This window comes from Macrobrachium rosenbergii, chromosome 16, assembly GCF_040412425.1.
Source record: "Macrobrachium rosenbergii isolate ZJJX-2024 chromosome 16, ASM4041242v1, whole genome shotgun sequence".
NCBI classification, from domain to species: Eukaryota; Metazoa; Arthropoda; class Malacostraca; order Decapoda; family Palaemonidae; genus Macrobrachium; species Macrobrachium rosenbergii.
The window spans coordinates 44161262-44293761 of record NC_089756.1 but is presented as its reverse complement, the minus strand read 5'-3'; the positions used below and the strand labels follow the sequence as shown (position 1 = coordinate 44293761).

At 37.0% G+C, this 132500-nt stretch overlaps 2 protein-coding genes across 6 annotated transcripts in view; one reads left to right on the top strand and one right to left on the bottom strand.

Annotated features, from left to right (window-relative positions):
• LOC136847383 (CUB domain-containing protein 2-like) overlaps window positions 1-22552 on the top strand; it is a 28061-nt gene extending 5509 nt beyond the window's left edge. Inside the window, exons 2-7 of the mRNA XM_067119016.1 lie at window positions 2694-2766; window positions 4204-4343; window positions 5048-5190; window positions 14322-14538; window positions 15206-15354; window positions 20416-22552. Coding sequence (XP_066975117.1) covers window positions 2694-2766; window positions 4204-4343; window positions 5048-5190; window positions 14322-14538; window positions 15206-15354; window positions 20416-20545 — 852 coding nt within the window. The 3' untranslated portion in view covers window positions 20546-22552. The remainder of the gene's footprint in view (window positions 1-2693; window positions 2767-4203; window positions 4344-5047; window positions 5191-14321; window positions 14539-15205; window positions 15355-20415) is intronic.
• Window positions 22553-34659: 12107 nt separating this feature from the next.
• LOC136847381 (homeobox protein extradenticle-like) lies at window positions 34660-113420 on the bottom strand. Of its 5 annotated transcripts, none has more exons than XM_067119012.1 (7): window positions 113178-113420; window positions 71008-71198; window positions 64514-64649; window positions 59741-59837; window positions 40558-40685; window positions 38937-39030; window positions 34660-38174 (listed from the first exon to the last, which is right to left on the bottom strand). In XM_067119012.1, the coding sequence occupies exons 1-6, from the start codon at window positions 113364-113366 to the stop codon at window positions 38989-38991; spliced, it is 783 nt and encodes a 260-aa protein (XP_066975113.1). In that variant the 5' UTR covers window positions 113367-113420; the 3' UTR covers window positions 34660-38174; window positions 38937-38988. The 5 variants fall into 5 exon arrangements, with proteins under 5 accessions (XP_066975113.1, XP_066975112.1, XP_066975115.1 ...); XM_067119011.1 differs by having other exon boundaries at window positions 34660-38171; XM_067119014.1 differs by having other exon boundaries at window positions 40558-40670.
• Between the last annotated feature and the right edge of the window lie 19080 nt (window positions 113421-132500).

The window sequence follows — 132500 nt, the reverse complement described above, 5'->3', positions numbered from 1 at the left end:
TAATAGTTAGTTGCTTGAATGCTCTATTGAGAAGTACTGATTAGTTACCATTTCACACTGATTACACACACCAACACACACACACACACACACACACACACACATATATATATAATATATATATATATATATATATATATAATATATATATATATATATATTTATTATATACATATCTATATATATGCATATTTATATATCTAAATAAATGAAATAAATATATATATATATATATATATATATATATATATATATATGTATATGTATATTTATATACATATATGTATAATATATATATATATATATATATATATATATATATATATATATATATATATATATATATATATATATATATATAATATATATATATATATATATATAATGTATGGATATATAATATATATATTATATATTTATATATATATATATATATATATCATATGTTTATATATAGTGGATACATTTCCTTTGATACTTCCAAGGCTTTCAACAGATAAAGCATAAGACTATCTAAAATTAAATAGAAACATAAACCATGTAAGCAGTTTACCTCAACAGATCCAACTTTTTCCTTCAAATTCAACATCCACACACTTCCACAGATAAGACAGATTTCAACAATCCATTCATAGATTCCCACCTTGATTTCCATAGACACTCAAAGTCTCTTCTAAATTCTTTTTTCACATGATCTGTTATTTTTCGTACTTCACCTATTCTGCAATTAATTATCTCTTTCCTCTTCTTACTATCAAAAGTTATATTTACCCAAAAATACCTGTATGACTCGACCGATTCATCCATCCAGAACAAGTTAAACTTTCCAATTTCCCTCATAACGTCACTCATGTTCAGTTGTACTATTAACTTTCTCCTCTTGTAACCATTTTTAACATATTCCCTTAGTTTTGCTAGTTCTCTCTCCCAAATCAACACTGTATCATCTGCAAGCGTCCATCAGCCATTACATTCTTACCCGATAACTTTGCACCTACATCTATTATCCTTTCTGCGACTCCTATAACCACTCCATCCATAAAGATAACGAACAGCTATAGAGACATAACACATCCTCATTTCAGAGCCAGTTTCACACGAAAGCTGTTGCACTCTAATATACGTATTCTAACAAGAGATTTGCTTGTATCATATGAATTTTTCATCGCTCTCGTTATCTCATCTCCTAATAGCTTACAATTCCGTCATCCTCCATATTGATTCTATCATAAGTTTTTTCTGGGTCCACAAAAGTTACATACGCCTTTGTTCCTTTACATTGAGGCGTTCCAAGTAACTGATTTGTAAGGGACACTTGATCCACACATTTCCTCCTTGTCAGAGAGAGACAGGATGGCTACCAAGAAAACTTAAGTGGTACAAGTTTTACTTCAGTTTTTTAAGTATCATCATACTAACATGATGCTAAGTTTGATTAGCATCAATGACATTAATACGTAAAGTAAATCTAGTGTTTTAAATCATGCTGAATGTGTTGTCAAAATAAATAGACAATTTCCCCAAATCGAACCAGGCCTTGAAGTTTGTTAAACAAATTGGATGAAAAAAATAAAAAAGCCCTTTGAAAATAATACTGTTATCAAATAAGAATGATAAACCAGGCAAGTCCGGTAATTAAAACTAATTACCAAAAAAAATCTATAAAGATAACTATGGAAATATGGGGCAATATGTAAATGATTCAACACAAAAGCATTATCCGCCAAAAGATAAAATTTCAATATAGTGAAGTGGTCAGCCCTAATTTCAAATACAAAATAAAGGATTGTTTATGTTATCCACAGTGCCAACAATTTTGGCAGAAAAAAAATATTATTAATAAACAGGATAACCAGACCACTGGCTTAACATTCTGGATTCTAAGAAGAATTTGGTCTTAGTAAATACAAAATACTATTGTTCTTATTCGGCAGATTACATCAGGAAAAGTTGAAGATTCTGACAAAATTAACTGATATTTGTGTTTGGTTGTTAACTGAATAGTCACGTAAACAATGTTTAACTGTTTTACTTATGAGTATTCGATGAGTAATCAATACATCCCGTTCCCAAAATGTAAAAAAACAATTCATACAAATTTTGGAAAGAAACGTTAATTTGCTGAATAAAGGGATTTTTAGTACAATTTTGAGCCGAAAAACAAAATCACACATAATTATGAGAAATGCACTAAACCATAAGCTTACAGATTATTATAGCGCACTCTAAAAAACTAAAATGGAAAATGTTCTCGACAAAAAAGCGTTATTGCGTACATATTTTAACTTAGCGTTTCTCTTAAAATTGTACAGTAGACTAGCGCGCGTTCTACCCGTGGGCCCACTTCCAGTAACAGAAACTTAAGGAACATACCTGGATAAGTTTGTATAAAAGTGAGCACATCATTAACCGTGATTCCTCTAGTGGGTATTGAACAACATCGCTTCATCGTGAAATATTAAATTGGTAGCATTATCGAAAGTGACACCTAAAACAGCTTTTATTTCTGTGATCGTTTAATGATAGGTAAGCTGTCCTAGGATTGCTGAGCGACGTTAAATTTTACCCCAAAAAGAACTAAGTTTCAATGAATTTTCTCTCATATTGTGTTTATGAAAGTTCTAAGTATGGATTTCCTACTATGGACACTGAATTTCTAGAACTGTTTATACAGTATCCTGGCTTTCTTCCAGGTCCTGTTGATGACGATGGTGGCGAGGGTAACTTACGCTTGGCCAATCACACCACTTGACGGATACAGCCGAAGTAAGTAACTCTCACGTGAAAACAAGTTGTTTTTGAGGTTAACGAACATTTTCGCTATGAATGCTGAATACTGAACATATTGTACGTGCATGCGTATGTGTACTATATATCTGTCAACACGTATGTAACCCAACTGCAATGAGAATGTGGATGTGCGCTAGTTTTACAGAAGTGGTTTGTGGTATGGTTTATAGTATGAATAACGGGTCAAATATTATATGAAAAGTAAGCGAAGAAGAGAGGAGGCTATATAGGGTAAAGGGTAGGGTCAACGCCCGAAGCAGTCCCCATTCTTAAAACAAAGGAACGGCTATAAGAATCAAGGAAAATATGAACACTGAGATAATTCCACAGCTTCAGATCGAGTCAATGACCAGTCTGATTTCTAATCTTGTTAATGTTAAATGTGGAGAGCTGTCACCATATGGGTGTATTATGGAACCTTTGAGATACAGGACATCAGTTTTTAGTTTAATAAAAACAGTAACCTAAACAGCACCTGAAACAAAAAGGTGAGTTAACTGGTCACCTTAAGGGTTCGCCGTTATGACGAACTGTCTTTGACTCAATCGAATACGTGGCAGAAACTGATAAGTTATCCAGTTATACCTATAAAGGAATGTTTCCAACCCGAAAGTAAAAACAGTAAAAACAGCGTTCTAAGATGAAAAGATAAAGTAAAACACTTCCGTTTTAGCTTCAGTTAGTGTTGACTGGTATTCTTTTTCTAAGAATGGCAATACCTAAAGTTTTATTTTGCTGAATTAAAGGAAAAGGCATTCGCTTTATTTTTAAGACCTTCATAATATTAATGAATAACCTGTTCACTTCTCCAGAGTATCCAAAAAACATTTAAACAGATAAAATTGTCAGTAAATGCCGATCGTCATGACTGGTCCTGTGGTTGACTGTTGGGCGTCTGTCTTTTTGCGAATATTCGGATAAACAAGATAATAACCAGTGGTCACTAGAAATGGGCTAATTCGAAACGTTCAACCTGTATGGAAAAAATTAGTGACTCTATATTTTCAAAAGCTGGTTTTCTTTCTCTTTCTATGTCTGTGACAACGATGCAAACATAAAACGAAAAACATACCGGTTTATTAGTCGCCCTAATCGTGTTCTTTAAAATGGCACAGAAAGTTGGCAATCTTCATAACTACCAGTCAAACCAAGGGTAGACTTGCGTAAGAAGATATCAGTAACTGCACACCGCTGGTCGTTTGCCTTAAAACCCTTGAGTGAGATAAAGTGAATTCATTAGCGGTTTCATTAAAAATGTTACATACTGTTTAATGTGTTTTCTGTAGTTAATGGATGCCATTAGTATACTTTTACTGTGAATGGAGAGAGAGAGAGAGAGAGAGAGAGAGAGAGAGAGAGAGAGAGAGAGAGAGAGAGAGAGAGAGAGAGAAATAAATATGCTTCTTACTTCAGCGGAAATTGAAGACGTGTCCTTGAAATGTGGAGACTCCTTAGAATTCCCGGAGAGAACATTCACCAAACTAAACATCACTTTTGAAAGCGACGGCCCTATTCCTGCAGGATGCTCAATTACGATGCGCATTAATCTCCAGGTAAAAAGAATTCTTGGATTATTTCTTGTCTCCTTTTGTTTTTCATCATTATTTAATGTTTATGTGTCAGATTTTCCTTTCCGTAATTTATCATTAACTTCATAATATGGTCAGCTATTTATGTTGTATGATTTCTGTTCTACTCCATTTTTTTTTTACTTTCTACATTTGGCAATTATATTCTGTAGCTCATTGCATGATGTGAGCCCATTATGACTAATAATAATAATAATAATAATAATAATAATAATAATAATAATAATAATAATATCTAGTGGTGGTTGAACTTTACAAGATTTGTCAAAGTCCTATACCTACAGAGGCGATGGTGACGTCACAGTATACTGCAACGACGAGATTGTGTCAGTTTCATTACCTCAACCGCTAATTAATGATTACCTATGTTAATCGTGGCCCTTACAATTTCTTCCAGTCTTGCCCGAATTATAATTATAATTTAATTTTAATTTGTTTATCCGCTAATGTTTTTGTTTAATCGATAAAAGCCTGTCATTTCACTTTTACAATTGTTTTCACTGTATATTCCATCTGATTTATTTTCGTTTTGTAAAATTAGTAATAACACATTACGTGTTGATGGGGCCTTTTCTTTGGTCAGCGGAATCAAGACATTTCTGAAGGTCCTTCCAACAAAGTATGCTTCGTTAAACGAATCTTTCTCTCTCTCTCTCTCTCTCTCTCAGGGCGAAGACACAATGAATTTCGGCATCGGGGTATCAGGTTATATCGACATCCAGGATCCTAACAATGGGGAGGACTGTGCCTCTACGTATCTATCGGTGGCTGACGAAGATGTTCTTGACGACGTACTTGGATCTTTGGAAAAGTAAGTGCCGGAGAATTTTCATGTTACTGCATGGCAGATATGGGTCCCATCGTACAATTTGGAAATCTTGCTTGCACTCTTTTTCGTTTGGTCTGGAGGATAACACAAACTTTATATATATATATATAAATATATATTATATATATATATATATATATATATATATATATATATATATATATATATATATATATATATATATATATATATATATTAAAAAGGAACAGATCCATGAAGTCAAGTAAAGTAAGTATATACTAAGTAGAAAAATGGTAGCTGAATTAAAAATTAAGGTAGTATGATAAATAATATTATTACGGTAAACTGAAGATAACCTAAAAATTAAAATGAAATCACCAATATGAACCAAAACATAAAAGCCACACGCAATAAGTGTACACAACCATCACTAACACATACATATTGCATCGCATGTGGTTTAATAAGATTTTTACAAAGATTATGGGAGGTACAGAGTGAAAAAAGTAAAAGCAGAGACAATGAAAGAAACCACAAAAGAATAACTGACAGCGGTACGACACCTACGAATCCTGACGTAATACAAAATAGCACGGGCCCCCGTAGAGAGACGTGGGATTCGACCAACGTGGTATACAAAATTAAATTTACCGAAGGGACATGTCAAGCCTTCAGCAATTACTGCATAGATCCCACTATTACCACTCTGTGTAGACGACTGCAAACAGCAAACAAGGGACAATATTTCACCACTACATAGACGACCACGGCTGTGTGCCGACACTAGAAGAATTATTAGAAAGCAACAGAGATCGTACATTGAGAAGCGCGGTTCCACAGATTGCAAATAAAAAAAGCTGTGAGTATAAATCAACAACGGTCTGCGTTAAATGCACAGAGAAACACGGACTTCATCCTCCCTTCTTCATGGAAGCCACAGGACATCCATGAGAACCCGAGACATGAGCGAGAGAACACCCCTGGACATGACTACCGACAACGAAACAAATCAAGGCTATCGGCAGGAGACGGGAATCACGCCCTTGCCCACGCCCTTGGCTGCAAGCTGCGGCATAGAATGCATCCTATGGAGCACCAGGAATGCCCATGCTGCCACCCAGACAGCCAGTGAGAGAATGAGACCTGCCGAACAATAGAAATTCAGAACCTAAATGATGTCATGTTTGAAATTCAAACACCACATGCGGTAATAAAAACCTCGTATATTGATTTATAATCCTGATGACGCCGCCAAGAGAGATGGGGAAACGGTCCGTCGACTAGAAAAAGAAAAAGTAAATGGAAAGAATCTCGAATAAGATTTTCTTATTCCTGAGAAGTTTGCCAGAAGAGAAAAAGAAGTATAGACTGATTCAAGTCTTGATAAGATAGTATCTGCAAGCAATGCCATCGAGTTCAATAAAAATTACATAAGAGAGAACATATGTCAAAGCTCTTATACTATGAGTCGTGTCTACTTATTTATTATATATATATATATATATATATATATATAAATATATATATATATATATATATATATACATATGTATATATCTATATAATATATATATATATATATATATATATATATATATATATATATATATATATATGTGTATAATGTGTGTGTGTATACACATGAAATTTTTATCACACTGATTTATATACGATCATGAAGCTACAAATGTCGTTTCATATCCAATTCACACTACTTCGGGAATCTCCCCAATGGGGTAATTATCACTGAAGGGGAATTATAAGTGATAAATGGATCGGTACTGCTGGGTCTCGATCCCTCGACACAGTTACCTTCAAACGACTCCAGTCGACGGTCTACCTACTGAGCCATCAAGAGAGGTATAAGTTAATGCCGAATCTGCTGTACTTGTTTACCCGTCAAGAGCGGGGAAATTATACTTAGCTTCGGCATTAACCCACCTCCACCATGACAGCTCATTGGTACATTTGGAACACGCAGCACTTATTATGAAATTTTTATCACACCGTGATTTATATACAATCATGAAGCTACAAATGTCGTTTAATATCCTATTCACGCTACTTCGGGAATATCCCTGATGGGGAATTATCACCGAAGTAGCGTGAATTGAATATTAAGCGACATTTGTAGTCAATATATATATATATATATATATATATATATATATATATATATATATATATAATATATATATATATATACACACATATGTAGATATGTGTGTGTGTGTGTGGTGGGGATGCATGTCTGATCATTGGTGCACTATATTAATAAACTATACTTACACATGTTCTTGCCAGTCTCCATCTTCTAGAAGATTAATTTACAAATTCTGCCATTTTTTTCGGTATACACAATAAGGGAAAATAAAGAGACACAAAGAACCAACAACAATTACTTAAAGAGTACCCACCTATTTTATGTGATGACTGCACGAATAATGAAGAGTAATGCTAAATGCTTACTGTACGATAAGTCAAATTCTCTGGTATTTAAAGACGTTTAACCACAGTCATAATCAATTTAAAAAAATTTTTTGACAATTTTTATACATGTCAAGAGCATACTCACTGTACTGAAGTAAGTGTACTGTACTGTTAATTTAGATGTTCACTGAACACACACAAACACACACACTTCAGTTCATTTATTCTATTTTATTGGGCTATCTGACCACAAGAATATTATCATTTCATGCAAAAGTCGAAGGGACTAATTATGATTTTTCGCAAAACCCGAAGGGACTCATTATCGTTTTGGGCAAAAGTCGAGGGGACTAATTGTCACTTTGCGCAAAAGTCGCGGGGACTAACTATCTTTCTGCGCAAAGTCGAAGAGACTAATTAGCGTTTCTGGCAAAAGTCGAAGGAACTTATCATCATTTTGCGCAAAAGCCGAGCTGGCTAATTATCTTTTTACGCAAAGTCGAAGGACTAATTATCGTTTCGAGCAAAATTCGAAGGGACTAATTATTTTGCGCAAAAGTCGAAGGGACTAATCATTTTGCGCAAAAGTCAAAAGGACTGAACACCCCTAAAAAGCTAATCCAAACCTCTTACATCCAAAGACTGGAGGGTCACAGTCTTAATAGACTGAGATTTAACTGAACAACGAGGACATGCTGTTGAAGACACGCAATGAAAGCTCTAAAACAGGTCTTAAGAATATTTGATCAAGGGTACAGAGAACTACTAAATTACAAGAATAAATTGTAAATACTTAGACTGATATGCCATTTCCAATGGAATTCTGGTTACTTGATAGTATAATTAAGTGAAAGATGATGAAATCATAATGGTTACCCATGAATTTCACTCCTGTATGTACTGGGCACAGAAAACCTGGTGGTCGAGTAGCTATTTCTCTCCCCAAACTACTATAAAATGGGAAACAGACAAACAAGTCTCTACTAACGTAAAACTTTAGACTATATTGATGCTAAGACGTCTCCAAAGGACGGGAAAGTAAGGAGATTAGTTCTTTTAGACTCCAAATACTGTACTAATGAAATAATATCCAGTAACCAAATACTTTTATCTTGTTTTATCAGCAAATGTATTTAGGTGGTCTCCTATGCGGTAATTTTTTTTTAAATTTACAGACTGATGGCATTTATTGCAGAAAGTAAAACACTACACACATCTTAAAGTTATATACCCTTATAACCTAAACAAATGGACCAACGTCAAAGTCCGAGTACATATGAATACAGTAGTACCGAACTGGTAAAAATAATCCTCAAGCACACAACCGTAACCTACCCCATCATCATAAACTAAATAAACTAAATACTACACAAGGAAAGGTGTACGTTGAAAAAGATTCCTTGTGAGAAAAAGGGGGATAGGCCCATATATTGTTTTCAGTAAATTTTATAAACTGCTTCTATGGTAGTGGACACAAAACAATAGTGTAATAAGAGTTGATTGTACCGAGTAAAGTAAATGTGTAAAATTTCGTCTTGAGTGTATTATATATGTGTAAACTTTTGTGTTGAGTGAAGTGTGGGCCTGTATGTAATCTTTTTGAGTTTTTATTTAAAGTTTTAATTAGATTATAATGAATATTGCAAGTTCATAGTGGAAGAAATAGAAACTGAAGAAACTGTAAGATGAGATACGAGGAAGCAAACAGAGAACAAGTTGAAAAATTTAAAACGCTGACGAGGCTGAAAAATAAGGCAGCAGACATAATGAAAAGCAAAAAGATATATCACTTTAACAGAAGGATACATGAAGGAATTACATACACGAACCCTTCCTTGGTGAAAATAAATAACTTGCTCATAAATAAAGCAATATCTCTAACAAGAAAAAATTCGTGTTTTTAACCAAGTCTAAGTGAAACACATGTTTTTATCCCCAATTAGCCAACCTAAATAGTGTATTAATTTAAAACGACTGAACTTGAGGAAATCTATGGACTAGTAAAACAAAATAAGAATGAATAGTAAAAAATTAACTCAATTCAGATGGCAGAAACTTTTCATGAAATAGATGTTTTTTTTACCAAGAAATAATAGATATGAACCCAGAAAATCATTTGCACCACGGGGGGTGGGAAAATATTTTTAAAACCTAGGTTCACGAGTCAAGGAGATAAACTATTCTAGTATCTACCAAAAATTACTGAATGCAGCATCTTACCAGGTATCAGTCATCCTGCAGAAAGAAATAACTCCACTGAAACGCACTGTTCTCTGTGATAAGCGATCTCCTGAAATGCATAAGTAACGGGAAATGCACAATGTTAATACGCTGTAGCATTTTACACAGGCAGATGAATGATATAACACGTAAACTGGATAAGCAATGTAGATGATGCAGTAAAATGGTTTAAACATTTACAATGTACACTGAAAACTGCAAAGCTGCATCCAAAACCTTAATAAAGAAGGGTGTTATGGGACAAACTATTCAGCATACTGTATATACAAAATAAAACTATTGTGGATTATGAAAAAGGAAGATAATTGTAAAATTTTGCTAATAATACTCAGTTCTACGTTTGTAGATAATATCGTAGATATTATGTCCATGGTAAAGAACATAATGACGGATCAAAGAAAACAGAAGTAAGCAATGACAAAACAAAGTTTATTAATACGGCCAAAAAGAAATAAAAAAGACGGCTTCTTGATATTGGATCCGGGAAAATAAACAAAGCAAAGTTATAAAATTGTAAAAGCAGTTACAGACCAATGGGTATCAACTCACAGACACCTTAATATGGCCGTTTAGATACTCCAATGTAGTTGGAACAACAACAACAACAACAACAATAACAACAATAATAATAATAATAATAATAATAATAATAATAATAATAATAATAATAATAATAATAATAATAATGAATAATAATACAGAAAGAACAAAGATCCCTCCATGAAATACAACACAAACAAACTAAAAAAATGGTACGTCATAATAATAATAATGAGACTAAGAGAAACAAATAACCTGGTATATGCAGGAGCAAGACAAGTAGTAGTGGATACAAACACAAAAAGATCAGACAATGGATGAAGCCTTGAGTAAACTGAAAGAGATACTAAGAAGAAAGAACAGAAGATCCCCTCCATGAAAGCCTAACAGAACAACACAAAAGAAACTAAGAGGGGAAGGAAAAAACAAGTGACGTTAATGAAATAACCAACTAAAGAAAATGCCTAACTAATCCACACCACCAATATCACAGAAACAAATAACCTGGTATATGCAGGAGCAAGACAGGTAGTAACATGTCAAATGGATGGAGGGAGAGAAAGACAAGAACAAGGAAATGGGATACAAACACCAACACCACCATCACAACCAACCCAACAAAAACCAAAACAGGAACCGCCACCAACAGAAAGGAAGTGTAGGGGCACAAAAGACCAGCTCCTAATAGACAAAATGGTAATGAAGAATTGTAAGAGAAGGAAAACCAACCTAAGCATGGCAAGGATTGACTACAAGAAAGCCTTGGACATGATACCACACACGTGCCTAAAAGAGTGCCTGAAAATATATGGGGCAGAGGAAAACACCATCAGCTTCCTTAAAAATATAATGCGCAACTTGAATACAGTACTTACAACCTCTGGGATAAGACTAGCAGAGGTTAACATCAAGAGAGGGATCTTATAAGGCGACTCACTGTCCCCACTGCTCTTCATAGTAGCCACGATTCCCATGACAAAAGTACTACAGAAGATGGATGCTGGGTACCAACTCAAGAAAGGAGGCACAGAATTAACCATCTGATGTTCATGGACGGCATCAAGCTGTATGGTAAGAACATCAAGGAAATAGATACCCTAATCCAGACTGTAAGGATTGCATCTGGGGACATCAGGATGGAGTTTGGAATAGAAAAATGCATCTTGGTCAACATACAAAAAGGCAATGTAACGAGGACTGAAGGGATAAAGCTACCAGATAGGAATAGCATCAAACACATAGATGAGATAGGATACAAATACCTTGGAATAATAGAAGGAGAGGATATAAAATACCAAGAGATGAAGGACACGATCAGGAAAGAATAATATGCAGAGACTTAGGGTGATACTCAAGTCAAAACTCAATGCTGGAAACATGACGAAAGCCATAATTTAGCATAAACACATGGGCAGTACCAGTAATTAGATACAGCACAGGAGTAGTGGAGTGGACAAAGGGTGACCATAGACCAGAAAACTAGAAAACACATGACAATACACAAAGCACTACACCCAAGAGCAAATACAGGCAGACTATACATAACAAGAAAGGAAGGGGGAAGAGGGCTACTAAGCATCGAGGACTGCGTCAACATCGAGAGCAGAGCAGTGCGGCAGTATCTGAAAACCAGTGACGACAAGTGGCTAAGAAGTGAATGGGAAGGACTGATAAAAGCAGACGAAGACCCAGAAATATACAGACAGGAGAATGAAAAACAGAACAGAGGAATGGCACAACAAACCAATGCATGGACAGTACATGAGGCAGACAAAAGAACTAACCAGCGATGAAACATGGCAATGGCTACAGAGGGGAGAACTCAAGAAGGAAACAGAAGGAATACTAACAGAGGCACAAGATCAGGCCCTAAGAACCGGATATGTCCAAAGAACAATAGATGGAAATAACATCTCACCCATACGCAGGAAGTGCACTATGAAAGATGAGACCATAAACCACATAGCAAGCGACTGTCCGGCGTTTGCACAGAACCAGTACAAAGAGGCATGATTCAATAGCAAACGCCCTCCACTGGAGCCTGTGCAAGAGACACCAGCTAGCTTGCAGTAATAAGTGGTGCAAACACCAACCTGAAGGAGTGACAGAAAACAATCCAGCAAAGATCCTCTGGGACTATGGTATTAGAACAGATAGGGTGGTATGTGCCAACTGGACAGACATGACGTTGATTGACATAATCAAGAAGAAAGTATCACTCATTCATGTTGCAATACCATGGGACACCAGAATAGATGAGAAAGAAAGAGAAAAAATGGAAAAGTATCAAGAACTGAAAATCGAAATAAGAGGGATATGGAATATGCCATTGGAAATTGTACCCATAAGAACACCAGGCATGATCCCAAGATCCCTGGGAAGGAATCTGGAAAAACTAGATGCTGAAGTAGCTCCAGGACTCATGCAGAAAAGTGTGCTACTAGAAAGAGCGCACATTGTGAGAAAAGTGATGGATTCAACCCGGAACCCCACACTATAAAAACCACCCAGTCGAATAGGATGACTGTGATAGAAAAAAAAATAATAATAATCTAACAAATGCAGCTTTCATAAAGAAATTTAAATACAGTATGCTAAAATTCTCATACACTACTCTGTAACTGCAAAAACAGCCTATGTTACTGCCTCAATAAAGGCCTTATCAAATTAATTACTGAAGAAGTTAAAAGGCTTAACTAACAAAGCAGACAAATTAATAATGAACAAATTACCCCATGAGTAAGGTCACACCCCTCCTAATTGAGCTTAACTGGCTTAACATTAAGCATGAGAAATAAATATGAAATACAAGTTCAGACGTAAAACATTATACAGAATATGTCACCAAAACATTACAGAAACTTCGTATGGCAAAATGCCATAGAAAGTAAGTACACATAGGAGCAGAGATGAATGTACATTAAAGGAGCTAAGATACAACAGAGACACGGAAAAAGAGACTTCTGACCACACGGCACCCAGACAACTTAATAAGTTACCTCAAGGACTAAAAAGGTGCAACAACATAAAAGAATTCATGAAGAAACTCAATCAGAATTACGATACAAAAGAGAAAGTCATTATTCTTTAACTATACATGACAAATAAAAGGAGCTTTCTTATGGACATTGTAAGGGCAGACAAGATAACCTCCAAAATGAAAAAAAAGGTGATAATTACAGAGACAATAATAAGGAAAGGATAAATATGGAGCCTAATCAGGAAATAAAAGAGAGAGAAGGTAGCATCCTGGAGTACAAACGGAGGGAAAGCATTTCCCATCTTGTACAGTATGCAGAAATTGTTCGATAGTGACAAATTGTAAGCCATCTGCAATTAAAATGTTTTGTAGTAATAGACTGAAAGGGAAATAAACTACTGCCATTCGTAAGCTACAGTATTAGCATCATTAATACTCAGCTTACGTAAAAACTTACATAAAATCACCCCAAAACAAAATGCCCGAATATGAAAACATAAAGTGTTAAGATGAAAATCACAAATGGATACCAAAAGAGATAAATCCATTTATGTTATTAATTACCTGTGTTATGTCTCATGATTATTAATTACTCATATTCAGATCTGTTTATTGCTATTTAATATACAGCACATAAGTACAAGCAGTACAGTAATCATTTGTACAGTACTCCTTTCTTCTTTTCACATAAGGACATTCAATTTTTTAGAAACTGCTACTCAAGTCTATGGCTTTTTGGCTTGTTCCTACAGTATGTATGGTTTTTATGAATATTATGAATCTTAACAACACTCAGCAATATGGGGATGATATACATGTGTTGGTAATATATGACCCTTCCTTGATCTTATGTATTATTTAATCTAAATTCCTTCAAAACTAGTTTGTACTGTACATGTGCAAATCTACTGTACATATTGCATATGATCTGGCAATAGCACTAAATATCCATTTTTTCTAGGTACTGTGGGAATGTTTCATTTGATTTTCACACTACTGAAGATATTTTGGTTCTTGAGCTGTCAGTGGGCCAGAGTGGAGCATCAGGCAGCGGGTTCCAAATTTTAGTAGAACCTCATTACCTGTGTGGTGGAGAGATTACCTTAGATGATTATATCACGACACCTGATTATCCAGAGTCATACCCAAGAGACATCAACTGCTTTTGGCTCGTGCGAGTAAGCCCACGAGTTTTCCTTCCGTTTTAGTGTTACTGGAAATTTTAGGATTCTCTTCCAAAATGCTGGGTTCATTAACATGCCAGAATTGTTCATAATCATCATTAATGTCTTCAAGTAGGGTTTCTCCTTTATAGATTTGATGTGAAATGAGTTTTCTCTGCTCTTTCCTGTCTTCTCCACCCTCTGTCTGAATTCCCATCTGATTCAGGTTTACATTTATGCTCTTCCTCCATGATTTTCTGTACCTTCCTATTAGTATTCTTCCTCCTACTTCCATATGTATTAATTTTCTGACTAATGTTCCTCATTCCCTCTCATCAAATGAGCAAACCACCTCAGTCTTTAAAATTTTCGTCCATTTTCCAGGCACTGGACACATCTCTCCACAACATTAATTGCCGATCTATCCATCACACCACAGCAATAAATTATAACATTCTGTATGAAATTGATATAGATTATCTTTGTATTTTATTCTCAACCACAATTATTTAAATTTTGTCAAAATTTTAAAGATGATGATAATGGCAAATACGTTTCATATGTATTTTATAAGCATACAGCTATTGTAGTGGGCATTATTTGTAGCAGTGGTAATACTATTTTCTTAATGGCATATTTTAGATTTCTCAAGCTGTCCAGTTCAACATTTCACTCCTTCCAGGGATCTGAAGACAATGAAATATCTATAAATTGCCATGAATTTGATTTGAAACCGCCAAGAAGGGGCAGATGCATCGACATTCTACGTGTAGTGGGAGGAACAGTGAACACAATTTCCTGTGGCAAATCACTTCTAAACAAACCCATCGCGTAAGTAAATAAATACAAAGTAAAAGAAAACTTCGGTTGTTAGAAGCAGAGTTCGAAAAGACCATGTTCTATATAATATATATATATATATATATATATATATATATATATATATATATATATATATATATATATATATATATATATACATATATATATATATATATATATATATATATATATATATATATATATATATATATATATATATATATATATATATATATATATATATATATATATATATATATATATATATATATATATATATATATATATATATATATATATATATATATATATATATATATATATATATATATATATATATATATATATATATATATATATATGTTTGTGCATATATGTGTGTGCATACTGTATAGTATATATATATATATATATATACATATTATATATATATATATATATATATATAAATATATAGTGAGGACTAAGAGGGTTCTATCAATGTAGACATCAGTAGGTTATATGAAGGATCATTCCATTATTCCTGGAATGATCCTTCACCCTAACTATACTGATATAAATATAAATATATATATATATATATATATATATATATATATATATATATATATATATATATATATATATATATATATATACATATATATACATATATATATATATATATACACATATATATATATATATATATATATATATATATATATATATATATTTATATATATATATACATATATATATATATATATATATATATATATATATATATATATAACACATATACATATGAAAATATATTATATATATATATATATATATATATATATATACACACATATACATATATATATATATATATATATATATATATATATATATATATATATATATATATATATATATATATATATATATATATATATATATATATATACATAATATTTATGTATTTTATAGTTAGAGAACACTCATAGATAAAGCTTATTAAAGATAATGTTTGAGAAGTAACGTGAATTCTAATGTGAAAGAAACAGGAAAATGCTCAAAGAAAAATTCTTACTTCATTAAGGGCAGCCTTATTCAATCAGTATTTACAAATTGGTTTTCAGTGGAATTTTTTCAACCAAAACAAATAGTCATTGCACTCAGAATAATGAGACCCAAGGTACCTATGGTAACAATCTGAAAATAAAATTACCTACATATAATAAAAAAAAACCACTGACTAATGATTTCCAGCAATAAAACTCCGAACTAATGAAATCTGAAAAAAACTGTCAAAGTTGACAGCAAAATCTGAACGTCTGACGTAGCCTACTCCAAAATCCTCACCCTGGAGGATGTACTACAAGAGCTTTAACAATTTTGCGTAACTGCAACAAATTAAGGAACAAAACCTTTTTTCAGGGGCTTAAGACTAGGCAAATAGCTTTCCTGCTATGATATCCATGAATTTCTCTGAATTGGTAACATGGAGTGACCTGGGTAACACCTGCTATAAACACAGACCAGTACAGTAAAGAGGATCTTAGTCAGTTTGTGCACTGTGTAACATCTGTGTGAATGGCTGAAGAAAAACCCAGTAATTGCTGTAGGCAAGGAAAAGAGCCCTCTTGCCTTGAGTCCTTTTATACTATCCAAGGCAATATTCTGGCCAAGACCAACTATGAGAGAATTCTTTAATATTTATTGGTCTGTCTTATGGAACCTGGGGGAACCATAAGAGTATCTCCTTTGAGATACTCTTATAAAAAATGGCAGATGTAACCAAACATTAACTCAGTTATCTAAAGCAAAATAAAGCAATAGTTACAAAAATCAGATAAACCTCTTGAATTAAGAGCTTTATAGGGAGATACCACTTGAAGTGTACCTTTGGTCTCCCCCACCTAACAGTCCAACTTCATTTGAGCCTTGTAAGTCTCAAATGTGGTTCAGTGGTATTGTGAAATTAATTTATAATTAATTAACTTGAACTGAGGGAACTCACAAGACTCTAGAACAATGGAAACTGGCAAAAGGGTGTGTGGGAAAGATGCAACATCCCAGGTGATGCTTATACTGTACAGAATAAAAAGGAAATTGGATGAAAATTTAGAAAGTAAGTTGTGCAGCATGGGTGAAAACAAAATCTAATCTACAGAAAAAGAACAATATTGATACAGCTTTGTTAAAAATAGTGGAACAATACTTCATACACCAACAAGTACCAAACAAAACTAGAGGAGTTACTCAGTACTGAAATGCATTTAACATCTAAAGTCGAGATCCAGCTTCTCTGTAGAAAAGTTAGCAAGACTTTACTCACCTAGTCAAAAACATGTTAAGGTTTACAGTATTACTCATTATGTATTATTAGATGTGATGAATATATCTTCCTTGTTTCCAGATGTCTATGGATATTTGGAGTGGTGTAAAATGAGATGAGAACGAATTTAACTTGAGGCACTGAGACATTAAGTAATTTAGTCCTTCTCATTTAATTATTCAGAAAATCCAAGGATGTTTCTGTTAATCTGATTATGTGGGCATACATCAAACAAAAATGGCAAAACAAATGGAGTTCTTTCTATGAGAACTTAAATTATCAGAGAATCCATACATCATGTGAGTTTTGCATTTTTGTCTGTTGTAGCGATGCTGTCAAAATTAATTACTGTACCATAATTATTATAATCACATTAAAAAAAATTAAACATTAACATAGCACCAGCCTAAAAGCAAGCCGCCTCAAAATGCAGTGCAAAGAACAAAATAATGAATAACCAGAGAGATAAAACTTAAAAAACTACCATGTACATACATACACAATAGCATTAAATGTCAAAAAACCTTTGGTGGTGGTGCATGGCACTTCAAAATGGTATTGGAACATTTTAAGATTATGATCTTAATTGTAAATAATACTGTAAGGAAAACTATTCCACAATTTAAAATAAAGGCAAACAAATCTGATAAGAAAAAAAATGAAAAAAAGGGAGATATGTCAGAATAGATAAATCTGATTGACAAGTAATTATGCCTCTATGATTGCCAAGAATAGTAACACACAAACATGCAAGTAATGACAGATTACAGGACTTTATTAACAAGAGCAGTGGTTAGAAAGGTTACAAGGTACTGACCAAAATAAAGTAGGCCAAAGCCTTTTTAAGGATTGTTAAACCAAGCTTGCCTTTATGAAGCAAAATACTATGCAAATTTCAAGATACTTTCTAAATATTACATCAGATAACACCTAGAACTACAAATACCATTAAGCAAATACTGTTCTGAAGCACTAGTCATCAGCAAAACAAGCAGCTTTTGAACAAGCTCGAAGCCACTCCTGCAATTTAAGAAATTTAATACAGTGTCCTGGTTGAATAGTCTACATGTACTAAACCAGGCCATGTGGTGAAATTACAAAACAGGAATGTTGGTTAATGAATCAAATGAGTCTGAGTTCAATAACAAGTGACGGTAGCATTCTTGATGAAAAAATGGGCTATATATGAAGATACAGAAGTAGTGTGAGATGATGGGTAGTTTGAAAGGTTCAGGAAGGGGTCACTGGGCAGAAGAGAGTCCTTGTTGGCACAAGCACATAACAGCAAAGATTGAAAAAAATGCACTGGGATTGTAAAATGTGATGTTTAGTGAATTTAAAAAACAGCACTATTTTAAGTGCAGTTACATGACTAAAGGGAATAAGAATATGGAAATCAAAGGTAAGCAGAAAGGATAAATAATAGTCAATAAAATATTAAAGATGACTATGAGCAAAAGATGGTTAAGAGAATCAATTTAGTTGGAAAGAAAAGGTTAAGAGAATACATGCAGTTAAAATACAAGATCCACTGGGAGTCAAAAAATAGATACTTTAAAAATTAAACAGTATACCATTTGGCAAGACTTACAAAAAATTTGTGAAAGAAAAATCCAGTTCTGAGAGAAACTTTACAAAGTTCACAAGATTAGCTTTCATGCAGTACACATATGTTATCTATGAAAATGACTATCTTCTTACTACACCAAGGAAGAAAATTAACAGTCAAAACGATGTCATAGAGAGATTGGGGCTTTTGTAAACCAATATGATCTTGGAAGCACTACTAGGCAATCCATTAGTAGAGTCACTCAAAAATGTTTTGCAACATGTTCCAGAGGTTTTTGTTCACCTAACAATAATTTATTCATATTATATATATGAGGAAATGTGCTTTTCTTATTTGATTTTTGGTTATTTATCATACGGTCAACAATATAAAAAAGAATGGCGAGTGAAAAATCTGTATTACGAAAAATAACAAAACAATCTGAAAAATTTCGCTTAGGATGGTAGGGTAAAAGTCAAATAAAAAACTATAATTAGTCATCCATTCAGTCCTTATGGGAGTAAATTCAGAGACTTTCTTCTTCATGGATAAATAACCCAATGTTAAAGTATAGGGAGAAAATAAGGTAGCACCCAACTGAATAAATGATTAAATACTTTAAAGGAATCATAATAATGATGAAGAGGGAAATAAATGAATTATAATAATGATAGAGAGAAATAAAAACAGGTTTAAGGGAAGCGGGAGGTAATTTTTCGGACGCTGACTCACCAGTCATGTCTGTGCTTGTTTCATGCGCTTATGATGGAGTTGCCACGTAGCGCCAAATGTCATTATTATAAGCTGTTGTTCAAAAAATTTTGAAGTATGTTGCAAAAAATTTTTGAGTGACTGTACCTATACATGGATAATACATTTTTACATCAAACTGCAATTCAGCCTTAATGGGAAACACCATGTTTACATTTCAGTAACCAGCAAACATCTTAAGTAAATACTGTGCAGCTGCTGTGATTTCATACTGTTCATCTTATGTGGCACACTGTATGTAGCACTAAAGGTCTTGAAGCATCTGTTGGGCTTTCTTTACATAATAGTTGTTTAATTGATTTTATTTATAGCTCTTTACTATAACCCTTTCATGAGGCAATGCATTTTCAGCCTTAATGCCTATTTGAAGACAGAATACTTTTATTCTTTCCATTTCCAACAATCATGGAAATATTTTTGTAATTTCAATTTACTTTTACAGGATCCATAGCAACCTTGCTTTTATAGACTTTAGGTCAAACGAACGTCAGAATGGATATCTTGGAATGAACTGCAGCGTCAAGTTTATACCGAAGACTAAAGATCTCCTCCTTGCCAAATTTTTCAAGTAGATAACCTACCCAGTGACTCATCCCTTCCTCCTATTTTTGCCCTAAAACCCTTGTCCTAAAATTGCTTTATTAGATGAACACTGGAATGCAAGGCTAAAAACCAAATGTTACCATTAAATTCTGATATGCTGATTAGCTGAAAGCCAAAACTAGATGTGGCCTGAAATTTTGTACATTCAAAATATTAAAATAATTAAGATTACAACATTCATACAATACTACTATATTACTAAACTGATTAAAAACTATTTTCAAGTTTGACTAAATGTAATCAACAAAGTTACTGGTGTATTAAGCAAACCATGGAAAATAATAGGTTACAATATACTAATGGAATACATCTCTTTTATCTTGGGAATGAAGAAATAACATTTTTACTATACAGTCCACGTGGGGATGTGTGAAATGAAAAACCACAATAAATAACCTAACCAGAAATATCTTTCCTAATGCAGTTCTTTAAATTACACCAGTACCCATAGAAAAAAATTTTGCTATACTGTCCATGTCCTTTGATGAAGTGGTGCCACCAACCGAAAACTTTAAGTCTTTCAACAGTCATTGCAAATTACCCTAACCTTGTTCCTTAAAATTTTTTTTGGCAATATTTATGAGATCAAAAGATTACAACCTATGAATTATTTTCTAATTATTTGGTAGGTATGAAAGGAACAGGCTCACAAAAGCAAGTCAAACCATCTAACCTTACAATTCAGTTTTAAATGATAATTTGTGCCCCATAAGAAATTAAATTAAATTAAATAATCTTCACTTGATAGTGTTGGCAGTAACCTTAATTTAAAGTAGTTTACACTACATAGCTAAATTATCATGCATTTTCTTAACTATCACTACATGAAAATACACAAGGTTTTATTATGATGCGTCTATTAAACCAACAGGATAATGCACTCTACTAGTAGTCCACAGAAGAGAAATTTTGAAACAATTGGTTACTTGTGTATAAGTGCTTTATGAGTTCTGGCTTCAGTCTTTCTTTTTAAGGGAGACAGTTATAAACAGATTTTGAAGAAAATACCCTGGTGTTTGCATACTGTATATACGGTACTTCATTATTAATTTATTCTGTTAACTATACTGAGTAATATTGGAAATCACAAAAAAATATCATAGTCATCTGACACTATCATAACCTAAAGTTTGAAAACCATTACTGCTGTACTCAATTTTATATACACATTTACTTCTCAGTCAGATAAAAATATCTTACAACACTCTGTTAAATTTGGCAATATAAATTGACACCAGCTACAAATGTCTCATTGTATCAAAAAGGGGAAAAAATAATACATGGAAAAACTCTCCAAGGTAAAATAATTACTGTACTTCCTCCCTCTTATGAAATTACAGTAGATATAGAAACTTTTAATGAAATTAGAGAAGGAATGGAGGTCTGCACTCTCCTCTCAGCATCATCACTTGGATTCCTTCATAAAGTAAATGCTTACACAATAATTTTTTTTTATCTGAATAAAGAGGAATTAGTTAAGCCTCAAAGTAAGCAAACATGCTTACATTAAACTTTCACTTATATACTGAAGAATGACAATCAATAAAGCAAACAGTCTTGAAGCATTTGTCATGCTATTATTGGCATGGCTTACATTGGCATTCACAATCCAAACTTCAAAATAAGGCTAAGGCAAAAGACTGACCAACACTCAGGAATTCTTTGCCATTAACTTCACTCTTAAGGTAACTATATCTGTAAACCATATTTAGTAGAAAAATCAATATCAAACTGTTATGAATATTGTTCATTAAAACTACAAGTTTGACAAATTAAGAGTATACAGTGATTCACAAACAGTTAAAAGAAATCCCTTAATTCAGACCATTATCCCAATGAAGAGGAGATGAGATGCCTCAGTGGTGTTTTTGAATTACACTCTATTCTTAAACTTGTGGTTTTACTGTAAATCATATTTGTATGCTTACCTATTCATTTTAGACAAAATGAATAAAACATACTTACTGATCATTTCATTTTGAATTTTTACTATCCTTTGTGTTCTCTGAACAGATTGTTCAACCTGTATGTGTAGCCAATATTGTACCATTAGTCATCATTGTACTACCAGTCATTAAACAGGGAATACAGGTACTGTATTATAAGTTACCTTACACACAAAAGCCAATTTAGAATATAATCTACTCTTTATTTCTTCTTTATTTATGTTTGCAATGTGAGTTTTCCACTTTTTGAGGCCTACAGATTCCACAGTTTAGTCATTTCTATTTTGAGGTCTTCACCAATCGTGGCATTGAGCTTCATGCCCGAAAACTCAACAGGAGCAGACTTTGACACAAGGTAAAACAAAGTTTATGTAGTAAGGAAGCACTGGAAAAAGTGCAAGTACAAAAGTAGTTGTGTAAATACTGTGTATAAGTTGTTGAGGTGAACTCAACGTTATGTATTCATTATGACAGATGTTGTCACATGGGATATACAAAATTGTAAAATATAACTGGAGTAAGTAATTTTAATTCCCAAGACATCTAAAAATAAACAGGTAAAGGAAACGAGTTAAGAAAAACAGGCAGAGGACCATGATGAGGTGAAAAGGTAAGTCTTAGACACAACAGTCTGAATGAAGTGGAATGAGTTCACTATACTATTGGTAAATTGAAGTATTCCATTAGTATACTGAGCAAAAGAGGCAATTGTAAAGCCTGTAGTACTCTTTGCTGCTGAGTCATAGGCAGTTAAAAAGAAAACAAATTTTGAATTGGTGTATATATACAGTGTATTGAGAGGACCATATTACAATTTCACTGACGTTTCATTTCAACCCTGTCTTCTTTGGCAGATGTGCCAACACATTCTGGAATATTTTTGCTTCAATAATAATATAAATTAACTTTTTGGATCTACATACAGGAGAATACTCAAACAACTGAACACTCATGGAATGGTACAGAGTTACATTTCTATTTCCTGTAGTGGGGCAAGGAGCATTAGTTTCTTAAACACAAAATGAAACATCTTTATTTCCCAGCACAAAAGTTCCTTGCTAAATGCAGAAAAACTGTACCCCACCCAAACCTCCCAGGGACAGAAGAAACCTCTTGGTGGCGATGACCCATTATCATCAATCTCTATAAATTACAGTCAGCAATAAGTGTATAAGGGACAAGGTTAACGTGGGTAGAAGGAACTATGGTCAGGTACGATGCTGCACCTTATGTTAGGTTAGGATGTATCCCTAAGTACCACTGAAACACTTATCACTTCATTTGTCTTTTCCATATTTTCCTGCTTTTTATTTCATGGTTTTGTCTCCTTGTGATTTTTTTATTACACACAAAATCATATATTTTTTCAACTACTTGTCTTATATTTTAGGATATTCAACTATTGCTGTTGCTGCTATTCGCTTATTTTCTGTCCAGACTTAAATGATCCAGTTCTCCACTCTGACACTGTAGCTGTTAAACGTAGGGGTAGGGATATCAAGGATTTGCAATTATATATATTTTTTGCCTCAAGTATGCAAAACCCTGTGCCAGATTTACAGCTATTGTTCAAAATTTTTATTTGTGTTTCTTATAAAACACTATACAGTGTTTCCTATGAAATTCACACATTAATGCTGCTATGTATACTACATTATTATAGGTACGTGTCAGGTATAATAATTATCTTTTAAATCTGCTTCAGGTTTTATTGTGTAACAATAACAACTACAGCAACTGGATTTGCCTTCCTGATGCTTAACAACCCTCTTATGACCTTTACTTCCCATATTGCTGCTAAGAATTATATTAGCAATAACAATATCCACAACAATCACATCACAAACAAGAAAAAACTTCAGATGTAAATGTTAACATTTTTTTAACACAAATGACAATAAATGACAGACTGAATATACTGTACAATCTGGTCTTCCTTAACCTTTGCTGTCAGTGCCAATCAGAAAGTGAGGAATACAGCACTATCTGCATAAAACTAGCGTATGTTAGTGTGCCAAAAAAGAAAATATTCACTAATGGCACTCCAGCCTTAGCTCCACAATCCCTGTTCTCTACTTCACCATAAGATGTTAGAAATGTTTAACATTGCATTTCGCCTCATCTCATCAGCAGGTGTCATAGCTTTTGCATTTCATCATCTTCAATCATTTTTTACCACATGCAGAATGAAGAAGGGTCACAAGCACTAAACAATCAGATACCAAATCTTAGAGAGAGAGAGAGAGAGAGAGAGAGAGAGAGAGAGAGAGAGAGAGAGAGAGAGAGAGAGAGAGAGAGAGCACATTTACATGAAATATAATGAAGGAATTTTATTGCATTCAGTATGGCACTGTCCTACTTTGTATAAAGCCTCTGTTTTGTTAATTGCTTTAAAATAATTAATTCCTAAAACAAATGGTACCATAAGTTCATATGTACAGTATGTTAAAACATGAGGCTCATTATTATGAGATTTCCAACTTCCAGAGGGGTCCATATACAAGAAGCTTACTACTTATCTGTGCTTCATGTGTCTGGCAAGAGCTTAACTTGTAATACAATTAACCTAAATGAGAGTTGCTGAGAGGTGTGCTATCCAGAAATGGCACACTAGATTGAAATCTTGAAGACTGAGATGGTCTGGGCATGTTAAAAGAAGCAGAGAAGAGCTGTTACTCAAATAATGTAGTTTGATATGGAAGCAGCAGAATGAAGGCAAGTTGGGAAGCCCACATTATCATGGAGAAAGGGCATAGATGAAGACCTTGACCAAATAAGATTTCATGAAGAAAGTGCACCTGAGAAAAGAGGGTGACAAGGACTTATTTCATATCCAACATCATAGTTGGAAAGCCCGAAGTATAACTGTTATGAGTGACAAATGATACTACTAAAGGCTTTTCCAAACTGTGTGGATTAAGGCATTGTCACAGGCATAGTTTCCGGAATCTGCATCATGACACCAACCACTGACAATATAATTCAAATTGGTTCATTAGAAACACAATGAGGTACTTCTAAATTTCTTTAACTATAAGCTGTAAAATGATAGTTATCAGTTTTATCATACACTAGCCCTGTAGCATGTAAACATAGCCTTTTCAGCAAAATTTATGGAAAATGTGTGTGATTGTCCTAAGAGTATTATGCTCTAATTGCTAAATCTATCTACAACATGGATTGCATTAATTACTTGGTTAAAATACAAATTAACCCCTCTCTAAAGCAAGAACCTGTTTGTGGTATCTAAGGTTTGGCCAGTATGACATCATATGGATCTTGTGATCCCCCTCATTGACAGTATGGTATTAGATGAAAAAAAATCCATGTATCAGCACCTTTGGGATACTATATATTGTGACCAAACAAACTTAATGCAATCAATATGAGCCCCCAAGTTATACCTCCTCAGTCTGTGGGGGCACCCCAAAGAGTTGTTGGTGGTGTTCCCTCCTAGACCTGGTGAGGGAGCGGCTCCTTCTGGAGTGAGCTGTGTCCCAAGAGCTGCTCCTCTCTGACCTGCTCTGTCCCACTGTCCTGCTCCAGTTGGATCTGTTACTTCTGCTCTTCCTGGAGGAGGACCTGACTACCACACGGTCCTGAGGCATAGCAGGAGATAGGGGAGATGCAGGAGGATGCTAAGGTTACCGAGGGTGATGTGTCCCTTATACTGTTCTCAGAGATCACAGCAAAACATCCCTTCTCCAGATGCTGGTACCTGGAAGGGGTAGAAGAGGGGGGCCACCAAACTGGAATGCTTCTTGGCTCCTTGATGTAGAATCCTCTCCTTTGATGTCCAGCACACTTGTGGAGAAAGGAAAAGGAAAAGGTGGGCTGGGCACCATCTCCAACTGACATTACCTGCCCTGATTGCCCTGCAGTTTGCCAAGAATTGCAGGAACTTTTTTGCCATTTCACCTGGCATAGGTTCTTCTCTTGACGTTGATGGTAGAGCGACTGTGGCTGGTGGAGGCCTCAGGGAAGAGGAAATCACTGGATAAAGAGGTGAAGGACTCATCTCCCTGGAAGAAGTATTGGCCTTCTTATGCCTCTTCTTCTCATATAAGGCCCACTGAGACACTTCCCACCCCCTCACCTCGATGTATGTGGCATTCCTTGACATGAAATACACACCAAATGCAGATCTATTAATACCAGGGACAAATTTGCTAAATGGCATGTCCTTGCTAACAGAGTGCCTGAATTAGGGTTTAATTTTGTCCAAATTAGACATAATACTAAAAAAAGGGCTTGTGCACTCATGATCCACAAAGAAAGTAGTTCAACCACATGGCTTGCACACCAAGAATGAAGAAAACATACTACAGTGTCACAAACTTGTGCCTCAAAATCTCACAAATCTCAAAAATGAACTTGAACATAGGTCTTCTTCTTCTTTTAACATGCTTTTTTCCCATTTTTGTATGTTGATGCCTCAAGGACTTTTGATTTGGCTTTGGGTAGAAAGTCTCGATCGGCTGCCCTGCCTGACAAGACCCACGGCAGCGTATGTTTGATCATACCCGACCCAACGCCCTTTCTTCCCAGCAGAGGTTACTACCACAAAAAGCAAGTATACTTTGTTTTGTGTGTGTATTAGTCTGTAACAGCAAATATCCGTTGATTACATATATAATCCCGGATGTCTACACGGATAGCAAATATCATGCATGCATTTGCCACAGAAAAGTCCACTGTAACCGAAGAGAGAGTCTCAGCATCAAATATGGAATATCATGCAAGAACACAAAGAGAAGTCTCAGCATCAAAATGGAAGAACACGCAGTGACAACCAGGCTCTAATGTGGCTGAGAATGCAGTGCACCAGATAAGCCCACTCAGGTCAAGTGTCCACAGGCCCAACTGATAGGATTTTATTTTTTTAGTTGGTAAGTAACAGCTGAAGTGTGTCTCACGGGAGAAACTCCATTGATGAAAGCATTGGTTCATATTCCTGTTGGAACATCTCTGATTTTAAATGTCTAGTTTATCATAATGCAGGTCTGAGAAAATTGGTAAAAACCTAATTATTTTAAGAAAATTGAAATTTTTCCAAAAATTTGGAACTGGAGTACAGTATTGCTAAATATCATTGAGACAATGCATCCATGAATTAATTTTTCTCCAGTTAAACTTCTTTCTTAAATTTTGCAGGAACTTTAGTAAATATTGGTTTGTGTGACTTGTAGTTTCTGACCTCCATCATCATCAGTAACATGTTCAAGCTAGATTTTGCCTTTGGTCCCAGTCTTTATCTAAACTATTTTATGCATAATCTGAGAAGATGAAAATGCAAAGGATGATTACAATTATATCTTAAACAGCATGAATGAAGGAGCTTAACTGATATCAAAATAAGGGATAAGATATTTCATAGTGTTAAAATTTTGTCCAATAGCTTAAGATGTTAGTCAGTTGCTTAAGACTTAACAGGGGAACACAGAAGTATAAAAGAATTAAAAAATTCATTTATGCAGACCTCCAAATCTTGAAAGACTCAGTATACTGACCTTGGGCAATTGAAAAAGCAACTACTTTGCCAATTCAATCTACAGAAAACTTATAAAAATGGGCCTTTTCTTTAACAGATTCAGGGAGTAACCTGAGAGATATAAAAAGACAGTGGTGGTTACCTTCATATGAAGTGCACTCATATACTGTTCATCTTGGAGAAGCACAATTGTAGAAATGGACCAGTCAACACAAATTCTCATCAACAATGGCTTCTCCACTTCCAGCTGCCAGGTAAAAAGATAAACCTATTCAACCCTGGCCAGATGGCTTATGGGGGAAAAGAAAAGGCAACAACAACAATGGCAACATGAAGGATCATGAGAATTTGCTGGAGGGGAATTATGAAAAAGAAATATCATTTAGATGAGAAGGCACAGCACTACCCTTATGCTGTTGAGATTCATTATTCAATACTATTGGAAAGTTTTAGAGATGCTAAGTAATTGCTGGCAGAAATTGCTACTTTTGATTTGGCTACTTCACCAGCAGCTTCATTTCCCTTTCTGACCATGTGAACAGAGATCTAATATATGTGTATGTATTTCAAAAGTTTCAACAGCTTCTTAAAATTTGTTGACAGAAAATGTAATGTGTTAGTATACAATTAAAGAAAATTACAGATTTCAGCAATGGGATATTTTCAATAATTTTTTGCTAAGTTTATTGCATACATTTCCATTAATCTATTTAATTATATTTTACATCTGCATATCCTACAAAAGACTGAGATTTGGAGCATCAGTAAAAATTGTGTAAACCTTTGCATCTTATATGTTCTACTGTATATTGTTTTAAGATACTCAGGTGTTTGTGCATTTCTGGATAAATAATTACGGATGGATACAAAATCAAACCTTATGGGTATTCCAAGGATGAAGTAGTTTGAGTACTGGAGGAATTATAATTTTTAAATTTATTATTTCATCATGATAATTAGGAAAAAGATGGTTGGTTATGAAAAAGTCTCTTTTGTCAAGTAACTTAGGTGGGAGAATAACTTTTTATTGTACTTCACAAAGTTATCAGGTTACAGTGTAGAGACATTGGGCAGTGGCAGGTGGGGGGACGTTGCCAACTCAACAGTATTAGAGAATGGTTTAAAAATGCCAATGCAGATTATCAGTCCTTCATTATGAATAGACTCTCATGGCCTTGATCTATGACATAGTGTACAGTTGCTATAGAATGCTAAAATTACATTGATACATCAGCAGGCCAGGTTGAAAGAGTTTTCTTATAGATTACTTTAACTTTACATTTACGTTTTACAGTAGGTGCTATTTATGATTTCCCATCGTATGCATCCAATTTTTGGCCTGACAACTTTTGTTTGGCCGATGGGTATCACTTTCCCTCTAACTTTTTGTTCCAGTTCATGTTTTTGTTTTCATCTGACATCTATATACAGTAAATGACAACATACGAGCATTTATTTCATGAACTCGACCATGAGTAAACTTGATTTATAGCCAACCTGAAAGTTCTTTTATAAAGTCATGAAATCAATGTGTAAAATACAGCAATGTTAGCCACATAGATATTATTAGGTTTTTGTAATGTCATTAATTGCCAAGATGAGCAATAAGCTGCTAAGTCATGTACGAATGTATTTCTATACAAGTCACATTCATAATCTACTGCTGAATAACAAATGAACCACCTGTACAGATAAATACCACAACATTATCTACTTCACTTAACTACGCAAAAGGCTCCGAAGCGAGTTGGACAACACCACACTGCAGTATTTTATCTCTGTTTTGCACACTTTTACTTCCTGGATGTTAAGACACTTCCTTTTCAATGCCTCTTTTATCGCAATTAATTTGATTACTGTACTTTCTAAGTCCTCCTCTTCTCATTCCTCCCTAACATTTCCCATTCAACATAATTTTCATTATCCTAGATTCTTCCCACTTGATCGCACCATCTCAAAACATGCTGACCCATACCTTCATCTATTTATGCTAACTTTTTAACACTTCTGCATATCCACATTTCTAAATTCATCTAGTTTCCTATACTTCACAAACAGTTCATGTTGGAGAGCTTCAGGCTCCTTTTATTCCTTTCATTCACATTCTGCATACACACTAAGGTTTCATAAAGAAATGCTAAACAACCTACATTTCATTGAAGGCTTCCATACCTAGCCTAATCAGTGTCCTCTCTATCTCCTGCATGTATCCAGTGACCTTTTTTACATCACTTATTCTGTGACTGATCTCTTCCCTCAATCTGCCACCATCTGTTATACTTATTTCCAAATATCTATAAAAATCAACCACTTATATTCAGCCACTATCCAATCAACATCCATTGCTCCACCTTCCTGGGTTCCATTTACTAACTCAACATTTATCCTCACCTTTACTTTCGACTTTCTCCTCTATTCTCTCACTTGTTTCTGCAGTTTCTTGTCACTATCTCCAATCAATACTATATTATTTATATACATAAGCTACTTCATGCACTAATTGCAGCCTTTTCTTATTCCACAATGTTGCACCTCCATCTACTGTCCTCTTAACTTCTTGCATCATTCCACCCATAAAGATACTTAACAGCTTTTCCCTATACTTTCAAATTTCTCATTTCATTTATAACAATAACCTAAGTTACAGCCCTCTCCATTGTCTACATCTGCAATGTTCTACCCTTACTAATCCCCCTGTTATCTGTCTTATTTTCTCTATTAAAATCCTACTTATATTTTCCCAGTAATCTAAGTAACATCATGTTCCTATAATTCTTAGTCTCCTATATTACCTTCACCTTTATATAGTTGAAAAATAATTCCTCATACTGAGAGAGGGAGAGAGAGAGAGAGAGAGAGATAATCATTCAGATTTTAAAGTTGGAGCCCTAATTTACATATTGATAATATGGGTTTGTTATCATACTGCATAAATGTTCAGCAATTATAACTAAAATACCAAATGTCAATTACTTTACAAAACCTATCCTTGAAGTGAAATAGTGGTACTATTCACAATCTCACCTGACAGTCTGTTCCAAAATAAGGATATCTCATGGGAAAAAGTTCCTACAGTGGCTGAAGCTAAGCTTTTTGTTTTCATATTCCATCAGCTGAATCTAGTTTCAATAACATTTCAGGTACACAGGGAGAGAAAGACTTAAGTTCTACTCGAGATTAGCAACAGTTAGATACCTACTTGATTAAAAATTTTGTTCAGACCTATAAATCTGCAGCAATGATAGCTAACACAGAGTATGAGTTACAAAGACAGAGGTACTCAAAGCTTTGAGTCTATTTGAAGTAACCTCTGAATAAAAATAAAGTGCGACCTGTCAGTCACTTAATCTACTCCTGAACTAGCCAGTGCTGGTACTATTCATGAATGAGAGAGAGAGAGAGAGAGAGAGAGAGAGAGAGAGAGAGAGAGAGAGAGAGAGAGAGAGAGAGAGAGAGAGAGAAACAAATCTAAGCAACTACTAGACAGAAACAAAATACAAGGTCACCCTGGTATCTGTTAATGACCAAAGGCAATCTTCTACCAGTGAACTGAGTACTCTACCTACCATACATGTCATAAGCAAAAATCTATCTATTAAGGAAAATAATTTTTTATCTTTTCCTATTAGATTGCTTATGGCAAATATCTGAAATTATCTTAAAAAGATATACAGAAAATCCTAACTTAATTTAATATATTTTCTAAACCAAAAACATTTCTCCTACTTCTCGTCTTTTTTTTTTTATTTTAACCATGTGATTGGTATGATTCTTTCATTGGTAAACAAAAATTTCTGGAAAGTGTCTTGATAACATTTTTACCTAACACTCCTACTTACTAGCAACAAGTTAACTGACCTCAGTGCAGTAGCCTGTATATACAGTATATATGCATATACAGTATTGCACATTCAGGCAAAAAATCTCCATTGCACTTTGTACTTAGATTACAGCTGTATCTTTTTCATTCTACAGTATATACTGTTTGAAGTTTCACTGTTATCTCCTCTGAATTAATAAAGGGAATCTAATGGCATATTAGTATGAATACCATGTATGGTATACCTCTCCTTGCTACATGACAGCCACACTAAACCATGCTAGAAGTTGATGAAGGAATTTATTAATTCTGTAACCATCTTGGACATTAATAACGCTCTCATTCAAGTCTTGGAAACTAAAGAAATGAAATTTTTTAGTATGGAAGAACTGATCAAGAAAATTTTTTAACAATGCAATGCATAGTGCATGTAGGTGGTTCTTCAAAAAACCAATATAAGTGGCAAAATATAAAGCCACTGCAATATATTTAATTTCCAAAAATGAATTCATTTTGTTAATGTAAAACCTGACCTGTATCATAAGTGAAGAGCACATCCCATTTGCTGTTCTGGTACTGGTACTGAATCAATGTATCTCAATCACATGAATCTTAAGAGAGTGGATGTTTGGCTAAATTATGAAATCCTAGTTATTTATTTCTATACTGTTCTTAGGGTAGGTATCATAAGTCTGTAATTAGCTTATTAGCAAATTTACATTAATATCACTAAAAAAAGCTAAGTCACTGAATGACAAAAGAGAAATCTCCAAATGTCAATTTGCTGCCTGATTTACCTTTGGAAATCAACAAATAATATCTTGCAAACATGTTTAAATTGTTAAGAATGATGAGTTTTAGTAAAACCAAACACAGTGCACTAACAATACAGAATACTGCACTTGTAAAAAGTGGCTGTCATCATTAGCTGATGCAAGCAATCATGAAGTCTTTACAAAAACAAAGAACTGAGGAACTGGGCACATAAAATTTTCAATCAGGGTAGTCAATTTTGTTAGATTTTTCCATCTTCTTGGGCCTGAAAACTTTCAAAGTAATCATTAATACCACAATGCTTGTGGCTAATAAATTTGAGTTTTTTATTCTGCTCTTCTGACGAAATACTGTATGTATATGAAAAATGGTGTTGCTAATTGATGAACAATTTCAGTATTACTGTACATAATTTCAAAACTACTGTACAAACTACACAACTGGAAATATTGATGAAAATTGTAACCCTAAAAAAGCATGATTTGTAAAAATTTTCATTTTATTTAAATCTACAGAAATATATATATCAGAAATAAAAACCTACAAAAGTATCTAATATTTATATAAACTGTGATAATACTTGCCTTAAAAAATTTCCTGAACATCTTAAACGACACAAATACTACATCATACTTCCTTTAAATTTATGACTCATCCTTGGACCTTAGGTTTTACTTCCATGGATGCTTTTCATTTCATGATTTAAGGTCTTAATTCTGGAAAATGAAAAATGCTATTCTGAGCAGTACAGAACAATAGTTGTTGTGGTTATACATCAAATACCCAAGCAGATTTTTTAAATGATTTGCCCTAATCTTAGCAAAAAAAAAAAAAAAAAAAAAAAAAATCTCTATTTAATGACAGGTCATTTCTAGACATCACTACTGCTTTACAATGAACTTGAATACCCATGGGCTCTGTTAAAGTTAAAATCAATTCATGAATGGTCTCATTTTTCATGAAAATATTTTGCTCAGTGGAAGTTCAACTCTATTAAACAGAGAAAACATCTAATGAAGTCCTTTCAACTTTGTCAATTTAAAGTAACTGCAGTACTCCCATTTTGTTTACTACATGGCTACTAACTGTTATGGCATGACCTACATGCAAATACAAGATAAAATTCTCACTGGTGCAAAGATTCTTCGTCATAATAACCAAAGTCATCAAAATTACCAAATTTTGCACACGTGAATTTTACCAAGTTAAAACCTTTGATTCAAATATGCTACATTAATATGTAACATACAATTTACTGTATTAAAGAAAATCTTTTGATAGCTTTAACTTTTGCACTGTATAGGTGAAAGCAATGAAAGGGCTTGGAAATATTTTTAAAAGTTGATGAAGTAAAACATACAGATTCATCTAATATTGAATGTTCTTACTAAGAAAAAGTGTGGACATAAATTTGAATCCATTAAACCTTCAACAAATTTAATGGTATCCAAGACAATGATGTGCACTAAAAAGGTAAAAAAAAAAAGTATAGACTACTTTTTAGAATGTCAATAAAAAATGTTTAACAATAACAGCATGAGGTCAGTATATTAGTCAGCTAACTTGTGAATGTACAATTCAGTGTCCAAGTATTTGGAGAACAAGACTCTCTCTCTTATACTGAGGAAGTTTTTGTTATTAAAAGCAACCTACAAATAATTTTCAGTTATCATTTGCAATCAAATTCTGTATCATGTTTTATAAGATATCAATTATGAATGCATTGAGGTTCATAGTATCACCCCTGGTCACTTCTGTATGGAAATGCAGTTTCAGTTGAATGATCAGGAAAACAATCAAAACATTTTGAAAACCTGTTTACCGACATGATTTATATTTCCACTGTAGTTTTCAAAACACTAAAATTTGACAACTCAATGGTGAATTATCCTGAGCAATGCCGTTGCTAAAACCAGTAAAATACAATACACTGAACTGCCAATTTACAAGGCAAACCACTTTTGCCCCTTATAGAAAACAGGCAAAATTCAGAGTTGTACTAAGTATGAAGCTAATTATGAGGCAAACCCACAAGGAAACAAAAACTACGCAGCCTTTGAAATCATTTATTTGATAACATTCATACCTAATAGTAAAAGTTTGTATGTTACAGTACATATAAACAGTGCTTCTTCGTCTCTGGCACAGTGGCCCTACCTCCCAGCCTTTGGCTGTAAGAGAGGTGAGTAGTGAATGCTTCCTGATTGCTTTGCTGCCACAGAACATGACACTGTACATCAAGAAATTCCATGTTGTTTACTGTTGAAGCATCAAGAACATGCACTACTCCTGAACCACTGGCCGGCTGGTATACTGTTGGCCCAAGGTGGGCAACCGTGAGACTGAGCCATCCTTAGCTTAGGTACTACATCAGTCCTCTGTATGGATGGGTCAGTGACACGGATAGCGGCTACAGCATTTTAGTAAATGTAACCAAGAATATCCTGTACTAGACACTAAAATAATCTAGTTTGAGCTTTGTTAAACCTTAACACAAACAGGTCTGCAGCTTCCTGCAGATTCTAACAAAACATCATGGTATTTAATATCATCGTGATAACTGGCTTTCCTTGCAGCCAAAAATACTTACAATGCAACTTATGCATGACAATACAAAAGACAACTGTAATATACATATACTTCACACTCACATAGCAAAGAGGTTAGAATGGTTAGAATGTAAAATGAGTGGATGAAATGCTTCCATAAATGAGACAAACTGGGCAATAGCATAGTATATAAAACGGTCCTCATAGAAAACTGGATGCCGAGAGAAAGAGAGCAGGGTGCCGGCAACAGGTCACCTTGTGAAGTTTGGGCTGTGGGAATTCCCTCACCTTGCACTCAAAAAAAGTTTTATTTGCCCAGTTTGCCAAGTATGGAAGCATAAGTAGCACTTATCTTTCATTTCCAAAATGGATTCTACTTTACAAGCACATAACTCTTGCTCAAAAATGAAGAGGGAAAATACAAAGGAGGTGGGTAACCCCTAAAAAATGACCCATCCTACATAAATAAGAAGGCTAAACAATGAAAACAATAAAAATGTCTATATGAAAAATATGCTTACAATGTTTAATAAAAATGCACCAATTTTGTAGCTATCCTATACCGTCCTAAAAGGGAAGAAAAGTAGTAAGATTGTACTACATATACTATTACAAAACTGGAACAAATTCACAGCAAAAATACACAGTATCTCTACAAGAATTGTGAGAAAATTACGTATTTTGGTACAGGACGGTATTGGAGAGGACAGATAGGAAACATTTAGTTATTCATAAGTATTCAATACAGGAGAGTTATTCTTGCATCATTCACTACAGCGAACAGCGAAAAGAGACAGAAGAGAGCTGTAAGTTACATGGAGAGACAACTACGGTACACCTCAGCGGCTCAGAAAAATCAGGAAACGAGATGACGGCCCTTTAGCTGGCTACAGGAGTCAAAATAATGCTAACAGTTCATGAAAAGAGGGCAGGCTACTGCTTATTCTTTTAGTTATATTTTGTCAATGAAGAACATTGTTTTTCGTATACTGCAGTATTATCACTGTATACTTGTGGTCTAGCTACCTTGCACTACTCCTGCACTACCCTTACAAACATGCGCGCTGGCAGCCTCAGGTCCTCTGGGCCGCTAACAGCGCACCACTTGAGACCCGACACTGCCCTTACACTACCGTACAAACCGTATGGAAAAGGACTTAAAAGTTACCAAATGTTAAACGGATTGCAAAGAGTATTAATTTCCTATCCATACTAATAATATACAGTTACACAAGACCACCTAACTTTTTCATTTCGTTTTCAGTCTTATCTACTGTATCCATCATATAAAAATAGACCTACTTCAAGGTTCCAGGTCCTTAGTGTTCATACCACTGTATCACAAGATCATCTGTGTGGTCTCATCTTCTCCTAGGTAATACCCTGCATCAACCAGGCGGTGTCACTTAGGCACCGCCCCACCGACCGTGCCTTTCTGCGGATGGGCTGGGAGGAATCACTCCGTTATTTCTCTCTATGGCTGCATCTACACTACATCCATCATAACAACAAACAAATGCAGTGTAAATGTAACCACCTGCCTCCCAGCTGGGTGTGGCCTAATCAGGCCCTTCAAGGTTCACCATGGACAAGATGGGCCACACCCTCCAACTTCCACAAATCAAGAACACAGTAACTTAGGCCAGTCAAGGACCAGCGCACACACACACACACACACACATTACACAACCCATTAGAACACAATGGAACACAAACAGAAATAACAAACACCCAATTAATGTGCGTTGAAACAACAAACAGACATCTTGAGAGCCAGTTCAGTCTGACCATTACTTTTTTTCCATTCTTGGTGCTGCTGCTGCTGCTGCTGCCGTCCAGAGTACGTATACTTGGTTGGATGGGGCCCCACTGGGCATAACAGCCCTACGGCCGTGCCAAAATATGGTGGGCCACCCAGTGGAACGTGTGCAGGGCCGGGGGGGCAGCCAGGCCTCCATGGCCACACACTCCTATGCTACATGGATACAGAGGCTTGTACGGGTCACTGCGATCCTCCTACACTGAACCACAACAACCATAGGGGTTGCATGCGGGGGGCGGGAGAGCCGCGAGTCACGCTGCAGCCCACTTCGCCGAGGGTGACACAAAGTACATCTGGCTCACTTGCCAATGAGGAACGTGTATTTTTAAAAAGAATTCAAACAGCAGAAACTTTATTAAAAGCCTACACATATAAGCAACACGAGTGTGACTATCACATACCAACCGTATACATGGTTCTGAAATTCCCTGGCAGAGGGAAAAGGTCCATCATCACTAGGCTAACCTTCATCTCCCATGGCATCATCATTACCTATTTCAAACACCAATCATGACTGAATTTGTGGATCCTATTGAGGAATTTATTCAAGTATCTCAAAATGACAAGGTTAGCAATTTAGGTAGAATTCAGAATATAAATGAGTGCATCAAAGTAAAGTATGAAAAAAACAGCAGCCATGGGTGGATGAGGCAAGGCAACTTTGTGGATGAGTGGATGTTAAGATGGCATAGCGCTATGGGTCATGACAGCGTCACCCATGGACGAAAGGCGGGCACAGGCAGCGGTAGTGTGGTGTGAGGAGCAGCCATGGGAGGCTACCCACCCCGGACTCTCGTATACTATGGGCTGGGCGGGCCGCGCTGGTCCCGCTCAGCTGCAGGGCGCACGGCGGCGGCCCGCTGCCTGCACACTGGGCTGACAGCTCTGATCACTGTTGCCTGAGGTGGGCCACATGCAACTCATGTGGCACAACAAGCCAGAGTGTGGCTGGGCCAATATGCGCCACATGCAGCCCCATTGTGGCTGGTGAGCCGGAGTTACACGGCCTGCACTTTGTCTGAAGGATGGGTGGGCCGCGGGAGGTAGTGTGGGGGCGAGGGAGAGCAGCCTGGCTTTGAGAAATGGGCTGCAACCACACCAGGAGGAGCAGCACTGCTGGATCAGTGAGCCAGGCCACCCTCGCCATGCTGGCCCGGACTCCACAACCCGCAAACCGCCCACGCGTCTTATTGCTGCTGAAACAAACAAACAATAATAAATAATCTAATTCTCTGTAGGTACAAAAATTATAATGTAGGGATATTTTTACATGCGATGATTAGCTTTTACACCATTACAAATTCCAGTTCAAAATCACTTTGCATTCTTTATAATATCTCTACTGAGCTTTGTATTTTCATGAAAATACTTGTACTGCTCCTATATGCTAACTTTTGTTAGCTATTTAAGAAGATAATCACACAAAATACTTTGATCAAACTTACACAGAAATATTAGCAACAAATATCATGCATGTCTGTGAGCTGTACAGAACAAGGGAAACAAAATGTCAAATTTTAACATCCTTAATAATCCTAAAAACACTAAAACTGAAACAAAACTAAATACAATAAAATCATCAACATACATAGACAACAGCCTACTTGCCATGCGATAATTCTATCTCTACAAAGGTAACTTTTAGATTCTAAACTACTGTACCTCAAGAACCCCTAGCCCTATAGTACTACTGTACCAGGAACCTGAGATTTGTTTGTACTGTACTATTTTAGTCTATTTTGTCTGCACACTGTATACAGTATATGACAAACTAGAATCAGTTGTGCTCATGATTACACTGATGATAAATGAAGTTAAGCATGCTGTGATAGGTGAGACTCAAATTACACAAATGATAGGCCTTGCAATGATTAAAGGCATGCCAACAATAGCGAACGTCACTGTCATTCAACATAAATGCACAGGCAGTAAAATGCCCAGAAAATCCATGAACTAACTTTGGGTGTGGGTGGAGGGCGGGCTGGGCGTGGGCGGATGTGTGGATGTCGCCTACACGTCAGGCGACTCCGGGTGGAGGTCGTAGCCCATGCCCTGGCAAGTAATACCCATATATCAATATGCATGTAGGGAATGGGATGGCCCTAAGTCATTTGATCAAAACCTCAACACGAGTCACTTAAATGAATGACCTCATATATGTTTATCGATTTCATACACAGTATTTTATTTGGGTCTAATGGTACCCTAGTGTGTATTAGCACTTACAATCTACTGTGGCCACCCTCATAATCTTTAAAAAGCATCAGATGTATGCTAAGATTAAATTCTACAGTGATTTTCTTGTATTTATAATTAATCACCACAAAAATTTTCAGGAATCCAACTTAACTGTATCTGCAACTACCAGTTATAAAATACACCCCTCAAAAAAGTTTGACAATTCTTTCACAAATCTGACTTTATAATTCACAGGAAATTTTCAAATACAGGATTCATTCATAAATTTAAGGTTTTTCCAGACAGCTGAATTTAGTTGAAAAACCAGAAGTTACAAAAACACATCCAACATTAACAAAAATCTGGTACTCTAATGAGAATATTTAACATTCCGATTTCTATCATTAGACATGATACAGCATACACAATTCAACATGTTTCCCAGTGTTTTTTTTAATATCTATACTGTAATTGAATGCTGCCCAAAATAGAAATACATTTTTCAACCAACTTCATGGTAAATATGGGATTGAGGTACTGCTGCTACCAATATTATTCTTGAATTAAAACTCTTACAAACATATGAGATACTTAACAATCCCCCTTCGATGACATTATAACAATTTTGTATTGTTAATTAACAATTAATCATGTCAACTTAAGCACAGTAAATTTGCTGATACAATCAAATAACATACCATTTTCTGTGTGTAATTAACCTTAGACTTCCTTCTGTACGCTATAAATTCTATATACCTAAATACCTATTTATTCTAGAAAAGCCTAAAACCTGCCAGTACATAATATCCCACACTAACCCTAAATATTAAACGAGCAGTTGATTGTCTGTATGAAGATATCTAGAAACTGTTAGAAAGTCTGAGGAGTTGTTAAAACATAGCAGTGCAATAACATTTCGAGAATACTCCAATAGTCCTATAATAACATTACAAACACCATATGAAACTTTTCAAATATCCAGATCACAACCAGGTAAAAAAAGCTTTGAATTTGGTAATAATGCACGATATGTCAGAATTCACTAAATTGAATATATAAAGAAAATTCAATTGTATGTCCTTAAAGAAATTAATTCAGAGCATACAGCATGGTGCACTACTAAGTTCTTGTCATTTCCAGCAACTGCTTAATTTGTCTAAGAAATTATCAGTTTTTAAAACACAAGGCTCTGCTATTTCCAGAGAATTCACACTTTTCAATTATATTAGGTATTCTAAGGAACCTCCTGTTAAATTGAGGAATATAAAAGACTTCCAAAGTCATGTTCTGCATTCCTAAAATTCTGGAGAACAGTTGTTGGCTGTACTCACAATACCATATAACATGGGGAAATAAAGAGGGCAACATAAACACTATGAACTATCAATCATGAAAACTTACCCCTGAGTATCCAGACCCATTTAGTCCTGGCATTCCATAACCCATTGAATCTTCTCCTGGAGGTGGAGACATCATAGGTCCCGGAGTCCCACTCATGCTGTACGGCGACGCTCCTGCTAACGTATAATCTACAATGAGCCAAATAAAAACTTCTATAAAACAAACACTTGGTTTTCAGTTTACAGCTACATTTAAATATCTACTGCTAACATACACACAAAAATGAAAAAGCTGTCTTCAAAACTATTTTGAGGTTTCTATTACTACAAACATTGAATGGGATAATTCTGCCAAACCATTTTTTGTATGTCATTAAATATTAGGACACAATCCTCTCTGTAAATCAATCATTACTAGTGTTCTATATACAACAGTTACACTCTATACGCAAAAGTTCCTTACAAAAGTAATGTGCTTGAGCATACTAATTAAAGCAAACACTGACTTGTATAAGGGGACAAAAGACAACTAAATTTCTGTATAAACATAAAAAAATAAACAATAAAGCCACATCCTTCTGGCTTCCAGCCATAATATTCGAGTAGACAACAATAAAGGCAAAACACAATACAGTATGCACATACAAATGCCACCCAATCACAAAATAGCTATAATCCACACCACATAACGAGTAGTACCAGTGATTAAAATTTTATTTTAAAATTACATCTTCAAAGTATTTTCTGTAATGTAATTCAATCATATGAAAAGCAAATGCATAAAAGAAGCAGGAATATTATCCAGTCTAACTTAATCAACATATATTCCCACATGATCATATCACCATCAACGAGGTTTCATAACACCCAATCATGAGCCAGTACTTCAAATTTACACAAAGGCATTACAGAAAATTAGAGCAAATATCTATTAATAAAGAATAAAGCCTACCATCAGAACAACTATAGTAAAGTATAAATATAATAAAGAAAATGTAAATTAAAAATGTTTGACATTAACTCGTGAATTACTTTAAGGGAAAAAGGAAATGAGGAATCTAGTAAAAAGCACAGAATACATGGAAACAAACCTAATTCAAATGGCAACGCACTAATTTAACTGCACATTTTCAAACAAAAAGCCAGGCAGTCAAGTCTTGCCAAATCTGAATTATCAAAATTTATTAAGTATGCCTTGGCCAAAATGTATCTTTTGCCGATTTAAATGATCAAATCCTGTACATTCTTAAGTTTTTTTCCTCTTGCTATACTTTCGTAAACAAAGTCTACCTAGAATGGTCATTTACTTATGGCACAGTTTCCCTAAGAAGTTTGTAAGTCTCCATTCTCATGACTTTTCTTAGCCTATCTCTTCGTGCAAAACTCCTCTACTCTTAGAATTGGATTACTATAAAAGACAGGCCAGGTGTCTCCTGAAACTCTGCAGCAAATTTCCCTGATATTTTTACACAATTTTGAAACTACATAAAAATATGGAATGGAGAAAAGATAAATGGAAAATAAGGGCAAACAAATATGTCAGTACATCAAAGAAATTATAGTAAATGTTGGCAACCAAGAGCTCAACTGAAATCATGAGACAGAAGACAGCCAAAATGAAATATATATTAGAACAACAAAATTCCATTTACAATTTCCAAACTTATGTGCCACTTTTATTAAAAGCACTTTTTTAATGGTTTGACATTTTAAAAATTTTCCTTAAGGAAAAAACCTAACATATATTTTTTATCTCAGTCCCTGTAACGTGATATTAATATAATATGAAAAATTCATTCCTGAGTTATACTTGAATGTAATTACATTCTGAACTTTTCTGCATTTGGGTAACTTGCTTTACTTTCCAGCAACTTGGCTCTCTTATGTGTTTGCCTAGATTTTGAGCCTAAAGAGATTGAGAAATGTGGCTTTTTTGTAGTGAAAGTATTTAAACATGTTTTCCATTCTACAGGATTAAATAGCAATGAGTTCCCTCCACTCGTCTATCTTGTGGATAGCTTTCCTGAATTCAAGTCTTGTTCAGGTTTTCATTTATGTCTGCTCCCCATAATTTTCTGGGCTTTCCTTCTGGTTTCTGTCCTGCTACTTTCCAGTCTACTAGTACCTTAGCTCACTGCTTTTCTCCCCCTTCTCACAGAGCCAAACAACTTGGGTCTCTCATATCACAAGTCTATCTTCCTGTCTCTGGAAACCACATCTCTCAAACATTTCCTCATTTATACTGTAATCTTGTTAAGAATATCAGCATTTTGTACTTACACCACTTCATATTTTCATCCATTTCCTTTTGAAATACCCATGTCTCCACTATGCAGAGATATATGGGCCTTATATATGCTCACAGATATTTTGCTTTATTTACAAGTGAAGTGCTCTCATTACATCATACTCAGGAAATATTTATCCAATCCATACAAACTGTTGCTTTTCCATTTTTTTTACTGCCCTCTCAAAGGGCAGTAAAAAACTTCTCTTGCCCTCCTTACTTCCAAGCTCTCAACTCTCTACTAGTTCCTTCATATCTAAGTCTGTACAAATACTGAAACAGAAATTCTGAAAAACTTAGCAGTAAAGCTATTAGAAGAGATGGAAAAAACAATGATGCCTTGAGACACAATTTTACTCCTATGATATATCTGGGCAGTCAAAACTTGTCTCTGGTAATTCATTCCATTCTGGATTATAACCAATGAACTTACCAATAATTGTTTTTGCCATATGCTATAACTGATTTTTCCACAACAGATTACTGATGTTGGCCTTATTTTGCAGCCAAATCATTGTAATTTATTGTAACATCTTCAAAAATTAAAAATAATAAATTCACATAGGAAATAGCTAGCCATGAGGAGACATTTTTTATGTGATTTTTTTTAACATACAAGATTTTTGAACAATGAAAAACTGTTAAATTTTCTTTCAAAGGATATTCACAAAACTGATATTTTTGCCAATTATTACATATAACAACCATTAAGAAAATACCAAATGTTTGTGATTTTGTATATTGAACTAATTCATTGGTAATTTCCTTTGAACAGCCTCAAATTGCATAGAAAATAAGAGTTAAACCTTCCCTAAACACTCTGAATAATATCCATGGTTAGTGCTTTTGATGTCATTGGAATCTCAAAAGCTTATAATACAAATGACAGAAATATGTAAGTGACTCGTTCTTATATAGTAAAACGACTATTTTTTTGGTTAAAAATCCTGGAACTGCTTGCATCATACATTACAAGTACATGAGACTGAATATTAAGAGTGATACTAGAATACATGAATCCTCCTAACATTTCCTAGTTGTTAAAAAGTAATCTCAAGGATTACACACATCCGTCACAAAGTTTTTGCTTAATATATGGCAAAGGCTTTGGTTTGGTGTTAGAGTGAATTTTTAATAATAAAACACCTAACATCACCGTTACTTTGACAGCATTCTAACATTCAACCAGTTTGTAATGGGAGAATGGTTGTATACTGTTGTCATAAGTAAAACATATTCCTGCATATCTTCATTTAAGAATTATTTCTATATCTTCATTTTAGGTTTATTTCTAAGTCAAAGTAGCAGTGAAGAGAAAGAATTAATTAACTGTATAACAGCCAAATATTGTATATATATAAAAAAAAAAAAAAACATATACTGTATGTCTGTATGTAAGACTCATCTAACCTTAAACTGGATAAATTGTCTACTAATAAAACCTAACCAAAATTACAGCTCATAAAAAATAATAACAATAAAGGCCATGGTCTGTGACTTTACAGGTTTTGATAGTATCCGACACGAATTTTGTAAATCTTTCTGTCAACCAACAACTGGTAACAAGGAATAGGATAACTGAAATTGTCTACTTCAAGATGTATTAAAATAAAATCCTTTTTTCCTAATATCAACTGGATTTTCTTCCATCCTAAAACAGGAAAAGTTTTCATGTTCCATACTAAGCAATAACATCTTTCATCTTAACCATGTGACTCGTGCCTGAAATATGTATAAGCATAAAAAAAATACAAATGAATAAACATCATACAACTCAAAGAACCATCCTCATATCATTTTACACTGGAAAAAATGCAAATGCACCATAGTTATCCGTTGGAAAAACATCTGTTCTTCGAGTTTTTATAGCAAGAAAGTCGTTATCGTTACAACCATTTTGTGGTCTTTCTTGCATGTAAGTCACAGGAAGAATCTGCCATTTGTGGTATTGGTTGTACGTTCAGCAAGGGACGATGTTGCCTCCCTTCTACCGGTAGTGGTTGGTGCTAAAAAAGTTATATATACGAGTCGTGCAGACAACGCATAACCCCAAGATGTTGAGAGGTATAGGTTATTGTTACGTTACATAATCACAAGTCACGTAACGCAAACTTCAACTTGCTCCTGTCAGTACAGTTAAACTATACATGGGGAGTCTTTTTTACAGCAGCTCTCCAAATGATTTGTAAATAATTTGAATGATTAAAAAAATTACATGGGACAGAAATCACAAATAACATTTTTTCTTTTTGCCTGGATTTCATAAAGTTTCCGTAGCCATTTTTAGGAGACAAGTAAAATCAGGGGTTTCGTTTTGAGAAGCATGATAACTGGATAACACTAAACACTTCAATCGAAGGGTGCTCAACAAATCGCAATTATGCACTCAGATATGCCAAACTTGAAGAACTTCATTTAATGAGCAAGATTTCTCATCTAAGTTACAAGACTTTTTCTTTCCTAATTCCCTAAACATGTAACCCATATTATATATCCTCATCATATTTCATAAGCATTACCACGAAAATGATATGACTGCCAAGTTGCATTTGCTACACAGTAATATTTTTGTAAAATGTTGTAAAAACTGTTGTAAAATTATTTTTCTATAAAATATTTTTTCATGACATCTGTAAGCATTTCTTGTGTCAAACTCAGTAAAAGTTTGAAATTTCCTGGACACTTATTATATTGACATCCTTCTGATCAACTTTAAAGAATATGTGATGATACAATATGAGACAGTCCAGTAATGAACACCTATAACAACAATACCTCCTTTATAAGGTGGACCACTAGTGCCCAAACTTTTTTTTTTTTACATTATATACTTAATACCCTCAAAACCTTGATATAACATCAAACAGTTCATTTAATTTGAAATGAGGGAAAAAAGATCTTAATCTCATGAAATAATATTTCACAGTAGCTATTTTTTCAATTACAAAACAAAAGAGAGAGAGAGAGAGACAAAAGAGAAGAGAGAGAGAGAGAGAGAGAGAGAGAGAGAGAGAGAGAGGGGGTGCTGATTCATAAACTGTTTACACACTTCAACCATTACACACACAATGCACAAACACACTAGCCAAGAAAGGGTTGGGTGGGAGACTACAATTTAATACCGTCTGGATTTTAATAAGCTAAGGACAGAAAAATGTATGATCAAGTGGCCAATGTTTGGGGGATTTTCCCTACTTCAACATCATTCCCATTTCTTCCCAAGGGTTCTTGAAAGCCACTGAATCATAAGAGGGCAACACCACATGCCAAGAATGAACTGAAACCAACATTTTTGTGTTACAGCTTTATAAAATCAAAGAAAAGGACGATGTAAAACCATAATGCAGGGAGGAAAATAAGAAAAAGAAAGGGACTTTCAGAAGGAGAAAGGGAAAAATATCTCCCTGAAAAGTTGAAACCGCACTTTGGTATTACAGAAGGCAGGGGAGAGAATTCCAAAACTTCGAGGCCTGTGATACTAAGTTAGTCAAGTACATACTTGAAATTTTTAGATATATTACACCCTACATTTCAACCAAAATGTTTCAGTGATGCATTAGGTCTTCAATGAAACAGATTTACCAGTTTTTACATACAAAAACAATTAGCAAAATAATTTTCCAGGTCAGAGCAAATAACTCTAATGTTCCATGATGTTCCAGTCTCACCGCCTATCAACTATGAAAGAATCATCTGAGTGAAACGAATGCCGGAACCAAGAGCAGCTGTCAATCAATCGAGCGCAACGGAAATTATTACAAACAAACGGTGGTGTTTTCTCTCTGCGTGTAATCAGTGATAATAATACGCCTGGCGACCTGTTCCGTATTTACATGTCATTCTTAGCATAAAAAGTTACCGTGCGCATTCTTAGTTTTGGATCTAGATCAATTCTTGGAAAAAAAAGGGGGGGGGAATGGAAAACTTCGACCGTTTGAACACAACTATGAAATATTCTTAAATATTCCAATGAAAACTTCGTAAATATACAAGTTAGATTCCAAAAATCCTTCATGAGTTCATGTCTACTAAAATCAAGCAGCCTTTATTTAAACAAGTTGGTCTTTCAAAAGGCTGTCCAACTGCGAACCCGAATCCCATCACTTTTTCAAGTCGCTGAAAGCAAAGCTCTATAGAATCGCAAAGACGCGCGTTCGCACTTCAGCGTCCAAAAGCGTTTATTGAAAATAAGAAAAAACGAAAAAAGTTCATTCAGAATGAAGGCACTCGAGTACTGGATAAATGCAAAGTCCCGTCTCCTTCCACACTTGGAGTCTATCTGGATCTTTTCCACGAGCGAACACAAGTGGCTCTTGTATGGAAGGATGAAAATAAAACGAAAAAGTCAAATGATATAGGCAGATTTAACCGTGGGAGGAAGGCAAAGGCAAGAGAGGAAAGGAGGCATAGGGCTGCCGACGGAGGGGGGCACGGGGTTTGTGGGGGGAGGGAAGTAGGGTGTGAGAAAGGCGTGGGCCTGTGGTCACGTGGGGCGGTGCAGTCCGTCATAAAATTAATAAGCGCGCGTTGAACAAGAGTCGCAACACCGCCCTCTACACGCAATGAACTTCTACCGAAACTACTAAAACACGCCGTTGTTTACAGAGTTTGATCTGATTGTCACGAGAGAGAGAGAGAGAGAGAGAGAGAGAGAGAGAGAGAGAGAGAGAGAGAGAGAGAGAGAGAGAACTATAAGCTGCTTTTCACATGAGATAAAAACTTAAAAATTATCTATAGCTGAGGATTAATTTTCATTTTCTAACTTATAACAAAAGAGAGAAAAAACGAAGATCCAAACTCGAAGCGCATGATTAAAAAATTAACCTACTGAGCACAACAGTGAAAAATGTCACTTTCGAGGCCAGCCATGACAATAAGATGTGATTTAAAACGCCATAGTATCCCGGCCTATGTATGCACATTTATAATTTCGTTATCTCTATTTACATAAACAAAGTCGTTAACAAAATGAAAACTCCATGCGAATACGTGGAGAACGAATTGTCGTGGCATAAACAAACATCATCGTCAATAATTATGCAATAATTATGAATTCAAATAAATCAACACTAGACATGAAAAAATTAATTACCATATCAAAGCATAATTACAAACTCTTATTATCTCTCTCCCCATGACATGAATTCTCCTCAATCTACTTCCCCGTCAAATGTAAATCGTGAATCTATCAACACAGGCGGTCCTGATTATAACCTAAATTAAGAAGTATATCTTAGTTTAACCAGACCACTAAGCTGGTTAACAGCTCTCCTAGGCCTGGCCGAACCTAAACAAGAAGTCTCAGCCCTATCTTCACAGATTACACAAATAACTGACAAGCTAAAACTTAATTAACTAATACCAGAGCCTAAGTAAAAAACCAGTTCTAGAATACATCACACGAGATCACGTGAAAAACTTGACTCTGAGAATAATCAGGAATTCTTCGAGAATGCATTCTGAAGCTTTAAATTATTAGTAGTACGGGTAATAAGACAACTGTTCAATGTATAAAGACCACAGACAAGAGTCAGCTAATTTCATGGGGAAACAGAGAATGCCAATATCTAGACCCTGGCAATATTTTTGTGACTGAGTGTTCTGTCAACTTCGCAAATTTAAAGAAGGGCAGATGGACTGGAACACTGCTGACAAGGGAACGAAATGAACAGGAATCACAATGCGGAACTTTGTGAACCAGAAAAGGACACAAAACCTAACGGCTTTACTTTATTTATTTGTTTTTTATTTTTTTTATTTTGTCAAACGGAAATTCAATTCCTCGCAACTCGCTAATCAAATTATGAATATCAGCGGAATACTGGAACATCAGTAAACACAATGCGAAAGTCTGTAACAATGTTCCACGTCATACGATGAGAAGAAAGTGGGAAAATATTGGTTAACAACGGTCAAGTGAACAACAAAGATAGATAGAGAGATATAACAAGCACAATGCGTGCGTGCATACTGAGCAAGTTGGCGGATCTGAAACGGCATTCACATAATGAAAATGAACCCGTATCATTTCCTTGGCCGTTATTCTCACCAGGTTCTATCGATAACTGTAATCTTACTTATGCTGTATATCATTACATGTTCCCCACAATAAATTTCGATCTTTCTTCCTTTATACTTACTCACGATTTTACCGGATGAAAATCGAAGAAACACATAATAATAATGAGCCTAACGCACTTCCCAACAAAGAAATGACACTTTCAAATTATGGTTGTGAGAATCAATAATCTCGAAGAGTTCACGTTAATTACACGTCATACATATCAAAATATATTTAAAAGGAATATAGATAAGGATGTTGAACTTACAACAAAAAATCAAGGATTCGGAATAAATAACCACGAGGAATTCATATTACGTAAATTTTATGTAAAAAAAAATTTACCGTAAAAATGGATTAAGATGTTAAGACCAATTTTAAAAATTGAGATTCGGAATAAATAAAAACAGGAAAGCACGCAACGCCAGAGGAGCATCTGAGCACCGCATCTTCCTCTATGCTCCAAGGTGGGGGTTGGGGGGGAGGGAAAATGGCGTCGTTTTAAAGATAATGATCCAGTCGCCCTTTCTCGCATCAATTACGTCGAGCATAACATAACGCTCTCGCAGCTTTCCCCTCAACTTTTTTTTTTTTTTCCTCTCCCTTCAAAAATTTTGACTTCTCTCCGGGAAGCCAATTCCAATCAATAGGAGGAATTTTCCAGTCGAGGGAAAAAAAATCTCAATTAAGTTTTAATTACAGGAAATTGCCATCCGCGAAACGTAGGGGGGCATTCCGAGCGATTAGCTTCGCAAAAACATTTACTGTAGGTGTGATAACGTCCGAAGGATGTAATATCAGTTCTAGGTGTTCGTGTAATTACCGGAATGGGGAATTAAAGCATTCGTTTCCTTATGAACAATATCCCGCTGAGGGAAAAAAAGTGTAAAGCTATATCATAAAAATGTAGTAAGTAGTTAAGTATAAGAGAGAGATGCGCGTCAGACCTTACTCCTTTAGCATTCTGACTTACACATTTATTTAAAACTTTTAATAAAAAAAAAGAGCATTACCTAAACATTAAGCATATCAAGTCGTTACCTGTATGCAAATAATGTAGCACCTAAATAAACAAATAAAGATAGCTTTAAAACAGTTACTGACGGCTGTAAAAGAGCAAAGATGGCAGAAATACACGAAATGCATCATCGACCATCCCAGCGTTTATAAAATCGATGGAGTGTCCATTACCAGATGAAAATCATACGCTCCCTTCAAAATGTCAAGAGAAACGCCCTCGCATTAAACCATTAGCAGGGAAATCGATTACACAAGACAGGAAGAATTCTATGGACGACACGCCCTAACTACTTCACGCTTCCAGTAACAGACTCGGCTGATACTAATAGTAATGATATTACTACTGATAAATTAACTGCAAAAATGCACACAGAAATAACAATAATAGAGACAAATCCACAGTTATGCATGAGTACATATATATTTAAAAATAAAAACTGAGGATATGTTTCACCGTTTCAAAACTCATGCTACAATCAGTATTTTTTAAATAATAATAATAATAATAATAATAATAATGAAGTACTGACCATGTGCACTGTGACGCCAATTCACAAAAAAAAAAATCTTACGGGCACTTACTTACTTTCGTCTTCTAAAAAGTTACATACGAAAATGTTAACAGTTCCTGATATAGGGTCTATTTTTTTTTTATACTGAAGAAAGTGTAAATGCTAACTTCAAAAGAAACCGGAACTCGGCTCTTAGAAAGCTGGATGATCTATTACAAAAAATATATTGGAAAGTTAATGCCTCTTCGGTCCACCACATTCATCAATGGAATGTAGATCACGACCTCTCAAATGTTGGAGAGAGAGAGAGAGAGAGAGAGAGAGAGAGAGAGAACTTATGGTCTCTAAAAGACTGAATCTCAGCTATGCTGCCAATACCTTTCACGACTATTATGCTTACAAAATATCCACTGATTTATAGCTTTGAATTTTTACGTGTGTGTGTGTGTGTATTTATAACTGTAAGAGAGAGAGAGAGAGAGAGAGAGAGAGAGAGAGAGAGAGAGAGAGAGAGAGAGAGAGAGAGAAAACAACACTCAGATGAGTGGCAGAACCTACTGCTAGTCCTTGGGAGTGGGGGATAAGGTCCTCTGGGGGTGGCCAGCTGGAGTGGCAATAGTATCCCTTTCCCCCTCCGCTCGACCTGTCAATCATCTTATGGCCACTTTAATATTTCACCACATGGTAGTCGAACAGCCTCTCTCTCTCTCTCTCTCGTTATAAGAAAGAAGATAGAATATCAACTTTCAATTTTACCGTTAATACTGAAACTTTCAAAGTATGGAGAATTTTCTCTTAAACTACTGACTTACCCTGACCACCAGTTTTTGTCTGATTACACATAAGTTTACCAACCGTTAACCTGGCTAATTCATCTTTGCTTAATGTAATTACAAATAATTTACCAAATGCTGACTTGTCTTGTTCATCTGTGCTTCGTCGGATTACAACTAAATTTACCAGCTGTTCATTTGTTCTGTTCATCTACATCTATTATAATTACAAATAAACTTAGTAACTGTTGATATGTCCTGTCCATCTGCATTTACTATAATCACAAATAAATTAGCAACTGTCCTGTATAATTCTGCTTGGTTTGATTGCAAATAAATTCAACATGTGCAATCATAAGAGCACGTATTCATAATTTTTGCCGAGTGCAGTGTGTGCGGACAGACATGCACCGTTAGAAAGTGTTCCTTTTATTAACATGGAAAGAGATGAAAGGATGAAGTCCTGATGTTAATTAGCATGAAAGTGAACTAATACAATAAGTTTCGACAATATTAACTATGAAAGAGACGGAATATGGCGGGATAATACTCGACATATTTTACTGCGTACCAAAAAAATGGCGGAATCACTGTTTTCATAGACATGTTTGGAAACTTAGCAACTATGAGTATTCGACATTTACATGATAATTATTGACTTATTCTCCCTTCTCTTACATAAATACAAAGGATAAGTTATCAATGCTATATGGTCATAGATGTAATGGAAACAAGCGCTGATGGTAACAAAATGTAGCATGGAAATACAAGCGTTCTGTCTTCATGCTACAACCTCAATTTTAACGTAATAAAGGAAATGCTACCGAATACTTAGCAAGAATTCCATTAAAAATTAAGGACTGATACTTAAGGCACTTCTAATGATAACTAACTAGGCCGCTTCCCAGCAAATTGCCAACAAATTTTAACAAATAATGTAGAACGCCGCTGCATCGCGTACGACGGCAGAACCTCAAAAATAATCGACAGCCATTCCTTTATATAAATACCAGTAACAAAAAGAGACTATATTGCTCTTTTTATTTCCACTAAAAACTAGACTGCTCCTACCTAATATGATTCAAAGTAATTATGACCAATCGCTACTCCTTTGCACGAGTAACAGTAGTAACGAGAAACACAGTTCCCGCTACTCACAGAAATCCGAAAGCAGTTACGGATGCTACTACCCAGTAACTAAGGGTGGGGTTAATTCACGCAAATCCCAGTGATTACATAGAAGTTACTTCCCATGAATCAATCTGTTAAGTAAAGGTTGCCGCTGCCTACGACAAATCCCATTTAGAAACTAAGGCTTCTCCTACTTACGAAAATCCTGGCAGAAACTAATCCCAATAACATCAAACATGAATCGCCCAGGTAAATAGCCTAGACTGATTTTCTTTAACCCACACCAAGTAATACCATAGTAGTTTTTACTAACAAAACACGCCAACACTATATTAAATATGTTATGACCTTACCAAAAATTCCAGTAATAACAACAATAACTTCTTGACAGAAACTCTACCAACAACTAAAAAGGCAATACATACTCATGATAGCAATAAAATATATTGTTGGGTTACATAAACGTCAGTTATTACTAGGATATTTACTAAGATGAATTACTGCAATATAAAATGGCTTCTTCGGGCATTACTGCTCCTTGTGTATGTGTGCAAGTTAAACATTTAACATATCTATCGCGTGTTTGTGTGTGTGTAAGTTAAACATTCAACATATCTATCTTCCCACCGCAACCTCCAAAATTTTAAAATTAAAGTTCTCTATCTCTGTCCTAAAATATTTTATTCTTGGCACTTGCCAATCAATTAGGTTGCAGTGATGGACATCACACACCACAACCAGAGCAGTGTACAATGGTATTACAAAACCAAGCCGACTGGTGGGCAATGTTCTTTAACCTTTAAATGTACAACGGCAATTATTTTTTTCCACCCTAACAAAAGCACCATGCAATCAGGCAACTGGGCATGCCACTAAGGTCTCCGGTTTATCATAATCATGTTTTGACCTTTTGCAATATTCTTATTCTTTTTCACTTGCTCAGTAATTTTCTGTGGGGAATTATCGTGAGGAAATAACTGAATAACGGAATTCTTTTGTCTATTTGTTTAAAAGTTAGAAATCTCATTCTTAATCAAAATACGACTATTTTACGTAGATTAAAACAAATTCATGAAAATAAAACCTTAAGGAAACAGTGCAAAAAGTATGGAAACTACAGCGTTACAAAAATTCCGAAATTCTTTAAAAGTTGATTGGTTACCCTGGACTCATGTTTTCATTTTTCTTTTTTTCCTGACAAGTGGTGACTTTACACAAGTTCCCAAAGAATACCGAGCTGCTGCTCTTCCAACAATAACAGATGTCTGCTATTTCTACTATCGCATCACAGCAGTTACGGAATATTTTCGGTACTTTTAAAGGAATCCCAGTAATGAATAAGCAAGGCGGTACATCGGTACTTCAAAAGAAGCCTCATGAACGGCAAATTACTGAACATAAAAGCAAATTACGGAGTAATGGCACTGCAATGGTAAAGACAGTTGTTTAACAAAATTGCCAAGACACACAGAACAAGTATAGGTAACTGTGACCATAACGTCATACGGTACTCTTACATGAACTTTGGAATCCGTTTTTCGCTTCCAAAAGAAGTAAATTATTTATTCCGTTTCCACAGAAACGTAAAACGTAAATTACTTGCAGACGCATAGGATGGCTCAGAGAAAAACAAACATCATTCAATACATTCATCATAAAACAAACATCACTTTTTTTCAGTTCCCACAACTGCAGAATCGAAGGCAAAATAAAGCAGTGATGCATCGAGAATAAATCGCCTGTTATTTCACCTAGCAGAAAACTTCCAACGCAAGTCGCCCTCTCGCAGTTTTTTCTAACGAGAAAAACAAACCGTTAGGATTTTACGTCAAACTCATTAACTGCGACACCTAGCAAACTCGCCAACTACATCATTCAAAACAGTTTGATTTTACGTGGACTGAGTACCGATGTTATTCTTACTTACTCCTTTTAATTTGTATGTTAGTCCCTTTAAAAAATATTATACAGTTGGATATTTTCAAGCAGAAAAATGGGTCAGCACATGCCAAGACTAATCAGCTAAGCCCTAACTGTTTCGAAACTCAAGCTTTATTTAACACGACCCTCATTTTCTTGACTACCTCCCTTATTCAACAGCCCTGATTTTCTAAAAATTTAAAATACCAATACCACTTATCCAGCAGAGCCCAGAGCTTTATTTTTCAATTAAGAGACGAATATTCATTGCGGTAATTTCCTTTTTTAAAGTATAACACTCCTAATTAGCATAGGCCTGATTTTTCTTTGGTACAGCCCTGAAGAATATAAGGTATATGGACGTGGTTTTAAGCCGAAAGAGAAAGAGTTAAGAATGAACAACGTGGGATGTGAAATTATTTGTACATCTACACAACCTACTTTATCAGATTTTATATATGTTTATAAATCAAACCTTGCGCCGAAAATGAAATATTTATTTCTTCAATTTAGCGTCCTTTATTACCGTCAAATTATGCTAATAAGCTAGCGTCTATTTTCAGTATGGATTACAACCTGTTTCATCATGAGGTGATATTTAAAACTTGAACCAATCTGTAGAGCATCTTGAATATAACTGTGAAGAGAAACGAAAAAATAAGGCGACTGCTCTCACCCAAAGCAAATTCTAGCTGAGATTCATAAAAAAATATTCACTCAGTGGATTCCAGCATCCACAGTCACACATGGTCAAATCATAATCTCGACGGAGAACCCTCACCTTTACCAAAATATCAAGATATAACCTACGGCGTGCATATACTTACAAAAAATAAATTTCTCGATCACTTCTCTCAGCAAACAAGAGATATAACCTACAGCGTGCATGTACTGTTACAAAAAAATATATAAATAAATAAAATTTCTAATCACTGCTCTCAGTGAACACCAAAAAGCAAACGGAGCCAAAATTACATTTCCTATACAAGCTTTCTTTCATTTCCGGAGAGAGAGAGAGAGAAAGAGAGAGAGAGAAATTACCTACTTAAGAGTAGCTGAACAATGCTTCATCTTGTCACTAATACACGAGATAAAATCTACTTATCAATGGCCGAGAAAGACTTAATTACTGGAATGGGTGGGTCAGTGAACTCTCTAAATCCTTACGAAAGAGACAAAGATAATTATTATTGGGATAGGTGGGAAAGAGAGGGAGAGAGAATCTCACACATCCTTCTCATATGTTTGGGACTATTTATCTCAGTATATGGAACATGTGTGCGAGAGAGAGAGAGAGAGAGAGAGAGAGAGAGAGAGAGAGAGAGAGAGAGAGAGAGAGAGAGAGAGAGAGAAGAATAACGAGAAATCTTCCCGAGAAGCTTCTGGGTAACGACATAGTCATCCGAAGTTGTCGAAGAGATAGAGGCCATTCCTCAAACGGGAATTCAAGAAAATTCGTCCTTAATGATGCCCCGCAGAAGATGGCGTACGACTGCAACGTGGGACTTAATTTCTCCCGTCCGAGTTACTGCAGTATAATAATTGAAGTAGGGAGGGCACCAAAAGGGCATGGATTCCGGGGAAAGAAGTGGCAATCGCCGCCCTTACGTCACGAGGCTAAAAGGTTGATAACTGCCTGCGATGGAGGAGGGACATGAGGACGGTGTGGACCGCTTCCCAAACCATTGAATGCACTTGTCGCCTGGCCCCCCAACTCATAAGGCGCACACTAAGGAACGAGGGCGCGGGCTGCTTCCTTCTGAGTCCCCTGTCCCCCGACTTCCCCTCCTCACCCCTCCCCACTACCAATCCCATCCCAAGTCCCTTCCCCTTTTTTGAACCCCTAACTCCTCCCCTGCCCCCTACCAACATCTCTCCTTTCTTACTCCTAAACCTGATCATATTTTTCGCCTCTCTCCATGACCTTCGTTTTCTGAGTCCCAGCATTTTATCAACTTTTTCTTACAGTCTCCATATACTGTCCACCAAGAGAGATTTGTGAAAATGCTGATACAAAACAAATTTCGAAAAACTTTATTTTATTTTCGCTGATCTCCATCTTACACTTAGCGTCTTCGGTACATTTCCCTCTTTTCATTTTGCCAATTAGTTTTCCCTCCTCAGAAACACACCACTTAGTCCGGGCTGCCATACGGGTGACCAACCGATGATCTTTTTCCCATCATTGGATTTTACCGGTTTAAAGTTTTTTTTTTCATATCAAGATGCTTTTCATTTAATTTATGCTTGTACTAAATGTTTTTCCTTCGTAATAATATTCAATGTTTCTATGCTCAAATCTTGTCCTCTGTCCCTCTGTCTTTTTTAGTTTCTCTATTCATAAACCCAATTTCTCACAAACAAATATTTTTACCTTCGGTACTACAATCTTTCAAGCTATTCTATCAAATCATATAAATTTATAACTCCAACCTTGGGCCGAAAATGATATCTTTATTTCTTCAATTTACCGTTCTTTATTCCATCTCATTATGCTAAGAAGTGCGTCTATTTTCCTTTTGGACTGCAACCTATTCCCTTCTGAGAACATTTTTAAAACCTGAACCAATTTGTAGCGGATTTTGAATGTAACTGTCAAGAGGAACGAAAAAATAAGGCGACTGCTCTCACCCACAGCACATCTAGTTGAGATTCATAAAAAATTTTCACTCACTGTTTACAGCATTCAATAAATTTGACAGTCTGCAATGATGCCTAATTATACAGCTCTGGACGAGCTGGACACGGAACAAAAACTTCGTGATACCTTACAATTTTCTTCGTCATTTATTAGCCTGAATAAACCAATGATTAAATCAGAAAGTAGAAAAATGGTTAGTGTTATCCGTAAATCTTTTACAATAACATTCCAATAAATATGCAAGTTAACCAGCAGGACATAATTTAGTGGTTTTCAACCTAAGCATCAAAGAAAAAATGCAGTCTAAGCCGAATGAAGGGGTATTATCCACCTTTCAAATCGCCCTTCAAAAGGGGTTACAGAAACACAAAAACATGGGGAAACATAATAATAAGAGAAAATTCCAAAGCATCGAGTTACAGAAGGAACCCTCACCAAACAGACAATCCGTGGAGCGTGGACTGCTGATCTCCCGAGGAGTCCAACAAACGTTCTAACAGAATTCTTCCGTATTTGTCACCTTTTACGGAATGCTATAAAGGCCTGGTTTCATATCTGAAGGCCAAAGACTGGATGCAATATCTTTCGGTATATTATCCACGCTAAATTAGCTATTTAAAACGACTGGAAAAACTGATACACACCAGTTGCGATTTTACAAAGGAGCAAATAATGAAAAACCTCAAGATCCGCAGGATGTGTTTGCTCCTAAGTCTAGTTAAGTATACCTTAGTTTAACCAGACCACTGAGCTGATTAACAGCTCTCCTAGGGCTGGCCCGAAGGATTACACTTATTTTACGTGGCTAAGAACCAATTGGTTACTTAGCAACGGGACCTACAGCTTATTGTGGAATCCGAACCACATTATAGCGCGAAATGAATTTCTATCACCAGATATAAATTCCTCTAACTCTTCATCAGCCGGCCGGGGGAATTGAACTCCGGCCCATCGAGTGACAGTCCGCAGCTCTAACACAATTGCACCTTCAATTTTTACCTTACACTAAGCACAATGCAATGAAAAACAGTCGCAATCCCTCAAATATACTATGTAGGGTTTTATTTTAGATTAAAAAAAATATACTATGTAAAGTTTTATTTTAGAGTAAAAAAAAAATAATCAAAATCAACGACAGTATTACCATTATACTGTTACCGGGACCCCAAAGCTTTAAAGAAATACAAAATAAAGGTCAGATGAAAATGTGCCACTTCAATAACACTGGGTTCCAAGAACACAGTGACAGCCTTGTTTCCAGGCATTCGTAAAACCAGCAATCTCTGAGGGCATCAAGCTGAAAGGCCATTTATCAAGTTGATTTTCCGGATGCAAAAATAACGACATGCAACAACACGGAAAAACAATCCCAGCTTCGAACGGTTTCAAAGGAAAAGGAAAAAATATAATTTAAAATAAAAAGGAACTGCCATTTCGAAATTGCGTTCGATTAGAATCATTAGATACTTGATGCGTTAATTCGAAACATACAGACATACATACACTCGTGTATAAGTAGGTATATATGCCTCTGTATATACTGTGTGTGTGTACAGCATATATTATGTATACATACATACATACATATATATACATATACATACACATATATATATAATTTATATATATATGAAGTTTTTATCACACCGTGATTTATATACATTCATGAAGCTACAAATGTCGCTTGATATCTAATTCACGCAGACTTCGGGAATGTCCCCGATGGGGAATTATCACCGAAGGGGATATTCCCAAAGTAGAGTGAATTAGATATTAAACGGCATTTGTACTTTCATGAATGTGTGTATATATATATATTCGGTGCCTTATTAAATCCAAACGGTTATACCTTCGCATTTTTCTCTCAGTCTCTCTGGCAATACACGCAAACTAACAAGCGGTTTTGGACAAAAATTTGTGGTTTTACTTTGTTTCATGACACTCATGGAACAACTAATTAAATTTTGTTGTACAGCCAAGACCTTGCTTTTATTTCAGAGCTTCGTTCAGTGTCAGTGCAGAGTAATTTAAGAAAGAAAAAAAAAGCTTGTGAAAGCAACCATATATGGTGAGTATTTGGGTACTTACGCTTATCGCATACGCAGAAGTTTCGTATGCTTAAATAATAAAAGAACTTTTCGTTTTCTAACACAAATTGAATTCTTATGACTGGAAACCATTGGATGCGTGTTCCTTATGCTATATTTAAGACATCTAAAAATTATCTAAAATAATTTTCATGTTTTATAACATACAAAGTGCTTATTTGCAAGATCCATTTTCTTCACCTTCTGGTCCCAGAAGGGAAGGAAAAGGCTCATGTGAAACAATTTGAATTAGTATAGGAACACAGACTAAAATTATTACTATAAACTGTGACTAAGAAAGAAAAAAAAAAGCGACGAGGGAGAGGGTACTTCCACATGGGTATGGTCCGGTAACACATATGCATACTTACATCCAAGTACATACACAGTGTGTGTGTGTGTGTGTGTGTGCAAAACAGCAAATGAAAGCGCTTGGAACCTGAGCTTTCATTTGGTTTTCTAAAGGCTTATTTTTTTTTTATTCTACGTGCACTTTGTGTATTTTAAGTAATGGGTGTTCATATCTGTTTGTTTACACTGTGTATACACATACACACACACAAAAGAAAATTCGTTTAAAGCCATGAAGCTAAACATCTACTTAAAACCAGCTCGACTCCTGGGACAAGGCGTTGAACCAATTACAGGTTAACATACTCAACAAATTTTGAAAATGAATGTCTTCAACGCCTAGAATCAATCATTAACTTTCAAACCGAGAGCACATTCCTGTTTTCCAAGAGCAGGAGTCGAACTGGGGCTCAACACGAGACGTTGACTGTGCACAAACGAAAAACCTGGCGGCATTTTACCGGCTGCTTTCTTGGCGGCGTATAAGTTGGCTTCCTCCTGGGCCTTCCCTATATTCTTCTTATACCTGATGCGTTTGTTGCCGAACCAATTGGAGACCTGAGGGGTAAAGGGTCAGTTACATCCCCTAAATGAGAAGGCCTTTGTGGGAAAAGGTAAAGACATATACATATTGCACTCAAATGTATTGCATCACTCAGTAATTCATGTGCATCTTTACGATTTCGTTGTGAAAGAATTTTAGGTCTTCTTATTGGAAACACACATTGAGTTTCAATACTGATTCTCGACAATGTTCGTTAAAATTTTGAGGCTATAATGTACAGTTTTAAAATGAAAGAAAAAGTCATAAAAAACACAAAAGAATAGTTCGATATAATACAATGGCCGAACATTGTTTTAGTTAGAGATTCCGAAAGATCCCAATAATAATAATAATAATAATAATAATAATAATAATAATAATAATAATAATAATAATAATGAGATGAAGGAGAGAACAATACTGAAGGGAACTTATAATTAAGCAAGGATTTGAGGTTTGGCAACACAGATTAAGGAAGGAAACAGAGACAGGAGAAAACAAAATAACGGTATGCAACAAAGCACGCTAGGCTGACTAAGAAGGAAAAATCAATAACAAATAGAAACTAAAACATGCAAGCGTGATCAATAAACGTGCAAATGCAAAACACTAAAAGGAAAGTAAACAAAAAACTGGAGCTATACAAGAAAGATGCAAGCATGGAGGCACAGACAAGCTGGGAGACTACGTGGCTGGTTTTCTCCAACCTACAGAGATTTTTACATTTCAACAAATTTCATTTTGTCTCGTCTCAGGCTGAGAAGGCGGGTGTGCCACGGGTCCTGGCTACCTCACCTAAACCAAAAGTTGTTTATGTTTGTCATCATGAATACTTATATGAACACATTTGCAGGTGGTTAATTTTGTCTGAGGGACACAGGTAAGGAGGAGGAGGTTGATGATAAAGATTAAAATATATAAGGATGCAAAGGACTTCGCGCGTTTTTTTTTAAATACTTATTATCAAGTACACTAAAGAGGGCTGAGAAAGTTGGGCCGAAAAGCAGCTCTAACAGAAAGCGATATATATATACTGTAAATATGAATGTTTTTCGTTCTTCCTCTCTCAACCATAAAAATTATGAGAACAAAATATGGCAGAAGCGATCACAAGAAATTGACACTGGAGTGGCAGCAGCAACAAGAGCCCATCCTGACCCGTGAAGCAGGAGGCACTCGTTCATCTCAGGCCAGTGCCACAGAGGGCGGACGCCTCTTCCTTTCGAAGCCTTGAAGCAAAAAGAAGCTGCTTGCAGAGGCACTTCAAGTGTGAGGAGGGCCCATCCCGAACGGCCCTGGGTCACCGGACGAAGAGTGCCTGCCAGCCACCCACGTGCCAGGAGCACACTTCTACGAGTGCCACGAGAAGAGAGAGAGACAGTGACAGCACACTACGGCCGGGGTTTCTTTTGGAGGGGAACGCTGAAGGAAGTCACACGAGCAGCCAGCAAACGGGGCACAGCGTTCCACACGCAAAATTCTTCCCACATCTCCGGCAACATATCAAAGCCCACAAAAAAAAAAAAAAAAAAACAATGATGTTCAAATCAATGAAAACAAAATGGATACTTAAAGAACAAAATGCTAAAGGACTCTGCGTGGATGTCTGTCATCAACGAAACGAGAAGTCTTTGGTACGAGTGTGCATCATGAGGACAAGGCAAAAGTAGTCTAGTAATCGTAATCCGTAAATGGAATGGGCTTCAGGAGAGATGTGGGAATGAATGAATACAAAGAATGGGAGACGCGGCACTCCGCAAGCGGCTAGCAGCGAGTGGGAGGGGGTGGAGGGAGGGCGGCGTGCCGCATGTTAGTGGATTAGTGAAGAAAAGAATGAGATGAAAAACATTAAACAAAAATAAAATTTGGGGAGATGGGCACGACACGCCCTCACCATAGCGTGGCATCACGACACAGCAGGGGGGGTGTAACTGGTTCAGCTGTGACCAAAATCATATATGGATACAATTTTGGACACTTTCTTTTTATCATGAGGCGAGTGGCACCATACTCCCAGGAACTCCTCTCCTTTGGTCTTTTTCCTCTCTGACAACATGATTCCTTTTCATTTTTCCTTCTGCGGTTGTGGCGCTGTCAGGCGGATCACACACTCCCAGGCCAGCACCCAAACGTCAGGAAGGGGGGGTCACGCCTACTGTACTATTTACTGATGTATGCATTATTATTATTTTTTTGTCAGTGAACACTTTTACACGGGCGTGCATCACGTGGGCAAACAATCAAACAAATGAAAAATAATGAAAAAAGTCATTCCAATTATGTGAAGGTAGGTAAAGCCCTGACATGGTACAAAGGCTCCGAGCATGAGAAAGTGCCTAGTCAAAGTGACAGTGATGTAAGGAAACAGATCTCCTTTAAAAGTGTTGTTGCTGTTGTTGTTGTAGTTGGCCGGGAGCTGGCCTGGGAAGGTCCACCTCCAACACCCGTGGGTGGTCATCGCCATTATCACGTCATCACTGGTCTTCGGAGAAGTAATAGCAGTAGTATCAGCATCACTATAGTAGTAGTTGTTGTATGAGTAAAAGTGGTAGTGGTAGTTATTGCTGCAACAGTACTGGCTGTGACATTAACTGTTGAAAAACTACATATGGGAAAAAGTGCCATTTTTGTTTCAAGGCCTCGCTTTTCAGGACTGTACGGTGACCATTTTATTTTCTTAAAAAAAAAAAAAACACGGGCACTGGTGCTGGGTAGTCCTAATATGCTTTCACTTTTGGGGGGGCCAGGGGAGAGGGGACTTGGCGCCGCCGCCCACGGGTGTCGGAGGGGTCCTGGGTAGCATTTGGTGTCCTTTGGAGGCGCCATACCTGCTGTACCGTGATGTCGCACGCTCGGGCCAGTTCCTCCTTGGCTTCTTCGCTCGGATAGGGATTGGATAAGTGGGAATAGAAGTAATCGTTCAGGATCTCAATAGCTTGTTTACTAAAGTTTCGTCTTCGTTTCCTGCAAAGAAGTTAACGAGAGAGACCGTTACACGTTTCTTTACCTGAGCCACTGTTATATTTGACTTCCGGGCCAATTCCTCCTTGGCCTCTTCACTAGGGTAGGGGTTACTTAGGTGCGAGTAAAAGTACTCGTTCAAAATCTCTGTAGCTTGTTTGGAAAAGTTGCGTCTTTTGCGCCTGAAAGAGAACAGCCATAAAAAACACCTTTGACCAAATAAAAAAAAGCTATGGGGAATGAGGATGGAGTAGGGCAATTGAGGAAGAAGAGGTCATCATATGAGAAGGACGAAGGAGGACTAGGAGGTTGTTTAATCTTTCTCTTGATCTGTATTTAGGGGTAAAAGTGGGGATAAAAGGGACAACGAAACTACCAAAAAAAGCGCCACAACACCGTCCACCAAGCGTTATACTCTCTCTAGCTCTCTCTTACCGTACCTGCTGTCACCTGGGCATGCTCTGTACGCATCGTTATCGTCTGCATGACTCTCGCGCAAGATGAAGCGTTAAAACAAAAACTTAAAGGTCAACAAAATGTTACGAACAGAAATATAACAAAACCGGTTAAAATGAGGCAAGAGCTCCTTGATACACAGGACATGAAGATGATGACGATGAGTAATTCAGTGAACAGTAATCAAATGCCCAGGTGGCAGCAGTGGCAGGCCAGGGAGAGGACAGCTCCAAGCTCTCTACACCCCGCGAGCGATGTGTGTGTGTGTGTGTGTATGTGTGTCCTGTGTCAACAATTGTTGCAGGTCTCCGTCACGCCAGCCAGTTGCAGTTGGTTGTATTGCATGCCGTAGACGACTGCTCAGAGGATACACTGCCCCCTCTTCCCACATCTTCCGTTTCATTTTAAGGGACAAAGCACTTATTATCCCTAATGCACCTTCAGACATGTCTTGCCCACACCCGACGCAAGAATCAGTTAAAACGACAAGGTTGCTAACTATAAAGGCTTAAAGGGTGGAGCGTGAATGTGCGAGGGTGAGGAGGGACGACAAATGCACTGGAGGAGGAGAAGGAAGAGGAGGAGGAGGAGGAGGAGGAGAAGAGTTTAAATATATCAAATGAGAGAGACGAGGGAGTTCGGAATCAAAAGGAGGAGGGTAAGCAAAACACTAATACTGAGCACTACATCACCACTACAATGCCCTTGGATGTAGATTCTTTGATCATTAAAACAAGGAAAACAAATCATAAATAAAATCTACGCTAACATCTAGTGGGATTAGTGCCCATTCGTGTGTCACTGCCGTGCCCTACAATCCACTCACTACTATCCGAGGTCACATAACAAGGACCAAAATGAAAATAAAAATGTTGGCAAAAATAAAGACCATCATCTGAAACATCAACATCGTTTAGTAATTGAACGGATGCAGTTGGCTGAGCGAGGGAAGGAGGGAACAGCAACTTGCTTAGAGAATGAAAAATTAAAAAAATAAAACAAAGGAAGAGAAAAGCTGAAACTAAGAAGAGAAAGTCTTATGAAGAAGGAGACGAAGAAGTGGGGTGGGGGTGGCAGTGAGAGCAGTGTGGCTACTTTTGGCTGCAAGGTAAATAAAAAAAAAAAATAATCTTTTTCCCCTGGATGTGGGGAAAAGGAGATTGTTGGGGGGTGGTAGTCGGTTTGGTGGGTGGGTTGGTGGGTCGGATAAAAATAAAATTTTTTGTGATGATGGGGGGGTGGTGGGGGGGATGATGATGGAAGACAGTTGTACCTGGTTCACGGTTATGCCACAGCGACGTGCCAGAGCCTCTTTTTCCTCCTCAGAGGGATACGGGTTTGACAGGTTGGAGTAGAAATATTCATTCAGAATTTCAGAAGCCTGCTTGCTAAAATTTCGTCGGCGTCTCCTGCAAATAACCATTGGCCACAACGTGAGGATCGGCAAGGTGAGACTATGCTCGCCTCCGATTCATTATTTACATTTTTTTTTTTTTTGCATCATGGCTGCTGTATCCAGCCCACCAGGAAAGGGACTTTCAAATATATTCAATGACGGTAAACTAAAAAAAAAAAAAAAAAAAAAAAAATTAAAAAATTATTCAGATTTATTCAAGAGACTGATCAATCAAGTAAAAACTGAAATGAACACTCTAATATGAATGAATAAATGAATATTCTTCTGAAACATGCTCTGGTGGGCTGGACATTATAAATCTTTGATGGAAGAAAAAAAACATTAGTACAAACAATGCCACTGCTCAAAGGATACAAAGAACAAACAAATCTTCAAACTAATAATTACCGAAAATCACAAACTCGTCAAAATACTGGTTTTTTCATCATTTGAGCAATGTCTTAACCTTAAGATTATTAAAAATGTAAACACAATCCAGTGGGATACTTTCAACATGTGAGCATCTAATGCCATTCCAATTCACTGAGCAACATTAACATTATAAGTGTTCCTACTCAAATTCCACACTTGAAAGTACTCTGAGATAACTAAACGACATGCAGCATGACAAATGAAGGTTAGCAAGGTAATCAAGTCATAAATATCTCATTGAGCCTCGCGTTTAAATGTTTGGGTTTCAGTTTTCACAACCGGAGTATACTGCCTAAACATATCTACAGCAACAGATGACCCAATCCTCACTTGCCTTATAAAACTTCATAAAACTATTGAAAATAAGAAATATAAACGAGAGAGAGAGAGAGAGAGAGAGAGAGAGAGAGAGAGAGAGAGAGAGAGAGAGAGAGAGAGAGAAATAAAATACTTGATGGGTCGTAACAACTCTAGCCAATCACTTGTCTTGGTGGCACAGCCTCGTAAATGACCAATCATGGGTCTCTCCAGCTACGTTCAGGTTGCGCCTCCAGGAGGGCAAAGTCAAGGAGACCCAACGACGCTTGTGGGGGAGCCCTAACTGGCCACAACGCCTCGTTCTCGCCTTCAGAAGCACCCTAAATGGACCCGAGATCGCCAGGAGTGTTGATTACCTTCGGCAAGAGGTGGGAGGCCTCGGCGGGTCTGCCAAAGACGGAGAGGAACCGTCCGAAATGAATCAGCATCAGGACGATGTCGATGACACAGTGCGAATTGTAGGGTGTCCGAGACAAGCCGTTCGACTGAAGATTGTGGGTTTTATAAGGTGGTGGAGGAGGCCGTGATGCTCTGTTATGGGCCGTAACCCACCGGACTCACTCGTAAACGGCACCACAATGCCTACCCCCCGCCCCACTCCCATCGGAGTACCACCCATGTGGTCCGACGCCCAACTCACCACCGATACTCTTTTACCCTTCCTTATTACCATAGTAGCCTTGTGATGCTGTCAACGTTATTCTGAGTTCCATTTTCTTTTTATTCACTTTCATGGGAGCAATAAACACAGCGGATAATCGAAAGAATCCTGAGGAAATAGGGGAAGTGACTACTGCGTTTGCGGAGGACGTACATTCTATAACAACTTATTTAGTAAAGAGAAAAGGCGGATACTTTTCAGTTAACTTATTCTTCTAGAAAACTCTTTAAAATCACGATTTTATATACAAGTAAATATAGCCTAATTTAACGTTTGGTCCATTTTCTCTTCAAGGTAAGTTAACACGCAATGCAAATGAAGATTTTCTCAAGCCTGCAAGTGTTTCTTTAACATTCCAAGGAGAAAATGTTACATGATCACTTACATCGACGCTATAATATTCCTGATTTAAACAGAGGATACATAAATATAAATCAATTAAGAATCATATAAAATAGACAATTATTAAACAACACTCATTACTCGATGAATATCGTGTTAATTCTTTTCATCAAGCCGATAAATATATGTAAAGAGGATTCATATTTTTCCATATATAAGGAAATAAAAAAATAGAATGAACCCCTAACATCATACCATTTTCGACATCGCTCTTAATAATTGGCGCATGAATATGAATTCAGAATAAAACTGAAATTAGGAACGCCCTGTATTCCTAGACGCTTTTTAAATATTTTCAATTTACGAGAACACATAATCGCACCTAACAACTTTACAAACGAGAGAGAGAGAGAGAGAGAGAGAGAGAGAGAGAGAGAGAGAGAGAGAGAGAGAGAGAGAGAGCCCAACGTACAACTCGACCATTTAAGGAGGCACTTGCCATGCAGGGGGAGTGGCAGAGCAAATTACAAATGTTAGGCTCAGTGCTGGTACTGAGTTACGCCAATATTAAAGTCCTCTATATTCCCCTCTCGTAGGACCCTAAGAGCCTTGGCTCTCTCTCTCTCTCTCTCTCTCTCTCTCTCTCTCTCTCTCTCTCTGAACAGCAGGAGAAAAATCTTGTTTTCGTTATACTCCCGATTTTATAACAATCGCACTGATATGGTTTTGAAATATAGCCGGTGATTATATCCTCGACAACGATTTTTAATTAAATCCAACCTCTGTCCTTCAGAGCAAAACAAACACTTTAGTGACAGTATAAATTTATGAAAATCTGAAACAATAATGCTACTGAGTAAGAGAGCACAGCATCTGTAGTGGCCAAGAGTATTAAATCTTTATGAATATTATGCCAAGAAAAAAAATCCTTTAAAAATGTGAATAGACTTTTCCTCCTCTCCTTCAAAAGACTGGGGAAACGAGGTTTTGGGAGTGGGGGAATTAAAGAAGGGGGGGGTTAGTATAAAAAAAAAACTTATTCCCATGGGGAACTTCGCGTAAGAGGGAGGGTAAAAGGCAGAGGCACTAAGTATGGGTAATTGGAGTTAAAAAGACTGACTAGGGCAGTTCATGGGGCATTCATCTGGTTCTTAATCCAGCCACTGCCGTATGAAATGGGTCGTAAACCCCGGGGAGGCCGACCCTCTCTCTCTCTCTCTCTCTCTCTCTCTCTCTCTCTCTCTCTCTCTCTCCGTCATTCTTTCGTTCGCAACGATCGCCTCGACGTAACTTTCTCTTCATCGAATATACACAACTCTGAGAAAAGCAGCATTATATATTCCAGTCGGATCATCGAAGAAATGACAGGGTGAAATGGGGTCATTCCCCAGTCATAAGCGGCCCCCTTTCTCCCCCTTATTTATTAACAGCGACACTATCATGGCTTGCCTGTCAAGAGATCAAGCAAGAGAGGTCAACTCCATGCCAAATAATAAATGCCACCTAACGTATCGAAAAAGAAAAACAAATGAAAAACCAAAAATGTCCGACAATATATAAAAGGAAATGGAAAAACCTAACCGACATGAGAAGTGACACTGTCCAACCAATAGAGGGGCTGAGAGAGAGGGAGGCCGGGAATGGGGGGAAATGGGGGTCACGTCCCCAGGGCCACTACTGACCTGTCATGTCAGCTAATGCCCACCAGGTTCCTATTTTGTTACTGTGGAATCCGGGAGGTGTCAGGACACCGGGTGTGAATCCTTCACTGCACGTCACACAACTGCCACAAATGCTTTCCCGTTAGGACAACTACACGACACATCCTGGCCCTGGGGGACAGGGAGGGGGGCGTGGGTGGGCTGGGTGGAAGGCAGTGGGGAGGGAGGGAGGAATAGGCAGCCCATTCACTCCCGTGTTCTCTATTTGACACCCCTTTCTGAGGGAGGAATTCGGGATGGTTTTACCTGGAACAAATTATTGAGCGATACGTGAAAGCACTCTGATTCTATTCAATTCCGATTCTGTTTGGAATTTGAACTAAACCGGAGACCACATCAAAGGAAAATATATTAAACGTCTGTCATAATCGTGCCAAGGGCCCAAGAGCAATGCAAGCTGAATTAAAAATTTTGGGCTACTATTTCTTTGGCATATACTGTACTTTAAAGTCTTCTACACATTTAAGATCCAATGCTCAAAGCGTCAATAATAATAATAATAATAATAATAATAATAATAATAATAATAATAATAATAAGTGTCGCGGGTGTTTATAAACCTAAGGACTCTTATACCCACGTTTCATTGCAAGATGGCGACACAGTCCATGATAAAAATATCTAAATTTCCCGGAGAAATATGTGTCCAACTTTAACGAAGGCGCAGCCTTGTTAAATATAGCAGAATTGATGAAAACTTATCAACAAAAATGTAGTGTACGACTTATCAACAAAAACTCTAGTATACGACTGACTGACTGACATATATTAGAACTGAACTGTATTTGGGGATTAAAGTAAGTAAAGATGTTCGTTGGGAATACTTCGGACCAGTAATTATTTACTTGACCAAACTCATTTTAAATATACTTTTTCACCTCCATTTACTCAATTATTTGTATAAAATATATTTAGGTGAGCTCTCTCTCTCTCTCTCTCTCTCTCTCTCTCTCTCTCTCTCTCTCTCTCTCTCTCTCTCTCTGAAAAAGACAAAGACCATTAGCAAAGTATGTAATACCCTAAGACAAAGCAGTGGAATAACAATTTGAGCAAATGAATACTCTTAATCGGACAAAGTTATGCATGTATATCAAAATGAATTTCCTTTTTGCTTTAATTCTTATAAACGCTTTCATTTCGTAGAACGACAAAAAATTTGGAGCCGCAGCACCATCAGCACGATCGAAAAGTTAAAAAAATACTACGGAGATGGTCAGATAGCAACTACCATGTATATATAAACAGTGCATGCTAGTCAAACATATGCCAAGGAAGGAATAAACTTAACTGCAGAAACCATATTATTTGTTGCACAGACAATATCGTGAACAAACGCAAAGATATTTCTTATGTATATACATACACACACACAATATATATATATATATATATATATATATATATATATATATATATATTAAATATATATGTATATATATAATAAATAAAAAAAAAAAAAAAAATATATATATATATATATATATATATATATACATATACATATACACACATACACACTGCACACATACTACAAATTTACTCTATACTTATAAATAAACCTTGCTAACCTTCAAGTCATATTTCCTAATGTAAAAACCATTAAAAACCACCATTATACTGTTTGCCTTGAGAGGCAATAACAATATACCAAAGAAGTATTCCTGCAGACCGAAAACCCATATTCAAAGGTGATGATGGCAGACGATATCGAGAACTCCAAGGACGCACAAACAAACAAACAAACAAACAAAGGTGTTGTTCTGCCTGGAGAGATCAATACATTTTGGATTCTGTCATCAGGCCAATTTCATGCTGGTGTTAATGAAGTTGCCCCAGTATAGAGGCTTTCTTCGGGACCTTGTTTCCAGGTGATGGAAGTCTATTCAAGAAGAAGAAGAAGAAGAAGAGGAAGAAGATAATGAAGATGATAATGAAGAAGGAGGAGGGGAGAAGAACGAGAAGAAGACGAAGAAGAAGGAGGGAAGAAGAAGAAGAAAATAATGAAGATGATAACGAAAAAGGAGAGAAGAAGAAGAAGAAGAAGAAGAAGAAGAAGAAGAAGATACTGAAGAAAAAGGAGATGATGATGATGATAATGAAGAAGAAAAAGAAGGTGATAATGGAGCAGAAGGCGGGGAGGAGGAGAGGGAGGAGAAGGAAGGAACTGACGTTGGCGAAACAACTATTTAAATAGAAAGACAATGACCGAAAGAGATTTAACAGTAACCGTAAACAGCTATGAGTAAAAAGAAGAGGACAATATAGTGTCGAAAGAATAAGAGAAAGGGGGAGGGGTAAAATGAAAATCGACGAGATAAAATGCGTAGAAAGATGGCATACTAATAAAAGCGAATCGAGAGCATGATGTTGTGAGGAGAAAATAATGACTATCAAGTACAAGCTATTGTCAGAGAGGCAAGTCACAGTTTAAAAGATAAAGGATTAAGATAAATTAGCATCTGGAAACGTGCCATTAAAGAATGGGATTTGAAACAGACCTTCGGAAACGAATCAGACACAAATGGAATACGACACAAAGCTTGACCTATCACCTGAACAACAACTTGGGACTTCAAGGCATAATGAATAACACAGGTTATGTATATATCTCAACAAACAATTAACATATGACAATAACAATGACTGTATGACAACAAACCCCTATATATAAATAAAATAATGATAATAATGTTAGAAAAAAGAAATAACAAGCCGAAGCCTGACTGATGGCCGCATGGACTCTTGCTCAGCGAACTGCCTGAATAGAAACACCACAACAAAGGTCCTGGAGAACTTGCAAAAACACCACAAAACAGCTATGACTAAGACGATCACGGCACAGATGACGATGAAGACACAGTCTTTCCCCCTTTTTGCAAAGAGATCGACGACCTTACCTGGCGTCCAGAAACCTCGAGCGCAGTATCATGACGGCCTCGCACGTGGATTGTTTCAGCTGCATCTGTATCGATGAGAATTTCTTGTGGATGATCTGGACCATACGTTCGATCTCCTTCGGGGTGATGGGTCGCGTGCGGCTCTGCTCCCGCAAGAGGTTCATCACGTGCGTGGTGAATTCGTTACAGGCCTGCGAGGAGACAGGACGAAAAAATCACACGTTTACTCAAAAGGGTAAAATATTGATACATTTACTCAAAAAGGTAAAATATACATTTGCTCAGAAGGGTAAAATATTGATACATTTACTCAAAAAGGTAAAAATATACATTTGCTCAAAAGGGTAAAATATAGATACATTTGCTCAAAATCGTAAAATATAGATACATTTACGCAAAACGGTAAAATATAGATAAATTTGCTCAAAAAGGGTAAAATACAGATACATTCACTCAAAATGGTAAAATATTGATACATTTACTCAAAAACGTAAAATATACATTTGCTCAAAAGGGTAAAATATAGATACATTTGCTCAAAAAGGGTATAATACAGATACATTTACTCAAAAGGGTAAGATAGAGATACATTTACTCAAAAGGTAAAATATATAAACATTTGCTCAAAAGGGTAAAATATAGATACATTTATTCGAAAGGGTAAAATATAGATACATTTGCTCAAAAACGTAAAATATAGATACATTTACTCAAAAACGTAAAATATAGATACATTTACTCAAAAAAGTAAAATATAGATACATTTGCTCAAAAGGGTAAAATATAGATACATTTGCTCAAAAGGGTAAAATATAGATAAATTTACTTGAAAGGGTATAATATAGATACATTTACTCAAAAGGGTAAAATATAGATACATCTGCTCAAAAAGGATAAAATACAGATACATTTACTCAAAAGGGTAAAATACAGATATATTTACTCAAAAAGGTAAAATATATAAACATCTGCTCAAAAGGGTAAAATATAGATAAATTTACTCGAAAGGGTAAAATATAGATACATTTACTCAAAAGGGTAAAATATAGATAATTCGAAAGGGTAAAATATAGTTCCATTTACTTAAAGAGGATAAATACAATTAAATGCATAAATTACCACACTTCTGTAATAAACAGTTACATGAAAAAAATATTAGTTACAGAAAAAGGGACAAATTCTGGCACATCTACAATTAAAATAACTGAAGATCCACCAGGTGGCTCGATTGAGTGGGTCTAAACTATAATGACATGAAGTGGAGATGGGCTATACTGAACAATCTCGACTGAGTTTTCAAAGTTCTACAACCAAGACCTTAATACTGACGGCAGTTTAATTACTGTAAATTAAATTAACAGATCAGGATATATATATATATATATATATATATATATATATATATATATATATTAGATAGATAGACAGATAGATAATTACCCTGTCCATCGAGAGAGAGAGAGAGAGGTATGGGTATGGTACGGATATGGGTAAGGGTATGATACAGATATATGGGTATGAACTAGCAAATACGAGCAATAGCAGGCATCTGTTATATATATATATATATATATATATATATATATATATATATATATATATATATATATATATATATATATATATAATTACCATGTCCGAGAGAGAGAGAGAGAGAGAGAGAGAGAGAGAGAGAGAGAGAGAGAGAGATTGTTGCGGTTGTTACACCCAAGGCAGGCAAAGAGTGAAAACACCAATAATCGATCGACGAGATACAAGGTTATAGGGAAGTTGATAGGGCACCACCAGCACCAGTCACTCAGTCAATCGGGGAGGAAGTCTTTCAAACCCCTTTAACCAAATGCCGAGTCGGCTGCATGTATGGGATTCGACACTAACTCTTGAAGAACACATGCATTGTGAAATGTGGCATCATTTACAAACAACCTTACGTTTATTTCAAGATCCTCTACATTATGAAACCATCGTATGACATTACTGAATATGAAAAGTAAAAAACCCACATAAAATTACCACAGAAATTGGACTATTTCTATGCAAATATGTTGATTTCGCAACGAAATCTTAAAATGAAACGACACTAGATTTAGTCCATTCTCTAATGAGATTAAATAATATAAAAATCTGAATTTGTCTATAATTTTGTATACATTAACAGCACTGAAATACATGAAGCCTGATCTCATTCTGAACTTATTCTACAAGAAAATAAAGTGACTCTGGTTGATGAACAACGCTTCGACTACTCTTGTGAGAATAAAAGTAAAAGAAAAAAAACCATATTGAAATTAATATAAACGAAATTATTCAAGAAACAGTACCTCCAAGCCACCAAAATAAAAAAGAAAAAAATAAACGAGAGGATATGAAAGACTGCAATACTCATGAAAATTATGAAAACCGTAACAAATTACAGTAGGCAAGTATAAGCAGACACAATTACGCATAAATCGATACTAAAAACTTTTAAGTCGATTAAATGTGATGATGGTTAAAAAAAAAAAAAAAAAAACAACAGAAGATTAGAGGGAAGAAGACACAAAATGGAAAGACGTCCATTAAAGGGTTACAGGAATGGGTCCTCTACCACCCCATTACCGAGGGAGGGAGGGGACCCTTCACGACCATGGCATCATCCATCATTGCTCCGTCACCCGGGAGTGACGCCAATACTGTAATGCATTCATGGGACCTTCATTTCCCCTACCTCAAAACGCCTCCTGCTCTCTCTCTCTCTCTCTCTCTCTCTCTCTCTCTCTCTCCAGAACTGCCCTACATCAAAAAGAATACTTTATTTCTCTCATGATTTTTTTTCGACTACCTCAATTTCCATCTCTTCTCTACAAAATGCCCCGTACTTCAAAAAACATACTTTAGCGTTCTCGCCGTTACTTTGCCCTACCTCAAAATTCATTTCTCTCTCTCTCTCTCTCTCTCTCTCTCTGTCTCTCACCCACAAAAACAAGGCCATGCAGTGTCATAGGACAAAGGCCAGCACGGGAACCGCAAACCGAACATCAGCAACGCAAGAAACAGTCGGGAGGAGCGACTTGGAAACACAGGAAGAGGCAGGAGCCATTAAGACTCGATAATTGGCGGTTGTTGCAGCAGGTAAGAGAGGCATTAATTCGACATTATATTCCTTTGCAGCCAAAGATCACACTGCCGGGTCAATGGAAGCCAACAGGTAATTAAACGAAACCAATTAAATCCTCTTCAGGTTACCTCTCGCTAAAACTTCATCAGTGATATTTCTCTCTCTCTCTCTCTCTCTCTCAAAAGGAAATGTACAGGAAAATCTTAAAATCAGTTATAGTTAATTTTTGGTCACTTGTTATTAATGGGGGAGTATAAAAGAGAGACACATACGGCTGGCAAAAAAGAACTTGGGAGAGAGAGAGAGAGAGAGAGAGAGAGAGAGAGAGAGAGAGAGAGAGAGAGAGAGAGAGAGAGAGAGAGATTCCATGGTTCCTCCATGTTTTATTCATGGGCGGGGATCGAGGAACAAAAAGGCTTCAACGTTCAGGCAATCAGCGCGTTGCCAGTTTTTGCACTCGTAAGTTTTCCTCTAATTGCCATGAGCGGCGAGTGAACGGGAGACCGACTCCCCATCTCCCATCCCTCCCCCACGTCTCTAAGGATACCCCCACCCTCACCTACCCCTCCCCAACCCCCTCAACATCTCGTAAGAAGAAGAAGGCATTACCAGAGAACACACTCAGGACGAGAAACTTCACATTGGGGGTCCTATTTCTCTTCCTCCCCATTCCTTGGAACTCGAAGCTTGGTGGTGGTGCCCACGGGCATGGTTCCGGGCATAGTTCCAGAGTATGTGCACTGGGTGAACTCTAAATTTGTGGATAATCATATGTGTGGTAAATATGTTCTTTACCGAAAAATACCTTAACCATGATATAGTCCGAAACATGTAATTATATGTGTACGTGTGTGTGTGTGTGTGTGTGTGTGTGTGTGTGTGTGTGTGTGTGTGTGTGTGTGTGTGTGTGTGTGTGTGTGTGTGTGTGTGCTACAGACACAGATCTAAATATAAGCCAGACAAAATCATGACAAGCTCAGACAGAGAATGTACCTGAAGATTAGATCCACCGGGGATTACCTCGTAGAGAGAGAGAGAGAGAGAGAGAGAGAGAGAGAGAGAGAGAGAGAGAGAGAGAGAGAGAGAGAGAGAGAGCTTAATTTGAGAAACCAAAACGCCGACATGGGACATAATCTCTTGTTATCACACTCCACTTATAATGAGACGTCGCATATGCACAAACAAAATCCCAAAAGAAAAGTAGCATGTCTAATTATCAACAAAATATAAGCTTCGAATGCTGTAATTATTCAAGCCACAAGAACACCGCATACATTAATGACAAAGAGTGAAAAAGGGGCTACCGGAAGAAGTCACGGAAATAAATCCTGGCAGCAAACCCATCCAGAGAGAGAGAGAGAGAGAGAGAGAGAGAGAGAGAGAGAGAGAGAGAGAGAGAGAGAGAGAGAGAGTTCCAGTCCCTGTCCAAGAACAATTTGAGATAAGAATCGCTGTGTCCAAGTAGCTTAGACTGGACCTAATTATAACCAGCTATCTATCGGATTTGCCATACCAGATAGATAGTGGTCACTGATCAGCTGTATGTATTAACACACTCCAATGAAAGTTTACACCCTATGACAGTCAAAACCCCGGATAAAAGAAGGGGATTAGCGTAAGTTAACGGTCCGGCCTAGTACTGCTGAAACTTGCAACAAACCACAGAGAACTGGTACATCCAGCACCGATCCATAATGAGGCCCGAAAATAGATCACATTTACCTCTAAGTACATCATTGGTTTCATCAATGCAATCATGATCAAATAAACAATAAGGATAACACTAGTATAAAATGGTTACGATGAATGTAGAAAACCGAGTCTTAATTTCAATGCAACCATAAACCACAGAAAATTTCTCAAAACTGGGAAAAATTTATCGTCATACATTTTTAATGACATAAAAGTTGCTCCCCAAACTTCAAGGCAGGTATCGGCTGGAGTGAACAATAAAATGTTAATGACTAAAAGAAAAAAAAAATTTTAAAGATTGCAAAAAAAAAAAAAAAGTCAAAGGGTCCTGTACCCTTTCACATAAGAGAAAGAGAGAAAGTTGGCCTAATCATAATATCTAAAAACAAATCTCTAAACAGACGTACAGAACTATGAGCTACAATTCCAGCATTAATAATGCGTCAAGTAATTAAGAAATTATATATATAACCACACATATATATACATATTTCACTCAAATTATTCTAAAATTGAAAATAATAATTAATCAGAAACTAAATCTTAGTGAACCGGTCGAAAAGTTTCAAAAAACGACACTTGACAAAGACATGGGGAACAATAAATATATTAACATATAAAAAATGTCTCTACGAAAGGAAAGGATATGGTTAACAAGATCTGGATGATGGCGTTATGGGTGGGTGGGTGGGTGTAAGGGGACTGCGCGAACGAGGGTAAGGGCGAGTATGAGGCGGTGTCAGGAGTAGTAGTAGCAGCAAGAGGAGGAGGAGGAGGAGGAGGAGGAGGAGGAGGAGGAGGAGGAGGAATTTGGTGGTTGTGTTTTGTGAGGGCGGTGGTCGGGAGGCAGTAAATGCGGCAGGGGTGATTTGTACTGCGGTACATGGCCGTGAGAACCCACCGCTTGCCCCGCCAACAGAGAAAAAACCCTCACCGCAAAAACCTCCTTACGGCATTTCTTTACATACAGACACACACACACATACGCACATACATACATACACACGTACATACAAACCACCCACCCAACACTATTCCTCCTTTCGCCCGCCCACGCCTCCCAACACATGCTGATGTCTTCTTATGTATACCGCTTCTCTTTGCCTCTTTTAATAATAATAATAATAATAATAATAATAATAATAATAATAATAATAATAATAATAGTCTGGCATCCTAAAGTATAGACTACATTTAAAAAAGAACATTAGATATGGCACTAAACCAGCAGAAAATGTACATATGCAACTTGACTAATATCAACAGCTTTCTAATAATAATAATAATAATAATAATAATAATAATAATAATAATAATGGTGATACGAGTTTGGCACCTGGATCAATTTACTTTGCAAGCAACTGTGGATTTGGTGCTAACGCCAATTATTAATAAAAAAATAAGTACTTGTAACAATAATCACATGGCGTTGAGAGCACAATTACTTAATTTTCATTGACGTTCCACCAAGTTGCTTCTTGATTTGAAAATCAGTCATAAAAAAAAAGGAGAGCGCAGAAGTTTCTTCGGCGCAATCGAGTTTTCTGTACAGCCTCTACAGCGTATAATCAAGGTCACCGAAAATAGATCTGTTTTTCGGTGGTCTCGGTCATAGACAAAGAGGTCTCGGTGTAATTCTGTATGAGCCGTGGCCCATGAAAGTTTAACCACGGCCCGGTGGTAGCATATCCTATATCGTTGCCAGAAGCACGATCATGCCTAACTTTAACCTTAAATAAAATAAAAACTACTGAGGCTAGAGGGCTGCAATTTGGTATGTTTGATGACTGGAGGGTGGATGATCAACATACCAATTTGCAGCCCTCTAGCCTCAGCGGACAGAAAAAGTGCGGACAGAATAAAGTGAGGACAGACAGACAAAGCCGGCACAATAGTTTTTTTTTACAGAAACCTAAAAGTAACTAAAGATACACAAACTTAACTAATATCTCAAACTTACATGTTCTCCTCTCCTTCTTCGGGGACAAAGGTTGTCATATCAGTAAGAACAAAAATTTAATTCAAGGACCAGTTCAACTGGCTAAAATAATGTTAAAAATTCGATAGCGCAAAATCAAGCAAGTACCAGACCACTAACGAAAAGCATTAGAAACTTGTCGACTTGAAGGGATATCCAGGTTCCAATTAATTTTTTCCTTTTTTATTTCTGCAAATTGTAGCGACCTTTTAGTTTTCTGTAAAAGAAAACTATTGTTGCCGGCTTTGTCTGTCCGTCCGCACTTTATTCTGTCCACACATTTTTCTGTACGTACTTTTTCTATCCGCCCTCAGTTCTTAAAAACTACTGAGGCTAAAGGGCTGCAAATTGCTATGTTGATCATCCACCCTCCAGTCATCAAACATACCAAATTGCAGCCCTCGAGCCTCAGTGGTTTTTATTTTATTTAAGGTTCAAGTTAGCCATAACCATGCTGCTGGCAACGATATAAGATAGGCCACCACCGGGCCTTGGTTAAAGTTTCAAGGGCCGCGGCTCATACAGCTTGATACCGAGACCACCGAAAGATAAATCTATTTTCGGTGGTCTTGATTACACGCTGTACAGAAAACTCGATTGCGCCAAAGAAACTTCGGCGCATTTTTTACTTCTTTCTTTTTAAACAGCCTTCATTTACGTATTGTTTGAATGCGCAGTGAAATCATGAGTTATAACTTCTGAGGTAATACAAACTTAGCAAAAACTGAGCGCTTTCAACTGAAGCTCATAACTGAGCTACAATATACCTAATCACTTATTTGGAAATACTAATATAATAGTTTTCACGACAATGCGGCGAAGAATGACAGTAACAATAACGATTATCTCATTCATCGCCTGGCGTCAAAACAAAGTACAGATTATATAAGACTTCAATATTCTGCTATCTTTGTCATCTAAGGAACACACTACAAACTGTTACTGTTACCATCAAAGATAGTAACCGATAACCATATTAAAAGCAATGCACACGGCAATGCTTTAGTAATAAAACTGGTATGGACTTCATACTGGAATATAACTACAGGGCATTGTAAAAGTAAAATACACAAGGCCTACCACTGCAGTTCACGAAGAGATAAATCATTACGTAATAAAGGGCAAAATAACAATTACCAACTGAAATAAAACTTCAGGAAGTTGCAAAGCAGGAAATCTTCCCGAGATAGTCACTACATCTTAATTACCACTGTCATGAAAAACAAAATTCCAATAAATTTATTACTAGAAATCACTTGGAAAATCTAATCAACCCGTTTCTGGTAAGTCACCATATCATTTAAGAATCTGTAAAATTATTATCTTGTTAGGATTATATTCAAATTTAAATGGAATTTGCAATGATAAGTGTACTAGGTAAATCATAAGTGATGCAGGTAAAATTATTATATTTAGACCTACACATAAGACAAAACAAGGGAATCCACAGACAATGAATGGAGCACGCGGGGAAAACCGTTTTTCCCCCGAAGGGAACCGACGGGAGGGGAGGAGGAGGAGGAGGAGGAGGAGGAGGAGGAGGAGGAGGAGGAGGAGGAGGAGGTGGGGGAAGGTGGAGGGAGGAGAGGAAAGAAGTCGTCGAAAGCTTGGAAAACTTGCACGGCCGATGGGCGGTCATAAACCCATTCTCAGGAGCCGTGAATTGCACAGGTGGGTGTTGTTCGAGCCTCCGAGGTGGAGCGGAACGGGGGAACACACCAAGGCTGGCGACGGGAAGCCCACAGGGGGCTACTTTTAGGCCACGTCTAAGTGCTGATTCAACCGACAATAATATGCAAATGATGATACGCGGTTCGCTCGGAATATCGTCAATTACTCTACACCAACCAATACCATACAACCCCATGCGCGACATCCTACATATGTTGATCAATGACTGACATCACCTACATATGTCATTTGCTTAAGAGCATTTCAAGTTTAGTGGCAATGCAACGAGAACGTACAACACATGCGGTAAACAAGTTTAAAAAGTAAGCAAAGCAACAAAAAGCAAAACGCCAAAATGTATCTGGAAAAGATCGCTCAGCCAAAGTTGAAGTTACCACTGGGAAGTTTTACAGAAGACTAGATTGCAGAAGGTTCACATGTGAACACTGTAATCATTACGTACTCTCATCATAGAAAAATACCACTACTTCGTTCGTATCAAGAAGAAAATCAATTTATGTAGCTTCATCCTTACGAGAATTTCTTCCATGAATAAAATACCGTCACTACTGCTATCCTTCTAGTCATCAACTCTGACTCTACTGAACAGCAATGCTCAGAAATAGAACGGAGCCCAAAAACTTCAAACTTACCAGAAACCAAACAGATTTTACCAACATAAAAAGTATTTCGTCACGAACAACGTCAACAACAAAGCATGTGGTGCATTAGGCAGCAATAGCAACAGCAACAGCAGCACTACAAACGTATAAGCAACAGCGGCAACAGCAGCAATATTTACCCCCCACCTTCCACCCCTCTCCTCCAAAGCATCATGTAAGGAGGGCTGTCTGCCAAGTAATACCTTGGTAGCGGACCCTCACAATACCACCGCAATACTAGTTGGCCATTACAGTAAGCTAGCGTCCTCTCTCTCTCTCTCTCTCTCTCTCTCTCTCTCTCTCTCTCTCTCTCTCTCTCTCTCTCTCAAAGGACTATATAAAATACAGTATGTGAATATGTGAATAAAAAATTGAGAGCGTATATACTTTTGGAATAAGAGCAATATATAAACATTACAGCGAACATTATCAGGAATAATGCAGAGAAAAATATGCACTGTGAGCCATATCCTCTCCACTCACTCCTACGAACCCTTTACTGACAAGCGGCTTAAAAATACATAAAAAAGAAAACATACCACGCATACTCTGCAATTACGGACATCCACCATTCAACAAGAAGTTCATCTCCTTAGAGAAAAAAAAATGCATACAGGACTTTGGAGAATTTTTTCCCCTTAACCGGGAGAAACAGGTAATATTCAAATTATCTCAGAACACAATTCATCCCCTGTCATAGTAATTACAGAGCAAGATACCTCACACAACCCATTCAACTCCCTTCGCTCTCCGTTTCGGGGCTGTCGGTATACACCATGGATGGCCTTAGGAGCACACGCACGTAAACACATACACACACACACACACACACAAACACACACGCACATGACAGACACATTCTTCATCATTCAATTGCTTCATGCTGCCTTCCCATGTTTTTCTTTAGACTCCTTTTGATATAAATTTTAATACAAAATTCTCAATCCTCGCATTTCATTGCCTCGTTCTTTTAATTTAAAAATAGTTTTAAATGAGCGTGTGTGATCTCTATAACAATTATACACCCTTATCAAAAAAGAACTCTCTCTCTCTCTCTCTCTCTCTCTCTCTCTCTCTTTTGTTGAGGTTTTGACGTGGATAGATGAGCAACACAGCCAGGTACTCATCAGTAGACAGGCAATGGCCAGACCGTAATTTTGACCATTAGAGATGCATACAAAATTATTTTGATGATCTACCTTGCACAAGAAGTAGAACAAAAAAAAAAAAAAAAAAAATTTAGGTAAATACCAAAATAAAAAAAAATATGATACCTGTATTTGCAATTTTAAATTTCATGTTATTTTCCTTGAACCCAACAGACCCTTCCCTTGTTCATAATGATGGACAATGACTAAATACGATTCTTTTCCTCCAGAGTAAAGAAACGAATATAATGGCCCGAGAGAAAATAAAAAAACCTCAGAATTTCATGGAAGCAGTGAATAACACACTGCTGACCCCTAGTGGCCAGTCGAGTCCTTGTTCTTCAGACAATATTGCTGTTCTCAAAACAAGAAAAAAAAGTTAACTTCAATATTACCACTCTACAAAACAATCGTTCGAAACGCAAAGTTCTCGTCGGCGGGATAAATAACGACGCGATAAACAAAGGTTGCACTGGGTACGATGATGACCTGGAGTCCTCATCCTTCAAGAAGGAGAAGCAGAAGAAGAAGAAATACCAATTATATCGAAGTCCTTTTCAAGTTACATCTGGGGTCCGTCCGATCCGAATGTGCGTTCCGTCTGCCCCAGGTGGTTCGGACGAAGACTTTCAAATTAGTTTGTAATGGATTGATTTCTCCCGGTCTAATGAGAAAACACATAAAACTCAGAATAAAAAAAAAAAGGGGGAGGGGAGAGAGCAGGAGGAGAGGTTGATCTAGACTTTACCACCAGAAATTACTGATTTTTGTCGTCAACTTTATCAATAAAATAACTTCCACAAAATAGACGTACCTTTTATAAAAGTAAAAATTACTCAAATTGCCATAATACTATTACCAACCAAGTTGTTCTGAGGCCACAACCTCCGCCAAGGTAGAACAATCCCCACTCCTTTTCCCCTGTACGGACCCTTATTCAGATGCGGACCCTCCCAAAATCTAATTTTTTTTCGTAAAATCGAGAAACAACTTTTTGCTTATGTTTGCTGACAAATTGACAAACAACAAAACCGAGTCAAGAACATGGCCTCCTTTTCGGAGGTAACAGCAATAAAACCAACTAAAGAGTTACACAGGTAAAGGGTCCGGTATTTTTTATTACCAAATTAAATAAACCGCGGAAACAGCCGAACGCCTTCATCAGGTACTGAAGGTGTTCCAACAAATTATTTTAGCTATAGTCGACCTGTCTCATGTCTGTGTATTGCCGCATCTCATAAATTTTAGAAACTTTAAATCCAGTTTGAGTCGTTTTAAAGTTCACGGAATCTGCACAACCGAAGGAAAATGACGTGAGCGCCTAGAAAGGAGGGAAAACCTGCTGTCAGATTCTGTAGAATCAAGACAAAACGAGCTGAGAAATCTTACATGTTCAATAAAACATTGGCAGACAGAAACAGAAATAAAAGCTTCCCTGTAGTTCCAGAGGATATCTCCTCTGCGCCTGTGGTGGAGTACGACGATGAAGAAATTGGGGATGATTTTCATTCGTTTGTTTCAAGGTTGATGGCTAATATTCAGTTCCCCTTCTATCCTACTGACACAGAAAACAACCCAACCTCGGCAGCCAAATGTACTGTATATTCATTTTCTAGTAAACTACTATTTATTTTCTATGCTTCCATCCTGAGTACTTTCGGGGCACTATAATAATGACGTTCCAAGTGCGGGTTGGCAGTTGACTCACCGTGCGATTTTAAATACAGGACTTGACGAGAGATGATGTGCGGTTTGAAACCCTCTAATAAGTCTCAACACGACACTGCGCCTTGTAAGAAGCACAGCACGGAATTAATGAATGAACGCAACTTGACATGTGTGGGGGAGCGTACTCAAATGGTTCTTGCACGTTTTCCACAGGAAAATGAATAACGCACAACCGGCATACCACAGGGTATATCCTCTCTCTCTCTCTCTCTCTCTCTCTCTCTCTCTCTCTCTCTCTCTCTCTCTCTCTCTCTCACATTCCTTTCTACACATCTATCCTTTGTTCTTTTTCTCTCCCTCCAAAGACCACCTCTTAACCTCACCACCCACAGCTGCCCCTCCAACATCGTCCCCTGGCAGGCTGAAAGTGGGGCGGGGGTGGGGGAGGAGAGGGGGGATGACTGTGGGTTCGGGAGAGACCGTGCAATATACTCTGGGATCAATTAAGGAAAGCCCAGGGATCCTGGGCGTCCTAATTAAGGAGCTCCGTCTGGGGTACCCTGCCCGCAACATTACTTACGCACACAGATACACACACACACACACACGCCGGTGAGCACTTTAAACAGACGCACGAACGTACGGGAACAGTCTGACATATCCTCTCTCCCGAGTCAATGGTTCTAATACTAATACTGATAAAATAAAAACTTCAATGCAGTACTCCACAATAGTATTTACAGCGACGTTAATAAGAATGTTTATCAATAATTATAGTCTTCATCCATAATGATTTACTTAATATCGTTTGGGATAAGAAACAAGAAAACTAAGAAAGTACGAGCACAAAAAAAAAGGATACCTACAATAAAACGATTTTGCTAACGGAGTGCTACTAATTTCACACTGTTTTTTAACAGAGAAATGTAAAGTTTCCACTCTTGTGTTTTATTGCACCACTAGTTTTCGGCAGTTCTGATGAATGCTTCATTCGCTCCTCTTACATTATTTCTCTTACTCCTGATTATACAAGGAGGCCCGACTGGTTTCCAATCCTTCCAGCGTTGTACCATGGAATACTCCAACTTCCTTTATCTCCCTTTAATCGGATTTCCAAAATCATCTTCTCGACATCTTCCATTATTCGATCTTCATTTCTGAGCGTTTGCTGAAACGTTTATCTAATCAGTTTGAAATTTCATGTAATAATTTTTTTCGTCCTCAATTTTCGTTCAGGCTGCATCCTGAACTTCGCTGACTGCTTGAAAATTTTCCAACATGACTTGGAGGAGCAATGAAATTATCACATAAGTTTAATGCAGTTGGGCAGGAACTTGAAAAGTATATCTTGGACTTAATTTGCCATAAACAACAGTCATGTTTTACATATTCTAGTGATATTTTTTGTTGCCAAACAGCACACACCATTCACGTTCTACATACTCAAGTTTCATTGAAGCTACCAAAGAAAACAATAACTATTTACTTTTCGTAACGCTACTCGATTTTCAATTCATGTGGAGAACCTTATTATATATATAATAAATATAATTGTCACTGAGTGGCAATTGGGAGTATAATGTGATCACCTCTAGATGGAAGAATTAATTATGTATACCCAAATGGATCCTCCAACTTCTCAGATAAACCTAACAATCTCAAAAACGTATTTTGTATATAAAGCATGTCGATAAAGCACACGAACGAGAGAGAGAGAGAGAGAGAGAGAGAGAGAGAGAGAGAGAGAGAGAGAAAAGGGGGGGGTATGTAAACGAATCTTTCTCGGAGAAAAAAAAAAATCTCCCCCCCCATGTAATCCCCACGAGATTGGCTTCCTCATTACACGTAGCCAAGGCCTCCTCCATCCCTCCCCATCCCCTAGGATTAAAGGGTGGCTTAAATTGAGTTCCGCGTATTATTAATCCCACTTCGCCTACTCTTCCTTATTTCACACTTTTATTAATTGCCTTTTTTCCCATAATCATCCCTTTTTATTCCTTTCCTCCAAGACGGGTTCTTGTCATAAGCGCCCTCGCCCGGGTCTCCCAGCCGCCGATGTTCCCGCTTATAAACCCCCAAAACCTCACCGACCACCAACCCACATCAAAACCCGGGAACCCACCCAGGCCCAGCAACCCCGACCCACCCCATCTCCATTACCATCCCATCCTCAATTTCATTTCAATTTTTCTAAAACGACAATAACGCATACAAAAGGCCTAATTAAGTGGAGGCGAAAGACGGATTTTTATGGTACATAATTTTTCTAATGAATAAACAAATTTGATTCTGCTAATCCTCCCAGCAAAAAAATTAAACTAAAAAAAGGCTTTATGAAAATAATACATTACCTGCTTTAATAACCTCTATTATATTCAAGGCCATAAAATAGACAATTTTTATCTCAAATATCGCCGGGAGCTCATTCTTTTTATCAGTATATAACAAATTCTGAATATCGTACTTTAAAAAATCAGTATCAACATAATTCAAAGCAAATGAAAGGCAGGAATCAATTTATTTATAGCGCAATAAAACATGAATATCGTCTATTTGTTCAAGTACATTCATCAAAGAAACATTCACGCATGTATCCGTGTTCAGAGACATTCATTTTCCTATACATCAACTATTCATATTAAGCAGATAAACATTATTAAAAATAATATCATTTGCAGCAAAAACAAATGTAAATATCAAGCCGTCCAATATGAAGCAATTATATTGTACTATGAAATCAACAGGAAGTATCAGAAATGATCGGACCTAAAAACTGTCAAAATGTTAACATAAGAACTTCCTCTATAGAATACTGTTGATAAAAAACTTAGAATATTATTGATTAAAGTCTTTTCATCAAACACAACAAAATGAAGTAAATGACGACACAGAAACTGCTACACAGCGTCCAAGATGAAGAGAAAAGACAAATTTAGCAAATAAAGCAACTCATAGCAATACACAACGCGTAATCGGATAAATTGGAAAGACCTTTCAAATAAAGGAAAAAGAAAGAACATAAAACTGAAAAAAAGAGAAGGGAGATAACGGCTTCAAGATACAATAAAATGGCGAATCTACTGAGTAAAGAAAACTGCTAAAATATTTAAAACGAACAGCTTCAGTATCGTCAATACCAAACAATAACACAATGAATAAAGGACAAAGCCCCAAAAGGAAAAGAAGGTTAAAAAAAATCGGCAGGATCTCAAATGGGAACCAGGAACCAGCAGATATGGCACCGCCACTTCAGCAAATCGCTATCAGTGGCACCCAGACAGAAAAAAAAGAGAGGAGGAAAGAGGAAGACAAACGGAGAGAGAGAGAGAGAGAGAGAGAGAGAGAGAGGAGAGAGAGAAAGTGCCATCATCATTACCATCGGCACTGCTACTTACTATTACTGCTACTACTATTACTAACTACTGATGCTGCTACCATCGCCACCAATTGCCGAGTTAGTCTGGTGTACGTGCAATGGGACGTGGATTAAGGTTCTCTCGTTCACGCCATTACTCCACTAAAAAATGGAATCATCAACTGCCCCTAAACTCTAATGCTCTTCTAGGGACGGAGGAGACTGCATAGGACGACCACAGGGGAGAGAGAGAGAGAGAGAGAGAGAGAGAGAGAGAGAGAGAGAGAGAGAGAGAGAGAGAGAGAGAGAGAGAGAGAGAGAACAAAATAAACTTTAGTCTTCTGTTCCATAAATGCACGATTTAACAAATTCTCACAATTTGAAAATTAAATTATGATGAATGTCTACCCTGTATCTTACGCTCAAAATCAACTATATTCAGAACCAAATATCAACCAAACATATAGTGTACAGTGCCTCGGAATTTTTCTGCACTACAATTTCATCCTTGGTGTTACAGTTAAAGGATGGGTATGGATTGGGTTTCAGCTTTGTTTTACTTCTGGATCACTCCCTTTTAGAGAATGAGGATTATCTTTAGGTGAAAATGCACCTTTATAATCATGCTTCCTCCATAAACAGAAAACAGAGACAGTTCAAACTGTTTTCTGAGCTCCTGCACTTTGCATGTACTGACGAGCGCGTGCACAGTATATATATATATATATATATATATATATATATATATATATATATATATATATATATATAATTTATATATATATATGTGTGTATATATACACACATACAGTATATATATGTATAATATGATGATTATTATCACTTTTGTACGTAATTCATTTATCACACACTACCACAAGTGAAAAATAAGAAACGGGGTGTAGGTCCTGACCGGTTTCGACTTTATTTCCAAGCCATTGACTTCCTGTGATATATATAAAAATATATATATATATATATATATATATATATATATATATATATATATATATATATATATATATATTTATTTATTTATATATGACATAGAGAGCAGTGGCCCTCCAAGAAGTTAGGAGAGTCTCTTGGTTAATGATGTTTGCCCAGGCGGCAGACGACCTGTACTCTTCCATAATGAAGTGGCCTGCTGAGAGAGCGCCTCCAGCGCCCAAGGGTGGAGGCGATCAGACTGTACTTAAGTGTCTCCTAGTCCATTAATGGGTAACTATTTGCATAACTATTTTATGAAATGGAAGTGATATTAACAGTAGAGGTGTACTTTCAAATAATAATAATAATAATAATAATAATAATAATAATAATAATAATAATAATAATAATAATAGTTTCTTTTAACTGATAAGGATAATAAAAAACGCCTAAGCAAGTGATATTAACAACAGTGGTTGTCGCCATTCATATAATAATAATAATAATAATAATAATAATAATAATAATAACAATAATAATAATAATAATTGTTTCTTTTCATTGATAAGGATAGTCAAAACTGCCTGTCCTCGATTTGATATTCTCTCTCTCTCTCTCTCTCTCTCTCTCTCTCTCTCTCTCTCTCTCTCTCTCTCTCTCTCTCTGTGGAGCACCTTCACACTCCTAATCGGATTTCCATAAAGCTGTCAAATTTCCCTGGCCTCATCTACATATTCAAAATGGTCGCTAAAAGTATCATAAGTTACAGGCAAAGGGAAAAAATACCTCCCGACTACGGCGAAGCTCTTAAATTCCAAAAGCTTTAATGGCAAACGAAGAAGAAGAAGAAGAAGAAGAAGAAGAAGAAGAAGAAGAAGAAGAAGAAGAAGAAGAAGCAGAAGAAGAAGAAAGAGGTATTATTGAGGAGAGGAGCTGTGTGTCTTATATGCCCTACTTATTCAGCTTCAGTGTCAACAATACAAATATGTGTTTAGAAGGAAACGAGGATATATAATTTAGGATTTATGACTTTTTGTAATTCTCAGAAAAATTGCCATAATAAATGGAAAGTCACATGCTTAATACTCAACGTTTTTTAAAGTACCTTGTGTTTTACCTATTAATATCCTATGAAATTTAGTGTCAAAAACACCTGGGGCCTGGGTACTGGTAATACGCAGACTACTTATTTTTTTCTTATACATCTTCAATAACTCCATAATTAGCTGAAGCTTTAAGTAAACTGTTCATATTTATGTATGTTTACCTAACCTATCACATTCAACCGAAAAACATGGTTAGTGTTTGAATACTCAAACAAGTAAAAAATGCGACGAGGTTTCTTCGGCGCAATCGAGTTTTCTGTGCAGCGTATAATACCGTATGAAACTCTCGACAGAGGCCCATGAAACTTTCAGCCACGGCCCGATGATGGTCTGTGTTGTTGGCACCTATGGCGGTGGCCCAAGCACGATCATGGTTAAATTTAACCGTAAATAAATTAAAAATTACTGGGGCCAGAGGGCTGCAATTTGGTATGTTTGATGATTGGAGGGTGGGTGATCAACAAACCAATTTGCGGCCCTCTGGCCTCAGTAGTTTTTAAGATCTGAGGGCGGACCGGCAGACAAAGAGCCATCTCAACAGTTTTCTTTTACAGAAAACTAAAACCATCGACTGGCTTCAAGACAGGATACCCACAAACCCCCAAAAAGTATCCCGTTTCAAAGAAAGAAAGAAAGAAAAAAAAAAAAATACAAACAGAGTTCCGTAGCAAAAGTAGCCCGTTCCTAGAAAAGGTAGATGACCCCGAGTAACTCACGAAAAGGAACTCTTAAAAATCAGGCTCGCTGTTTCTTTAACTTCCCTGAAAGTCTCTCGGGCATAAATTTCACAATCCGCCATTCAAAACCATTAACTCTGGCAACAAATTTTATTATTTCCTCCTAAAAAATCGACAAAGGGACGCTGGGTGGTAGCAATGCAAGAGGAATGATGGGGACAAAAATGCAAGACTAACAGGGGGAAACAGTAAATTGAAATAGGAACTGTGCGAGAATTAGAAGACGCCAATAAGTTGGGCTGGAAAGGAAAGACTGAAGAGGAAAACATTCAGACAAAGAGGCAAAGAAATTTCAAAATGAATATAAGGGAAAGAGAAGGATGAGGAAGACAAGGCAAAGAAAGCCAGGAAACGGAAATATGACCGAGAAGGAAAGAATATGATAAAAAATGGTAATAATCATAGATGAATGATATGATAACAGCAAGATAGAGAGAAAAGAGAAAAAGGGGAAAACACAAGATAAATAGGGAAGGTAAGAACGAGGAGGTGAACGTGGAACATAAAATTATGATATACTAGCTGTTTTATTATTATTATTATTATTATTATTATTATTATTATTATTATTATTATCATTATTATTATTATACGGAAGGAAAGACTTATGACATTAATTTTTTAAGCAAGCTTTCGCATAAAAATGAACATTAATGATATAGGAAAAAACTGCTGTGAAGCAAAGTAGAATGAAAATTATAAAAAAATAGACCCTGTTAACGTTGACGGCACTTAAAGATACCATCTAATAATATATGTTACGAAGTAAAAAAAAGATAGGAAAGAATACGTAAGTTACATATATAAAATACACTACAAAATTCTCCTCCAAACGCACCATTGAGAGAGAGAGAGAGAGAGAGAGAGAGAGAGAGAGAGAGAGAGAGAGAGAGAGAGAGAGAGACTAAGTCTCGTTAAGCAAGCGGGGGAAAAAACCTAAGTTTTTCAATACTCCTAATTGCATCTTTCAATTTTCATCCTTGAGGCTTCGACTCAAAAGGAGCCTCCCGCCATATTGTGGCGTGTATATATATTTCTCTGACTCTTAACTGTGCTTCTTCAATAGGGCTGATTTAGTGATATCAGAAGACACCACAGGAAGAACGGGGGCCTCCCTACCCCACGGGGAACGCACCGTGGGTGGGGTGGGCGCGGGGGAGAGGGCTAGACAGGTAAGTGATTTAAGCAAGCCGCAGCTCCAAAGGGATGCCACGAACACTAATCCTTATACGGGACGCCCGCCGAGACGCGAGTTATTACGGACGGAATAAACCCGGATAAAATCACACAATTAAGATTACCAAGTAGTCTGGAAATTTCATCGTAAATATCTCGCGTCTAGCAGGAAGGTCGTCCGGACTACAATTCAAGTTCCACGGCTAAAGAGAGATATTTATCGCCGGTATTTCATTAAACTCATCTGACAAGACTCGCATTCAAGTCAGCCAGTTCCAAACACCACAAATGAGAATCACATGAACATTCAAATGCAGATTTCTTTCAGGCTTCCTCGGGACGGGCGAGCCAGTGACGCAAGCCACGTCACAGCCCACTGCAAAATAGTCAAGACTAAATAGTCCCTAAGCACTTTTTTTTTTTACTAAGCTGTACGTCACAGAACAAGGATACTAAAGTGTTCTGATGTTTAACACATCGGAAAATTAATGTCTCTCATGCACCATACACGACAAGCACCCATCATGCATGGGACCACTGATTAAAAATTCCTCTTTAAACTCTTCTCTTGGGACATTCCAGCCTCCGAAAGCAAAATCTCAGTAAAGCCAAAGTTATAACGAAGTGTTATACATTATCTTTACATAAATGTAAATATTCAATTACGAGAAGAACTGATATTAATCGTTCAACCAACCATATACAGTATGTGATTTTAAAAACAACGCATGCATAGGCAGAAATGGACAAGTTCGTATATGTATGTACAGTTTTTCAAAACGAATTTTTAACTGATTATATTTATATATATATATATATATATATATATATATATATATATATATATATATATATATATATATATATATAATACAAGAGAGATAGACATCCTTCTTGCCGTAGCAACCTATTTGCACCAAAGAAGGGATTAGGAAGAGCCTATTGGTAGGATTTGTGGGACTGCAGGGTAGAGACGGCTGGTTAGGGAATTACGAGACAAGAGGGATGACTTTGGGTTGTAGGGAATGCGAACTTTTTCCGCTAATCAAGAGGAGTCTTCCTACTTCCTCCTCTCCTTCTTTCCATCTTTCCCCCCTTTTCATTCTCCCGATGAAAGGGTTTCAAAAGCGACGTTTCCCCCTAAATGTCCTTTCCCTTCTGTCGGAGCAATCAACGGAGGCGAGTGACGATCTCTGTCCCAAGGCTGGGGCGGGGGGCTCCGGCCCCTCTCATCATCAACAACTGGGCCAATCTCCACCAGTCACTATTCCTGCCCCTTCCCTACCCTCCCAACACGGCCCCCTTCTTGGTCCTTCCAACCCCAACGGCCCCTGTGTCTCCTTCAACGCCCTTCGACACTTCTCTATCGCAGGCCAATCACCCAACAGCGTAACTCAAACCTTTCAGAATGACCCTCCAAACTGCTGCCCTTGAAGAATACGAACCTCTGATGGCTCCAGATTGTCCTCGAGACATCTATGGAGAGAGAGAGAGAGAGAGAGAGAGAGAGAGAGAGAGAGAGAGAGAGAGAGAGAGAGAGAGAGAGAGAGAGAGTATTACCTGCCGTCACTTGGGGTAAAATGAGTGCATCCTTGTTGGCATCGTGTTGTAATAATAAAATAAGAGTGAGTGTGTGTATATATATATACATATATATACATACATATATATATATATATATATATATATATATATATATATATATATATATATATATATATATATATTACATTATGTATATATATAAGTATACAAAAATGAAATTAACCAAAATAAAAAAATGAACATTAAGGCGTTTCACTGAAAATCTCTTGAATGACTAAAGAATTACCAAAAAGCACGAACATTCGCTCCATTAGGAAATATAAACTGGGATGAGGAAAATCAACGAGAACTGAATTGAGAACATTGAACATGTTCAATGTTTTCAATCCTGCAGTATTTACATAGAATGACGTAAAAATCGATTATGAAAAAAAAAAAAAAAAAAAAAAAAAAAAAAACAGAATCTTTATAGCCCCACACCAACGAAAATCAACAAAGAACTAAGGATAAAGACGTACGATCATCAGGGCGATCAAGAGAATCTCGATGGCTCCGAAGTAAGATCTAAAAATAAGACGGGGAAATGGAGGAGCAGCAGCACAAGAGCGCGTCTTCTTATCAGTTTTAATCACACCGACTTCCATTCGACTATAATTAAAAGATTAAAGAAAATTCGCCGCCGCTATCTATCTAATCTCCTTGAGTATGAGACTCCGTAATAACTTTTTTTTTTTTAATTCAATCAACGTAACAGACTTCGTCATTAATCCGGAGATTCGGTTATTTACTCAGACACGTAAAAGGCTTACGAGAGTGATCACTGTGATATTGTATTGTAGAAAACTTGAGAGAATCCATCGTAATATATATGTGTATGTATATACATATATATATATATATATATATATATATATATATATATATATATATATATATATATATACACAGATATAAATATATATATATTATATATATATATATATATATATATATATATATATATATATATATACACACAAACAAACACATACATACATGTATGTGCAAGCGCTTATATGTATATATGTACAGTATTTTTGATATAGATATAAATATATATAACTGTACATATATATATATATATATATATATATATACAAATATACTGTGTATATATGTATATATATATATATATATATATATATATATATATATATATATATATATATATGACGGATTTTCCAAAGTTTTCTGCACACGCTCCCTGACCTGTGAGAATTTATGAGGGGTACGGATTCTGAAGTACTTACCGCCAAGGAATTACGTGTCAAGTTTTAATTCCTTCTTGAGCAACATGTTTATTTCGGTATTTACGCAAATGTGGATTCTAATGCATATTTAGGCAAATTGCGGGATACTGTGAGTCAAATTTCATCTCTCTTTTATTCTCGGTAACGCTTCCTTGAATTTCTTTAGAATGTTCTTAAAAGATTCCAAATCTACCGAATTCACATAAAAAATTCTACTTAAAATAGAAAAATCACAAGCACACTTACACACTACAATATATAATATATATATATATATATATATATATATATATATATATATATATATATATATATATATATATATATATATATATATATATATATATATATATATATATAGAGAGAGAGAGAGAGAGAGAGAGAGAGAGAGAGAGAGAGAGAGAGAGAGAGAGAGAGAGAGAGAGAGAGAGAGCATTTCTTCCTCCTCTTGTCAAGCGCGGTTTTCGTTTCTTAGAGAAGACCAGCGCCGGAGCAAATCAGCATTTCCACGAGACTGAAAATCTAAACGAAGAGGAGGAAAAATAATGAACCGGACTGACCTTTGCCGGTAATTAACTAATTTTCCTTTCGTCAGAAAACATCCTTTAATTACCAATGGAATAATTTTACATAATGACTCATCTAGTACGAAGGAATGGAGGGGGGAGGGATATGGGGTGGTGAGAGAACCCCCTCCCCATCTTTACCAACTAACAAGTGTTGGTAGGGAGGAGGAGGAGGAGGAGGAGGAGGAGGAGGAGGAGGAGGAGGAGGAGGAGGAGGAGGAGGAGGAGGAGGAGGGAGGAGGCTTAGTAATCTAACTTTATCTCTTTTCAGGCCGGAAAGTTTTAAAAGATATTGAACCCACCACCGAAAGAATTTATTGGGATTGGAAGGCATAATCATTGGACGGTTTCATCCCGGCCGACGCCTTTTAATAGAGCCAATCTCTTGTCTGGTACACGAATGGTACGGGGGATGGTAGGGACATGAGGGTAAGAGGATAGGGATGGCTGAAGGATTGAATAGAGAGGTTAGGTAGCTTTTCTTTGCGTCAGAGAGAGAGAGAGAGAGAGAGAGAGAGAGAGAGAGAGAGAGAGAGAGAGAGATAAGTGCTCATCAATACAGAAAAAAGAGTAATAATGATAATGCCAAAATACAATGGTAGTGTACTATTGAGAGAGAGAGAGAGAGAGAGAGAGAGAGAGAGAGAGAGAGAGAGAGAGAGAGAGAGAGAGCGTGACAGTGCTGACGTTAGAAACTGAGATTACACCGAATCAAAATAACGATAATACAAAACACTTCAAAAATAACATTAAGCGTACCAAAATCAATCCTATATGAGTCTCTCTCTCTCTCTCTCTCTCTCTCTTTCTCTCTCTCACTTTCTCCGCGGTCTCATTTTTTCCTCCTTAAAAGTGCATCAATCTTCCCTTAAATTTCGGGCCATTCCCCCTCCCTTTTCCTGCCCGGTAATCTTCAGCAAACGCAAACCATTTCAATACAGGAGGTCCTTCGCCACAACACCAGCACCCCTCCCACCTCCTTCCCCTCGTTCCCCAAGCCCTTCCTCCGTGGTGCCACCATTACCAAAACGCCTACATCATGGCTTTAATTCCGAGGACGAAAACGACTGGAGAGATTATCATTATGTGAGCATATTTCAATTTGTAAATTCCTCTGATACAGGGGCCCGATGGTTTCGCCATTTAAACCTTTATAAATCTGCAACCGTTAACCTGTCGCACATACTTGGCACTCAACAACAGGGGAAAAATGAAAGAGTATTCAGGAAGCAGCGGATAGTTATAATTTAGGGTCTACCCTGATAAGATGATGATAAGGACGAAAATCACTTTTCTCAAGGTCATGCTAACCATAAAATAATTTTTTCTTAAGGTCGCACAATCCCTAGTAACTAACCAACCATACGAAAATTGAAGAAATAAAAATTAGCATTATAATTGCTCTATACGAATAAAAGCCTTGTAAGTCTGTCTGTCTCTCGCTATTCAAAATTAATTGAAAGCAAAATCAGTGCGGGGATGAAAGGAAAAATAATTTTCTATTACGTACGAAGAAACAAAGTCAGGGGCAATTTAAAATTTTACAGAAAAGGAGGACCTTTTTTACTCCCTCTCTCTCTCTCTCTCTTGCACTGAAGGCAAGATCAAAAGGCATACAACCGCCACAGAAGGACAGGATGATCGAGGCGTGACTATCCATTAAAAACATTTCTCATGTCACAATGATTTCCAGATCACAGTTCAGGGAATCGGGTCCATTGCCACAATGTTCCTTCTCACGTACAACTGGAGACTTGAAAATAGGTGTAAATGGTTTTTGTGTATATTTATTCTCACTCCTGTAACCAGAAAATGAAGGAAGACAAACATACTTTTAAGAAGCTGATTCAGTTGATAATGCTTATCGTCGATGGTGTAGGCAAATGAACTTTACGAAAACACGATATTTAAAATATGAGAGAGAGAGAGAGAGAGAGAGAGAGAGAGAGAGAGAGAGAGAGAGAGAGAGAGAGAGAGAGAGATCATATCTTCACAAAAAATAGTACACTTTCCACGGAGTTTAACGACTCTCCACCAAATACGCAAAAACGCCTATTAATAGATACATATGGACCTCAAAACTAATGCCAAACAAAAACTAAAAAATTCTCTTCACACCTAAATGAATCAGGTAGTATATTTCGCAACGCGCGACGAATTCTCTTCACACCTAAATGAATCAGGCAGTATATTTCGCAACGCGCGACAAATGTCAAGTAAAATATACGTGTACTGAAGAAGATAATTTTGTGATGATGAGAGTATTTCTTAATTCCTGCCAATAACAACAAATAAGATTTTAATCCAATAACTGACATCAAAAGTACTCTTCGGCACAGGGATCCTTAATGCTACTGTACATAATGAATATAATCATCTCGAGACGTAACTTGAATAAGGGAGGAGTTAGAAGAGGAGTTAGGAGGAGGAGGAGGAGGAGGATGAGGAGGCGGGTGTCACCACCACCACTGCCACCACTCTTGTATTCCTGGCACCCCCGGCATCACACCTCTCACCGAGAACGAACCGTGTAAAACATTTCAACAATCTGACAACTTTTCCAACACGCCAGCCAGCCATCACCACTTGGCACCTTCGCAGACGTCACGAGGAATTTGAAGAACTCGGCCATCTGTTGCGCATTTCCCCCCGAAAAGTGACAACCGTGGCACCATTACAACGACGACTTAACGCTCCTGCTAAATACACAAGAGTCTGCGCTCGATCTTAAAATGACGATTCCCGGCAGATCGAATTCTCCCGTGTAATTTGGAGCCATGTATCATCCGGTTTTTCAGAGATTTCTCCCTGTCAGGCGCCAAGATAAATAATGACACTTATTAGAAGGCACTGGGAGACTGATATTCTGGCTAAACATTTCTAAACTAAGCACTCAATACTTTAACCAAATTTCAGTATATATTTTCTAAATCAGCCATGTTAGATTTTTGACGCATTTGCGCTTTGTCGTTCTTTACTTACATTTATGTATGTATGTATGTATGTACTCCTTTTCACATATCAACTAAATTTCAACATTATTGTAATTTATAATATTCTGGAGGAGGCTGAAAAATAGGACACCCGAGTCGATGGGATTACAAACATGTGAGATGCTGATGCATGGGGTGATAAGTACGGATACGTAGCTGGCCAGGATTTGTAAGGTGAGTCAGGATGAGACAAGTGCAAAGGCCAAGGGAGATATATGTAACTGTACAAATTACAGGATAACAACATTACTCTGTGTACCAAGGAAGGTGTACAGTAGAATTTTGACTCAGAGATTAAGAGATGACAGAATGATTGAAGAGGGACGAAATGTACGGATTTACTCAAGAAAGTTGTTGTGCAGGATTAAGTGTTTGTTATGGAATGGAATACAGAGATTAGGCCGAAGGCCAAGCACTGGGACCTATGAGGTCATTCAGCGCTGGAAAGGAAATTGAGAGTAGGTAGGTTTGAAAGGTGTAACAGGAGGAAAACCTCGCTGTTACACTTTGAAATATTTGTTAGGAAAAGGTGGATAGCAAGATGGAAGAAAGATAATATGAGTGAAGGTACAGTAAAGGGAACCAAAAGGGGTTGCAGCTATGGCACGAAGGGACGCTGCAAAGAACCTTTAGTAATGCTTACAGTGCACCCTGTGAGGTGCACTGACGGCACTAGCCCCCTACGGAGAAGTGTTTGTTAAGAAACAGGTTTATGAGAGGTTTAGAAGTAAAGGGAAAACCTTTACCTTGCATACCAACAAAAGTCTTAAAGGTGAATAGACAAAGAGGCAATGTGAATGGGCATTGGGGATAAATGGTGACTTTAGAAAGCAACCTGAAAGCAAGTAAAAGTTTTATGGTGGAAGCAAAGCACGTGTTAACATGTAAACGGGAGAGTGAGTGAGTGCCTTTGGTGTAAAAGTGGGTCTGACACAAGGAAGTGTTAAATCCCCATGGCTATTTGACAGCTTTGTGGATGGAATGTTGTTAAAATCAAATAAAAGAAACTAGTAGACGTAGGAACAAAATGCGGAAAAGGAGAGTCATGAATAGATTGCGGAATGTTAATGTTTATAGATGTTACGTAATTGACTGGGGAAAGTGAAGAGAAGCTACAGAAATTAGTGTGAGAGGAGATAGTTGAAAGTAATGAGAAAAACCGTAAGCTATGAGGGTCAGTGGGCACCAGGTAGACGGAGTAATCAATGCTAATAATGACAGCGAAAATTTGGAAGTAGCTGATGCCACTTACGTATGTAGTAATAAATATAGCGAATGATCGTAAATGAGAGACGCAGCAAGTTGCAGAGTATTTTAAGCAAGGAACTGAATTGAATTGAACTGAATATAGAATTTAGGCCCAAGGCCAAGCACTGGGACCTATGAGGTCATTCAGCGCTGAAACGGAAATTGACAGTAAAAAGGTTTGTAAGGTGCAACAGGAGGAAAACCTCGCAGTTGCACTATGAATCAATTGTTAGGAGGGGGTGGAAAGTAAGATGGAAGAAAGAGGATATAAATGGAGGTACAGTAAAAAAGGAACGACAGGGTTTCAGCTAAGGACCGAGGGCACGCTGCAAAGAACATGAAGTACTGCCTACAGTGCACCGCATGAGATGCACTGACTGTACTAACCCCCTACGGTAATTTGAAGCAAGGGAGGTAGCACAGGGTGTTTGCAAAGGAATGGGAGGGTCTCCCCTGTGGCAGTTAAATGTGAATGGAAGAAAAATCGGATGATTGTTGACAGAGTCAATTGTGTAGAATATGCAGACTGAAAGATTTGAAAAAACATGAAATGTGGAGATGCGTAGAAGTATTACTGAAACGAAAGATCATTGTTCTGAAATGGTTTGGTCAGGTAGAGAGATTACAAAGTGTATATAATTTTTTATTATTTTTAGACGAAAGGCAGGCCTAGAAAGTGCCATATAGGAGTGAAAGAGGTACTACACAAGGAGGGCTTATTTAATGCCCAAGACAATATGGCTAAGCTAAGGTGGATGGCGCAGTGTGTGAGTGTAGGAGAGTTAGATGTTCAGCCGAAAAGCAGTTTAAAAAATGAAGGGGTAATCCACGATTCCTAAGTTAAATTATGAATGTGACAATAACAGCTGTTTTTCTTTTCTAAAAAGTCACAACCTTCTAGAGAAACTGCTGACATTTGGAAGAAAAATACACACACAAACACATATATATATACATATATATATATATATATATATATATATATATATATATATATATATATATATATATATATATATATATATATATATATATATATATATATATATATATATATATACATATACATACACACACACATACTGTACAAACATATGAATGTGACAATAACAGCTGTTTTTCTTTTTTAAAAGCCACAACCTTCATGAGAAACTGTTGACATTTGGAAGAAAAATAACAAATAAAATATATATATATATATATATATATATATATATATATATATATATATATATATATATATATATATATACACACACACACATACTGTACATACATACATAAATAAAACACACACATATATATACATTATATACTTATAATAAAATTCTCAACAGCTGTTAGATTTTCGTTACCAGAAATACATTTTCCTAATGCCTTGTTTACTGACATAAAAATTTACAGCCACAACATTAACTACAGGTCGGAAATTAAACACACTCCGAATCAGTAGCACAAGGTAGAGCCTTTACAAACGACATCATAACTAAACATCAAAATACACCCAGCTATTTGCAGCTGAAGCACCCAACAGCAACAGCAGCAGCAGCAACGAATAAAGCCTCTTCACAGAGAAAGAAGCAAACCCGCTTCAAAGCCACATATTCTACAACGGAGGAAATCATTTCAACATTTCTGAACGACGGTGTTGTTCAACGGCATTTCTATTGTGTTGTTCAACAGCTTTCTATTATTTCTGTGGAGCGTCGCGAGGAATTCCGCTGTCCCTCCAAGAACTATTTCTTTGTGCCGCGAAGAACAAATACACCGTTTTACTTGTTCGCCGAAGAACAAATATTCAAGCTTCTGAATGGATAAGCCGTAGTTCTCATTATGGGGGCCATTGATACATCAAAAGCATTTCTTTTCGACTAAATGGCTTCTTTTCACTAACAACAGGACTATTACTCTGCTCTGAGTAGGATCATTATTCTGTTTTGCAAGAAGCCACACAAATGAACAGCTATCTTCTTCAACATGTGTGTTCACCCTGGTACACTTTTTTTTTTTTTGCTTAAGAAAAGGCCATTTGGTTTCTGTAGCGTGTGATAATTATACTCTGTTTGATGTTTCCTCTTCCTGCATGACAAACACATAGCAGACTCTTAAAATACTGCACAGATTCAATTTTATCTAGCAATAATAAACGAACGGAAAGACAGTACCCCACTGTCAAACAGGTTTAAGATTCAAGACCAATAAAACAATTAAACCCGTGATAAAACGTCAAAAAAAAATTCACATGGCAACACTCTACGCCATTCCCCTTCACCTCAAAATCTGACACCCCATAAACAGCATTAAGAACAAAGTTCTTTCAAGGGAATCGCATGACAAACAGACTCGAACGTTAGACAAAAATCTTTGGAGAAATGGTGACAGCGTCGGTAACGCCTCTTGCGTGGAGGGAATAACTGATTTTCTTACAAGGCCCCGAACTCGTGTGCGTACGCCAGAGATACACATACGCACATACAATACGAAATGAAAAAAAAAAAAATAGAGGCTCCAGAGGTACAATACTATTCCTAAAAATGACCCCATGAAAAATAAAAGATACTTTTTTTTTTTTACTTTTTTACTAACCCCCCCAAAAATAGGAAGAGGAAAGAACCATTGCTGAGAATCATGACGTCAAAAATAAAACTTACATAAGAGAGAGAGAGAGAGAGAGAGAGAGAGAGAGAGAGAGAGAGAGAGAGAGAGAAGAGAGAGGAAAGAAAAAGCAGCGTGCCCTTCCCTCTTACCATCATAAGCTCGGACGAGTGTTTCCGTGGTGGGAAAAATCGAGCCATTTCTATTCGGTGCGTTGCGGAGTGTCCAGGTCGGGGCGGCAGGACAGCTGGCCCAGATGGTTCACGTCTTTGCCATCTGCGTCATACTAACCTACCGCATACCCCCATCAAACATACACATAGATACGAACTCGTGTGTATGAGAACACACTCATTCATACGTAAATGCGACCGCTTTATGTTAGTGTGTTCGTTAAAAAAAAATGAAAACAAATTACTTTATATAGTACGTTCGCCTAAAAAATTAAATCAAATTACTAACGTTTAGTTGATTTAAAATATACTTAAGAAATTGTTTGGAAGACATTATGGATGGAAGTATTTCCAATGGAATGTTCGTCCCAATTAAACCAATTTCCCTTAACAGCTTTCTCGTGTACTTAACCAATGAAATGTAGCGATCAGTCGTCTGAAGCTTTTCAAGCTAGTCGGTCGTCTAGTTAGTGCAAGAGACTCGCTGCTGATCTTGAATGAGATCTTTAGCAGGGTAACAAAAAATCTACTTTACGTAGTTTTTGTTAAGTTTAAAAGCAAGCGTGTCAATGAGCACACAGAGACGGCGAAAGTGAAATACAAGGATATTTAAATCAGCACTCATAAAGAAATATAAGGAATTTGTAGGAAGCTTCCTTGAATCCTATTAATAGCCAAGAAAACACACAAACAAAATATTTTTACTCCCCTCAAAAAAATCTCACAAAAGAACAAGAGAGAGAGAGAGAGAGAGAGAGAGAGAGAGAGAGAGAGAGAGAGAGAGAGAGAGAGTGGAAAGGGGGGGGGGATTTCCTCCTCCCCAAAAATGGTGTCCCTGAGCCCTAAGTCAAGAAAAGTGGCATGAGGGACCACAGGAGCTGTCGAGTCTCAGTGCCAAAGCTCATCACGTAAACCGTATGTGTAGCGGCCACTGGCCAGTCTATTCCCAGGAGCCTTATTTCCCCAAGACTAAGCCTACCAACTCGCGCCCACACTCACATACACACATACAGATACCCTATTTTATATATTTTATATAAATACTTTTATATACGTACTTTGATGGCTTATATTCTATCGCCTCTTCTGTGGACTGAAGTGCATCTAAAGGAATTCTGAATATGCAAAAATTACTGATGGAATTAAGAAGAAATTATCCTCTCTGAACAGGAAACACTGATAAATTAAAAAATCAAAAGACGAAAATAATCTACATACGGTATTACAAAAAGGGGTTGATTTAAAATAAGAGCCACAGTACAGTAAAATAACGTACGAAATTATATGTAGGTCGATTTGTATAGTAAAATAACGTAAGAAATTATATGTAGGTCGATTTGTATAGTAAAATAACAAACGAAATTATATATAGGTCCATTTTTTCTTTATAGTAAAATATACGAAATTATATATAGGTCCATTTTTTCTTAAAATAAGGAACTCTTCCCACTTAGCCTTTCTCAGGATACTGCAATCTATCTATCCTCAAAATGCCAGTATGTCATCACCTAAGTAGGGAATACTAAGGGTGTGTTATATTTTTCGAATTTTTCGAAATGTCTGGGTCTTCTCAGAAATAATATTAGCAATAATAATGTTCTGTATATAGACACAACATACCACTCAATACACGTACACGTAACAGACTGTATATTTACGATACAAGGTAGCCACTAACGATGGCAAAGCAATAAGATTAAATGAAATGCAAAACAAGGCGAGTCAGTAAGCCACCGAAAGCACCATCAGGTTCCATCAGGAAATTAGCTACATATCCCACAAAAAAAAGGGCCAACGAGAAAAAAAAAACTAAACTAAAAATCTACAAATGACCCCATGAGAACCAACAGTTATATGCACATCGGACTCTCATCTACAAATACAAACAGGAAGCTGCTGCCGTAGCAATATATATCGAAAACACACATACACACGATGGGGGAGGAGAGGGGGAAAGTAAGGGGGTTGGGGTATATGGCACTATATTGGGGAGGAAGGGGAATGAACATGTGTCGGGGCCGAACATTCCCTTCCCCGTCAGGACATCGGAGCCGTCGGTGTGGCATCAAGGTAACCAAGGAATGGGGGAGGGAGGGAGGGGGTGGAAAGGAGGGAGGGGGAGAAGATGGGAATAGGGGGAAGGTCGCAGAGGGGGAGAGGACCTAGGGCGAGCGACTGGTGCCGTGCAATAATTCAATAGCGCGCCCTACTCGCCGATATTACACACGGTGACTGACAGCTCAGGAAAGAGGGGGAGGCCCACAGGGAGAAAGAGAGGGGAGGAGGAGGAGGAGGAGAAGAAGAAGCGAGGTGAATGAGGGGAAAAGGATGGGAGAGGGGGAGGTAGGATGGTGGAAGGAGAAGGTGAAAGGAAGTAAAGAGAAATGGGGTACGGCAAAAGGAGGACTTGTTGGCACACGAAGGAGAAATAGAGAACTGAAAGAAAAAAAAATAAAAACCAAAAGTGATATGAAGAGGGAAGAGAGCTGAAAGAAAGAGACGAATGAGGATAAAGTGAGCACGTGAAGGAATGCAAGACATAGTGAAGAGGCCGAGAACAAGAGGGTATAACCATCTTATTCCGTATTCAATATTTGCTGGGTCACCGACGACCCCTAACAAGCAACTCCTCCATCCCTACCCTCACCCCCTACCCCACATCCCCACCCCCACCACACCACTTTCCCAAACACGCTTTCACACCCGAGAAGTGTCGGGACTCAAACAGGTTCAGAATGGAAATGATTTTAGCTTTATATTCAATGGGGGAGCCATGCCAGAGAGAGAGAGAGAGAGAGAGAGAGAGAGAGAGAGAGCAATAATTTCTATAGAGTATTTAGCATAATAAACTTCTGTTAATTTAATTCACACCATCATTACTATCTCAAAAATGCTCAGAATAACAAACATAATTAAGAACAAACACATACCTAGCTAATGAACACAGTACATAACGAGGGGATTAACAAAATATACGAGAGAGAGAGAGAGAGAGAGAGAGAGAGAGAGAGAGAGAGAGAGAGAGAGAATCCCACCACACAAGACCTCCAGCATCGCTTAAGCTTAGAGTAAAATCCTTCTGATTCCGGCCTTGGCACATTCGAAATAAATATAAAAACGTCCTACTCCCCTTTTCTTTCTTCCTTTGCCGCATAGGACCATAACGCGAAGCTAAAACAAACATGGAAGGAATGAAAAACTTGGAATAGCGAAGATTTAGATATATATAAAAAAGAATCATGATGATGTATTCACGTTAAAAGGGTGAATTAAACATTCAGATGAAGAAGCAGCACAGCTATTTATTTCACTCAGTAATCCATACTACCGAAATGGGTGCTAAAATAATGAGAGGAGTACATACCGAATAAAAAGAATAAGACACAAATTAATATAATTAAGGGAGAGAGAGAGAGAGAGAGAGAGAGAGAGAGAGAGAGAGAGAGAGAGAGAGAGAACGTTGAAGCGACAAAAAATTTTTTTTGAGAAACACAGACACCACCTAATTACAATAAACTAAAACATAAAAGACTTAAGGCGAGGAAAATAAACCTAAGAATGGAGAACGATTTAAGAATACGGGTCCTGAATCTCTCTCTCTCTCTCTCTCTCTCTCTCTCTCTCTCTCTCTCTCTCTCTCTCTCAGCACCAGCACCAGCACCAGCACTACCACCACCACCACCACCTCCACCAGCCAGCGAGCGGAGGTAACAAAGGCAGCGCGTGATGGACGTTCGCTTCGCTATTTCTGACTCAAAATTGCCTCCGTGAAATACTTGCGCTTCGGGGACGTGGCTGGAATACGGCTATACCGGGGGGCGCCCCTCTACCACTCTACCAACCAGCGACGGAAGGGAGAGACAAGAGAGAGAGACAGAGAGAAAATAGGATAAAGAGAGAGAGAAAGAGAGAGAATACGATAAAAAGCAAAATGGAGAAAGAAGAGAGACAGAGCAAGAAAAAATTACTGGTGGAGGGACCAAAATTGGGAGGAAACGTGGAAATACAGTCGAAATGTCTGGCTTCTCTCCACTAGCAAGTTAAGGGAAAGGAAAGACGTGGAAAAGAAAAACTCAGAGAAAAAAGAAAGAACAGAGACATGGAGGAAACGGAAGAGAGAGAGAGAGAGAGAGAGAGAGAGAGAGAGAGAGAGAGAGAGAGAGAGAGAGAGAGAGTCACTGGAAGAAGATATAAGGAAGGCGATCTCTCTGGCTTCTCTAAACTAACCAGCTACGGAGCTACGGAATGGAAAGACAAGGAAAAGAGGTTAGAGGGTAATGGGGAAATGGAGAGAGAGAGAGAGAGAGAGAGAGAGAGAGAGAGAGAGAGAGAGAGAGAGAGAGAGAGAGAGAGAGAGAGAGAATATAATAAACGTTAGAATCTAAAGAACACGACGGTCTTTAACCAAATGAGATGTAGATAAATCATGACAGCAAATTATAAACAATTAATAAAATACGATAGAAATGAACGGACAGGTCCCACAGGCTATTTAAAATTTGAAGTACAGTCAAAACATATTTTCATAAACTCTTAGGCCTCATCTAAGTGCAATGTAATCTCAGAGAATCTGGGAAGGAACACAAAATACATTAATGGCCATTACACCGAGATTATTTAATAAAAAATATAGAAAAATCTGAACTTACAAGATTTTAAAACCGTTCTCAACGGATCACGGGAACAACAGACTTTACTAATGAATAAATTTGCAAGAAATAAAATGGTAAAATATCAAAATAACATATAATCATTAATAAAGAAAACCTAATGAATAAAAATGGAAAACTGAATACTATGGTACACCTGAATAACTCAACTAGTCAAAACCGAAAAGCAATATGATGAACAAAAAGTGTTCTCAAAAACAAAAGGAAGGTGTAATAGCAGACTGAGACAAAATGTGAAGTTAAACGGCACCAATTTGATGACGACTGTTCCCAATGCCTTCGTAAACGAATTTAAAGAAAACCTAACGTCGACGAATTTCTAAGCAACGACTAAAATACACTTATTTAATTCTTTTAATTTTTCACGGATCTCCGTTAGGGGTCTCGACTAAATACCACGATAACAAATTACCATTACCACCAACAGCAGCAAAAACAAGAACAAGTAACAAACAGTAATGGATACTGAAGAAAAAAGACAGATAATAAATTATACTCCTAAATGACAGACAGTGGAGTAAAACCCAATTTAGTTAAGAGCACATTCAAGTCCGCCATCCCACAAGGTCAGAGAGAACCAATTAAAAGCATTTATAAAGGAAGGAAGGAAGAAGAGAGAGAGAGAGAGAGAGAGACTGAGAGAAGATATCTATTATCAAAAGATTTTTGTAGGGAAATTTGGTATGAATGCATTAACAACAGAAACGATTAAACAGGAAACAAGATGAGAAATAGAGGAAAATTAATCGACAAAACTTAGCAAGCCTTCCCAGCGAACCATAATGGAACAAATGAAGTTAAAATGCCGGAAGAGCAAGAGGATAAGGGGAAGTTTTAGGCCTTTGGCGGGGGGAAAATGCCGTGGAGAAGGAACGCCCTGAGGGAGGGAGGGAGGGAGGGGAGAGGGGAAAGGGAAGACGGGAGGAAAGAGGTAAGCCCAGAAGGGTGAAATAGGAAAATAGGGAAGGGGGAGTAGATGGGAAGGGAAGGGAAGGGAGGGGAGGGGGGAGGGGAAGGGGAAGAAGAATGGCGGGCCCAATAGCAAGAGCAGCAGCAGCATCAACAACAACAACAACAACAATAATCAATTAACGAACACAGGCGTCGTTGCATGGAGGAGAAGTGAGAACCCAGAGTGGAAACAAAGTAGTGCCCCATTAATTCCAGGCCACTCAGGGCCAAGCCGCCAGCTTCCTTTGTATCGAAAGTGTTTCCACAAAGATGGAAATTGAGAGAAAACATTCTGCTTCAATTGCAGCCCGGCTATAAAGACAAACTTTGGGTTAATGTATTTCTTTAACTGTTACAACAAACCGAGTGTTCGCCTACTATTCTTCCACTGTCAACTATTCGATAACCTCACTGAATCACTTCACCATAAACAGGTACCTTAAAATTAAGTGTGCTTTCATTAAACTGATTCATTATAAAGAAGTTAATCTGAACCTAACTGTGCATTTAATTTTCATGTCACATCAACTTCGATGAACCTTTTCGTTGTAACGCCAGGTAATATATATTCAAAATTATTACAGTTCAAACAAGAAATATACATATATATATTATATATATATGTATATACATATGTACACATATATACAATATATATATAGTATATAAATATTGTATGTGTACATATGTATATACATTTACATATATATATATATATATATATATATATATATATATATATATATATATATATATATATATATATATATATATATATATATATATATATATATATATATATATATATATATATGCAGATCAACAGAAAAGCCATAGTACGTACATTCTGGGAAATCGTCAGTCGCATCAGCAGCAATAAAAGAAAACGTGAAAGAGCATTATCCGACACACCATGTTTCATAAAAAACGACTGACAACAAGCAAAAGTGATAACCCAAAGGTTTCATATAAAACAAAACAAAAAAACAAGTTATACAGGAGAGAATGTGAGAGATAATGATAAAGGACCGCTCGAAGCGTACTGTATGTGAGATAGGTCGGACTAAAACAAGTGTTTTTCAGTTCAACCATGTCAACCCGGAACACATGTCGGTTCGATAAAGCGTTAACGTCTACCAAAGTAATGTAGAGCGTGCTGGAATATGTTACGAGGTTCAAACCGTATATGCTCGGTTCTGGAAATTGGAAATTAGGTGTCTCTCTCTCTCTCTCTAATTTAAAGCATGTGTACGGTAGCACTGAAATGACTTGCGTGTTTGTGTTTGTTTATATATCTATATATATATATATATATATATATATATATATATATATATATATATATATATATATATATATATTACATATACACTATATTATAGTTATGTAATTATATATATGTAATGTATGTATGTATTTACATAATACATACATTATATATATATATATATATACATATATATATATATATATATATATATATATATATATATATATATATATATATATATATATATATATATATTCTGAAATGGATGGGTAGAATATTTACAAAGTTACATACAAAACAACATACTAAGTTCATAACACAAATACACAATTTTGAATGTAGCAAACTATCACAGTTATTATCAGGTCCTGTAACAATGTTAAGATCAATTTTTTTTTTTAGTAAATTACCTCTTTGATTACTATAAAACACTATAATGTCTATAGTCTTTATTAACACTTAAAATGCCCTTTTTATTTCAAGGTGGATAATCGCTACCGTCGAAATGGCCACCTGCGTTTAATTGGAAAAACAAAACCACTGACGTTTATCGAATTATTACCAAATTAATATGATTTCAATAACTGAGAAAGTAATATTTAGCATAATAAACAGAGCTATGGAAGTTTTTAATCAATTAATCATCGAAATGACTAAACATTTCGTATTTGGCAGCACACTCCTGGATACATCGGTGTTAATGATACTATTGTTATTATTGAATATTTAATGCATATATAAACATTAACTCTTTTCAAGTTCAGTAACTCCACTTTTTCCTTTTAACTGACAAGATCCTTTACACAAATAGTCTTCAATTATTCTCCTTTCCTTTCCCCTTATACAACTTCCCCAGTCTGATCTATTTTCGCTTATGACATGTGAGCAACACATACAGAATTGAGTTGAATATAGAATTTACTTGGACCTATGAGGTCATTCAGCGCTCAAACGGAGACTGACGGTAAAAGATTTGAAAGGTGTAACAGGAGGAAAACCTCGCAGTTGCATCACCAATCAATTGTTGAGAGTGGGTGAAAAGCAAGATGGAAGAAAGTGAATATGAAAGGAGGTACAGTAAAAGGATCGAAAGGAGTTGCAGCTATGGGCCGAAGGGACGCAGCAAAGAACCTTGAGTAATGCCTAAATTGCCAATACATACAAAAGCATAAGGTCACACACTTATCGTCCCTAAGTCGAACAAGCACACATCTGAGAAGAATTCGGGAGAAGGAACCGCAAAACAAAAGAAAGAAAGATTCGATACGATATTGCGTAACACTCCGACGAAATAAATCATTTAGGAAAGCCACTCAGAACAAATATTATTTTACTGGTAGTCGTACGAGTAGCAGTAGCCGGGTCACAGCCCTTTTCCTCCTTAAAACCCACCGAATGAAAGTAGCAGAAGCAGCAGTAGCAGAAGAAGCAGTAGCAGTAGCAGAAGGAGCAGGGACCTTTTTCCAAGGAAAATCGGTAGCGGGGCCGAAAAAAGCCCGTCGTCTCCTCGGGCTGACATAAATTACGGTCATGGCAACCCCATAGCCCCAGAGTGTGTGTGTGTGTGTGTGTGTGTGTGTGTGTGTGTGTGTGTGTGTGTGTGTGTGAGAGAGAGAGAGAGAGAGAGAGAGAGAGAGAGAGAGAGAGAGAGAGAGAGAGAGAGAGAGAGAGTCGATCTTCGGCATCTTCGCATTCAATCTGGAAGTTCATTTTCAGATGGAATCGCTTCTCCTGACTCAAGGCCAAGGGAGAAAGATGAAGATAGGGGGAGATACAAGAAGGGGGTAGGGTTGAGTAGGGGGAAAAGGGGAGGGGGAGGAGGAGGAGGTGGAGATAGATATGGGAAAGGCTGTTAGGATGAGGGAGTGAGTGAGAAGGACGAGAGAGAGAGAGAGAGAGAGAGAGAGAGAGAGAGAGAGAGAGAGAGAGAGAGAGAGAGAGAGAGAGAGACTCGTCAGGTTGAAAAAAGAAAATGTAAGCAAAATCAAGAGGAATTATTGAAAACGTAAGTAATAAAGAAAGGAATAAGCTTCAAATGTAGAATATGAAAACTCAGACAACAACGGGAAAAGGAATATAAAAACGAATTCGAAAGAAATCTGAATTCGTAAGCTAACGAAAAACTTTCTGAAGGAAAGTCCACAAACCTAAAAATGAAAACACAAAGTTTAAAAACTTACATAAATTCCTATACTTTTTTTTTCCTAAGGTCTTTTTCTTTACATTTCAACGACTAAACTATAGTCAATATGAAACGGCATCAATAAGCTTACCGGATGAGAAATAAAAAATATTCAATTAAAAAAATAATATAACAGTACAGGTATCAGTAATAAAATAATTTACAACATTGCAAAGCAATTATCATACATAATGTGAGGAGCTCTGAGAGAGAGAGAGAGAGAGAGACGTACGTCGAACGGGTCCATATCTAATTAAATTATCAGAGCTGACCCTAGACCCGATTACGATGCAACAAAACGGTGTAGTCATTTCGAACGATGAAGTCGAAAAAACATAAAAGTTCCCAGCGTCTCGGGACCTTATTAAAGGATTACCTCCGTCGGCTTCAACTAATCCACGATAGTTACCCTCGCACGCAATCCGGCCTTCCTTTCACGGTCTAGTATTTTTAAAGCGACCTCCCCCTCCCCACCTCTCCCTCCCCCTTCAAAATCCCCCTTCCTCTCTCTTCTTATTGCATCTGCCCATCGTTCAGCGCGTTGTAGATTGGCTCCAAAAATATGATGACAACATATATATTGGATCAGTAAAGAAAAAGTTGAGTGAATTTTTAGCCATGAATTATAAATAGATTCCGCCTACAAAAACATTACGACGACATATAGGAGCCTCTTTGACCATGTGTTATAATTAACTGATTACATCACCTTGATTAATATATATCTATTTATCAACATATATATGCAAAGGCAGACTCTCAGTTATGCTTTGCAAACAACTACATCCACAAAGAAATACCCTCTTCGATTCACGTTCTATTTCGTGAATTTTTATATCAATACTTTTCGAATTGCATTTCCAGAAGTCGTTTCATACAGAAACATAACAAGGAAAAAGAACTCATGCAATTTTTTAAACAGAAGTCCGAAAAGGTAAACAAGTTGCCGAAAGTCACTGTTGAGATAAGAAAACGGATAAAATGAATGGGGACAGCACTCTAAATGAATTTAGAACGATACCGTTATTCGTTTCAGGAAATGTCGTCTACGTGGAATATTCTGTTTATTTTCTGTTCTGTGCTTAATTTATTTTTTTTACAGGAAATTTACAATAATATTTGGAATAATCAACATCATTAAAACGAACAGCATGATACATCCATTAACAGCCAGACAGCAACTGAAACTGAAACTTCATTTTGCCTTGACTGTATTGAACGACTGAAAACAGGGAATTAATAAAATAAAATAAAAAATTAAAAATAAGCAAAAAAACTCGTAAAGATTAAGCACACGCTAACCACCCACAAATAAAAGCGAAAATACTAAGAAACTCGTACAATCCATACGAATTCTCAGAAGGTATCCATCCTTGGCCAGAGTCCTCTTAAGACATAATCCAGAGTGGTTATTTACTGCTCTCCCTACAGCCGCTATTTAGATATTTCACAATGAGCGTTAACGAAACTCCGATAAACCTAACTTGACTGAAGCGAGGGATGTTTGTTCAGATGGATCAAGAGTAAATTCTTAAACCAATAAAAATGTTTACAAAATACGAAAATATAAATTAAGGAAAATAATAAAATACATAAGCACGAGGCACGAATGTTGTTATATTTACAAAGATAACTATACCGCACACACGACGTCATTTGAATATCTAACGAAAAAGGCACCCAATGTATGAGACGGTTTCGTTGCTCTTAACGAAAATGGGAAGCCTATTAAACATTTGAAGTCAAGAAACGCCCGGAGTATCCACTCCACAAAAGTGACATTTTTGACAAGGGGAAAATATGACGGCAAGGTACCAGAATTTACTTTTAAATCAATTGCGTTTCTTTTTATGAAGCCAAATGAGCGAATATTTGGGTTTCATACCAATCATTCCCGAATTTCTAACAACCCAGCACTTACACGAAGGTAAATTCATTTCAATTAAATATAAGTCCAATAGTGTTCCGTACGATACTGTTTGATAAATGGCAGAGCGTTTTCGCTGACTTAGGAATTATGAAAACGCAAATCGTTCGGGAAATTTATGCGTTCTATAATATAACAATAAACTACGAAACACTTAATAAACGACAACTTGACGTTAACTTAGGAAGCGGGAGCACGCGACGCTCCAAACGAATCCACTTGACTAAGTATATTTTAAAAGGCTTTAATTCCCTATTCTTCTTCTATTAATACAAAAACGTCCCCTCACTACTTAATGGCTCTTTTACAAAGAACTACTAGATAAAATTTACAGCTCACCTGGTTGAGCTGGGCTATTTCTATGAGCAAAACGCAATTACTTTCGTGCACTTACACACACATAAAATCTATCTACTCCTACCATACTGAAAAGGGTGTAAGACAGCACAACCAATGATCTATATCAATCCAATTATCCTTCTGATTTTCAGTTAGATGAAAATCCATACATACAAACACACTCCGATATGACCTACTTTAACAACTACCAGACCTCTAAATATTACTTGAAGTATTTTCAACGAGCCGAGGCAACGGCAGTGCCAGAGACCCCAGCTCCCCTTCCCCCCTTTCCTTTCCTCCCCTCCCAAACCCCCTCCCTCTCCCAGCACGGTAGAATTTTCCCCATTCACAATCAACGTGATAAATAATATCTGTCAAGAGGTTAACCATAAAGATCCTGAAACGGAAGGCTTGAATGGAGTTCATAATTTATCCTGACATACTGAGGAAAAAATAGAGAGAGAGAGAGAGAGAGAGAGAGAGAGAGAGAGAGAGAGAGAGAGAGAGAGAGAGAGTTTTGTTGAGAAACGTGAAGATCGAGAGAGATCTGAGAAGCGAGAGATGTGGGGGATATTTACAGGATATTTTGAGACAAGAGGAATTTCAATTTTTCATCTATCTTTCCCTTTGGACTTATATTATTTTAAAGAAAGTGTCCCTAGACATTTCAAATGTCCTTCCCTTGCCTTCATTTTATTCATTTTAATGGGGACTTTGCAAGACCTCCTCCAAACAATCGGCAAATCACGTGCAGCATATTCGACCTCTCGTTACATAAAATTTCAGCAGAATACAAGAACCAATAATATAGCCAACTAAACCATTGAAACCCTAAAATTACAAAAGAAATAAAAGAGTAATATACGGACTAAAAATACATTTAAAAAAGAAACATTCACAACCAACGAAACAATAAAAAAATTAAAAAAAGAGAACTTGAAAAATATATAATTAATTATAAGATTGAAATAAAAGAATACAACAAAAATGAAACAATCGGAACTAGTAAAACAATTACAGAAAAGTACAAAAAAATTTTTAAAATTCTAAAATAGCATAAGGATTAAAAAAAGAATAAGACAAAAATAAGGATAAAACTGAAAGCGTTCACAACGATGATAAACACAGAAATGCAAGAAAAACAAATAAGGCGAATAATAAAAGTCAAGTAAGTAACAAACGACGAAGGACCAACTCACCTGCTCGTATTTCTCAAGTTCTTGGTGGTATATCTGTCTGATTTGTCCGAGCTTGGCGCGGTAATCGGAGTGCTCGATGGCGGAGTCGCCGGCGCCAGCCGCAGCCGAGGCGTTAGCGGCAGCGCCCGCCCCGCCGCCCTTCTCGGGGCCCGCTACTCCCTCGGCGATCAGCATGTTGTCCAGGCGCATTAGCTGGGGGTCGGGTGGCTCCTCTTCTTGCGTGTTTCTGAGCGACAACACTGCAAAAGAACCACAGTGACGAATGAACAATCGAGGCCCAATTACCGGCGATACGGCGCGTATAAAAAGGCAGTAAAGTAGCGTTGCGAATGATGTATCTCATAATAAAACAGTGTGGTGTTCATGATGTATGTTGTTATAAATGGCTCTGGAGGGTAAGAATAAATGCTACGTGTTTGAACTGAGGAAGCCGTTAAGCGACAAGAAACAAGGTATATATATATGAATGCGCCAAATCTAATTTCCGGGATATAAAATGGATATTGATATTAAGACAAAACTTATATGAGTTTTGCATTTTTAAGAACTCTAAAAGGTATGACCATTATATATGACCAGAAAGAACAAGAACAAAATATTGTGTGAGAGGGGAACGTACACTAATAGCTTAAGAAATATTTTGAGAACAAATAACAAAATATTGTGTGAGAGGGGAACGTACACTAATAACTTAAGAAATATTTTGAGAACAAATAAAATACGTTAAAATACATACGATTTCTTAACAAAGACTGTTAGTGATTCCCCTTCGCACTTCGGGAACATTTTTACATATATGCATAAAAGCTCCTCCATCCTATTGTTAAGAGTTACTTTCTAAGAAGCCGACCTACTAGGGGAACTGTTCAGCATTACCGAATGACAAAATACTTCTTCAGCAACGGATACTCCGTCAAGAAACATGAATTATTTTTCATGGCTTTCTTAACAAATGGGAGACGAAACAACCAAAATAAAGATTACTTGAGAATAAATTCAGCGAAAATACTAATGAAATGAAGGGAATTCTACATTACGACGGGCATCAAATTATCTCAAGAAACCAGATCCTCTTGGCTTCTAAGCCTCACTAAGACTCACTGTCTTTCACACCAGCCTAGTATTTTGTGGAAATGATCTTTTCAGACTAGTATTTTATAGAAATGACTTTTTCAGACTAGTATTTTGTGGAAATGATTTTTTCAGACTAGAATTTTACAGAAATGACTTTTTCAGACTAGTATTTTACAGAAATGACTTTTTCAGACTAGTATTTTGTGGAAATGACTTTTCAGACTAGTATTTTGTGGAAATGACTTTTCAGACTAGTACTTTATAGAAATGACTTCTCCAGGCTAGTATTTTATAGAAATGCTTTTTTCAGACTAGTATTTTGTGGAAATGACTTTTCACACTAGTATTTTGTGGAAATGACTTTTCACACTAGTATTTTGTGGAAATGACTTTTCAGACTAGTATTTTGTGGAAATGACTTTTCAGACTAGTATTTTGTGGAAATGACTTTTCAGACTAGTATTTTGTGGAAATTATTTTTTCAGACAGTAAGGTTTCTGCCGCAACACGAGTTGAGTCATTAGATATATTGAATGAATAACCATTATTTCAGTATAGGCGTTTTAGAAGCATTTGGTTTGCTAACAGCACACCGTACTGTCTGAAAAAGTCATTTCCACAAAATACTAATCATCAAAAGGCAAATAAATAAGGTACTGCTTTTTATTAACAGTTATTTGTTACCCACATATTTTTGAGTATTTTTATTTGCCCACACTGAATAATATCATCATCCTTGGCTGCCTCTTAATAATACCAATCATGCTTGAACAATACTGCTAATTAATCAGTGAGTTTTCTAGATACAATAGAATCTAAAAAAAAAATGATTACAAAAGACAATACAAAATTAAGTAATCATTAATTCACGTAAGTTACGACTTGATCAACAATCAGTACGTACCTCCGGTACAAAAAATTTAAAAAGAACTTTCGTCAAAACCAGCCAGTACAGAAAGTGCATTTGAACTGTCATCAGAAAGTCAGTATAGAAAGTCCTATAGGGAAAGTCACAAAAACAATCTAGCCCTATCACAATAAAATAAAATGTATCCCAAAAAATTTTAAAATTATCATATATATAAAGAAAAAAAAAAGATATTCTAAAACATGACTTCCTAGAAATGAACTCTGTTCCCACGGTGGGATGTGTGCACTAAGTGACTGTAAAATACATGACGTGCATCCATACACGTACAAACTGAGAGCACGCCATCATTGCGTGCCGTGTACAGCAACACTTTGATGGATCAGGTGACATTCGAAAAATGGTTTGGGATGGTAATCTTGACCGCTTCATGCATTGGCGGGAGAGGTATAAAAACCACACAGAGAGAGAGAGAGAGAGAGAGAGAGAGAGAGAGAGAGAGAGAGAGAGAGAGAGAGAGAGAGAGAGAGAGAGAGAGAGTTAACGCTGAAATGTTCGTTTATACCGGGTTAATTCAGTATGTTCCACATATGAGGAAAAAACATTAGGCCTAAATAATTTAACGCATCAGAGGTTCCTTCCAACAATTATGTCATTCATAAGCACTCCCATTACTCCTAATGTATCGATGAGTAGCAATTCTGCAGAGAGAGAGAGAGAGAGAGAGAGAGAGAGAGAGAGAGAGAGAGAGAGAGAGAGAGAGAGAGAGAGAGAGACCTATCACCAGTCAACTAATTCTCAAATTATTTCTTACTGTCATAATTCCATACAATTAACTCTTAGTCAGGCAGTCAGGAATCAACCTGCCAAGTGGTAAACAACAATTTTCAAAAACTTATTGGAACGGAACGGAATATGATATTAACGCATCAATTATTTTACGATTGTAAGTAAATCTCCACTCAAATTCATCTGAAAAGATAGTGCAGTATACACTCATCGAACACTAAAGAAATACAACATTATTATAAATTTCAATTTCAAGCCACAACTCATATAAACACAAGACCTCCAGGAATTTCAGCACTGGGGCAAGTAATGCAACTGGTTTAAATATCAATGGTATTACAACCAAGTAGTTATTTTTGTAGACATAACAATAAAATGTCTATAGTTTCACTCAACTTCATCAGTAAAAACCAAGCATATATATTAATGACATGAAATAATACAAATAAAGTATGACCAAATACATCAACTATTATGCATGGCATCCCACAATGTATCCACCAATGAATTACATATGATTCTATAATTTACGTATACATACGCACCATATATATATATATATATATATATATATATATATATATATATATATATATATATATATATATATATATATATATATATATATATACACACATACACACACACATAGACACGGTGACAGATAGATAGACAGAGAGAAAAATAAACATGTGCGTTCCATAGCTAGACGGATAGATAGATACATACATATATGCACATGTGCGTGCGTGTGTTCCAAAGTCCACATTTCGTAGGTGAAGGCCATTTCTCCTTTAATCTTGTGGCACCCACAAGAAGGTGTCTTAGTGACCAAAGGGGGGAAAATTCAAGGGAACTGTGCGTGCGGAAGGGGAGAGGGGAGAGGGAGACACCTGTCCCCATCATCCCCCTCTCACTTAATAAGTTTAATAAGAGTAAGAATGACTGCGGGTCGACAAATTAAAGGTCGGCAGAGAAAGGGGGAGGAAAGGAAAAGGATTGGAAAGGGGGTGGGGGAAGACGGGGAGGGGGAAGGACGACAGAAGTTAGAATCATTCTAAGGTTTCGAAACGTCCAGCTGCCCACCCCAAAATAACCTGTCTTTGAAATGGACACATCCTGCGTGCAGCCAGGAATGTATGCAGTCAAGAACACACAAAAATATGAAATAATACAATAACAGGGGCTAAAGCTTGTGTCTGGGTGGGAAATATCCATACATATTTAGTTATACTTGTAAACCTACCACTTCATTCACAATCTCTCTCTCTCTCTCTCTCTCTCTCTCTCTCTCTCTGTAAACGACCTCTTTCTACAAAGTTTTTTGACGCCCTATTCCCCTCTGTCTCTAATACATAATTATTTATATATATATATATATATATATATATATATATATATATATATATATATATATATATATATATATATATATATATATACCATACATCGCATGCATATTCGTACATACACTATATGGGTAATGTATGTATGACGGAATAAATAGACTGAAGACGTCAAAACAAAACCTTCCCAAAAACGATCCTGAAAACGTTACGGAACACATTTCGTTAACGCGAGTAAACAAGCAGGCAAATAAACAACCGGCCGGGAGAACGTGAAATAAGTAAAATAAATCTGACCTTACGATCAAAGCCGCCGCCACGCATGGCTTTAATGACAGACCGCACGATCATCGAGAAGCCACGAAAAAAAAAAGAAGAAAAAAGAAACAAACAAACAGAAGCAGCGTCGGAAGATCAAAGAGTCATCTAAAACTCATAAGGCACACAAGACTAAACAAACGCGTTAGCTCGCGCGCAAACACAATTGTAAGACGCTCGCGCACACGAACGTCGGGGCCGGGCAATGGCAAAAGAAACACGCACAGTTGGAATATAATGCGCACGGAAGTTGGGCCACGCGTTGGGAAAGGAAACACGCATACGGAAAAATTCGTGCACACGTGGCTAGGAACAGAATGCAGAAACAAACGCAATAACAAGCATGAGTGAATATACACACGCGCTTGCACAGACACAGGTTCACATCCAAACACGGGAACGGAAACAGAAGCATTCAAGCCTTTGGAAATTCATGTGAACGAAACAGGGACCAGAAGAGGTAAAATAAAATGTACAAAGAACGTAAACATAAACAAACATGAATTCACTGTAAAAGCAGCAGATAAGAACAACGGTACTTCGATCTTTCTCAGTGAATACACTAGGGATGGGGCAAGACAGAAAGGGGGAGGGGAAGGGATCCATACCTCCTCCAAACTCACCCCAAGATAATTGCATAATGACCACTTGGGGGAGGGGGGGGGAGAATGAGGTTAAAGAACAGACCTATTACATTCCCTATCCAGTAAAACGTAACAACAACAACATCAACAGCAGCGGAACATGTACAGTATTACAGGGACTGCATTCAATATCAGATGAGTAGCTAAGCCTCACTACAAGCGATCCTCTTCCTGACAAATTACAATATATTAAGATATTAGTTACTAGTATGGATAAGTACACACAGATGCTGACCGGACTTCAAAGGGAATAACAAAACTCCTAGAGTCTTTCAGTTATATGAGATTTAACGTAGTCTCCATTTAGCATTTCCAATAACTAAGTTAGAATTTAATACAGACACTTGACAACGGTAACAAGAAACAGGCTTTAGGACATTTTCTTAAAATTTTCCTACAATTTCACGCAATTATTGGACAGATATTGTAGTAAAATAATAACCATTACCAATAATCATTAGCTTAAAAGATATTGTTAGCTTCCACTACCAATGATCACTTAATCACTGACAGTCATCAGTGAATTAAAACAACTTCCCTGACATTGACTGTACCCTGGTTCTATGGCACCCCTTCTCATCTGAACTAAATTACATACCCAGCATTGCAATCCTGCTATACATAAGGTATGTCTCCATACATTTAAATTCTTTGCGTAACTTCCACCCACATCACCAACTAGGATTAGGATTAAACCAAGTTTCTTTATCGATGACTATTGACCCGTTCCTTTCTTATATTAGGAATATTTCGCCGTAATATCGTTTAATATCCAATTCGCAACGCCATAGGAATGCCTTTCACCCAAGGGGAATTACAATTGATAAGTGTTTCGTCCCCGGCAGCATTCGAACCGATATCTGGTTTAGAAACGACGATAGACAGTGAGTTAGACACCCCTTCATCTTTAATGGCTGGGTGATTTAGGTGGTCTAAGTTACTGTCTATCGTTGTTTTAAACCAGGCATCGGTTCGAATCCTGCCGGAGACGAAGTACTTATTAATTATAATTCCCCTGGGGTGTAAGTTATTCCCAAGGTATTGTGAACTGGATATTAAACGACAATATTTGGGGCGTAATATTCGTGAATATAAAAATATCAGGCGTGTGTAAGTGACAGAAACCCATATATATATATATATATATATATATATATATATATATATATATATATATATATATATATATATATATATATATATATATATATACACATATACACTGTATATGATTATAATCACCTCATGATCAGTGGTCTTAAACAACATTAGTCCTGGCAAGTTTGTGTGCGGGTGACCACCACACCACACCTGAGCTATAAGTCAACTGGGTTATAACTTACGGTGGACAATTGTATGGGGGCTTAAGAGTATTCTAAATTTGCTAAAGTGGAAATTTCATTACAATTTCATTACAAGTCAATATTTGGAAAACATTATAGGACGATATGATAGAGGGAGTTTATTTCTCTCTGAAAATATGAGAGAAGTAAAAAAAATCTAGAACGGAATGCCGTCCAATTTATATAGAACACTTTTGCAAACTGGATGGGCCAATTCGCACTTTGCCACAAAACGATTAAAATTCCAAATCTGTCATTTCCTTCACGATATTTCACTTGCTTGTGAGCAATATAAAAATAAAAAAGAGAGAGAGAGAGAGAGAGAGAGAGAGAGAGAGAGAGAGAGAGAGAGAGAGAATATTAAGACAGTAAAGTGACATAAGGACGAAATGGGGTTTAGTTGTCTTGGATCCAATTTCTGAAACAATATCACGCATCCGAGATAGGAGGAGGAGGAGGAGGAGGAGAAATAAAGAGAAGAGGAGATGAGGAGGAGGAGGAGGAGGAGGAAAAATAAAAAGGAAGGAAGAAAAATAGAAGCAGCATCAGGAGAACCAGCGATGGGAAGACCCATTAATCTCTGAATCCCTTTCATTACACGACGGTGGTAGAACACACTCCAACCCCACCTGGGCCACACCTCTCTCTCTCTCTCTCTCTCTCTCTCTCTCTCAGCGCCTCTGCCTACCCTCCTACCGATCCCTAACCCCTTTCATCCCCCCAAAACACCGCCATCACTACAACAACAAACATAAAATTTTATTGCATAGCAACACATTCGCTTGTCTATTTACTGTTGCAAGCCGAAGGGGGTGTATCCCAGCTGGCCTATGGGGAGGGGTTGGGGAGGGGAGGGGAGTGGAGCAGGTAGCTTGTAGTGGTGGTGTGAGGGTGGAAAGCAAAAGGGGTGGAGGTAGGTAGGTAGGTAGGTATATAGGTAGAGGGTCAACCCATTTTCATCCTGACACCTTAACCTAGGACGCTGGACATTCTCACAGCTCAAAAGGGCATGCGATGGACTCAAATGGGTCACACGTGGCTAACAGGCTTGTTTTACTGCTTCCAGAATGCATCACAGCCCCCCACCACAACCTCACCCCTCCCACCCCCGGGTCAAAGCTCCAATGGGACTCTCGATCCAGCCAGCATGCGTTAACAGGCCCGGGGAAAAGAAATTCGTTGACGTACACAGTGACGGGAATAATTTCTTTTCAAATCCATGTCTTCTGACGGGTGATGCTTCTATTAGCATAACAGGTGATTGAAGCCCGACCTTAAGCTATAAGTGTAATATGCATTTACCAAGAAGGGGGGGCAAAAATGAGCTGTGTTGAACAGAGAAATTATTATTATTATTATTATTATTATTATTATTATTATTATTATGTTAAAGAGAAATTACAATTATATTAACGGCATTGCCTTAACAGAAATATTCGTGGTAACCCTTTCATATAACTCAAAATATCGTTACTAGATACAGTGAGTTTCATTATCTTTTGGGGCATACATGGTCAATCTGAATGCTGTGAAATATGTAAGCTGTAGTAACATGGAACTGGACTAGTAGGTAGCTCATGATAAGAGCATGACTTAATTACCTAATTAATACCATTGATCTGTCTCTTCATTTCCTTTACCTAGAAATATTTCCGAAACCTTGAGTCTTTGCATTATTCTAAACATGACAATCAAGCCTGAAACATCTGCAAGAGGCCTTTCAATGTAAACCTTAAATAATTCTAACCGTCAATATTCCCAACAAACATCAACTTTGCCTCCACGTCAAATACCAAATCAAATAATAAAAACAAACCAGAAATCATGAATTAAGCTAAAAAAAATAATAATAATAACCACCCCTAACAACCGCGCCAGGCCTCCTTATCCCAGCCGTCTGCAGTAAGTACCTCGGGTACTCGACGCCTGAAGGGGTCGAGAGTTACCTTGTCACATTACTTCACACGCCATCTCAATACTTGAGGCGCCCACCCATCCACCAATCTCCCTCCTTATCCGAGATGGGATGACACACACCCCACATCCACGTACGGTAACACTCAAAATGTGAGTTATGACAACTGGGCAAAGTTAAAACACCAGATACACGCAGGGCCAATCTACGGTGCAGTTACGCCATATTTCAATTACTTCACACACTGTAACGAACTCTCGAGTTCTTGGGTCTGGTTCGGCGGCAATTGTAGGATATTCTAAAAGTCGAAAAAAATTATAGAAAAATGATGCAAAAAAAATGAATAAATTACGGCCATGTAAAAGTTTGACTTAATTTATCAATTAACTGTCAACTACTGGTAATTTCCTTAGTTACAATTTTTTTCTTTGGTCAAAGATCGTATCATTTAAACGACCATATCGTTTAATTATCCAGAAATTTATATATATATATATATATATATATATATATATATATATATATATATATATATATATATATATATATATATATATATACACATATACATATATCAATTCACCATCAAAATTCACACTTTCAATTCACCATCAAAATTCTGTTTATTTGCAAGAGATTTAATGATGTCAATGCAATATAATTATGTAATAGAAACAGGGAAAAAGGAATAGCAACACCTCTCAAAAAACAATGGGAAAGAGAGAGAGAGAGAGAGAGAGAGAGAGAGAGAGAGAGAGAGAGAGAGAGAGAGGAATCACACTCTTCAGATTCGCCTCCACGTATTGTGTAGCCCAGCAGCTCTCCTCCTCCATCCAGCTCGTAATGTGAAAGTTTGAACTTATGCAAGTGGATCCCACGATGCGCGGAGCAAGGACCGCACACGCCTCACAAAACATGATGGTCTTATGACCCGTTGCTTCACAACGAGACTGTCGACCATGATGATCCATGTGACTTGACCTTTTTTTCTTTTGCTTTTTTCCAGGATATGTGCGACTTGGACTTTCTTTTTTTCCCTCTTTCTCCCCCCCCCTCTCCTTTTTATCCCCTCGCTCATCCCTCATTTTTTCTCTATTCTCTCCTCTGTTGAGACGCACATACATGATTACACATACGCACATTCATAAATCATACACACACACATACAAATGAACTAGAGCGTGCTAGTTTTGACAGGCGGGATATGATTTCCATCTTTCATATGAGCCGGTCACGGAAACTTTAAATAAGGATACAGTAAGACCCCAAAGAGAGAGAGAGAGAGAGAGAGAGAGAGAGAGAGAGAGAGAGAGAGAGAGAGAGAGAGAGAGAAAGCACTATACGTTCGCTTCGAGATGTTGCTGTGCTTACCGTAAAAAAAAAAAAATATTCGATAACAATTTGTGAAATTTGAATTTAATTTCACAAATTTTTATCGAATCAAAGGAATTTAAAATTAGAAATGCCTCCTCTCTCTCTCTCTCTCTCTCTCTCTCTCTCTCTCTCAACAGAATCCATCACATGTGAAGGCAAAACCCATTATACAGAAAAAAAAGTTCGCCAAGAACAATCACCGACACGCAATCTTCCATGTCTTATTCCATCCTTTTCCTCCCCCTCTTCCCCAACACCCAATCCAATCCCACCCTCCCCTCCCCGACCCATATTCTGAAACTCTACTTTCACTAAATGATTTCGTAGCCCGGATAGAGCGTGGTCAGAAATACCCTCGTCGAAAGACTTTAAGTAATATGAGTTTAAAACAACGAATGATAAAATGTAAAAAATAGAGAAAATAGGCAAAGTGTACATGAAAAATATTTAAGGTCACTTGTGTTTTATTTCTCCTCCAACCGGCTAGGAAGCATTAAATCAATTATAACAACGCGTGCATAAAGAAATCAAAATAAACTCGAAGTTATATTCCAGTGGGCTTCTTTGCACCAAAAACAAAAAATGATGATTAAATGTTAATTTAAAGACAGCAATAATAAAAGCATAAACTTCTAAATGCTAGCTATTTAGGGTATTATTCTAAAAACACAATGAATAAAAAATATAGCAATTATGATATTTCTCTGGCAAACCTGACTGAAATACATTATAAATTCTTAATAGACAAACTACGAAACACACTTATCATATTAACTGCTCTACGGGTCGACAACCAATATTCGATATTCACAAAAACAGCCATAATCCCAGTCTTTAAAAAGTGGGCTTTCACATCACTGTCTCTGACATTTTAATCACTTGAACGAGACACAAAACGGTAACTAGTAAAAAAAAAAAAAAATACAGTCATTATAAATCAAGGACTTAAAATTTTGAGATGGCGAAGCATATAAAAATACATATTAAAATCTGCTTCAGGTTTTAAATTTGTCTTCATAATTTCTTGTAAATGTTCTCACTCTGTACAGTTAAAATCGTATTAGCCCTTATTGTTCATGATTCTTTCATTTTGAATGTATTTGATGGTTTAAAGTAAACAAACGTACAAAAGAGACCCCGTACTAGATTCTGACCCCAAACACCTGTCCGCTTACAAAGCCGCATGAAGTAAGTTTACCCAATGGCAATTATCTGAATAACAACTAACTTACAACTATAACCTATACCAAGAGCTCACCATATTTCCAAGAGTAGAGTCCAGAAGACTCCCTAAAAAAAAAAAAAAAAAAAAAAAAATACACAACATTATCTTTTGGAATTATACTTTCAAAAAGAGGAGAAAGGCAACTGGAGAGAGGAGAAGGAGGAGGACGAGAAGACGAAGAGGAAGTAGAAAACAATAACATCAAGAGAGAGAGGAGAGAAGATGACAACCCTACGCTACACTCAATCGTATTACGCCTTTTACAAGTGACGCAAATTCATTAACCACTCCACAAGGTTTAACAGCCCATGCAAGGTCCTTTAAATATATTCTGAGAGTATATTTAAAGGACCTTGAGCTCAAGTAGCCTACACGAGTTTCGGCCGTAACTCAAACGACACTCATGACCTTACAAACACGACTACGTACAAACGCACAAACATGACCCTCATTTCTTAAAATGACCCAGATGAGATTTCCAACCCCGAGGGCCGTATATCTCCAGACTCAAATATTTCAAAGTGCCTCTAAACGAATGAGGAAACTTGAGAACGGTTACTGTTCTTTGATGGTGAGATAACTAAAGAATAAGGCCTACTAATTAAAACTCATATATGATAATTAAACCAGCATAATTTGTTTGCTGGTTCTTTGGAACCTTTTAACAGATCCTATTTGAAATTAAGTTAATTTCAACGTCCTTGTAGATAACAGGCAAAAAAACTGCTTACCGAAAACACAAAGGGGCAAATACACGACGCACACAGGCGAACAATGGACACCCCACATGAGAGCCCTATAGAAGCTACGGAAAAGACCGCAGGAAAATCCGATGGATCTGTGAAAGAGAGACCGGCTCGGAAATCTCTCCCTTATCAACGTCAGAGCAACAGAGAGGCCCATAAAAGGTTTAGAATTACCATCACCGAAGAACTTTAGGGTCGTCCTGCTACCCACGAAGTGTCGCATAAAACAGGTGCCTTTAACCCACACCCGATCTCTCTCCCCCCCACCTTTCTATCTCCACCTCGTCCTCCGCACGCCCCTCTTTTAAGCCTACAGCTGGTGGTGGTGGTGGTGGGTGGTGGTGGCAGACACTTGTTCGACACGTACCGGAGAAGTCATAAAAATCAAGCTCGTCTCAGAGCAAGGGTTGCGAAGGCAGGTCACTTGCGCAATTAATCAAACGTCGCTCGCAAGAGTGGAGAATTGCAATAAGGATTTGAAATCTGGCATGGGATGTGCTCATTAACAGAACAATAACATAAGGGTACTAACAATGATTTTATACACAATTAATAAGAAGCAATAACAATAAAATAATAAAGATTAAATATAATCTCAATATCTTACGTTAAATACTGTTTGCTACTTTTTTTTATTCATTCATAATGACTTGCAACCACATTATTAAAATTGAGAAAACAGAGAGAGAGAGAGAGAGAGAGAGAGAGAGAGAGAGAGAGAGAGAAAGCTATGATATGATTTTGAAAGTTATCTTTACTCTTGAAGAACCACAGCACAGAAATATAAAATACAAACACCAAACCTTAGGAAGAAAAGCAAAATTAAAGTCACTTTCTCTCTCTCCCTCTCTCTGTGTCTCTCTCTTTCTCACTCTCTGTCCTGACAGACAGATGCCATTAGTGATACTGATGGGGGCTCTGGGTCTTATCTGGCCTTAAAGTGAAATGGCTCGAAAGACTATTAATTTCACTGTTTTTGTCCATCACATTGTAGACTTGGCTTAATTATTGTGCGGAAAGCCGGGCGGGACTCCCTCCCCACTTCTTCGGCACCGAATTATCATCATCCCATTGCACTTTTTGTTCACACCAACAACAACATCCCCCCCCCCCCCCTCCCCCCGTCTCTAACTTTATCACCCTCCCCCAGCCCCTTCTCTCTCTTCCGTTTTCGTCTTGCAGTGGAAAAACGTAATCCTGAGTTTTTCAGAGAAGCAAACGATATAAAAATAAATAATTATGGTGTTACATAACCAAATCTCACTTTGGGTGCGCAGCATTAACACAATCAGAGACCCGCCCTTACTTCTTTCCTCCGTTGCTACGCAACCTATTTTCGTCTTACCTAAAACATAATGTAAGATATAAAATTATATTGTAAGGAAAATAAATAAAAATTAATTAACAAATGAATCTGCTGTGTCATAGCCAATCTTACATTAGGTTAAACCTCAACAACAACCGCTCCCTTTCCCATTTCTAACCACACCCCCTTTCCTGCCTTGCTCCCGTGAAATCTAAATAATCCAAGCCCCCTCCCCCCCCATCATTATTACCAGCCCAAACACAAAAAAAAAAAAATTCCACTCATTCCTACTTCCCTTCCTAGATTTGGCACCGAAATACCATTATTTTTATCATAAAAAAAATCTTCAGTTCTATAACCTATGGCGCTTATGTTACATAGGAAACCTCACATTTTCCTTATTCCATTTGCTTTCCCCTGAAGTAAAAAAAAAATTATGTAATGGAAAACAACAAATCTAGCATTATATAACCGCGCTATCAGCTCTCAGTAACTATGGTCGGTGTCTTTGCGATTCTTCCCTTATTTACATTTATGTGATCTTCAAGATAATAAATAAAATCATACGCACACACACACAAACCTGAACATCCTAAAAAAAATCTACATTAAAACAATACCAATAAAATAGAGGAAAACAAAGAAGTTAAAAACTTTCAAGCTCACAATATTCGTCATGAATGCCACAAACTCCAGTCTGCAAAGGCGAACACAAATACATACGCGTGAGACAAATGTACACAGACAAAGGCTATACAAGACGCTAATCAAATTCTAACTCTATTCCTCCTTTTAATAACAGACAATCAAACACTCCATTCCATCCTTACCACAAAACCCTCAATTGGCATCAAAAACAAACAATAACACGGAGAGGGCAAACAATTAAAACAAATGTGAACAGTTGCAATAAAAAAGGGGAGAAAAGAAATACAAACATATATGTATATATATATAAAAAAGGCCCAAACTCCACCAACAAATAAATCTTAATCATAGGGGATTTGTCATTTGCTAACAATAATAAACTAGACTCATCCTTTGGCACTATCCCAACATTGATAGGCCATCGGTATTACTAATCGAAATCCTCCAATTAAAACGCGACTAACATATCCGTATTTCACCGGATAATGCCGCACCAACTATGATTGTTACCTTCTCACATAACTTCCCGCGCAACAATGCTTCAGCAAAAATAGAAAACGACCTCCGCGCCATAAAAAACGCTCAAATTTACTTCGCCCTTTATCTACACAACACACTATTTGCTCTCTGAACAAACAACAAAACAGAAGAGAACGAATGAATATGAAAAAAATGTGAAACTGCGAAAAAAATGAGATTTCGTCTGTTACACTTGCATGGTCTACAGCATGTATGTGCACACAACGTTACGCATACACGAGACAATTTATACACATACCTGGATGCAAACACATACATATTATACATACACATATATTTATATATACCCACAAGCACACAAGAACCTCAGGGAAAATGAAAAATAATTTCATATTGCTTAGGTTACACAGTCCACATTACTAAGTTTTCTAAACACCTGTTAATTCTTTGATATCGATTAATGTTATTAGAAAGTGGCAGGGTAAACCATTTAGGAAATAAAATCCTAGGTTACTATTCGCATACTTATGCTTACAGTGCAGCCCCTGCATAAGAACGAAAATAAAAATACAGTAGGCAATTATAGTATACGTTTCCGTAACGTATCTCCACCAAAGGTATAAAAAAAAATTCTACAAAGGCAACGGAAACTGCGGTAAATTCCATTTCGATCTGGACGAGTAATGCATGGGACAATAGCGGAAGTCATTCTACGTATTACGGCCGTGACAGCTCATAATTCATGATATAAATATGTACATAAAAAAGACGTCGGGAGAACGGCAGACAATCACGTTAACTTGTCAATCCTGTTTAAAGCAGACACGAAGGGCACCCTACACCTTATAGGCTGTCGTATATATATATATATATATATATATATATATATATATATATATATATATATATATATATATATATATATATATATATATATATATATATATATATATATATATATATATATATATATATATATATATATATATATATATATATATATATATATATATATATATACACACACAATCATCATCTATCTATCTATATATATATATATATATATATATATATATATATATATATATATATATATATATATATATATATATATATAGTGTGTGTGTGTGTGTATTTACACATGATTACGAAACAATTAGGGCATATATCCAGCATTCTTACTGTGGCATAAAAGCTACTATAAAAACAAAAATATCATACTACAGAGAAGTTAAAGAGGTATGAACGGTCATTAAATTACATATCAAACGCAATCATTCAAGTCACGAAATATTTATTTTTCAAAAATAAAACATTAAAAATCGAAAAGTTTAACTGTACAAGAAAAAAAAAAGAAGTCGTTAAAACCGAAAATAAACACGAAACAGTAAAGTAAAAACGCATAAAGCAATGGCATTAACCTTTAAAAATCGCCGCCCGGAAAATCCTCATTTACATCGCTAGGGGCCACGTCAAGGCATACTCACTTTAAGGGGGTTGCGGAAAAAAATATGGAAACATTCTACTTTTGTTTACGTCCAGCTCGCAGCTTCTTGCTTTTCTTCTTTTTTTTTTTTCCTTTTACTCTCTTTCTTTCTCTCTTTTCGTCCTGATCAACGTCGTCATCCTTCAGCTTCACAAGCTGTACCCTACAATCACCTTTAACTGTAAATAGCTTAAAGCTACACCGCCACACTGTACACAGATGTTAATCAACCTTGACATTAGGAGAGGGCCATCCCGCAGTGCCTCGTCATTACGACCACGTCTTTGACGGCAAGGTTGGCCATCGTATTCCTCTTCGTGGCAATAAAAGAAGTAGATGGAAGATTCGTTTCCCGATCGCTAAAACTCCAGACAAAAATAGAAGGAATAAAAATCGCGGGGGAGGGGAAGGGGGAGGGGGAATACTAAAGCAGAGAAGAGACGCGAACGTGCGAGTGCCAGAGCACAGGTTACGGGAGGCGCGGGAGGAGGGGTGGGGTGTCCTTGGGGGGTTGGCCAGTATGGTCCGGTTACGCCCCTTCAATACATCCAACGGGGAAAGCAGAAAAATGCATCAATGGCCACGACACCGAAGGCAAACACGGCAGGAGCGCCTCTACATCAGGTAAAGAGGAGGAGCTACGGAAGAGAGAGTGAGAGAGAGAGAGGAGGAGGAAGAGGCCAGACGGATGACCGTCCGGTCGGAGAGCAATTTGCTCCCTGTGCGATGTCGAGGCCTCAAATTGAAGAAAATGGAAATTGTACAACCGATCACAGACGGTAAAAGTTAACTGACGAGTTGAAATGAAGAACACTGCAAAACTATCACGGAGGTGATTAAATTATTGCCCTGAAAAACTGAAAATAAGTATAAGCAATAAGATACATAAATTATGATTGCTATACTTAAACCCTAATGACGAGGGGACATTACGTAATGATGAAAAATATAGGCAACAAGTAAAGAATGAGACTAAGGACGATTCGACAAAGAAAATGAAAGAGTGAGAACCAGGTGCCAGTTCCAATCTCTGTGACGGTAGAGAGAGAGAGAGAGAGAGAGAGAGAGAGAGAGAGAGAGAGAGAGAGAGAGAGAGAGAGAGAGAGAGAGAGAGAGAGAGAGAGTTCTCGCGGTTTGCAGCAAAATATAAATTACATACCCTACAACTTCTATCACTTCCTCCAGTATTCTCAAACATTCTTAAGGACAGTTACTGACTTCACTGACAAAATTTTAAGAGCTTCCATAAATGCACACAACTAAGGTCTGTGGTGGAATAAGGAACCGAAGGCATGCATGTGAGTGTTTACGTTGAGTGCATATGTGTTTGTCTGCAAATGTAATTCTGCGAATGGGTAAGCGTGCGCAAACAATGAGGTGATGGCGTATATGTCCTCTTGTGTGTGTATATATATGTTTGTGTGCTGGGTAGGGGTGTATGTGCCGTTGTAGGGTCCAGGAGCGTTTGTGTGCACAAGTGTCAGGGAGAGTACACATACGTCTGTATAAAGGAAAGCCCTTCCGTCGGTCGAAACAAACATTAGACAACAGGCAGGTTAAAATCCCCACCACCTTCCACTTCTGGAGGTCCACCTCCAACGCATTTACACACACACACACACACACACACACGCAAACACACACACCTAATGGCGACGCAAACCAGTGGCCCGTGACACTTGCCTCCCTCGTATGTAAACGACTTAATACAGGAAGCCCCAAGTGATCCTTCTCAGAACAAAAGGCCAGGCGTCCGGCCAAGTCACGGTTCGGCGAGAAAATGCTGTCCAAGACGAGTTAAAAGTAGAAGGTGATAGCCATTAGCTTCCCCATTATCACCATCATCATCATCAATCCACGATCAAATACCACCTGAAACCACCGGGCTATTTCCCGGTTAATCTCGCTTCTTGCCTCCATCACCGGTACGGCAGAGAGACGAGACTTTTAATTTCATCTCTTAATAACATCAACGTTAGGTTAAATTCAATATTACTTTCACTCCTAACCATCATTAATCCAAAACAAAGGTATATTTTCATTCTGATATTTAACATATCAGTTTTCAGTGAGTGTTTAATAAAATTCCTCCGCTTCTCTCCACTCCAACTCGACTTCGGCCCATCGTCACATTAGGCTCTATACCAACAGCTGATCATGTGACCGAATTTCCTTATGATGAGCATTATCATAAATTTACCCTGCAGCAAACATAAACAGGGAGGCGAACGTATCAACTTCTTAAGCAAAATAAAAGATAAATTTCACTAGAGAGTACTATAGAGTATCCATCAACTGAAACCAGTCGCGGCCTATTACAAGATAAATCTTGGATGCACAGTAACAACACGAGTTCACTGAAAACAACTATCACATTAAGAAAAGGACGAAAAAAAATGAAGATATTTCAAACCGGTATGGTTCTTTTAAATAAAAGTCATATCCTCAACGCACATCGTTGCTTATAGGGATTAGCACGGTGATAAAAACTCACATCGTAATTTTACTGAAATTTATGGCAGAAAATCGTCTTGGGACAGTTCAACTGTAAAGAATTAATGTGAACTCAATACATACATAAAGAAAAAAAAAATGAATAAAACTCGAAGCAACAAAGCAAATACAAGTATACGGGTTTCCTTGCTAACGAACATGCAAATCAAAATTATGATCAATAACTTCGCTTCAAAATAGTTGATACAGAGCACCTCTAGTGAATAGTTTCTTCATAAATTCGTCAAGTGTTTATTAGAATGGCTTATGGGCACTCTTTCAATATTTAAACTCAGCTACATCGAATAACAATGAAAAGAGTTACTTCCACGAGGATTCAATAAATCTATTCAGCATTGAATTATCACAAAGGTAAGAGAAATGTTCTCCATTCAAAATCTTTACATATTCATATATCAACTGTGAACTCCGTTAGCGCAAGATAGCAGAAAACAATGGGACATTTTTTTTTTTTATTTTCTTACAAACACGTGTCGTTTTACTTTCATTTCATAGAGCACTCAGTGTGATTTATTATTTTTCAATGCAGAAAATGCATTGGAAAACTTACCTTGAAAAAATATCGCACTTCAGGGATTTTTAACTGAGAGAGAGAGAGAGAGAGAGAGAGAGAGAGAGAGAGAGAGAGAGAGAGAGAGAGAGAGAGAGAGAGAGAGAGGTTTATTCATCGAGAACAATAAAATATGAAAATACGACAAACAACTTGCACATAGGACAACCTGGGTAGGATGTCAATATGAAATATATCTGTCATACATGTATGAAATGAAATAACAGATTACTAGCCAATAAATAAAACCTCTCTCTCTCTCTCTTTCTCTCATTTACCTCGCAACATCCTTTTCTCTTTATTTTCTTAAAAAGACTTCCGGCTTTACAAATCATTATATACAGTACACACATACATACGTATATATATTATATATTATTTATATATTGCATAATATAGTGTATATACCTACAGCTTCGGTTCTGACTCGCTCTCAAGTGTACTCGAAATCGGAGTATATATACGGGGCTAGCAACCTCATTCCACACCCACAAAATGAAAAGAGCCACCTCCTCTAAAGAAAATAAGTTTGTTAATATATATATATATATACATATATATATATATATATATATATATATATATATATATATATATATATATATATATATATATATACATAGTGTAAGTTTGTGTATACGCACGGATACTTAATGTCGGTTAAATTTATTTGTAGAACTTTCCATAGTAAATAACG

Excerpts from the sequence above, each read along its gene's own strand:
- LOC136847381 (XM_067119012.1), bottom strand. The coding sequence starts at position 113,366 with ATGCGCCTGGACAACATGCTGATCGCCGAGGGAGTAGCGGGCCCCGAG. Across the intron at positions 59,838-64,513 it reads GTGGCATAACCGTGAACCAG|GTCTCCAATTGGTTCGGCAA; the intron begins GTACAACTGTCT and ends TTTACCCCTCAG. Across the intron at positions 39,031-40,557 it reads ATGGGTCTGGATACTCAGGG|GGCATGGGCTACGACCTCCA; the intron begins GTAAGTTTTCAT and ends ATTACTTGCCAG.